At 37.5% G+C, this 144179-nt stretch overlaps 1 long non-coding RNA gene across 1 annotated transcript; it reads right to left on the bottom strand.

Annotated features, from left to right (window-relative positions):
• Positions 1–35203: 35203 nt before the first annotated feature.
• Positions 35204–101546, bottom strand: LOC134484420 (uncharacterized). The gene is made up of 4 exons (XR_015647444.1): positions 101477–101546; positions 39956–40090; positions 37646–37807; positions 35204–35702 (listed from the first exon to the last, which is right to left on the bottom strand). It is a non-coding gene; the product is annotated as an uncharacterized LOC134484420 (long non-coding RNA).
• Between the last annotated feature and the right edge of the window lie 42633 nt (positions 101547–144179).

Below are 144179 nucleotides of genomic sequence, written 5' to 3'. Positions count from 1 at the left end.
AAGGATCCAAGAAGAGGAGAAGGAAGCTGCCCTTCTGTCATGGTATAAAAAAGGAAGAAATACATGGTCCACTGGAGAGCTCAGTGAATCCTGGGTAGGTGTTTAGTGTGTTCCCTGAACAGACAGCATTGATCTGACCCTTCCACATATGGGAATCAAGAGCTGTGAGCCTCTCAGAAGCATCTGGACTTCCCTGTTCTTATGGTTCCTGGAAGTCAGAGAGTTTATATCATTAATTTCTTTATTCCCAAAGCCAAGGGTTGGGAAGGGCACAGTTGATTTCCTGAGAGCTCATGGACTTTTCTCTTTTTGAAAAGAAGAAAAAGGTCCTAAGGAAAAAGGGAGAGACAGGAATTGTGTCCCTAGCTCAGAGAAAACTCCTCCATGGTTTGGATACCTATATTGCAGTTTGTGTCTGACACTGATATCTGGGAGAGAGAAGTGCTTCTAGTTGAGATTTCATCATCTGTCTTCACTAGTATTACTCTGATTACCATTCCCTTACAGTAATCCTTTAGATTTCAATAGGTGAGATTAGGTAGCAGTTTCTTTTACTTTTTCCATTTTTTTTATTTTTTGGCAAAATTCATTGCTTATTTAATTGGATATTTCTATATTTACATTTCAAATGTTATTTTCTTTCCCAGTCTCCTGTCAATATGAGCCCTAACTGACCCCTCTCCCCTTCTTCTATAACCTCCCATACTGCACCTTGACATTCCCTTGAACTGGGAGTCAAACCTGGAAAGACCAAGGGCTTCTCCTTCTATTGGTGCCCAACAGGATCATCCTCTGTTACATATGCAGTTGGAGCCATAATTCTGTCCATGCACAAAATATTGGGTTAGTACCAGAAATCTCTGCTTCTTTGGCATTGTTTTTCTTATGTAGTTGAAAGCCCCTTCAGTTCTGTTTGGAGCGACACTCTTGATGCCCTCCACTGTTGATGATATTATTATGGTTAGAATTTACTATCACTATTTTCATGGAAAATCCCCACCAAGCTGCAAAATAGTAATACACATTTGGTGGTAAAGAAAAAATAATACTATTTTAAAGTTGTCCTGCTGACTAATAATATGACAAACCTGTGACATTTCTGATACTTTGTGAACATCACCTTATTACCTGACCACACCAGTATTGTATGTTGGTCCTGGGTAAATGTTTCTTACTTTTCCCTGCCCTCTGTTACCCCTGTTATGGTATAAATTCAGCCTTGGAGGAAAATAAAATTGCCGCCCTGGTCAGACTCCTGTCTTAACGTCATTCTTTGTCCCAAGAACCCTTGTCCCAATTCTATTCCAGGCACCCTCTGATCTCTCACTTACAAAAGGCACCCAAGTTGCGGCTCTTTGAAGGTGTCCTGGAGGAGAAAGTCTTTCCCTATTAATAGGCTGGTCTGTCTTCTTTGTTTGTGGAAGACTTTGCTCCTTCTTGGACCTTTGGCTCCCACCCCTAACCCCCTCCCAGAGCTATTGCTGAGTGATGGGACAAGCATTCTACTCTCAACTTTTGTGACAGGACACAGAGAGTCATTCAGGACACAAAGAATAGGGCTATGGGGTCTTAAAGCACTTTGGTGCATCACAGGGACTGTGCTCCCTCCAGACCACAATTGGTTAAGAGATCAGAGGTAAGCTTGAGCAAGTCTGTGTTTTGTGTTCTGTGTTACTTTCTGTTTTGTCTCTGTGTCATGCTTCGCCTTTGTTTTATGCTGACTTGTGTTGTATGCCCCTGCTGTCTGAAGGGTTTGAGTCCCAACTGGAGAAGTTTTAGAGTCCACTTGGTGGTCACTATTGGTCCTGTAAGGGGCTTATGGCTGTGACAGGTCGACTTGCTTGTTGTCACAGGCCATAGGCCCTAGAGGATGCTCTAGGAGGAGAAAGGAATATAGAGGACACTCTAGAGTCACATTGGGAGGTGGGATCAGATGTTCTGCCTCATCCCAGAAACAGCTAAGGTTAAGCTGCATTTTGGGCCAGGTATTGAAGGTAATGGGCATCTGTGGAATTCACTTATAGAATGCTTTTTCTTGGTCTTGTTTGTCTACTTTTTTTCTTTGGTATTGTCGAGTGTCTTTTTTGGCTGTTGTTTCATTTTTGGACTTGGACTGATGATAGTGTTTGAAATCATGGAACTGTTTGCTTTCTTTCTCAAGAAGTTTTACTTGGTATACTTGGTGCTTAACTTGGAAATAATTTGCTTGAGAGAAATTGTTTTCTGCCAGGGAACCTGCCTTATCTGCTGGCCCTATTGCAAGTGAGGAGTTGGTCTTCAGCATTAAGTCACCTTCCTTGTTAGTCATCATTGACATAGACAGTGCCTCTGATCCTATTCCTGCAGCAGTCAGTTCTTGCCCCTGTGGTCAAAATGCCCCAGGTTGAGAATCAGGGTAGTCCCGAAAATAGTTTCAGAAAGAGTCTGTAGCAGACTGCGAGGAACTTCTTTGTGCCAGACAGAAAAGGCTTTACTCTAGGATGACAAGAAGAGCACCGGCTCTTCAGCTTACTCCAACTGGAGGCTGTGGCCACGGTCAGGATCAATGTTTTCTTTTTCATGGCCCTCTAACTCAGTGAGGCGGCTTGGTGAACGGCTACCACTGCAGTCCTTGGAGGGCTATACTTCTATTAAAGATCAGTACTCCAATGTTAGTAATCTATTTATTGGTTGTAAGAGTCCGGAAACCCAACACAATTGTGACCACTGCCTCAGGAATGGTAGCCGAAAGCGTCCTTAAAACCAATTGCCTGTAACTATAGCTTACTCTATGATATCTGAGGCTTCAATCGGATAACACCCCCTGGGCAAGCCCCCCTTCAATTCTCAAATGCTATTTTCTCCTGGTCTTTTGGCACAAGGTCATCTAGCGTGTATGACAGCCTGGAAGAAACTTCCCCCTTAAAGTAGACGAACCATACAATTATTTTATCAGCCACTTGGCATCTAGCACTCAGTTCTTAACCATCTCTCTATCCTTTTGTTATTAATTCTTACTGGAAGCCTAGTGTCCTTCAGAGGCTGGGTCTCTTGAGAGGCAGAGCCACTGAGCTGACTCTAAGGAGCTGAGCTGAGCTCAGGACAATCAAAGTCCCGAGATACAGCCAGTAACAAACCAGCTGCCACTCTGCTCTCATTTTTGTTTCACAGGCACAAAGCTTGTGCCTGATTATGGGCTGGCCTTTTTGCCCCAAGAAAGCTGGCCCATTTAGCTGTATGACTGAATGCTATTTGTCACCTATCTGGTTGTTCCATGTGCTCTCACCATGTCACCCCCTAGCATTCTTGCCTGGCACCTTACCGCTGTTCTTAAGAATTTTATCACCCAAGACACTGTGTAATTTGACTTAAAATATATCCCATCCTGCTAATATGGATGTCCCAGATTCACATTCTGAAGGTACTAATTTTAAAACAAGGGATGGTACATTCCCCTAAATATTAAATTGATATACTTGGGGTCTTAGAACGTTTCAATCAGAGGTTGATACAGAGATTATAATTACTTTAAAATTGTTAAAAGATACAGTGCATTCTTACTGACCTGCTTTTGGGCAAAAAGATCCAAAGAAGGAGCCCAGCGAGGCACTTAACATGGCGTAAGGTACACGCGACTTCATCTACAGCCTGCATTCCACTCAAAGGACCTGCTTCCTCAAAGAACTGCATCGCTTCAAGAAGAATGAGAAACCTAACACCCACTCCAGGACAGCTAAATTATGTATTCTTCAAAAATGCAATACCATTCATAGGATTTGACTTTTTGGATAATGCAATTATGATTGTTGCAGGAACCCAAATTGTATTGTCTATTTGATTTATTTTGAGACTTTAAAAAATGTCAATCAGCATGCTATTTTTCCTTCTATGTTTCAACACATTATTTATTTTTCAGTTAATGATGCTGTACATTAATTATTTGGGGTTTGCTTATTCCTTATTGGACATGCATGGGATACCTATTTATCTCCTTGTCTTTTGCTTATATATTTTGGCCCTTGGACATTTAATCATTTATCATCCTTGTTAAGTAACAGGGAGATAATATAACAACAAAACCTATTCACTTATATTATCATAGGCTAACTATCGACGATGCTTTGATGAGGGTCAAGTTCACCTACAAATCTCCATCCCAGTCCAGGGAAGGACATTTTTGTTCCTCAGTCAAATGAGGCCATCATTCTTTTTTGCCTACTGTCCTGATGCCTTTGCTGAAAAACCAAAAAATTCTCACCCCTGCGTGCAGAGCTGGACAGTCATTGATGGATAGAGAATGATATATTCATGAATAAATGGCCTAAGACAGGAGGGCCGACATTAGCTGCTGCCTTATCCCATGATGGGCCCTGGCTACAAGATTCTCTTTGCCATGTGACAAATAACACCCCAAGTTAGACAGACGCAGTTTCCAAGGGGTGCATTCCAGTACATGCATGGGCACTGATCACTATTACATTTGAATATATGTAAATTGGAGATGTTGGTTGCAATTCCCTTGAAGCCCTCCATTGTAGATGTTATTATTATGATTAGTATTAAGTATGACTGGGTTCATGGAAAATCCCCAGTCAGCTGCAGAAGACTAATACAAATCTGGTGGTCAAGAAAATAAAAATATGGTAATGTTGTCCTGCTGATTAATAATATGACAAACCTGTAAACTCTGTACCATCCTTTCAACATCAATCCGTGACCAAACAAATCATGTGTTTTGCCCTGCGTAAATGTTTCTTAGTTCCACCTCCCTCTGTTAACCCTCTTATGGTATAAATTCAGCCTTGGAGAAAAATAAAATTGACGCCTTTTTCAGACTCTTGTCTTGGCATCCTTCTTTGGTCCTTTGTCCCACATTCTCTTCCAGGTACCCTCAGAACCCTCACTTACACAGCATTTGTAATCCCTTCTCAAAATCTACCAACAACATATCAGTTGTCAGTAAACTAGTTTGCCACTAGCATTCACTTCTGTATTTGATATGCTCTAGCTGTCTCTCTTAGGAAGGAGCTATATACGGTACCTGGCAGAATACACTTCATAGCTTCATCACTCATATGTAGTTTTGAATATATATATATATATTCAAATATATATATATTTGGTGTCTCCTACAGCAATGAGGTTAGGTAGAATTTTAGCATGGATTGTGCGCAACTAGCTAAAGAATGTAGAATCCACAAATGACAATGGCAAATAATCTCACTCCTGTTCTTAGGAACCTATTGAGGTTGATGTTTAACTGGACCTCAAGCCATTCCTCTCACTGCCCATCCTCCTAAGTATGATGTATGGCCTGAAGAAATAATCATGGTGGGAATACAGGTAGGTAGATATGAGAGAACTGATACTTAATTGGAAATAGAACCACATTCTATAGTCAATGTTGTCCTTTGTTTTATTGATATCTGCTATTTTTTGGATAAAATAAGCATTTGGGAGTTTATCATTCGAAGTAGGTAGACAATATTTACATTGTTATATTCATTCTATTGCTAGACCCACATTGTTGCCAAAATCAATGAAAAAAAATGGAATTGGAAAACAGATTATTTGATAACACATTCTGGAATATATATATATATATATATATATATATATATATATATATATATATATATATATATATATATATTCCAGAATATATACACACACATAAATATATATATATATATATATATATATTCCAGAATATATATACGTATATAATATATATATATATATATATATATATATATATATATATATATAAATTCCCCAATCAAGGAATGTTCAAATAGAAAATGAAATACAATATACACTCAATTAAAGGTCTGTAGGGTAAATACAGGTTTTTGGGAAACAAAGAAAACCTAGGAAACTGAACTGTATATCACAGGAATGGACCTGGTAATAGAATTATGATCCAGAAGAATCTCCTCCATCCTATGTTCCTAGATGTTTTCTACTCATGCCAAGCCCCTGAATAACTTTCTCCATTCAGACCATGTAAACACTAATACAGGAAAGAGAAGTATCTAGACTTGGAGAGATGAAGTTTGTAATACGTACAGGTTTCTACTGTGTCATAGGAGACACACCTGCAAATCACATTCTTGAATCTATTCAATGTACCTCTCCAATATTCCTTCAGTACATATAGGGTTTACTAATTGGCTGCTAATTCAGTGTAAAGGGCCATTTAGGAGGGAGGACAAAGAGGATGAAGAAATCAGAGGTGTGGAAAAGAAAGCTGGCCTTCTGTCTTGGTATAAAAAAAGGAAGATATGCATGGATTATGGGAAATCTCAGTCCTTGGTAGGAGTTGAGTATATTCACTTGAGACACAGACATGACCTTAGCCCTCCACATACGGGATTCAGGTGCTGGAGCCTCTCAGAAGCATCCTGACTTCCCTGCTTCTAATGGTTCCTGGAAGTCAGAGAGTTTATATAATTAATATCTTTATCCAAAAGGCCAGGTGTTGTGAAGGACACTGTTCTTTTCCTTAGAACTCATCGTTTTTATTCTTTCTGCCCAGAAGAAAATGGTCCTAAGGAAGAAGTAAAAAACATGTATTGTATCCTCAGCTCAGAGGAAATTACTCAATTATTTGGATACTTATAGAGCAGTATGTTCTGATACTGGTATTTGAGAGAGAGAATTGCTCCAAATTTGGACTTCATCACCTCAGACTTTCCACTAGTATTATTCTGACTATAATTCCCTGATAGGGACCATTTGGATTACTGAGCCAATAGGTCTGATTAGCTGCTCATTTTCTTTTCTTTTCTTTCTTTAATTTTTTTTTATTTTTTTTAGCAAATTTTATAGCATTTTTAAATGGGTATTTCTATATTTACATTTCAAATGTTATTTTCTTTCCCAGTTTCTTGTCCATAAGATTCCTAACTGGTCTTCTTACCCTTCTTCTATAACGCCTTTACTGAGCCTTGACATTCCCTTGAACTAGCAATAAAAACTAGGGAGAACCAAGGGCTTATCCTATCACTGATGCCCAAAATCACCATACTCTGCCACATATGCAGTTGGAGCCATAAGTGTGTCTATAAACAGTCTTTGAATATTGGTTTAGTACCAGAAAGATCAGGTTAGTTGAACTTGTTTTTCTTATTTGGTTGAAAGTCCATTCAGTTCTTGAAATACTTTCTCAACATCTACAAACAAGGGGTCTTTTTTCAGTTATCTGGTTTGCCACTAGCAATCACTTCTGTATTTGACATGCTCTGGCTGTCTCTCTAATGAAAGATCTATAACTGTTTATTGGCAGTATGCACATTTTAGCTTCATCAATCTTATCCAGTTTTGGTGCCTGATTTTATATATATATATATATATATATATATATATATATATATATATATATATATATATATAAAATGGCTCCTACAACTATGAATTTTAGTGGAATATTTACATGGATTCTGTGCAATTAGGTCAAGAATATAGGATCCACAAATGACAATGCCAAATAGATTCCTTCCTGTTCTTATGAACCTGCTGAAGTTGAGGTTTCACTGGACTTCAAGCAATACATTTTGCTGCACATCCCCCTGAAACTGACGTTTGGACTGAAAAACTCTCATGTCTTGCCCTGGGAATACAGGAAGATATTAGAGAAAAGATATGTAATAGAACTATAGAACTGCATTCTATAGTCATTGTTGTCTTTGCTTAACTGATGTCTGTTAATCTTTGGATATTATAATGATTTGGGAGTTGATCATTTGAAGTAGTACACAATATTTCCACTGTTATATTCACGCTATAGCTGGGTCAAGTTTGTTTACCAAATTTATTGCAAAAAATGGAATTCGAAAAATGAAATTTTTGAATACTCATGCAGGAATATATAGAATGTCCCCTGTCAATGAATGTACAATCAAAAAATGTAACAAAATATCCAGTAAATTAAAGGTCTGTAGGGAAAATATTGGCACATGGGAAACTGAGAAAACCTAGGGATTTGAATTGTATTTCACAGGATTGGACGTGGGAATGAAATTAATCTCCAGAAGAATCTCCTTCACTCCTTGTTCCTAGATATTTTCTACCCATGCTAAGCCCTTGCCTAACTTTCTCCATTCAGAGCATGTGACCACTAATGAAGCAGAGAGATCTCTAGCTTTAGAGAGATGTAGCATGTGAAGTTTTACCCTGTGTCAAAGGGGACACTACTGGAAAGGGCACACTTGAAACTGGTCAATGTAAGGAAAGCTGTTTAGTAGGTAGGCCATGGCAGTTCTCAGTGACATCATCATTAGGCCCTCCATGAAAAATCCCTTGTATCCTGGAGAGCCCTAGCTTCTTCTGTGACGTAACAAGTGTTGCTTCGTCAGCAATTGTCTCTCAGATATTCCTTCCATATATCTATGGTTTACTAATTGGCCTCTAATTCAGAGTAAAGAGCCATTTGGGAGGGTGAACAAACAGGATTAAGAGATCAGAGATGGGGAGAAGGAAGCTGGTCTTTTGTCTTGGTATAAAAGAAAAAAGAAACATGTGGTTCTTGGGAAAGCACCCTGGGAAGATGGCTTTAGTTTTTTTGATCTCTGGTTTAACTGTGATCTTGGAGAAGTTGCTGAACATTCTAAAGACCTTTGGGCAGATGGTAAAGTTTCTAGATACCCCTTTTTTATTTCATTGGTCCTGGGGATTGTACGGCTGATGGTAAATGTTTCCCAGGAAGACTGCTAAGCCAGATTGATTTTTGGATGCTTTAGAAGACATGGAATATTTCTGATATACTTGGGCTGATGGCACAAGGTCTAAAAGATATTTTTCGATGTGGACTTTCCCTCAGACCTTTGAAAATATAAAAAAAGCTTTTGTAATTTTGAAGTCTAATTTGCACAATGACAAATCACTTTGAGCATGGACAACACTTACTGGAGCCCTAGAGCAGTGTGAAGAAATTCCCTGAAACCCTGGGCAGACGGTGAACATGCATTTTGGTAGAAAAGTGAGTTTCTTGAGCACCTTGGGACAATATGGAATGTCCAGTATGCCCTTGTAAGGATTGGCAACTTTCCAAAATTCCTTCGTCATTTTTGGAAAATTCAAAGGGCCTATGGACAGATGGAGAATGTGTGGGACTCACCTGAGGAGTAGTTGTATCTTTTGGTGTCTCTTTGTTTCCAGAAGATGACACAATATCCCAATTCACAACTGTCTTCCTCAGAGGAGAAAGTTCTCAAGACTCCATCCGAAGGATCAAATCTTAACACTGTGTTTCTAGAGACTGGATGCTTATGGTCCACTATGGTAGAGGGATAATGCAATCTATTTCTTCCCAGTGTGCACATGTGATATAAATCTACTTGTGTAGACAGGGATAGTTGTAAAGCATGCTGTTCAGGTGCAGTAGATCCTCAGACATCCTTCTCAGATGAGGAAGGTCTTAATGTATCATGTATATGTGTAGAAATCCTGACTGTGTCATCAGAATGGTGGTTAGGTATTAGAGCTACCTCTGAAGATGTGACTTCTTCTAGAGCATCATGGACATATGTGAAAGATCTGGGAGCCTCATGAGCAGATAAGGATGTTTCTACACATCGTTGTGTAATTGTGGAAGTTCCAAGAAAATTTTCTTCTGCGGGAGAAATGGAATCAGACTTTCATATAGAAGTGTCAGGTTCCCTAGCCTGCTTGATAGGCAAAACGGCTTCGAAGGCACCTTCAGGAGATAAGGTAAAATCCAGAGCCTTAGAAGTATTTTGCAGATGTTCTGGGTCTGCTTGTGGGTATAAAGAAGGACTGGATACCCTTTGGGAATATTTGGAAGAGTCTGTAGCGTCTTTTGTGTTTGTGGATGTTGGCTGAGCTTGAGGAGATTAAGAAGTTCGTATAGACACCTGTGAAGTTAGCAGAGGTCATATCCATTCTTTTGCACAAATGCAATCCAAGCAATCCCTTTCCTCAGCTGTTGAGGATGGTACAGACACTGGTATTTCGTTATCATGTTCCCCCACTCCTGGTTCATATATGGTTGAATCCATAACCTTCTCTACAGATGGAATATGTCCTAGAACATCTTTTGTACATGTGTCACATCGGCAAGCCATTTCTACATATGTGGCTGTGGGTAGAACTCCTTTTGTAGATGTTTCTTCTCTCACAGTCTCTTTAAGAGATAGAGTACTACTCAGAGAATTCTGCTAAGTTTTGGGAAATGCTAGCATCTCTGCTGTATATGTGGAAAAATTTGGAGCCTCTCCTTACAGGACAGAATGACCTAGAGTCCCTTGAGGAGGTAGGGGATGTTGTATCTTCTCTGCACTTTGTATAAATATGGAGTCTGCATGGCTCATTGACTATGTGTTGTGATCAACTTGGTTCTTTTGGGCCTGATGACAAGTCAGGAGGGACCTTTTCGGTGGTAGAGGATATTTGAATAATTCTCTGTTGTATAGTGACATTGTAAGTACTGGGGGAGATGGTGAGGGTGCTAGATCATATTTTTTATATGCTGAAGGCACAAGAGTTCCTTTGGTGGACTTAGAATTTTCTACCACATCTTGCTTGGGTATGGAACACTGAAGAGCCCCTTCTGAAATTGTCAATGGTCCTTGATCTAATGTTGTACATGCAGAAAGTTTTGTCTCTGCTTGGGCTGGTATGTGCGTTATGAGTTTCACTTTGGGATTTGTGACTGCATTTTGTCACTCTGGACCATAAGTGATGATTTAATCTCATTTTTAATAGTGGAGGGCTTTTAAGTTCCTCTTGGTTTAATAGGGAAGTTCTGAAACCCCCTTTTTCAGCAGAATCAGGATTAAAATTCGCTTTACCCTAAGCAGATTGCATTAGGCACTTTGATGTAGATTGGGGACATCTTTGACTGTCTTTCGGATTGGACATAGCTCTCTGCCCTGCTTTGGCAGTTATCAACGGTATGAAAGACTCCGGTGGAGAGGGGGCATGTATTAATCCATTTGTGGAATATGAATAATCACTGAGATTACCTTTAAGAGAAGTAGTTTTGCAGCCCTCTTTTTCTGATGGGGCCTGTTGTACCTCCCCTTGACCAGAGGGGTCTTGTCCATCACACTTTGGAGGAGAATTGGAATGATTAGAGACCTACAGGATAGGGAATGAACATTTGAAACTCCTCTGGAATCTCTGTGTGACAGAGAGCTGATCACCCAGAAGAGTGGCAATACTGGGACCTCAGGGAAAGAGAGACTGCCACTTCTGTCCACCTGTGCCGACATCCCTAGCCCAAGAGGAAACTGCACAGTGCCTCTGGATACATGAATATAGTAGGAGTCAAGGTACAGGAGCCCTGCAGTCCAAACTGCATCTTTATCTGGTTTAGTCCAAAATGCATCCTACACCCAAATCTCATGGGATTGGAAGACTTAGAGCATCAGAGGGGTGGAAACCCCTGAAAACCACCTAGCTCCAACTGGGCCTCCTGTGCATAGGGACCTAGGAGCAGTAGGGGTAGGACATTTCTGCTTGTGGCTCTCATAGAGAGCTGAAAGTCAGCTGTGGAATGACTACTGGCCTGAGACCAGTGGTAAATCCAACTTTTCTGCTCTAAGTGACCTGACTGGTGTACTCAGAACAAGCAAAGGCAGAACTCTTCTGGGACCAGGCACTTCCAGTTTCTAGCTTTCTCCTGAAACTCGTCATCCCGGCCCAGAGCTCCTGCTCCTAGACGCTGTGAGAGAGAGCTGATTATCCAGTATTGTGCACAATACTGAGCCTACAAGGAAAAGAGGCTCCCATGTCTTCCCACTGTTACCCACATCTCTGGCCCCAGACAAAAGAGCATAGTGCCACTGGACCCAGGAATATAGAGGAGTAAAACTGTAGGAGCACCATGTCCCAGACTGTGCCTGGATCTGAAATGAACTGGATGAATAACTCACTGCACACAAATCCAGAGGGTGGGGGAACTATACTTTCAGAGGAGCGGACACTCCTGGGAAACCAGAGGATACTATGCTATCCCCAAATTCCTGTCTCAAGAGGGAAACACCTTGTGCCTTCTGTGCCCCCACCCGCACAGAAGGACCTAGGAGAAGTATGTGAATTTCCTTCTGGTTCCTGCCCACAGGGAGAGCTGAAAGCCAGTGGACAGGAGAAACTACTCGGCTGAGAGCAGAATACTCTGTTCCCATAACTGGCTAAAAGAAATCAGGAAAACAGGTTTACAGCCGTCGTGACACAGGAGCATACAGGACTGTCAAGCCACTGTCATAAAGAGCAAGACAAGCTAACTCTAGAGACAACCTGATGGCTAGAGGCAAGAACAGGAACTCAAACAACAGTAATCTAGACTACTTAGGCTCATTCAGAGCCCAAATCTCCCACAAAAGCAAACACTGGATATCCAAACACACCAGAGAAGCAAGATCTAGATTTAAGATCACATTTTATCATAACCATGGGGGATGTTAAGAAGTTCATAAACAACTTCCGTAAGAAAATACAGGACAGTAAAAAAATACAGAAGTAAACAGGTAGAATCCCATAAAGAGGGAACAAAAAGGTACCTTAAGAACTACTGGGAAAACAACAAAACAGGAGAAGGAAATGAACAAAACCGTCCCGGAATTAAAAATGGAAATAGAAACAATAAAGAAACACAGAAGAAGACAACCCTGAAGATGGAAAACCTAGGACAGAGACCAGGAGTCACAGATGTTAGAATCACCAACAGTATAAAAGAGATAGCACACATAATCTAATGAGCAGAAGATTCCATAGAAAACATTGACACAACTGTCAAAGATAATGTAAAACCGAAAAAAACTCCTAGCCCAAAACATACAGGAAATCCAGGACACAATGAGAAGATAAAACCTAAAGATAACAGGATGGAAGAGAGTGAAGACTGCCAACATCAAGGGACAGTAATATCTTCAACAAAATTATAAAAGAAAACTTCCATAATCTAAAGGAAGAGATGTCCATAAACGTACACAAAGCCAACCGAACTCGAACTCCAAATAGACTGGAATGGAAAAGGAAATAATCCAATCACATAAAAGTCAAAACACCAAATTCACAAAAGAAATATAAATATTAAAAGCAGTAAAGGGAAAGGTTAAATAACATATAAAGGCAAAGCTGTCAGAATTCCACCAGAATTCTCACCAGAGACTATGAAACCCAGAAGATCTTGGACAGATGTCATACAAACACTAAGAGAACATAAAGGCCAGCCCAGGTTACTGTATCTAGCAAAACTCTCAATTAACATAGCTGGAGAAACCAAGATATTCCATGACAAAACCAAATTTACACAATATATTTTTACATATCGAGTAAGACAAAGGAAACTAACTGGTAAACCCCAATACAAGGAGTCAGGTAAAATCATAGATAAAGCAAGAAATTAATCTTTTCACAACAAAACAAAGAGAAGCACACAAACGTAAACTAACCTTCAATATGAAAATAAGAGAAAGGTACCATCACTAATCCTTAATATCTCTCAACTTCAATGGACACAATTTTCCACTAAAAATACACAGATTGACAAACTTGATATGTAATGAGGACCCAGCGTTTTGAACTACAGGAAACACACTTCAGAGACAAAGACAGACACTACCTTAGAGTAAAAGGCTGGATAAATACTTTCCAAGCAAATTGTCTGAAGAAGCAAGCTGGAGTAGCGATTCTAATATCATATAAAATCTACTTTCAACCAAAAGTCATTAAAAATCATAAGGAAGGACACTTCATATTCATCAAAGGAAAAATCCACCAAGATGAACTCTAAATCATAAATATCTATGCTCCAAATACAAAGGCACCTACATACATAAAAGAAACCTTACTAAAGCTCAAAGAACATATGGCACCGCAAATAATAATAGCAGGAGATTTCAACGCCCTACTCTCATCATTAGACCGATCAGGGAAACAGAAATTAAACAGAGACATAGACAGATTAACAGAAGTTATAAACCAAATGGACTTAACAGATATTTTAGAACATTCTATCATAAAACAAAAGGATATAACTTCTCACCACTTCATGGCACTTTCTCTAAAATTGATCATATAATCAATCAAAAACCAGGCCTAAAAGAATATGGAAAGATAATAATAATCCAATGAATCCTACCAGACTCCATGGGCTAAAACTGTTCTTCAATAACAATTAGGAAAGAACACCCACATATACATGGAAGTTGAACAATGCTCTACTCCATGATAACTTGGTCAAGGAAGAAATGAAGAAAGAAATTAAAGACTTCTTAGAATTTCATGAAAATTAAGGTACAATATACCCAAACTTTTGGGACTAATATAAGCTATACTAAAAGGAAAGCTCATATCTCTGAGTGGCTGCATATAGAAACAGGGGAGAGCATACAGCAGCAGCTTGACAGCACACCTAAAACTCTAGAACAAAAAGAAGCAAATATTCACAGGTGTAGTAGAAGGCAGGAAATAATCAAACTTAGAGCTGAAATCAACCAAGTAGAAAAAAAGGGGACGATACAAAGAATGAAGAGAACCAAATGCTGGTTCTTTGAGAAAATCAACAGGATACATTAACCCATAGCCAGACTAACCAGAGGGCACACAGAGTGTTTCCAAAATAACAAAATCATAAACGGAAAGGGAGAAATAACAGCAGAATCAGAGCAAATTATAAAATTTATCGGGGGTTGAGAATTTAGCTCAATGGTAGAGCACTTCTGTAGCAAGCACAAGGACCTGGGTTCGGTCCCCAGCTCTGAAAAAATAATTTAAAAAAAAGTTATCAGATTGTCTTACAAATGCCCATATTCAAGAAAACTTGAAAATATGGAGAAAAAGGACAATTTTCTCGACAAATGCCAGGTACCAAAGCTAAATCAGGAACAGAAAAACCGTTTAAACAACCAATAACTGTTAAGAAATACAAGCAATCATTAAAAGCCTCCCAACATAAAAGGAGTCCAAGATCAGATGGGTTTAGTTCAGAAATCTATCCAATATTCATAGAACATTTCATACCAATACTGTCCAAACTATACAACAAATTTGAAACAGGTGGAGCACTACCGAATTCCTTTTATGAAGCCACAATTACTCTTATACATAAACCACACAAAGACCCAACAAAAAAGAAAACTTCAGAGCAATTTTCGTTATGAATATTGGTGCAAAAATACTCGATAAAGTCTTGCAAACTGAGTCCAAGAACACATCAAAAAATCATCCATCATGATCATGTAGGTTTTATCCCAGGCATGCAGGGATGGTTTTGTATATAGAAACCATCAACATAATCCACTATATAATCACACTCAAAGATAAAAACCCAATGATCCTTTCATTACCTGCTGAGAAAACATTTGAAAAAATTTAAAACTACTTCATGATAAAAGTCCTGGAAATTATAGGAACATAAGGACCGTTCCTAATCATATACAGCAAACCAGTAGCTAACATTAAATTAAATGGAGAGAAACATGAAGCAATCCCACTAAAATCAGGGACATGACAAGGCTGTCCACTCTCTCACAATTTATACAATGTAGTTCACGATGTCTTAGCCAGAGGAAGCAAACAACAAAAGGAGGTCAAAGGTATATAGACTGGCAAGGAAGAAGTAAAAATAGCACTGTTTGTAGATGATATGATAGTATACTTAGTGACCTCAAAAGTTTCACAAGATAATTCCTGAGCCTGATAAACAATTTTAGCAAAGTGGCTGGGTATAAAAGTAACTCTACACAAAAGCTAAACTAGCAGAGCAAGAAACTAGGCATATGACAACCTTCACAATAGCCTCAAATAATATAAATATCTCAAGGTGACTTTATCCAAGCAAGTAAAAGATATGAGCATATGAGCATAACCACAAGTCTCTGCAGAAAGTGAAGGAGATTTCAGAAGATGGAAAGATCTCCCATGCTCATGAACTGGCAGGAATAACATAGTAAAAATGGCCATTATACCAAAAGCAACCTACAAATTAATTCCAATCCCCATCAAAATTCCAATCCAATTCTTCGTAGAGTTAGACAGTACAATTCATTATTTCATCTGGAATAACAAAAAACACAGAATAGCTAAAACTATCATCAACAGTAAAAAGACTTCCTTGGGAATCACTATCCCTGAACTCTAGTATTACAGAGCAACAGTGATAAAAACTGTATGGCATTGAGACAGAGCCAGGCAAATCAACCAGTAGAATAGAATTGAAGACCCAGAACTTAACCCATACTCCCATGGTCACTTAATTTTTGAGAAAGAGCCAAAACCATCCAATGGAAAAAAAGATAGCATTTTCAGCAAGTGGTGCTGGTTCAACTGGAGGTCAGTATGTAGAAGAAGGCAAATTGGCCCACTCTTACTGCCCTGTAAAAAGCTAAAGTCCAACTGGATCAAGGACCTCCACTTCAAACCAGATAAACTCAAACTAACAGAAGAAAAAGTGGGGAAGCATCTGGAACACATGGGCACTTTAGAAAATTTCCTGAACAAAACACCAAAGGCTCATGTTCTAAGATCAAGAATCAACAAATGCCATCTCATAAAACCGCAAAGCTTCTGTAAGGCAGAGGACACTGTTCTTAGGACAAAATGGCAACCAACAGATAGAAAAAAGATCTTTACCAATCCTACAACAGATAGAAGGGTAATATCCAAAATATGCAAAGAAAACAAGAAGTTAGACTGCAGGAGACAAATAACCCTATTGAAAAATGGGGTTCAGAGCAAAACAAAGAATTCACAGCTGAAGAATATCGAATGTCAGTGAAACACCTAAAGAAATATTCAACATCTTTACACACAAGGGAAATGCAAATCAAAACAACACTGAGATTTCACCTCAAACCAGTTAGAATGGCTACGATCAAAAACTCAGGTGACAGAAGATGCTGGCGAGGATGTGGAGAAATAGGAACACTCCTCCATTGTTGGTGGGAGTGCAGACTCGTCCAACCATTCTTGAAATCAGTCTGGATGTTCCTCAGAAAATTGGACATTGAACTACCTAAGAACCCAGCTATACCTCTCTCGGGCATATACCCAAAAGATGTACCTTCATATAACAAAGACACATGCTCCACTATTTTCATAGCAGCCTTATTTATAATAGCCAGAAGCTAAGAACCGAGATGCCTTCAACAGAGAAATGGATACAGAAAATGTGGTACATCTACACAATGGAATATTACTCAGCTGTCAAAAACAATGTCTTTATGAAATTCATAGGCAAATGAATGGAACTGGAAATATCATCCTGAGTGAGGTAATCCAATCACAGAATCACATACATGGTATGCACTCATTGATAAGTGCTATTGGCTCAAATTCTCGAATTACCCTAGATGCACAGAACCAAAATGTGAATGCTTCACTCCTTCTTTAAAAGGGGATCAAGAATACCCTTGTCAGGGAATAGGGAAGCAAATTGTAGAACAGAGGCCGAAGGAACACCCACTCAGAGCCTGCCCCACATGGGGCCCATACATATACAGCCAGCAAACTAGGTAAAAAGGATGAATCAATGAAATGCAGGCTGATAGGAACAAATGTAGATCTCTCCTGAGAGACACAGCCAGAATATAGCAAATATTTAGGCAAATGTCAGCAGCAAACCACTGTACTGAGAATGCGACCCCTGCTAAAGGAATCAGAGCAAGGCCTGAAAGAGTTAATGGGCTTGAGACCCCATGTGAACAAAAATGCCAACCAAACCTAGGTTCAACCGACTAAGCCACTACCCAAGCCTATACATGAACTGACCTGAACTCCAAATTCACAGGTATCAATGAATGCCTATTAGGGGCACCAGTGGAAGGGGAAGTCTTTGTTCTCCCAAGAATGAACCCCCAGTGAATGGCATTTTTGGGAGAAGGGCAGTAATGTGTGGGTGGATCGGGAGAGGAAAAACCCCTATAGAAGGGGAGAGGGAGGGGCTAGGAAAATGTTAATGGGGAAACTTGGAAGGGGAATAAAATTTGAAATGGAAATAAGAAATACTCAATTTAATAAAGATGGAAGAAAAAAAGATACTCCCTCTGGAAGAGGAGAATGTATGATTTTCCTTTCAGGGTCTGTGGGAGGAATTTTGGACACCTGGGCAAATGTGGAATAACCCTATAGAACATTGGAACCATTTGATTATTTCCGGAAAGTCCTGGGTGGGTAGGAACATCTTGGGGAAAAATGGGAGATCCAAGTTCTCCATGTCTACATAGGGAAGGATGTTGGGAACCTGGAATGTGTGGGGAAAGTACCTGTCCCAATTTGTCAGTATAAGAGTCAGCAAAAGGTGGCCCAGGCACAGTGTGATATTCTTTGAGTCTTTCACTATTCTCTCCAGTATTGTGTTTTGTAGATGTTACAGGCACTCTGGCTACCAACTCGTCCTAGTCCACATGTTCCTCAATCCCAGTAGACATAACCCGCTTTTCTTTTCTTTACTTTTTTTTTTTTTCATCTTCCCAAGAACCAAGAATGGGAACTTAGATGAGGCCACTCTTTTTCGGGTAGCAGGATGTAAAGCAGATCTTCTGATATTCCTAGTCAGTGGGTTTCTCAGTGATCTGCTATCCTTGGTCAGTGTATTACTCATGCCCTCAGAAACCCTCAGAGTAAGTGGAACTGTCCATTTCTTCTTCTCTGTGAGTTCCCTTCTGGAGTCTAGGTCCCTCTTATTGACTGAAGCCTTTATATGATCTTTGGGTTTCTGCAGGTTTTCTGTAACACGAGCATCAGGTTTTTTGAATCTCTGATCTTCATAGGGTTTTGGGCATCTGAACTTGTCCCGAGCCCTTCTAAGTAGTCCGGGAGGTGCAAAGTAGCTTGGGTCTCTGGTGTTCAATTGCTTCCCCCACTGGGGTAGGAAGTTATAATCCACTTGGGGGACACTGAAGGTCTTCCAGGCTGTGGAGGCTGGGAACCCTTAAAATGCTTCCCCCATTGGAGTCCGGTGTTATAATCATCTTGGGGGACACTGAATGGGCTTCCAGGCTGTGGAGGCTGGGAATCCTTCAACTGATTCCACTGTTGCACTCAGGTGTTGTTGTCATCTTGGGGGACACTGAAGGGTTCCCAGGCCGTGGAGGCTGAGAAATCGTTGGTGCATGGTCAGAGGGTGAAGTCCGGGATGAGGGTCGCTGGCCTCTCTCCTCACATCTGGTCGGTTAGTCTTTAAGGAAATTGAACAAGAAATGTCGAATGGGCTACTACCATGTGAAGGGGCAGTGAATGTACTTGCCAGTGGTGAGTCATGGTAAGCATCAGTTGAGCTGTATCCTTTGAGTATGTCTCTCTATCTTCCGAGAACTGTGGACAAGTCCGGAAGGCAAAGCAGGGAAATCTCGAGTGACCATTGATCTCAGGAAACATCCAAAGCTCGAGAGGAGCTGTCCTCGAGTTTGCACAGGGAAGTAGCGAGGTCTGCATGGGGCAGTAGCGAGTTCTGCAAGGGGCAGTCGCGAGGTCTGCACCAGGCAGTCAGGAGCTGCTTCACTTGTCATTTCTGCTTGTAGTTGCGGGGCGATCATCCAAGCTTTCTGAATGAGGAGGAACCCTGTCGAATCTCTTCCTTTGTGTCCAGAGTGCTATCTGCTATTGTGCCCACTGTCAGGGGCCAAGACAAGGGATTCGGGAAGGAGCAACATGAATGGAAAGGGCAAGGGGTGCTTAGGACACTGTGCCGTCAAGCGACACTTACAACACGGTAGATCCCTCTAACCAGAGGCCATCTGTGGTGCAGTGATGTGTCTTGGAGCCTCATAACCGAATGGGAAAGGTTGATCCAGACCCTTGATCCTCAGAGACTGCAGGGACTAGAAAATCACTGGTGGATTTTTTTAGGGAATGAACATGTGATAGGATTTGTATAGAGCATTGAATGCATGGGATTGATATTAGAATTCCATTTGAGTTCCAGATATTACTGTGATGCTTCTGCCTTGATGTATCACTATTTTTTCTTGTCCCAAAGCTCTTAATATTCTTTCCGTGATGATATTTTTGAAATATTGAGTATGCTACACAATGGAAAGTATTTTCTCTAATCACATATATTGAAATTCTAAATATGTCTTGATATCGTATGCAGTTGCCTTTATTATTACTATTATTAACAATTGTATTTCTTTGCATTTCAAATATTGCCCCCTTTCCGGTCCGCCTCTATAATCCCCACCACCACATACTCTTCCTCTTTGTCTCTAAGAGCGTGCGTCCCCAACACCCCCAGTCGTTCTTACCTCACCCCTCTAGATTCGCTCTTCTCTGGGACATCAAGCTACTAAGGACCAACTGCTTCCCCTTCCACTGATGTGAGATGAGGCAATTCTCTGCTACATTTGTAGGGTACCAGAACATGTATATTCAATGGTTGGTGGTTAGGTCCATGGGTTCCCTGAGGGGTCTGGTTAATTGATATCGTTGTTCTATCTCTAATAACAATCCCCTTCATCCCCTTCAGCCCTTCCCCTACATCTTCCATTGGGATCTCTAGGTTCAGTTCAATGGTTAGCTGTGAATATCTGCATCTGTCTCAGTCAGGTGTTGGCAAAGCCTCTCAGAGGACAGGCATATCAGACTCCTGTTTGCAAGCACATATCAGCAGCAGCAACAGTGTCCAGGTTGGTGTCTGCAGATCTCTGGATGGCCTTTCTTTCAGCCTCTGCCCCACTTTCCCCTCTGCATTTCCATTAGACAGGATAACTCTGAATATATTTGAGATGGGTGAGTGGTCCCATCCTTACACTGGGGGCCATGTCTATCTACTGGAGGTGGTGTCTTCAGGTTAATTTCAGTGTTATTGTTGATGTTGGCCAATGTCATCAGTATTGGGTCCAGGGAACCTGTCGCATTCCTAGTATCTGGTTTATCCTAGAGGTTACCCCCATCCTCAACTGTTCCTTCTCTCTATACTAATTTTCCTGGTCCTCTGTTTTTTTCCCTGTTTCTTCCAACATCTTATCCTGATCTCCTATTTTTCTATTTCACTCCCCTCTCTCACACAGGGTGATTCCTCCATCTGACTCCCATGAAAATTTTCTTCCCCCTTCTAATTGTTAATGAAGCAATCCCCCTTTGTCCTTTCTTGTTAAGATTCAGAGTGCATATGAGTTTATGGTGGATATTATGAGCTCTTGGGCTAATATTCACTTACTAGTGAGGGCATGCTATGTGCATTTATTTGTGTTTTTGTTATGTCACTCAGGATTATATTTTCTAGTTTCATCCATTTCCGTATGAATTTCATGAAGTCATTCTTTTTAATAGCTGCATACCACACCATTGTGTAAATGTACCACATTATATCAATCTGTTCCTCTTTTGAGGGACATCTGGGTTCTTTCCAGCTTCTGTCTGTTATAAATAAGGCTACTCTGAACATAGTGGAGCATGTGTCCTTGTTGTAGGTTGGAGCAAGTTTTGGGTATATGCCATCCAATGGTACAGCTGGATCCTCAGGTAGTAAATACTATGTTCAATTTTCTGAAGAAGCTCCAGCCTGGATTCCAGGGTGATTTTAAGAGCTTGTAATTTCCACAGTGAAAGAGTGTTCCTTTCTCTCCACATCCTTGACAGAGACTGTTGTCACCTAACTTTTTTGACTTAGCCATTCTGACTGGTATGAGGTAGAATTTCAGGATTGTTTTGATTTGCATTTCCCCAATGAGTAAGGATGTTGAACATTTTTAGGTGCTTCTCATCCATTCAATATTCATCAGTTGAGAATTTTTGTTTAGAACTGTAGCCCAGTATTAAATAGGGTTATTTGATTCTCCGGAGGATAGCTTATTGAGTTTTTTTGTATATATTGGATATTAGCACTCCATCGGATATAGGATTGGTAAAGATCTTTTCCCAATCTGTTAGTTGCTGTATGGAAGTAATAACAGTGTTCTTTGTCTTAGATAAACTTTGAAATTTTATGAAGTTTCATTTTTCAATTTTTGATCTTAGAACAAAAGCCTTTGGTGTTCTATTGAGGAAATTTTCCCCAGTACCAATCTGTTTGAGGCTTTCCCCTGCTTTTCATCAATTAGTTTCAGTGTATCTGGTTTTATTTGGAGTTCTTTAAACCAGTTTTACTTGAGCTTTGTACAAGGAGATAAGAATGGATTGATTTGCATTCTTCTACCTTCTGCCCTTCAGTTGAAACAGCACAATTTTTAAAAAATGCTATCTTTTTTTTCCACTGTATGGTTTTAGATCCTTTGTTAATTATCAAGTGGCCATAGCTGTGTGGGTTCATTTTTGGGTCTTACATTCTATTCCATTCTTATACCTGACTGTCTCAATACCAATACAATACAGTTTTTCCTCACCATTGCTCTGTAATACAACTTGAGCTCAGGGATAGCGATTTCCCCAAATGATTTTATTTTTAAGAATAGTTTTCTCTATCCTGGGATTTTTTTTATTCAATATAAATTTGCAAACTGCCAATTTTTTTTTCTTTTTTTTTTAATTTTATTTTTTTCTTTATTCATTTATTTGGTTTATTTAGTGTTTGAGTTTTCTTTTTTCTTTTTTTTTATTAACTTGAGTATTTCTTATATACATTTCGAGTGTTATTCCCTTTCCCGGTTTCCGGGCAAACATCCCCCTCCCCCCTCCCCTTCCTTATGGGTGTTCCCCTCCCAACCGTCCCCCCATTGCCGCCCTCCCCCCATAGACTAGTTCACTGGGGGTTCAGTCTTAGCAGGACCCAGGGCTTCCCCTTCCACTGGTGCTCTTACTAGGATATTCATTGCTACCTATGGGGTCAGAGTCCAGGGTCAGTCCATGTATAGTCTTTAGGTAGTGGCTTAGTCCCTGGAAGCTCTGATTGCTTGGCATTGTTGTACTTTTGGGGTCTCAAGCCCCTTCAAGCTCTTCCAGTTCTTTCTCTGATTCCTTCAATAGGGGACCTATTCTCAGTTCAGTGGTTTGCTGCTGGCATTCGCCTCTGTATTTGCTGTATTCTGGCTGTGTCTCTCAGGAGAGATCTACATCCGGCTCCTGTCGGTCTGCACTTCTTTGCTTCATCCATCTTGTCTAATTGGGTGGCTGTATATGTATGGGCCACATGTGGGGCAGGCTCTAAATGGGTGTTCCTTCAGTCTCTGTTTTAATCTTTGCCTCTCCCTTCCCTGCCAAGGGTATTCTTTTTCCTCATTTAAAGAAGGAGTGAAGCATTCACATTTTGATCATCTGTCTTGAGTTTCGTTTGTTCTAGGGATCTAGGGTAATTCAAGCATTTGGGCTAATAGCCACTTATCAATGAGTGCATACCGTGTATGTCTTTCTGTGATTGGGTTAGCTCACTTAGGATGATATTTTCCAGTTCCAACCATTTGCCTACGAATTTCATAAACTCGTTGTTTTTGATACCTGAGTAATATTCCATTGTGTAGATGTACCACATTTTCTGTATCCATTCCTCTATTGAAGGGCATCTGGGTTCTTTCCAGTTTCTGGCTATTATAAATAAGGCTGCTATGAACATAGTGGAGCACGTGTCTCTTTTATATGTTGAGGCATCTTTTGGGTATATGCCCAAGAGAGGTATAGCTGGATCCTCAGGCAGTTCAATGTCCAATTTTCTGAGGAACCTCCAGACTGATTTCCAGAATGGTTTTACCAGTCTGCAAACCCACCAACAATGGAGGAGTGTTCCTCTTTCTCCACATCCTCGCCAGCATCTGCTGTCACCTGAGTTTTTGATCTTAGCCATTCTCACTGGTGTGAGGTGAAATCTCAGGGTTGTTTTGATTTGCATTTCCCTTATGACTAAAGATGTTGAACATTTCTTTAGGTGTTTCTCAGCCATTCGGCATTCCTCAGCTGTGAATTCTTTGTTTAGCTCTGAACCCCATTTTTTAATAGGGTTATTTGTTTCCCTGCGGTCTAACTTCTTGAGTTCTTTGTATATTTTGGATATAAGGCCTCTATCTGTTGTAGGATTGGTAAAGATCTTTTCCCAATCTGTTGGTTGCCGTTTTGTCCTAACCACAGTGTCCTTTGCCTTACAGAAGCTTTGCAGTTTTATGAGATCCCATTTGTCGATTCTTGATCTTAGAGCATAAGCCATTGGTGTTTTGTTCAGGAAATTTTTTCCAGTGCCCATGTGTTCCAGATGCTTCCCTAGTTTTTCTTCTATTAGTTTGAGTGTGTCTGCTTTGATGTGGAGGTCCTTGATCCAATTGGACTTAAGCTTTGTACAGCAAACTGCCATTTTTATGTCTGTGAAGAAATCAGTTCTAATGTTGATGGAGATTGCATTGAATCTGTAGGTTGCTTTTGGCAAGATGGCCATTTTTACAATATTAAACCTGCCAATACATGAACATGGGAGATCTTTCTAATTTCTGAGATCTTCTTCAATTTATTTTTTTCAGACAGTTGTGTTCTTGTCATGTATATATTTCATTTGCTTGGTTAGAGTCACACAGAGGTATTTTATAAGCTTTTTCACTATTGTCAAGGGTGTCATTTCTGTAATTTCTTTCTCAGCCTATTTCTCTTTTGAGCAGAGGCAGGATACTGATTTGTTTGAATCAATTTTAAACTCTTCCACTCTGCTATAGCTGTTTATCTGCTTAGAAATTCACTGGTGGAAATTGTCGGGTCACAACATCTGCATATAGTGACATTTTGAAAATTTCCTTTGCAATATGTATCCCTTTACATCCATTTGTTTTCTGTTTATTCTGGCTAGGGCTTTGAATACTATATTGAAAAGGTAGGGAGAGAGTGGTTATCATTGTCTAGTTCCTGATTGTAGTGGGATTGCATTAAGTTTTTCTCCATTTAGTTTGATATTGGCCTCTGGTTTGCTGTATATTGCTTTTATTGAGTTCAGTATGGTCCTTGAATTTCTGATCTTTCCAAGACTTGTAACATGAAGGGCTACATTCTGTAAAATGCTTTCTCAGCATCTAATGAAATGATTGCTTGTTTTGTTTTCTTTGAATTTGTTTTTATAGTGGGATTAGTTTGATTAGTGATCAGGTTCTGTATATTGAACCATCCCTGTATCTCTGGGATGAAGCCTACTTGATCATGATGGATCATTGTTTTCATGTGTTCTTGGATTTGACTTGCAAGGAATTTACTGAGAATTTTTGCAGGGATATTCATGAATAAATTTGTTCTGAAATTCTCTTTCTTTTTTGGGTCTTTGTTTGCTTTAGTTGTAAGCATAATTGTGGCATCAGAGAAGGAATTGCGTAGTGTTCCTTCTATTTCAAGTTTGTGGAATAGTTTGGAGAATATTGGTATTAGGTATTCTATGAAGGTCTGAGAGAATTCTGTACTAATCCTTTCTGGTCCTGGGATCTTTTGGTTGGGAGACATTTAATGACTGCTTCTACTACTTTACAAGTTATGGGAGAAATTAGGTGGTTTATCTGATTCTGATTCAACTTTGGTACCTTATATCTCTCTAGAAATTTATCCATTGAATCCTTACATTCCCAATTGTTAAGTATAGGCTTTTATAGAAGGATCTGATAATTTTTTGAGTTTCCTCACTTTCTTTGGTTATATCTCTATTTCATTTCTGATTTTGTTATTTTTAATTTGAATATAAGGGATTTACCTATTTCTGGATTTTTCGAAGAGCCAGCTCCTGGTTTTGTTGATTCTTTATATAATTCCTTTCATTTCTACTTGGTTGATTTCAGTCCTGAGTTTGATTATTTCCTGCTGTCTAGTCTTTGGATTTTTATTGGTTCTGAGATTTCAGGTGTTCTATCAAACTGCTAGTGTATCATAGCTTCTGTTTGTTTGTGGAGGCTCTCAGAGCTATGAGTTTTCCTCTTGCGTTGCTTTTTTGTGTTCCCAAGTTATGCCTTCATTTTCATTAAAATCTGAAATGTCTTTAATTTTTTTTCTTTATTTCTTCCTTGAACAAGTTCTCATCGAGTAAATCATTCTTCAGCTACCATGTATATGTGGGACTATGGTTGTTTTTGTTGTTATTGAATACCATTCTTAGTCTGTAGTGATCTCATAGGATGCATGGGATTAATTCAAACTTCTTGTATCTCTTGAGGCCTGTTTTATGATGGATCAGATTGTCAGTTTTTGAGAAGGTACCATGTAAGACTGAGAAGAAAGTGTCAGGACCCATAACAGGACAGGCTAATAACTAGCAGGTGATCATCCTGAGATACACAGCTTCGGATTATTTTATAATCTACAACTGGTTCTCCCTTATTAAGCAAAGTTGTAAGGGATTCATTTTGGGAAAGTTTACGCTATTAAATGCTATTCTTGTTGTTATTATTAGACATATATAACAATCATTGAGTAATAGCACACCCCTTTGGAGCAGATCTCTGCAGTCATACGAAGTTTTACTGTCCCGTAGTGATACTATACAGGCAAATAGATGAATTCTTTAGTCTTAATAATGATTCTACAATAATTCCTAAAATTATATCAATGGTTATTAATCTCTATTATAGTGGGACTGCTATAAGTCTCTTTATTTTTTTTTTCTTTTTCTTTTTTTCAGAGCTGGGACTGAACCCAGGGCCTTTCGCTCACTAGGCAAGTGCTCTACCACTGAGCTAAACCCCGAACCCGTATAAGTCCCTTTCTAATAGTCAAAATTGCAGTGACAATTCTGCCGGTGTCCCTGGTGTCAACAGTTAATTTTTCTGAGATAGTAAACAGACTTTCTCCTACTAAGAACACATTCCATGATGTTGCAATACAGTTATCAAGAGTCATAAAAAGAAAACAAACGATTTGTTGCAGGTGCAAGGACAGTTAATATAAGATATTAACTGGGTTTATCTATATATAACATCACTATCAACTATGGTTTTGGATCTTCAGTGAGCCTGTGGAGCTGACACAGGTGATGAATGTTTCGCCAGATAATTACTCTTGATGGATATTGATGTAAAAATTCTCGGTTGTAAATTATGTTTCAATTTATGCTTGATCTTTCATATGAACTTGTGATGAACATTGTAATATGGGATCATATATTCTTAAAGATGTTTAAGTTCTGAGGAGAAAGAGAAGTCACACAGAAGGACTGAGAGAGAAGGACTGAACTGGAAGGACAGAGACAGGTGGACTGACCTGGAGATGGACAGAGCTGAAAAGTCAGCTTTGAGTTAAGGAGAACTGAGCTTAGTAGAACTGAGCCAAAAATATCTGGGCTGAGAAGAAATGTAGAGAGGAATAATGTAGATACTATAAGTAACATAAGAGGGCAATCTACAGAATGCAGAGGAGAAGAGGAAAAGAGAAGAAGCTGGAAAGAACAGAAGGTGCAGGCAGGTTTCTCCTTACCATGGGACAGAACAGGTCATTTCTTAATAGCAATGCATGCTTACTCTTATCAAAAGGAACAAGGCTTTTCTCTTACACACTAGGGTTTAATTCACTTAGCACTAAAAGGGTCGAAGTGATTTTTTTCTTTATGTTATAAAGATTGGACCTCATCATTCTGCACTGGTGCTTGGTCTCTTGCTCCCTATGCATATGAAAGTAAGGATGTCTGTTTAAATATGTAATTACAAGAATGAATGCATATGTGTGTGTGTAAGAGTATAATTGTGAGAATGCGTGTAAGTTGGACCCAGCTGATTTTGAGTGGAAATATATAAATGCACGTTTATGGAATTCAGGTGTAAAATTACATGTTTATGCATATTTGGCTATGTAAAATACTGACATCATTTGTGATTCAAATATACTAACAATATGTCTATACTTACCTTCATTAATATTTAAACTACTCATTGAAGAAATTTTAATGGATATATCAAAATTTGTTTATAGGAATGGTACATCAAATATTTCTGTTAATAGTCAAAATCAGGAAATTCTTTCTATATTTATGCATTTTGGTATTTGAATATGGAAGAAACTGAATGATCTTAGATTTTGTAATAATGTTTATAAATCATTTATTCTTAATGTTTGTTGAAAGAAGGAAGTTATCAATGAATACATATATACAATGTGCCACACATTACAAAAGCAATGTGCCACACCTTTGTAACATAAATAGAGCAAATTAAATATATAATTTATGAACTAAAGGTGAGCAATCATGTAAAAAAGCAAAATATATCATAGAGTCTACCTACATTTGGAGTTAAGAGATGATTCATGCTTCCGTGTATTTCTTTCTAGACATCTAAAGAGATAAAATTAGTGTGGAAAAGGCTAAAACTGCAATTAGTGTGCTTCATGTAGTATACATATTTAAACAATGCTTTTGAAAAAATATACAGTACATATTTTCAAGGTTACATATACAGCATATACAAAAATTCAGTGTCCATAAATTATCAATAACTACTTTCTCTGGTCTTATTATATTTGAATTGTCAAAGATATACATGTATGTATGTATGTATACTCAAACAGGCATACTCACATAAAACAAACAAACACACACAATACTTCTAAAAATTTAAAACAAATTTGTAAATAATTGTCTTTCAGACAAAACTAATGAAAAAGGATGAACTAAATTTCCAGTGTAATGTACTCTCAAAAGTGTACTTTCTAGCATATAAAACTTTACCTTATAATTTTAAAAAAATCGTACGGGGCCAATATATGTAATCAGATCCCATTTGGACTTATTACTCAGAGTTAAAGTAGAAATTGAAATGAAGTGGGAAAAATATTAAATTACAAGATTTAGCTATACACTTTCAATTATACAAAAAAATCTGAGAAACAGTGAAATGACACAACATGTAAAATTGCTTTCTATTAAGCATTGATATCTAAGTTTAGTCTTCGTAGTCTATATAAAAAAGAGAACTAAATCTCAAAAGTTTTTTCCGGGCTTAAATACAATTTTCTTGGCTTGTGAATATACCCAGAACCAATCAATACAATGAAAATGGATAGATGTTGTGTTACAACAAATAAAACACATTTTGATTATTTATTCAGTATAAATTTTTTTTTGTAGCATTTCTTCCTATGTTTCTGTTGGATATTATATAAATCCTCACTTTGGTGTGGTCAGTGCTTAAATTTAACTGAACATGACTGAATATGTCAATATAGTAGAAATGAATTCTTGGGGCAGAGAATACCTTTGGGTTAAACCTGGTTATAATGAAATGGTGGTGACAATGAGCACAACTAAATAGAAGGAAAGAAACTGTGGCTTCAGGTACAGGAGTCAATATAAGATTTCACTTTGTAGTGTTGGAAGAATTGTTCCGTGATATCATGAGATTGTGCAGTGAACAGGCCTTTTCTTTATTCCTGTAATGAAAGCAAAAATTTGTGGCTTTCAGTTCCTTCAGAGAGCTTGCTACGTGTGTAGATCAATCAGCAACTCGGGACGAGGGATTTAGGTGTGCAAAATATATTTTTGATACTGAATTTCTTCTAGGTACTTTAGGGAGCTAACTTCATAAGATTTGGAATATAATCAGACAAGAGTTTGTTAAATATGTAGAAAAGTACGGAGTGTGGTGGCACAAGCCTTTAATCTTAGCACTGGGTAGCAGAAGCAGGCAGAACTCTAAGTTCAAGGCCAGCTTGGTCTACAGAGAGAGAGAGAGAGAGAGAGAGAGAGAGAGAGAGAGAGAGAGAGAGAGAGAGAGAGAGAATAGGTGAAAGAGATAGTGAGTTCTGGTACTGCCAGGGATATAAAAGAAACAGTGTCAAAAAAATTTTCAAGAATAAGTTCTGTATTATACAGAGAAAATTCTCATTTTATTTTAGTAAGATGTTAACAATTCTTTCTTGATTCTAATGAAATCTCTTAGCTATAAAATAATGTGAAGGCAACGAAAATGTAAGAAAAGATGTTTTACATCACTATTCCCCTTAAACTCTAAGTTGAATTTTTACTAAATAATCCTATGTAAATACACTTTGAAGGCTTTTCTGTGATTAGCTAAAGGGCTTTTACATTGTGAAGGCAACGAAAATGTAAGAAAAGATGTTTTACATCACTATTCCCCTTAAACTATAAGTTGAATTTTTACTAAATAATCCTATGTAAATACACTTTGAAGGCTTTTCTGTGATTAGCTAAAGGGCATTTACATTGTGAATTAAGAATGATGGATTTCATGCCAATCTTGAATTGTCATCACTAAGATGTAGAAGCATATTAAGCATACAAAATCATACATAAAATTTTGCACAATAAAAAATGAGAACCTTTAATTGGTTTTCCTCTAATGTCAACACATTCTTTTTGTTGGAGTGAAGATTGGATGATTTGAACTAATTTTATGAGAAATACCTCCTGCTTTCAGAAGATAAGTAACAGAGAAAGATGAGGAAAAACATATGCTAAGGAACAATGAAGTGGGATAGAGTATTCTATGTAATACATAGAACAATAAATTTGACCCATCTGTTACTGGTAAGGTGGGGACTTCATTACGCACATCTATGTACTTAAAAATGTTTTATTTTCCTTCTTAATTTTGTATGGTTGCTATGAAAACTATGGGTTTTGTGTTAAGATCTTTGCATATTTAATGATAGTTTTGAAATATTAGTGTTGTAATCAAAAGCCGTGCTTTGTACATACTTTTTAAGCAACAAAAAAGAGAAGTGTCTGCTTGGGTTTTATGAAGAAAGTTACTATGTTAAACATGAATTAATTTTTCTGACATATACATTATCTTCATGTACCATGCTTGTTGATGAAACCTTAGCACATAGGAATGAATAGTAACCATCTTAGTATAGTTTCAGGATTTTATTGTATCTTGTTTGCCATGTGCCTTTCTATTAAAATGCTATCACTTTTCTAAGTCTCTTAATTTAACTGGAGAGGTTTGCAATATCTCCTATTCTGTTGGTTATTCATATAATTCGTCTTTGGTGTTGTTATTGAATTTTATGACTAACTTCTTAATATTCTTTATTTTGAAGGTAAAAAAAAAATATATATATATATATACATATACATATATATGTAAAATAGTTTATAAAAAGATTACAGTTTTATTGGAAATATAACTTAGTGATGAACAATTTTATAAGTATTCTCTAAATTATTGAATATTCTACATTTTATTAGTATAAAAATATTATAAATACCACATCCTTAATTAACTTTAACACACACTGCTCCAGTTAATATAAACACAAATATGTTCGTCATATTTATCTTTGAAATTTTCTTAGTTTCTTAGTTTCTTAGTTTCTTAGTTTCTTGACTTTTCTATCTGAGCTTTCTCATCGTTTTTCAAAAATAAATCTATTGCTCTTTTATTGAGAATCATAATGAATATTCATTGATACATAGATATATAATAATGTGACAATATACACAATGGTACTTCATTCTCCCTAGGAAAACTAAACCGAGTAAGGTAACAAAGACTTAGAAAGGCAAATACCATGTGTTCTTTTTCAAAGAGATCAAAGAATCTCCTTTTAATATACTTGTATTTATGTGAAGCTGTGGGTGGTTTGAGTTCATTTAACTGGTATACGTCACAGAGATTAGAGAGTAGGGTTTTAAACAGTGTGGTATGGAAGATATTGAGCATGTGGGATATGAATCTAGAAGTAAGAATAATGAAGAGAGACTAGTATAAGTGGTGAGGGACATAGGGCAGGCGGAAACAAAGAACTGAGGAAGCGAGGATGAGGGTGATTGTCTACAAACATAAGATATGGCAACCTGTTACTTTATAGGTTAGGTTAAAATAAATATTAAAATTTAAAACTAATACCATAATGTTCAATGCTATAAACATCATGTTTGAGGAAAAATGCCAGGAAGTGATATCAGAATGAAAACAATATATTTATCTTATTTGATCTTACTCATATTATCCATAATTACTTGTTAAAAACATCATTTGTCTGCCAAATTTATGGTACCACTTAAAAATTGCCTGTGATATAATAATTCCTTATGATAGTAGAGAATTTTTATTATTAGGTCAATTTTTAAAATCTGTGATTTGATCTTGTTTTAAGTTTCTTTTTACTTAAATTTGGTCCTCATGCCATTCACTCATACTAAATTATAATTTTCAATTTTAACATACTACTGTAAAATATGATCAAGAGGGTTGTTGAAATTGCTCAATTATAAGTAATATTATCCATAAACTACAGGACATCCTCCACAAAGCTTAAAGGTACAAAGAAGATAAACAAGAAGAATGGCCAAAGTGCATAAGATTGACTCTCACTTAGAATGGGGAATAAAATAGTCTAGGAGGCCGATTGAGGAAAGGAACTAGATGAGAGATGGAAGGAAGAGGAGAATGGATCCTGTGTGTGAAGGGACAGGAGATAGGACCCGATAGTCATGAGAAAGAAAGGAAATCTTGAACTTTAAGAGATGAGGAGGTGGGAGAAACCTCCAGGAAGAGAAAGAGACCTGGTATAATGGAGGTACCCACGAATCAATGGGGTGACCTAAGCTGTGACTTACATTGGTGATATGAAACATTAAGAGGCCAAATCCCATTGACTGGAAAGACCAGCAATGGAGGGATAAAGACACAAATACATCCACAAAACCTTCTTCACAAAAATTTTCAAGCCTAAAAGAAAATCTGAACCGCATTCTAAAGTCCATATTGTCCTTTGCTTTACTGATGGCTGGTAATTTTTGCTTAAATTAAGGATTTGAGAGATTATCATTTGAAGTAGGTATACAATATTTATACTGTTATATTCATGCTTTAGCTGGGCCAACTTTGTTGCCAATATCATTGCAAAAATTAAAATTGGAAAACAGAATATTTGAGTACACATTCAGTAATATATATAAAGTCTCCTTTCAAAGAATGTACAATAAAAAATGTAATACAATATTCATTCACCTAAATGTCTGGAAGGAAAATATTGGACTTTGGGAAACAGAGAAAACCTAGGAACTTGAACTGTATGTCACAGGAATGGAACTGGGAGTGGAATTATTATCCAGAATAATCTCCTTCACCCCATGTTCCTAGATCTTTATACCCATGCCAAGCCCCTGACCAACATTCTCTATTCCGAACATGTACGTACTAATGAAGCAAAGAGAAGTCTCCAGCATTAGAGATATATAGTATTTAAAGGTTTCCAGTGTGTCACAAGAGACACTCTTGGAAAGGGAACCTTCAAATCTGGTCAATGTAAAGAAAGCTGTTCAACAGTTAGATCATGGCAGTTCTCAGTGACATCATCATTAGGTCCTCCCTGAAATATCTCTTGTATCCTGAAGAGCTCTAGCTTTTCTGTGATGTCACAAGTGTCATGGTGACAGCAACTGCCTCTTGGATATTCTTTGAGGACCTCTAGGGTTAACTCATTGACCTCTTATTCTGGCTAAACAGCCATTTGTTAGGGAGATAAAAGAGAAGGAAGCTGGCCTTCTCTCTTTGTATAAAAAAAGGAAGAAATAAATGGTCCATGGGAAAGCTCAGTGAGTCTTGGGTAGGCGTTGAGTGTTGTATCTGAAGAGATAGCCTTGATCTGAGCCTTACACACATGGGAATCCAGAGCTGGGATTCTCTCATTATCATCTGGACTTCCCTGCTTGATATGGTTTCTGGAATTCAGAGAGTTTATATAATCATTTTCTTCATTCCAAAAGTCAGTTGGTGGGAAGGGCACAGTTGTTCTAGTGGGAGCTCATGGCTTTCACTCTTTTTGCCCTGAAGAAAAAGGTCCGAAGAAACAAAGGATAGACAAGTATTGTCTCCTCAGCTCAGTGTAAACGCCTCCATGCTTTGGATACCTATAGTGCAGTTTGTGTCTGACACTGATATTTGGGAGAGAAGAGCTTCTAGTTGAGACTTCATCATCTCAGTCTTTCCACTAGTATTACTCTGATTACCATTTCCTGATAGTTACCCTTTAGATTTCTGAGTCAATATGTGTAATTAGCTGACAGATGTCTTTTCTTTAATTTATTTCATTTTTTTTTAATTTTTAGCAAATTTTATTGCTTTTTTTAATGGATATTTCTATATTTGAATTTCAAATTTGATTTTCTTTCCCAGTTTCATGTCCATAAGACCCGTAACTAGTCCCCCTAACATTCTTCTATAACCTACCTTAGTGAACCTTGATATTACCTTGAACTGAGAGTTAAACCTAGGTTGGACCAGGAACTTCTCCTTCCATTGGTTCCCAACAAGGCCATCCACTGCTACATATGCAGTTGGACACATAGGTCTGTCCAAGTACAGTCTTTGAATATTGGTTTAGTACCAGAAAGCTCTGGTTCACTGGCATTGTTGTTCTTATGGAATTGAAATCCCCTTAAGCTCTTGTAATTCTTTCTCAAAAACTACCAACAAGAGATCCATTTTTGGTTCACTGGTTTGCCAGTAGCATTCTCTTCTGTATTTGACTTGCTCAAGCTGTGTCTCTCAGGAAAGATGTACATCTGGTTCCAACTATACATTTGGTGGCTCCTACAGCTATGAGGTTAGGTGGAATTTTCACATGGATTATGTACACCTAGGTCAAGAATGTAGAATCCACAAATGGCAATTCCAAACACCTCCCTCTTGTTCTTATGAACCTATTGAAGTTGAAGTTTCCCTTGACATCAAGCCATTCATCTCCCTGCACATCCTCCTGAATTTTATGTTTGTCCTGAAGTAACAACCATGGTAAAACCTCGAAAACCTTCACGTCTGGCCCTAGAGGAACAGGAAGTTAGATATTAAAGAACTGATGTCTAATGAGACTACTGAACCATATTCTATATTTCATGTTTTCCTTAGCTTTTCTGATGTCTCGAAATTTTTGGATAAACTAAGGATTTGGAAGTTCATCATTGGAAGTAGGTACATAATATTTACATTTTTATATTCAACGTTAGGTGGGACCCTCGGGTTGCCAAAATCATTGCAAAAAAACATGAAATTGGAAAACAGAATTTTTCACTTCACATTCAGGAATATATAAAGTCACCTATCAAGGAATGTACAATGAGAAACTGTAATGAAATATGAATTCAATTAAAGGATTGTAGGGAAAATGCTGGCCTTTGGGAAACAGAGATAACCTAGGATATTGAACTGTATGTCACAGTAATGGACCTGGTAATAAAATTATTATCCAGAGGAATCTCTTCCACTCCATGTTCCGAGATCTTTTCTACCCATGCAAAGCTCCTGATTATCTTTTCCTTTCAGAGCATGTAACCACTAAGGAAATAAAGAGAAGTTTCTAGCTTTAAAGACATGTAGTATGAAAAGGTTTCCATTGTTTCACAGGAGACAAACCTTGCAAGGGCACCCTCGAATCTGGTCATTGAAAGGAAAACACTTTAGCAGGTAGGCCATGGCAATTCTCAGTGACATCACCATTAGGCCTATCTAAAAAAATCTGTTGTATCCTGGAGATCCCTAGTTTCTTCTGTGATGAAACAAGTGTTGTCCTGACAGAAGTTGCCTTTCCAGTAGTCCTTCAGTACCTCTAGGGTTTACTATTTGGCCTCTAATTCAGCATAAACAGCCTTTGGGAAGGAGAAAAAAGAGGATGAAGTGATCAAAGATGGGAAGAAGGAAGCTGGCCTTCTGCTTTGTTATAAAAAAAAAGAAATATGTGGTCCATGGGAAATCTCAGTCATTTCTGGGTAGTGGTTGAGAAGGTTTGCTGAAAAGATAGTATTGATTGGAGCCTTCCAAATATGGTAATCAGGAGATGGGAGCCTCTCAGATGCATCTGGACTTCCCTGCTAGTTATGGTTCCTGGAAGTCGGAGAATTTATATCATTCATGTCTTTTTTCCAAAGCCAAGTGTTGGGAAGGGCACAGTTTTCTTTAAAGCTGATGGTTTTGGTCCTAAGGAAGAAGGGAAAGACAAGTATTGTGTCCTCAGCTCAGAGTAAATTACTCCGTGCTTTGGATTCCTAGAGTGCAGATTGTGTCTGACACTGATATCTGGGAGAGAAAATTGCTTCTATTTGAGATTTCACCATCTTCGTCTTTGAACTAGTATTACTCTGACTATCATTCCCTGACAGTGACCCTTTAGATTTCTGAGTCAAAGGGTGTAATTAATTGGCAGTTTCTTTTCTTTTATTTCTTTCATTTTTTTCTTTTTTAGCAAAATATATAGCTTTTTTAAATTTGATATTTCTATATTTACATTACAAATGTTATTCCTTTTTCAATTTCCTGTCTCTAAGATCCCTAACCAGTCCACCTCCCATTCTACTATAATCCCCTTACTACCCCTTTGCATTCCCATGAACTGTGAATCAAATATAGGGAGGACCAAGAGCTTCTACTTCTGTTGATTCCCAAGAAGGCCATCTGGTACTAAATATGCAGTGGGAGCCATAGGTATGTCCATGTACATTCGTTGAATATTGGTCTAGTACTAGAAAGCTCTGGTTCATTGACATTGTTTTTCTTATGGATTTGCAAACCCCTTTACCTCTTGTAATCCTTTCTCAAAAGTTATCAACAAGAGTTCCATTTACAAGTAACTGGTTTGCCACAAGCATTCACTTATGTAATTGACATATTCTAGCTGTGTTTCTCAGGAAATGTCTATATCCTCTTCCTGGCAGAATGCACTTCTTAACTTCAACAATCTTATCTTATTTTGGTGGCAGATCTATCTATCTATCTATCTATCTATCTATCTATCTATCTATCTATCTATCTATCATATATATATTGGCTCCTATGTGAGGTTAGATGGAATTTACCATTGATTCTGCGCATCTAGAACAAGAATGTAGAATCTACAGATGCAAAGGTCCCTCCTGTCCTTATGAACTTATTGAAATTGAGGTTTCAGTTGAACTCAAAACATTTCTTTCCCTGCCCATCCACCTAAGTCTTATGTTTGGCCTGAAAAAAGAATCATTGTAAAATATCCAAAAACCTCAAGTGTGGCCATGGGAACACAAGAAGGAAGATATTGCAGAAATGATATCAAATGGGAATAGAGAAACGAATTGTATAGTACATGTTGTCTTTGATTTACTGATGTATGATAATTTTTGGATAAAATAAGAATTTGGAGTTTATCATTTGAAGTAGGTACAAAATATTTACACTGTTCTCTGCACTCTATACTTCGGCCCTCTTTTTTGCCAAAATCATTACAAAAATGCAATTGTAAAAGAGAATTTTTGAGTACACTTTCAGGAATGAATACAAAGTGCCCTATCTAGGAATGAAGAATTAGAAAATGAAATACAATATTCACTCAATTAAAGGTCGGTATGGAAAATAATGGCCTTTGGGAAACAGAGAAAAACTAGGAAATTGAACTGTATGTCACAGGAATGGACCAGGGAGCAAAATTATTATCAAGAAGAATCTCCTCCACTCCATCTTTCTAGATCTTTTCTACCCATGCCAAGTCCCGATTAATTTTGTCCATTCAGACCATGTAAATACTAATGCAGCAAAGAGAAGTCTCTAGCGTTAGAGAGATGGAGTACAAAAGGTTTCCACTGTGTCATAGGAGACTCTCCTAGAAAGGGCACCGTCAAATCTGGTCAATGTAAGGAAATCTGTTTAGCAGGTAGTCCATGGCAGTTCTCAGTGACATCATCCTTAGTACCCCCGTAATATATCTCTTGTATCCTTGAGAGCCCTATCTTCTTCTATGTTGTCACAAGTGTTGTCCTGACAGCAACTGCCTCTCAGATATTCATTCCATATATCTATGGTTTACTAATTGGCCTATAATTCAGTGTAAAGAGCCATTTGGGAGGGAGGACAAATAGGATGAAGATATCAGAGATGGGGAGATGAAAGCTGACCTTCTGTCTTGGTACAAAAAAGGTCCTTGGGAAAGCTCTCTGAGTCCTTAGTAGGTGTTGAGTTGTTTCATGAAGAGATTGTCTTGATCTGAGCCGTCTACAAATGGGAATTAGAAGCTGGGGTCCTCTCAGAAGCATCTGGACTTCCTGCTCTTACAGTTCCTGGAAATCAGAGAGTTTATATCATTAATTTCTTTATCCCAAAACCCAAGTTTGGGAAGGTCACAGTTGTTTTCCTGACAGCTCATGGCTTTTATTCTTTTTGCCCAGAAGAAAAATGTCCTAAGGAAGAAGTGAAAGACAAGTACTATGTCCTCATCTCAGGGTAAACTCCTCCACGCTTTGGATTCCTATAGTTCAGTTTGTGTCTGACACTGATATCTGGGAGAGAGAAGTGCTTCTAGTCGACTCTTAATCATATCAGTCTTTTCACCATTATTATTCTGATTACCATTCCCTGACAGTTACTCATTATATTTCTGAATTAATAGGTGAGAATGGCTAGCAGTTTCTTTTTTCATTTCTTCCATTTTTTTTAGTAAATTTTTGCTTATTTTATTGGCTATTTCTATATTTACATTTCAAATGCTATTTTCTTTCCAAATTTCCTCTCCATAAGGTTGTAACTGGACCGACTCCCCTTCTTTTACAACCCTCCTTACTGCACCTTGACCTTTCCTTGAACTGGGAACCAAACATGAGAAGGACCAAGGGCTTCTACATCCATTGGTGCCCAAGGAATCCATCCTCTGCCACATATGCTGTTGGAGCCATAGGACTTTCCATGGACAGATTTTGAATATTGGTTTAGTGTCAGAAAGCTCTGGTTTGTTGGAATAGTTGTTTTTATGGGGTTGAAAGTCCCTTCAGCTCTTGTAATCCTTTCTAAATATCTACCAAGAAGAGACATGCTTTCTGTTCACCAGTTTACCACTAACATTCACTTCTGTATTTAACATGCTCTAACTATGACTCTCTGGAAAGATCTTTCTCCAGTTCTTGGCAGCATGCACCTCTTAGCTTCATCAATCTTATGTAATTTTGGTGTCTCCTACACCTATGAGGTTTGGTGGAATTTTAACATGGATTATGCACAACTGGGTCAAGAATGTAGAATCCACAAATGACAATGCCAAATAGATGCCATTCTCTACTTATGAAACTATTGAAGTTAAGTTTTCCCTGGACCTCAAGACATTCCTCTCACTGTCCATCCTCCTGAACCTTATGTTTGGCCTGAACAAAGAATCAGGTTAAAAAACCCTCAACCCTCATGTCAGAACCTTGGAAATAAGGAAGGGAGATATTAGAGAACTGATTATCTTTTGGGACTACAGAACCACATTCTAGAGTTGATATTGTCCTTTGCTTTACTGATGTCTGTGATTATTGGATAAAATAAGGATTTGGGAGTTTATCATTTGAAGTAGGTACACAATATTTACACTGTTATATTCACTTTATCATTGGGCCAAAATCATTGCAAAAAATGGAATTTTAAAACAGAATTTTTGAGTAAACATTCAGGAATATTTATAAAGTTCCCTATCAAGGAATGTACAATAAGAAATTGAAACACAATATTCATTCAATTAAAGGTCTGTAGGGAGAATACTGGCCTTTGGGAAACAGAGAAAACCTACAAAATTTTTATGTATTTCACAGGAATGAACCTGGGAAAAAATTATTATCTAGAAGAATCTCCTGCACTCCATTTTCTTAAATCGTTTATACACATGCCAAACCCATAGCTAACTTTCCCCATTCAAAGCATGTAACCACTCATGAAGAAAAGAGATTTCAACAGTTTTAGAATGATGGACTATGTAAAGGTTTCCACTGTGTCACAGGAGACGTACCTGGAAAGGGCACTCAAAATCTGGTCAATGTAGGGAAATCTGTTTAGCAGGTAGGACATGGCAGTTCACAGTGACATCATGATTTGGCCCTACTGCAAGTATCTCTTGTAACCTGGACTCCCTAGCTGCTTCTGTGACATCACAAGTGTTGTTGTGGCTGCAACTGCCTCTCTGATATTCTTGCAGTACCTCTAGGGTTTAATAATTGACCTCTAATTCACGGTAAACAGCCATATGGGAGGGAGAACAAAGAGGATAAAGATTTCAGTGATGTGGAGAAGGAAGCTGGCCTTCTATCTTTGTATAAAAAAAGGAAGATGTACATCATCCTTGGGATAGCTCAGAGTCCTTAGTAGGGATTGAGTGGGATCTCTGAAGAGTTAGGCTTGATGTGAATCTTCCACATATGGGAATCAGGAGCTGGGAGCCTTTCAGAAGCATCTGGACTTACCTGTTCATATCATTCCTGGAAGTCAAAGAGTGTATATCATTATTTTTTTTTATTCCAAAGCCAAGTGATGGGCAGGACACAGTTGTTTTGCTGAGATCTCATAGCCTTATTCTTTTTGTCAAGAAGAAAATGGTCCTAAGGAAGAATGGAAAGACAAGTATTGAGTCCTCGCCTCAGAGTAAATTCCACCATGCTCTGGATGCCTATAGTGCAGTTTTTGTCTGATACTGATATCTGGGAGAGAGAAGTGTTTCTAGTTGAGTCTTCATCATCTCAGTCTTTCCATTAGTATTACTCTGACTATCATTCCATGAAAATGACTTTTACATTTCTGAGTCAATAGCTGTGAATACTTCGCAGTGTTCTTTTCTTAAATTTCTTTATTTCTTTTTATTTTTTTAGCAAATTTTATTCCTGTTTTAATTGGGTATTTCTATATTTACATTTGAAATGTTATTTCCTTTCCCTATTACCTGCACATATGATCCCTAACCGGCCCCACTCCTCTTTTTCTATAACTCCCCTACTGTCCGTTTTCAATTCACTGATTTGCCTCTAGAATTCACTTCTTTATTTGATATGCTCTAGCTGTGTCTCACAGGAAAGATCTCTATACAGTCCCTGGCACAATGCACTTCTTAGCTCCATCAATCTTATCTAGTTTTGGTGACTGATGTGGATATATTTTTGCCACATGTACGGCCTGCTCTGAATGGGATTTCCTCAGTCTCTGCTCGAAATTCATAGATATTATTGTGTCCACCTTTTGAAAAGGATTAAAGCATGCACATTTTGTGTATCATTTTATTGAGCTTCCAGTTGTCTGTGACCTGCATCTTTGGTAATTTTAGCTTTTGTGCCAATATCCACTTTTGGTGTTTTCATAAAATGTGTGATTTCATACCATTTTGTGATTGGGTAACCTCAATCATTATGATATTTTCTAGATCATCCCATTTGTCTTTGGCTTTCTTGAGATAATTGGTTTTAAGAGTTGAGTAGTACACAATTGTTTAGATGTACTACATTTTCTGTATTCATTCCTCTGATGAATGCCATTACGGATTATTCTAGCTCTTGGGTATTATACATAAGGCAGCTCCCAGAAATGAACCCACACACCTATGGGCACTTTACTTTTGACAAAGGAGCCAAAACCATTCAATGGAAAAAAGAGCATTTTCAGGAAATGGTGCTGGTTCAACTGGAGGTCAGCATGTAGAAGAGTGCAAACCGTTCCATGCTTATCACCGTGTGCAAAGCTTAAGTCCAAGTGGATTAAGGACCTCCAAATCAAACCAGATACAGTCAAACTAATAGAAGAAAAACTAGGCCAGCATCTCAAACACATGGGCACTGGAAAAAATTTCCTGAACAAAACACCAATGGTTTATGCTCTAAGATCAAGAATTGACAAATGGGGTCTCATAAAACTGCAAAGCTTCTGGAAGGGAAAGGACACTGTGGTTAGGATAAAACGGCAACCAAGAGATTGGGAAAAGATATTTACCAATCCAACAACAGATAGAGGGCTTATATTCAAAAGATGCAAAAAACCCAAGAAGTTAGACAAATAACCCTATTAAAAATGGGGTTCAGAACTAAACAAAGAATTCACAGCTGAGGAATGCCAAATGGCTGAGAAACACCTAAAGAAATGTTCAACATCTTAAGTCATAAGGGAAATGCAAATCCAAACAACCCTGAGATTTCACCTCAAACCAGTGAGAATGGCTAAGATCAAAAACTCAGGTAAAATAAATGCTGGCGAGGATGTGGAGAAAGAGGAACACTCCTCCACTATTGGTGGGAGTGCAAACTGGTACAACCATTCTGGAAATCAGTCTGGAGATTCCTAGGAAAATTTCACATTGAACTACCTGAGGATCCAGCTGTACCACTCTTCGGCATATACCCAAAAGATGCCCCAACATATAAAAAAGACACATGCTCCACTATGTTCATCACCCCCTTATTTATAATAGCCAGAAGCTGGACAGAACCCAGATGCCCTTCAACAGAGGAATGGATACAGAAAATGTGGTACATTTACTCAATGGAATATTACTCAGATGTCAAAAACAATGCCTTTATGAAATTCATAGACAAATGGTTGGAGCTTGAAAACATCATCCTGAGTGAGGTAACCCAATCACATAAAAACACACATGGCATGCACATGATAAGTGGCTATTAGCACAACTGCTTGAATTACCCTAGATGCATAGAACACATGAAACGCAAGATGGATGATCAAAATGCGAATGCTACACTCCTTCTTTAAAAGGTGAATAAGAATACCCTTGGCAGGGAATAGAGAGGAAAAGATTAAAACAGACACAGAAGGAACACCCATTCAGAGCCTGCCCTACATGTGGCCCTTACATATACAGCTACCCAATTATACAAGATGGATGAAGCAAAGAAGTGCAGGCCGACAGGAGGCGGATGCAGATCTCTCCTGAGATACACAGCCAGAATACAGCAAATACAGAGTCTAAGGCCAGTAGCAAACCACTGAACTGATAACAGGACCCCCGTTGAAGGAATCAGAAAAAGAACTGGAAAGCTTGAAGGGGCTCAACATCTCATATGAACAAAAATGCCAACCAAGCTGAGCTTCCAGGGACTAAGCCACTACCTAAAGACTATACATGGACTGACCCTGGACTCTCATTTCATAGCTAGCATTGAATATCCTAGTAAGATCACCAGTGTAAGGGGAAGTCCTGGGTCCTGCTAAGACTGAACCCCCAGTGAATATGATTGTTGTGGGGAGGGCGGCAATGGGGTGAGGATGGAGAGTGGAACACCCATATAGAAGGGGAGGGGAGGAGTTAGGTGAATGTTGGCCCGAAAACCAGGAAAGGGAATAACACTGGAAATGTAAATAAGAAATACTCAAGTTAATAAAAAAAAAGAAAAGAAAAGAAATGGCATGCTAAAAAAAAAGAAGTTAAAAACATATATGATATTTTTAAAAAGGCATTTTTTTTTCCATCCACTCTATGTTGGGAAGCAGAATAAGCAGGTTTTTCTTTGTTTTTATTTTGATAACTGTCACTGAATCTCCTTTGTCAAATAAATAAGTTTATTTTTCTTCTGCTTGCATCCTGTCTGACCTTCCGATTGCTTTTAGCAACAGACCTCAGAACAGATGAAGCTAACGGGGGTAGAGACATTACAGTTATTGTCCTGCTTTGTACCCGAGGCTGTCAGAAAGTGTTCAGTAGTTTAAGGTGCTAAGTCCTGGAATGGCTTGTTGTATAACATATAGCTTTAAGTCTTGTTAGGATAAAAGTCTTCAAGAGCTTGGTAGGACTTACTTCTAAAGTATATACTAATAAGTATTAATAAAAATAGTAAAAATAGTAATAAACAATAATAAGAATAGGTGACTGGGATTTTTAATGAAAGGAATAATGGCAATTTTATTGACCAAACTTTTAAGATAGAAAAGGTTTCTTAAACATTCTGCAAAGGAAGACAAAATTCTCAAAGGAGCATGCTGAATGTGGTAGTTTAATGTCTTTTCCTAGCAAGAATTCATAGGCAAATAAAAGCTAAGGAAAGAACTGTTGAGTGTGATTTTATGCAGAAAAGGAGTAAACCTGCATGTTTTTCACATGGAAGGATGGGCTGTGTCATATGCCATCATTGCTTATACATGGGAAGTATAGCCTCAGCTTTCAAATGTAGTTGTGTGACTTGATATGGATGGTAAATGCTGAAGGATGTGATAGGTTGTTGAGTCCAGGACAATGATGTAAGGGATAACACAGGGGTCATGCATTTTTTTTCCTTCTTGTCTCACTCTTCTGTTGTTACAATTGCCATGAATGATCTCATCATTCAGGGGACTGGAGTGAACAAAATGATTTTGAGGAGCATGGGAGCAGATTCTTCAAAGATCATGTAGAATATGAAAGCTGAATGCTGATATCTAATGCTATTAGATTTGTGAATTTGCTTCTTTGTTGTCATTGTAGACAACATAAACAATGTGGATGTACCAAAAGTGAAATAATAATGGAACGTTTATATGTTAATATTATGAATATTTCGTATCATTTATTTTCTCCCCCTCCATCACTTTTTACAATAAACTAAATGTACTCAAAAAAAAAAAAAAAAAAAAAGAAGGCCATAAGTGGTAAGCAGAAGAGTAAATCTGAATAATAATAAAGTCTGTTAAAACAAACATGAAAAGGGCTAGAAGCGAGCAAGCAACCCATGGAGAAAGACCAATATACCTCTTGAAAATAAAGTGAACATTGGAAAATAAGTGCTGTAATTGGAAGTAAAAGGTACAGAAAGTCCTACAGTTAGGACAGTGATGGCACCCAGGCTACTGTACTCCAAGAATCTATAGTAAAACTTAAAATTGTGACAAAGCAATTGATTTCATAATGGTCACTGGATCTACATATTCAGTCTTCAATAATGTACTGTGACAATTACCTGATCAAAAGGTACCATTCACGGTAGCAAAAGGAAAACTTCCTTAATGTCTCTGAAGCAGCAAACATGCCATTGACATAGGCAAGGGGATAATAACTCACCTGTTATTAATCATGTCTCATTGCCCCCCTTCTTCCTGTTTCCTTCTGGCAAGAGGCCTCTTGCATAAACAGAAAGCAACCATCATCTTTTTGAAAAATTAGACACAGTTCGACTTACATATACTAACAAAGTTAACCTTTTTTCTGTTTACCAAAAGAATATCTTCTTTGTGAAAGTCCTGAACCGTATTAAAAAGATAGTTGGACTAAAACTCACACTTGTAGTTTCAGATTAGTAGTGAAGAATCCTAGGTATATTGGGAGAATCTATCTTCCCATACCTGTCCCTAAAACATAATCCCATAATTATTCAACTAACCAGATCATTTGTGCATATGTAGATTAAATAATGCACACTCTGGAAGCAAAGGGAGAGATACAGTCTATATTACCAACTGAAAGAGATGGGCATCCTGATATCCTCACAGTCTCACTGGAGTTGTTGTCATTACTTGAGAAGAAACTGGGCTATTTATCATATGAACTATCCAAGATATGAGGGACTGGCAATAGAGGGTAGAGACTACCAACCCCATAGTTCCGATCTCATATACACTCAGAAGTCTGAATCTCCAGTAAAGTATGTAGATTTTCTTGTTCTTGGAAGATGTATTCTTCAGGTGCTTTTTGCAAAGGAGATAAAATTAACATTTGAATGACCATTTCAGAATGAGTTAAAGTGGGCAAATACCTTAGACCCTATTCTTTCATGGATTTCAAAATTCTTCAGTCCTGTCTGTTGATGGCCTCAGAAGTTTCACAGGTTGACACCCTTACAACAGAGAGATAACCTCCTCCTCTCTCCTGAAGCTCAAAATAATTGAACAAGGGACACTGAGGCACTGGTCCAAGAGTTATAATCACTTAGCTAGCAAGGGTGAGCTAGGAATGTTCACATTTCTATATTAGGAGGACAACAATATTGGCAAAAATCTGGGGGAGGCAAAAGGAACCTGTATCATAGAATGGTTGATGTAATCCCACTGTTCTCAACTCCGGAGGTACTAGACAGGTTTGAGAGATTATTTGTGTGTGTGGGTATTGCTCTGCCTGGATACCAGGGTTTTGGAGAAACAGCAAATCCTAGATACCCCAGAACACATGGGGATACTAGAACCTAATCTGCGTGGAGACAGATGGTATGGAGTTTGATACTTGATAGTTCATTGTGGTTTAACTCCTAGAATTTCAAGGTTCCTCAGAATGTTTCCATCTTTTTTTTTTCACGAAACACATGAAAAGACACTGCATGAAGGATTTACATGAACATTTTAGGGCCGTGAAAACACCTTGTGTGCATCTCTCTAAACAACTGGACCTTGTAGCCTCAGGAATGATCACTTGTCTAAAGGCTATATTAGCTGCCCCTCTTCTGTGAAAGAAGCAAGGTAGTTAATTCTGTGTCAGCATTTTATACTCCTATCAGACAAGAGAGTTGAAGCCTTTCTACAAGGAACACCACAATCTGGCTTCTATTATTTTTCTCATCTATATTAACTTGATTATTTCTTATTTACATTTCGATTGCTATTCCCCTTCCTGGTTTCCGGGCTAACATCCCCCAACCCCTCCCCCTCCCTTTCTATATTTGTGTTCCCCTTGCCAACCTACCCCCAATTACCACCCTCCCCCCAACAATAACATTCACTGGGGGTTCAGTCTTGGCAGGATCAAGGGCTTTCCCTTCCACTGGTGCTCTTACTAGGCTATTCATTGTCCCTATGAGTTTGAAGCCAGGGTCAGTCCAAGTATAGTCTTTAGGTATTGGCTTAGTCCCTGGGAGCTCTAGTTGTTTGGCATTGTTGTTCATATGGGGTCTTGAGCCCATTCCAGCTCTTTCAGTGCTTTTTCTGATTCCTTCAACTGGGGCCCCGTTTTCAGTTCAGTGGTTTGCTGCTGGCAGTCATCTATGCATTTCCTGTATTCTGGCTGTGTCTCTCAGGAGAGATCTATATCCAGTTCCTGTCAGTCTGCACTTCTTTGCTGCTTCATCCATCTTATCTAGTTTGGTGGCTGTATATATATGGGCCACATGTGGGGCAGGCACTGAATGGGTGTTCCTTCTGCCCCTGTTTTAAAATTTGCCTCCCTATTTTCTCCCAAGTGTATTCATGAGACCCTGGCTTCTATATGTCCCTGTTGCACACTTACAGATACTATTCCTGCACCATCCTGGAGTGTAGTTAAGAAGACCCACTTGACATAAATCCTGTTACCCTGTTGTGTGGTGTAGACCCACAGATGCTCATCACTGACTGTCCAAGGTAACAACAATGGTCCAATTTATCTAGACAGACCTAATGGATTACTGCAAAACCCCATCCCAAGAAAGACACTAATGCAATAGTCAGCACAGTTGGTAGTATTTTCATTAAACATTGAGCAAGGTATCGAGTAGCTTCAATAGTTACTGTTATTGAAATTATTTCACGGAAGCCTTAGGGCCAGGTACCTAGGCCCAGAGAAGAGAACTGATTTATCACTCTGACTCAGGATGTCAAATAAGGAAAGGGGAAACCTGTCATCTTGTACATCCACAGACATTATGCTTTGGATACTCCACATGTCTTTTTTAAAATACAGAGACAAAATTGTCCTTTTTGCTGAGTAAAGGACATTAAGAATTTAGAGAAGGTCTTGGCTCTCCAAGAGAATATTTGGATTCCCCTATGATCTGCTAGGCTTACTACTATGGACATCAAAGAGATGTCTGCCTTGTGACTAAAGGTAACAAGATCACTGACCTGGATTCCCAACAAGTGTCCCTAAAACCCATCATCATACTGACCTGCTACCTGAGACTTCACAGTATAAATAAGATGTGAGCATGCAAAAGAATCAAATGGCTACCTTGAATCACAGGTTGGTAGTGAACAGGAGAAGGAAAGATCATTCTTTCAGAAACAATTGGCAGTTTTCTGGTAATTCAGCTTGACCAGGCTACCTGTCTTGGGTCCACAGAACTCTATGAATTGCCAGTAACAATGTATATTATAACTACCTACATTGAACGGCATGGCAGGATATGTCAAAGACAGACGTCAGGTTTATATTGTACATTAAATAATCTAGAACATTACAAAATTAATGTATATCATACATTAATATATATTCCCCTATCATATAAAAATGTAATTTAAATTAATGAATTAAGACATAAAACCCAACTTTAACTTCATTGCATATTAACATGAATATTCTCAAATACATTAAAATAATGATTTATGGACATATTTGTGTTATCAGACATACACCATAAAAGTCATAAACCTTTCTCTTCAATAATACTATTACCTACCCCAATTGGTTTCTATTTCTACCATTCTCTGCAAAATCAACAACCTGCCCACTAGTCCCCCTCTTCTCGCTCAGGGCCCATACAACATGGGGGTGAATAACGTGAAACTTTACCAGGCATCTGGTTCTTAATTCAGGGCCATTTACTGCTTTACCATCCATACATTCTCCTGAATAAGACATCTCTATGGTAACGGGTCTAATTAATGAATGATCATCACAACTGCGATGTCATACATTTAGTATTTTTTTTTCGGCTGCCTTCAGTCAACATACCTGCTCAAGATGTTTTGCAGGTAGGCCATGGCAGGTCTCAGTGACATCATCATTAGGACCTCCTGGAAAAATCTCTTGTATCCTGGAGGGCTCTAGCTTCTTCTGTGATGTTACAGGTGTTGTCGTGAAAGCAACTGCCTCTCAGCTATTCATTCATTACCTCTAGGGTTTACTAAATGGCCTTTGATTCAGAGCAAACAGCCATTTGGGAGGGAGAAGAAAGAGGATGAAGATATCAGAGATGGGGAGAAGAAGCTGGCCTTACCTTGGTATAAAAAAAATGAAGAAATATCTTGTCCATGGTAAAGCTCAGTGAATCTTGTGTAGGGTTTAGTTGGTTTGATGAAAAGATAACATTGATCAGAGCCTTCCTCATATGGGAATCAGGAGCTGGGAGCCTCTCAGCAGCTGGACTTCCCTGCTTGTTATGGTTCCTGGATGTCAGAGAGTTTATAACATTAACTTGTTTATCCCAAATCTGAGTGTTGGGAAGGGTACAATAGTTTTCTTGAGAACTCATGGCTTTTGTTCTTTTTGCCCAGAAGAAAATGTCCTAAGGAATAATGGAAATATAAGCATTGTGTCCTAAGCTCGGTATAAAGTGCTCCATGCTTTGGATTCCTATAGTGCAGTTTGTGTCTGACACTGATATCTGGGAGAGAGAAGTGCTTCTAGTTGAGACTTCACCATCTCAGTCTTTCACTAGTATTACTCTACTACCCTTCCCTGATAGTGATCCTCTAGATTTCCGAGTTAATGGATGTGATTATCTGGCAGTTCTCTTTTCTTCAATTTCTTCCATTTTTTTTTATTTTTTAGCAAATTTTATTGCTTTTTTAACTGGATGTTTCTATATTTACATTTAAAATGTTTTTTTTCCCTTTCCCAGTTTCCTGCCCATAAGATCCCTACCCGTTCCCTTCCCCTAATCCCCCTTAAGTCCTTCCTTTAATCCCCCTTAACTCCACTTGGCATGCCCTTGAACTAGGAGAGAATCCTAGGGAGGACCAAGGGCTTCTCCTTCCATTGGTGCACAACAAGGCCATCCTCAGCCACATATGCAGTTGTAACCATAGATCTGTCAATGCACATTCTTTGAATATTGGTCTAGTACCAGAAAGATCTAGTTTTTTGGCATTGTTGTTTTCATGGTGTTGAAAGCACCTTCAGCTCTTGTAATCCTTTTTCAAAATCTTCCAACAAGAGGTCTGTTTTCAGTACACTGTTTGCCACTAGCATTCTTGTTTATAGTTGACCGGCTCTAGATATGTCTTTCAGGAAATATCTACATCTGGTTCCTGGCAGAATGCACTTCTTAGCTTCATCAATCTTCTCTAGTTTTGGTGGTATATATATATATATATATATATATATATATATATATATATATATATATATATATATATATATATATACACACACACACAAACACACTTTTGGTTTCTCCTACAACTATGAGGGTAGGTGGAATGTTAACATGGATTCTGCATAACTTTGTCAAGAATGTAGAATCCACAAATGACAATGCCAAATAGACTACCTCCTGTTCTTATGAACCTATTGAACTTGAGGTTTCACTGGACCTCAAGCCATTCCTCTCCCTGTACATCCTCCTGAATCTTATGTTTGGCCTGAAGTAAGATCATGATAGAACATCCAAAACCCTCAAGTCTGGCCATGGGAACACAGGAAGATACATTTTTGAGAACTGATATCTAATGGGACTACAGAACCACATTCTGTAGTCCATGTTGTCCTTTGCTTTACTGATGTCTGATAAATTTTGGATAAAATGAGGATTTGGGAGTTTATCATTTGAAGTAGATACACAATTTTAAACTTATATTCACTCTAAAGCTGGGCCTTCTTTGAAGCCAAAATCATTGCAAAAAATTGAACTGGGAAACAGAATTTTTGAATACACATTCAGGAATATATGTAAAGTCCACTATCAAGGAATGTACAGTAAGAAAATGTAATACAATATTCTTTCAATTAAAGGTCTGATGGGAGAATACTGCCCTTTGAGAAACAGAAAACCCCTAGGAAATTGAATTGTCTTTCACAGGAATGGTCCAGTGAATAAAATTATTATCCAGAAGATTCTCCTCCACTCCAAGTTCCTAGTTCTTTTCTACCCATGCCAAGCCCCTAACTAATTTTCACCATTCAGAGCATGTAACCACTAATGATGCAAAGAGAGGTCTCTTTCTTTATGGAGATGGAGTATGTAAAGATTTCCACTGTTTCAAACGACACACTCCTGGAAAAGACACCCTCTAATCTTGGCAATGTAATGGAAGCTGCTCAGCAGTAGGCCATGGCAATTCTCAGTTACATCATAATTAGGCCCTCCCTGAAAAACCACTTGTGTCCTGGAGAGCCCTACCTTCTCCTGTGATGTCACAAGTTTTGTTGTGTCTGCAAATACCTCTCAGATATTCTTTCAATACCTATAGGGTTAACTAATTGGCCTCTAGTTCAGAGCAAAGAGCAATTTGGGAATGAGAACAAAGAGGGTGAAGAGCTCAGCGATGGGGAGAACAAAGATGGCCTTCTGTCTTGGTAGAAAAAAAATGAAGAAATATGTCGACCCTGGAAAATTTCAATGAGTCTTTGGTAGGAGTTGAGTAGGTAAGTTGAAGAGATAGAATTGATCTGAGCCTTCCACATATGGGATCAGGTGTTCAGACTCGGTCAGAAGAATCTGGACTTCCCTGCTTCTAGTGATTCCTGTAAGTCAGGGAGTTTATATCATTAATATCTTTATAACAAAAGCCATTTGTTGGGAAGGGGGCTGTCCTTTTCCTTAGAGCTCATGGCTTTTATTTTTTTGCCCAAAAGAAAAAAGTCCTAAGGAAGAAGTGAAAGACAAGTATTATGTCCTTATCTCAGAATAAACTCCTCGATTATTTGGATAACCTTAGTTCAGTTTGTGTCTGATACCGGTATTTGGGAGTGAGACATGTTTCTAGTTCATCATATCAGTCTTTTCAATAATATTTCTCTGACTCCTGATCGTGAATCCTTAGATTTCTCAGTCAATATGTGTTTAAATGGCAGTTTTCTTATCTTTAACTTATTTATTTTTTTCATTTTTTAGCATTTTTTTGCTTTATTAATTTGATTTGTCCATATTTACATTTCAAATATTTTTGCCTTTCCCTGTTTCCTGCCCATAAGATCCCTAACCGGTCCCCCTACCTTTTTTGTATAATCACTCTTACTGCATTTTGACATTCCCTTGAATTGGTAATAAAACCTCATGTAGACCAAGGGCATCTCCTTCCATTGGGGCCGAACAAAACCAGTCTCTGCTACATATGCAGTTCGAGCCATAGGGCTATCCATGTACAATCTTTCAATATCCATATAGTACCAGAAAACTCTGTTTCGTTGGCATTGATTTTCTTTATTTTTTTGTTTGTTTGTTTGTTTGTTTTGTGGTATTTATTTCCCTACTTTTCTTTCTTTTTTTTTATTAACTTGAGTATTTCTTATATACATTTCAAGTGTTATTCCCTTTCCCGGTTTCCGGGCAAAAGTCCCCCTCCCCCCTCCCCTTCCTTATGGGTGCCCCTCTCCCTACCCTCCCCCCTTTGCCGCCCTCCTCCCATAGTCTAGTTCACTGGGGGTTCAGTCTTAGCAGGACCCAGGGCTTCCCCTTCAACTGGTGCTCTTACTAGGATATTCATTGCTACCTATGGGGTCAGAGTCTAGGGTCAGTCCATGTATAGTATTTAGGTAGTGCCTTAGTCCCTGGAAGCTCTGGTTGCTTGACATTGTTGTACTTTTGGGGTCTCGAGCCCCTTCAAGCTCTTCCAGTTCTTTCTCTGATTCCTTCAATGGAGGACCTATTCTCAGTTCAGTGGTTTGCTGCTGGCATTCGCCACTGTATTTGCTGTATTCTGGCTGTGTCTCTCAGGAGCAATCTACATCCGGCTCCTGTCGGTCTGCACTTCTTTGCTTCATCCATCTTGTCCAATTGGGTGGCTGTATATGTATGGGCCACATGTGGGGCAGGCTCTGAATGGGTATTCCTTCTGTGTCTGTTTTAATCTTTGCCTCCCCCTTCCCTGCCAAGGGTATTCTTTTTCCTCATTTAAAGAAGGAGTGAAGCATTCACATTTTGATCATCTGTCTTGAGTTTCGTTTGTTCTAGGGATCTAGGGTAATTCAAGCATTTGGGCTAATAGCCACTTATCAATGAGTGCATACCATGTACGTCTTTCTGTGATTGGGTTAGCGCACTCAGGATGATATTTTCCAGTTCCAACCATTTGCCTACGAATTTCATAAACTCGTTGATTTTGATAGCTGAGTAATATTCAATTGTGTAGATGTACCACATTTTCTGTATCCATTCCTCTGTTGAAGGGCATCTGGGTTCTTTCCATTTTCTGGCTATTATAAATAAGGCTGCGATGAACATAGTGGAGCACGTGTCTCTTTTATATGTTGAGGCATCTTTTGGGTATATGCCCAAGAGAGGTATAGCTGGATCCTCAGGCAGTTCAATGTCCAATTTTCTGAGGAACCTCCAGACTGATTTCCAGAATGGTTTTACCAGTCTGCAATCCCACCAACAATGGAGGAGTGTTCCTCTTTCTCCACATCCTCGCCAGCATCTGCTGTCACCTGAGTTTTTGATCTTAGCCATTCTCTCTGGTGTGAGGTGAAATCTCAGGGTTGTTTTGATTTGCATTTCCCTTATGACTAAAGATGTTGAACATTTCTTTAGGTGTATCTCAGCCATTCGGCATTCCTCAGCTGTGAATTCTTTGTTTAGCTCTGAACCCCATTTTATAGTAGGGTTATTTGTTTCACTGCGGTCTAACTTCTTGAGTTCTTTGTATATTTTGGATATAAGGCCTCTATCTGTTGTAGGATTGGTAAAGATCTTTTCCCAATCTGTTGGTTGCCGTTTTGTCCTAACCACAGTGTCCTTTGCCTTACAGAAGCGTTGCCGTTTTATTAGATCCTATTTGTCGATTCTTGATCTTAGAGCATAAGCCATTGGTGTTTTGTTCAGGAATTTTTTTCCAGTGCTCATGTGTTCCAGATGCTTCCCTATTTTTTCTTCTATTAGTTTGAGTGTGTCTGGTTTGATGTGGAGGTCCTTCATCCACTTGGACTTAAGCTTTGTACAGGGTGATAAGGATGGTTCGATCTGCATTCTTCTACATGTTGCTCTCCAGTTGAACCAGCACCATTTGCTGAAAATGCTATCTTTTTCCATTGGATGGTTTTGGCTCCTTTGTCAAAAATCAAGTGACCATAGGTGTGTGGGTTCATTTCTAGGTCTTCAATTCTATTCCATTGGCCTATCTGTCTGTCTCTGTACCAATACCATGCAGTTTTTATCACTATTGCTCTGTAATACTGCTTGAATTCATGGATAGTGATTCCCCCTGAAGTCCTTTTATTGTTGAGAATAGCTTTAGCTATCCTGGGTTTTTTGTTATTCCAGATGAATTTGCAGATTGTTCTGTCTAAGTCTTTAAAGAATTGGATTGGTATTTTGATGGGGATTGCATTGAATCTGTAGATTGCTTTTGGTAAAATGGCCATTTTTACTAAATTAATCCTGCCAATCCATGAGCATGGGAGATCTTTCCATCTTCTGAGGTCTTCTTCAATTTCTTTCCTCAGTGTCTTGAAGTTCTTATTGTACAGATCTTTTACTTGCTTGGTTAAAGTCACACCGAGGTACTTTATATTATTTGGGTCTATTATGAAGGGTGTCATTTCCCTAATTACATTCTCGGCTTGTTTCTCTTTTGTATAGAGGAAGGCAACTGATTTATTTGAGTTAATTTTATAACCAGCCACTTTGCTGAAGTTGTTTATCAGCTTTAGTAGTTCTCTGGTGGAACTTTTGGGATCACTTAAATATACTATCATGTCATCTGCAAATAGTGATATTTTGACCTCTTCTTTTCCGATCTGTATCCTCTTGATCTCCTTTTATTGTCTGATTGCTCTGCTAGAACTCCAAGAATTATATTGAATAAGTAGGGAGAGAGTGGGCAGCCTTGTCTAGTCCCTGATTTTAGTGGGATTGCTTCAAGTTTCTCTATATTTAGTTTAATGTTAGCAACTGGTTTGCTGTATATGGCTTTTACTATGTTTAGGTATGGGCCTTGAATTCCTATTCTTTCCAGGACTTTTATCATGAAGGGGTGTTGAATTTTGTCAAATGCTTTCTCAGCATCTAATGAAATGATCATGTGGTACTGTTCTTTCAGTTTGTTTATATAATGGATCACATTGATGGTTTTCCGTATATTAAACCATCCCTGCATGCCTGGGATGAAGCCTACTTGATCATGGTTGATGATTGTTTTGATGTGCTCTTGAATTCGCTTTGCCAGAATTTTATTGAATATTTTTGCATCGATATTCATAAGGGAAATTGGTCTGAAGTTCTCTTTCTTTGTTGTGTCTTTGTGTGGTTTAGGTATAAGAGTAATTGTGGCTTCGTAGAAGGAATTCGGTAGTGCTCCATCTGTTTCAATTTTGTGCAATAGTTTGGATAATATTGGTATGAGGTCTTCTATGAAGGTTTGATAGAATTCTGCACTAAACCCGTCTGGACCTGGGCTCTTTTTGGTTGGGAGACCTTTAATGACTGCTTCTATTCCCTTAGGACTTATGGGGTTGTTTAACTGGTTTATCTGTTCCTGATTAACTTCAATACCTAGTATCTGTCTAGGAAATTGTCCATTTCCTGAAGATTTTCAAGTTTTGTTGAATATAGGTTTTTAATAGTAAGATCTGATGATTTTTTGAATTTCCTCTGAATCTGTAGTTATGTCTCCCTTTTCATTTCTGATTTTGTTAATTTGGACGCACTCTCTGTGTCCTCTTGTTAGTCTGGCTAAGGGTTTATCTATCTTGTTGATTTTCTCAAAGAACCAACTTTTGGTTCTGTTGATTCTTTCTATAGTCCTTTTTGTTTCTACTTGGTTGATTTCAGCTCTGAGTTTGATTATTTCCTGCCTTCCACTCCTCCTGGGTTTATTTGCTTCTTTTTGTCCTACTTTTAGGTGTGCTGTCAAGCTGCTGACATATGCTCTTTCCTGTTTCTTTCTGCAGGCACTCAGCCCTATGAGTTTTCCTCTTAGCACAGCTTTCATTGTGTCCCATAAGTTTGGGTATGTTGTACCTTCATTTTCATTAAATTCTAAAAAGTTTTCAATTTCTTTCTTTATTTGTTCCTTGACCAGGTTATCATTGAGTAGAGCATTGTTCAATTTCCACGTATATGTGGGCATTCTTCCTTTATTGTTATTGAACACCAGTTTTAGGCCGTGGTGGTCCGATAGCACGCATGGGATTATTTCTATCTTTCTGTACCTGTTGAGGCCCGTTTTTTGACCAATTATATGGTCAATTTTGGAGAAAGTACCAAGAGGAGCTGAGAAGAAGGTATATCCTTTTGCTTTAGGATAGAATGTTCTATAAATATCCGTTAAGTCCATTTGGCTCATGACTTCTCTTAGTCTGTCGACATAAGTGTTTAATTTCTGTTTACATGATCTGTCCATTGATGAGAGTGGTGTGTTGAAATCTCCCACTATTATTGTGTGAGGTGCAATGTGTGCTTTGAGCTTTAGTAAGGTTTCTTTTATGTATGTAGGTGCCCTTGTATTTGGGGCATAGATATTTAGGATTGAGAGTTCATCTTGGTGGATTTTTCCTTTGATGAATATGAAGTGTCCTTCCTTATCTTTTTTGATGACTTTTAGTTGGAAATTGATTTTATTTGATATTAGAATGGCTACTCCAGCTTGCTTCTTCTGACCATTTGCTTGGAAAGTTGTTTTCCTGCCTTTCACTCTAAGGTAGTGTCTGTCTTTGTCTCTGAGGTGTGTTTCCTGTAGGCAGCAGAATGCAGGGTCCTCGTTGTGTATCCAGTTTGTTAATCTATGTCTTTTTATTGGGGAGCTGAGGCCATTGATATTGAGATATATTAAGGAATAGTGATTATTGCTTCCCGTTATATTCATATTTGGATGAGAGGTTATGTTTGTGTGCTTTCATTCTCTTTGTTTTGTTGCCAAGACGATTAGTTTCTTGCTTCTTCTAGGGTATAGCTTGCCTCCTTATGTTGGGCTTTACCATTTATTATCCTTTGTAGTGCTGGATTTGTGGAAAGATATTGTGTAAATTTGGTTTTGTCATGGAATATCTTGGTTTCTCCATCAATGTTAATTGAGAGTTTTGCTGGATACAGTAACTTGGGCTGGGATTTGTGTTCTCTTAGGGTATGTATAACATCAGTCCAGGATCTTCTGGCCTTCATAGTTTCTGTCGAGAAGTCTGGTGTGATTCTGATAGGTCTCCCTTTATATGTTACTTGGCCTTTTTCCCTTACTGCTTTTAATATTCTTTCTTTATTTTGTGCGCTTGGTGTTTTGACAATTATGTGACGGAAGGTGTTTCTTTTCTGGTCCAATCTATTTGGAGTTCTGTAGGCTTCCTTTATGTCTATGGGTATCTCTTTTTTTAGGTTAGGGAAGTTTTCTTCTATGATTTTGTTGAAGATATTTACAGGTCCTTTGAGCTGGGAGTCTTCACTCTCTTCTATACCTATTATCCTTAGGTTTGATCTTCTCATTGAGTCCTGGATTTCCTGTATGTTTTGGACCAGTAGCTTTTTCTGCTTTACATTATCTTTGACAGTTGAGTCAATGATTTCTATGGAATCTTCTGCTCCTGAGATTCTCTCTTCCATCTCTTGTATTCTGTTGGTGAAGCTTGTATCTACATCTCCTTGTCTCTTCTTTTGGTTTTCTATATCCAGGGTTGTTTCCATGTGTTCTTTCTTGATTGCTTCTATTTCCATTTTTAATTCCTTCAACTGTTTGATTGTGTTTTCCTGGAATTCTTTCAGGGATTTTTGTGTCTCCTCTCTATGGGCTTCTACTTGTTTATTTATGTTTTCCTGGAATTCTTTCAGGGATTTTTGTGTCTCCTCTCTATGGGCTTCTACTTGTTAATTTATGTTTTCCTGGAATTCTTTAAGGGATTTTTGCGATTCTTTCAGGCATTTTTGTGATTCCTCTCTGTAGGCTTCTACTTGTTCTCTAAGGGAGTTCTTCATGTCTTTCTTGTAGTCCTCCAGCATCATGATCATAAATGATTTTGGAACTAGATCTTGCTTTTCTGGTGTGTTTGGATATTCCATGTTTGTTTTGATGGGAGAATTGGGCTCCGATGGTGCCATGTAGTCTTGGTTTCTGTTGCTTGGGTTCCTGTGCTTGCCTCTCGCCATCAGATTATCTCTAGTGTTACTTTGTTCTGCTATTTCTGACAGTGGCTAGACTGTCCTATAAGCCTGTGTGTCAGGAGTGCTGTAGACCTGTTTTCCTCTCTTTCATTCAGTTATGGGGACAGAGTGTTCTGCTTTCCAGCGTGTGGTTTTTCCTCTCTACAGGTCTTCAGCTGTTCCTGTGGGCCTGTGTCTTGAGTTCACCAGGCAGCTTTCTTGCAGCAGAAAAGTTGGTCTTACCTGTGGTCCCGAGGCTCAAGTTCGCTCCTGGGGTGCTACCCACGGGCTCTCTGCAGCGGCAGCAACCAGGAAGACCTGTGCCGCCTTTTCCAGGAGCTTCAGTGCACCAGGTTCCAGATGGTCTTTGGCTTTTTCCTCTGGCGTCCGAGATGTGTGTGCAGAGAGCAGTCTCTTCTGGTTTCCCAGGCTTGTCTGCCTCACTGAAGGTTCAGCTCTCCCTCCCATGGGATTTGGGTGCAGACAACTGTTTATCCGGTCTGTTTCCTTCTGGTTCTGGTGGTGTCTCAGGCACAGGGGTCCTGCCGCTCCTGGGCCCTCCCCCACGGGAGCCCAGAGGCCTCATACAGTTTCCTCTTGGGCCAGGGATGTGGTTAGGGGTGAGCAGAGTTGGTGGTCTCTTCCGCTCTGCAGCCTCAGGAGTGCCCACCTGACCAGGCAGTTGGGTCTCTCTCTCACAGGGTCTGGGGGCAGAAAGCTGCTGTGGGCCGGAATCCGCGGGTGTCGGCATTGATTTTCTTATCGCATTGAAAGCACCTTCAGCTCTTGTAATCCTTTCTCAAAACCTACCAACCAGAGATGTGTTTTCAGTTCACTGGTTTGCCACTACCATTCACTTCTGTATTTGATATGCTTTAGCTGTGTCTCTCAGTAAAGACCTATATCCGTTTTTTCAAGTCATGCAATTAGAAGCTTCATCAATCTTATCTACTTTTGGTGGTGATATATATATATATATATATATATATATATATATATATATATATATATATACATATATATATATATATACATCTGTATCTGTATCTGTATCTGTATCTGTATCTATCTATATCTATATCTATACATCATATACATCATATACATCATATACATCATATACATCATAAACATCATAAACATCATATACATCATATACATCATATACATCATATACATCATATACATCATGTACATCATGTACATCATGTACATCATGTACATCATGTACATCATATACATATATATATACATATACATATACATATACATATACATATACATATACATATACATATACATATACATATACATCATATACATATACATATACATACACACATATACATATACATATACATACACACATATACATATACATATGTATATGTATATGTGTGTATGTATATGTATATATATGAGGTTAGATGGAATTTTATCTGGATTCCTGGAAACATGGTCAAGAAAGTAGAATCCACAAGTGGCAGTGCCAAATAGACTCTCTTCTGTCCTTATGAATCTAATGAAGCTGAGGTTTCACTGTACCTCAAGCCATTCCTAATCCTGCACATGCTCCTGAATCTTGTTTGGCCTGAAGAAAGAATCATACTAAAACATCCAAATCTTTCAAGTTTCTTCCTGGGAACTCATGAAGGTAGATATTAGAGAACTGATATATACTGGGACTAAAAAAACATTTTCTATACCCCATGCTGTCCTTTGCTTTAATGATGTCTTGTAATTTTTGGATAAAATAAGAATTTGGCAGATTATGATTTTAAGAAGGTACACAATATTTACACTTTTATATTCACTCTATAGCTGTGCCCCCTTTGTTGACAAAATTATTGCAAAAAATCAATTGGAAAACAGAATTTTTGAGTACAAATTCAGGAATATATATAATGTCTGAAGAAAGAATCATGGTAAAACATCCAAAACCTTCAAGTATTGCCCTGGGACCACAGGAAGGTAAATATTAGAGAACTGATATCTAATAGAACTACAGAACCACATTCTATAGTCCATGTTTAGTAATGTCTGGTAATTTTTGGGTAAAATAAGGATTTGGGAGTTTATCATTTGAAAGAGGTACACAATATTTACACTGTTATATTCACTCTATAGCTGGGCCATGTTTGTTGCTAAATTCATTGCAAAAATGGAATTGGAAAAAATGAAATTTTTGAGTACACATGCAGGAATATATATAATGTGCACTGTCAATTAATGTACAATCAGAAAATGTAGCACGATATTCACTCATTAAAGGTCTGTAGGGAAAATACTGGCACCTGGGGAACAGAGAAAACCTAGGTAATTGAACTTATTGTCACAGGATTGGACTTGAGAAAAATTTAATATATAGAAGAATCTCCTTCCTTACGTTTTCCTAGATCTTTTCTAACCATGACGAGCCCCTGACTAACTTTCTTCATTCTGAACGTGTAACCACTAATGAAGCAGAGAGAAGTCTCTAGCTTTAGAGAGATGGAGCATGTAAAGGTTTCTACTGTGTCACAGGAGACACTCCTGGAGAGGCCACCTCCAAATCTGGTCAATGTAAGGAAAGCTGTTCGGCAGGTAGGCCATGGCAGTTCTCAGTGACTTCATCATTAGGCCCTGCCTGAAAAATCTCTGGTATCGTGGAGAGCCCTAGCTTCATCTGTGATGTCACAAGTGTTGTCATGTCAGCCACTGCCTCTCAGATATTTCTTCCATATTTCTATGGTTTACTAATTGGCCTCTAATTCAGAGTAAAGAGCCATTTGGGAGGGAGGACAAATAGGATGAAGAGATCAGAGATGGGGAGAAGGAAGATGGCCTTCTGTCATGTTATAATAGAAAAGAAGAAATATATGTTTCTTGGGAAAACACCCTGGTAGGATGGCTTTAGTTCTTTTTTTCTCTAGGTTAACCGAGCTCTTGGAGTAGTTGCTGAACATCCTAAAGACCTTTGGGCAGATGGAAAAGTTTCTTTTTAGATTTTGATGTTCCTGGGGATTTTTTGGCTGATGGTAAATGTTTCCCAGGAAAAATGCTAGAACCAGATTGTTTTTTAGATGCTTTAGAAGACATGGAATTTTTCTGATATACTTTGGTTAATGGCACAATGTCTGATTGATTTTTTTTTTCAGTGTGGGCTTTCCCTCAGACCGTTGGATATATAAAAAAGTTTTTGTATTTTTGAAATCTAATTTCCACAATGACAAATTACTTTGAGGATGTAGAACACTTTCTGGAGCCCTCGAGAGTGGTGAAGAAATTCCCTGAAACTCTAGGGCAGACAGTGAACATACCTTTTTGGTTGGAGGAGGAATTACGAGAGCATCTTGGGAAAATATGGAATGTCCAGCATACTCTTGTAAGGATTGGAAACTTTCCAAAATTACTTCATCATTTTTGGAAAATTTCAAGGCCCTTTGGATAGATTGAGAAGGTGTGGGACCAAACTGAGGAGTAGTTGTAGCTTTTGGTGTATCTTTGAGAACAGAAGATGGCACAAGTTCCCTTTTAACAGAAGGGAGAAAGTTGAAACTGTCTTCCTTAGAGGAGAAATTTCACAAGATTCCTTCAGTAGGATCAAATCTTAACCCTTTGTTTCTAGAAACTGGAGGCCTGTGGTCGACTTTGGTAGAGGGAGATAGTCTACTATTTCTTCCCAGAGTGGACATGTGAAATAAATCTACTTGGGTAGATGGGCATAGTTGTAAAGCATGGCGTTTAGATGCAGTAGATCCTAAGACATCCTTCTCAGATGAGGAAGGTCTTAATGTGCTGTGTATATGTGTAGAAATCCTGACTGTGATGTCAGAATGGGGGTTAGGTATTAGAGCTACTTCTGAAGATGTGACTTCTCCTAAAGCATCATGGACATATGTGAGATGTCTTAGAGCTTCATGCAGCAGATAAGGATGTTTCTAGATATTGTTGTGTAATTGAGGAAGTTCCATGAAAAATTTCTTCACTGGAGAAGAGGAAACAGACTTTTGTATAGAAGTGTCAGGATCCCTAGGCTTCTTGATAGACAAAACAGTTTCCAAGGAACCTTCAGAAGATTAGGTAAAATCCAGAGCATTTTGGGTATTTGGCAGATGTTCTGAGTCTGCTTGTGGGTATAAAGAAGGACTGACAACCCTTTGTGCACATTTGGAAGAGTGTGAAACATCTTCTTTAGTTGGGGAAGATGGCTGATCTTGAGGAGATAAGGAAGTTCCTATAGCCTACTGTGAAATTTGCGGAGGTTGTATGCATTCTTTTGCACAAATGGAAGCCAAGGATTCCATTTCTTCAGATGTCGAGGATCCTACAGACACTGGTGTTTGCTTACCATGTTTCCCGACTCTCGTTCACATATGGTTGGATCCGTAACCTTCTCTTCAGATGGAATATGTCCCAGAACATCTTTTGTACATGTGTCACAACCACAAGCCATTTCTAAAGATGTGACTGTGGGTAGAATTCCTTTTGTAGATGTTTCTTGTCCCACAGTCTCTTTATAAGATAGCGTATTACTCAGGGAATACTGGTCAACTTTGGGAAATTCTATCATCTCTGATGTATATGTGGAACATTTTGGAGCCTCTCCTTTCAGGAAAGAATGACTCCAGTCCACTGAGGAGGTAGGGAATGGTTTATCTTCTCTCTACTTTGTATAAATATGGAGTCTGCATGGTTCATTGACTGTGTTTTGTGATAAACTTGACTCTTTTGGCCCTTATGACAAGTCGGGAGGATCCTTTTCGGTGGTAGAGGATATGTGAATAAATCCCTGTTTTATAGGGACATTAGAAATACTGGGTGAGATGTTGAGGGTGCTAAATCACATTTTTTATGTGCAGAAGGAAGAAGAGTCCCTTGAGTGAACTCAGAATTTTGTTCCACATCTTGAGTGGGTGTGGAACTCTCAAGAGCCCCTTCTGAAACTGGCAATGGTCCTTGATCTAATGGTGTACATGCAGAAAGTTTTGTCTCTGCTTGGTCTTGTACGTGTCTTATGAGGTTCACGTGGGGATTTGTGACTGTATTTTGTACCCCTTGGACCATAAGTGATGAATTAAGCTCAATTTTATTATTGGAGGACTCTGAAGCTCCTCTTGGTTTAATAGGGAAGCTCTGAATTCCCCTTAGTCAGCAGAATCAGGTTTCAAACTCATTATACCCGAAGCAGATTGCAGAAGGGACTTTGGTGGAGATGGAGGACATCTTTGACTATCTTTGTGAATGGACATAACTCTCTGCCCTGCTTTGACAGCTGGCAAAGGTAGTAAAGTCTCATATGGAGAGGGGGCAGGACTTAATCCTTTTGTAGAACATGAGAAATCACTGAGATTACCTTTAAGACAAGAACTTTTGCAGCCCTCTTTGTCTGATGGGGCCTGTTTTACATCCCCTTGACCAGAGGGGTCTTCTCCAACACACTTTGGAGTAGAATTGGAAAGACTGGAGAACTGTAGGATAGGGAATTAACATTTGAAACAGCTTTGGAAACTCTGTGGGACAGAGAGCTGATCACCCAGAAGAGTGGGCAATACTGAGACCATAGGGAAGGAAAGATTGCCACTTCTGACCACCGGTGCACACATCCCTAGCCGAAGAGGAAACTGCAGAGTGCCTCTGGACACATGAATATAGGAGTAGTCAAGCTGCAGGAGCCCTGCAGTCCAAACTGCACCTGGATCTGAACTGGTCCAAACCGCATCCTACACCAAAATTTCTTGTGGGGTGGGGAACACATAGACCATCAGAGGGGCAGAAACCCCTGAGAACTCTGTTCACATTCCTGACTTAAGAAAAAAAAAAACACACACCTAGCTCCATCTCGGCCTCCTGTGCATAGGGACCTAGGAGCAGTAGGGGCAGAACATTTCTGGTTGCAGCTCTCATAGAGAGCTGAAAGTCAGCCCGAGGAGCGTCTTCAGGACTGAGACCAGAGGTGAATCAAAATTTTCTGCTCTAAGTGACCTGATTGGTGGACTCAGGACACGAAAAAACAGAACTCCTCTGGGAGAAGGCACTTCCAGTTTCTAGCTGGCTCCTGAGCTTTACTACTCCTGACCTAGAGCTCCCTGCTCCCAGATGCTGTGGGAGAGAGAGCTGATCACCCAGGTGTGTGGGCAATAATGAGCCTACAAGGCACAGAGACTGCCACTTCTGCCCTCCATTTCCCACATCTCTGGCCCAAGACAAAAGAGCAGTGCCTCTGGACACAGGAATATAAGAGGAGTAAAACTGCAGGAGTATCATGTGCCAGACTGTGCCTGGATCTGAAAGGAACTGGTCAAACAACTCCCTGCCCCCAAATCCTGAGGGTAGGGAACTAGACCTTCAGTAAAGCAGACACTCCTGGGAAAACAGAGGAGTCTACACTCTGCCAAGTTCCTGACTCAAGAGGAAAACACCTTGTTCCTTCTATGCCACCTCACCAAACAGAAGGTCCTAGGAGAAATATGGGAAGTTCCTTCTGCTTCCTGCCCACAAGGACAGCTTAAAGCCAGTGGAGAGGAGTAACTGCACACATGAGAGCAGAATACTCTGTTCCCATAACAGGGTAAAAATAAAAAGAAAAAAACAAAAAAGCAGGAAGTCAAGCCACTGTCAGAAAGAGCAAGACAAGCTAAATTCAGGAGCAACCTGATGGCTAGAGGGAAGCACAGGAAATCAAACAACATAAATCAAGACTACTTGGGTTCATCAGAGCCCAAATCTCCCACCAAAGCAAAAACTGGATATCTAAAGACACCAGAAAAGAAAGATCTAGATTTAAGTTCACATTTTATCATGACGATGGAGGATGTTAAGAAGGTCATAAATAACTCCCTTAAGAAAATACAGGGCAATAGAAAATACAGAAGTAAACACGTAGAATCCCATAGAGAGGGAACAAAAAGGTACCTTAAAGAACTACTGAAAATACAACAAAACAGGAAAAGGAAATGAACAAAACCATCCAGTATTTAAAAATGGAAATAGAAACAATAAAGTAAGCACAAAGGAAGACAACCCTGGAGATGGAAAACCTAGGAAAGAGACCAGAAGTCATAGATGTGAGTGTCACCAACAGGATAAAAGATATGGAAGATATAATCTAAGGAGCAGAAGATTCCTCAGAAAACATTGACACAACTGTCAAAGATAATGTAAAACAGAAAAATCTCCTAGCCCAAAACATACAGGAAATCAAGGACACAATAAGAAAATCAAACATAATAATAACAGGTATAGAAGAGAGTGAAGACTGCCAACATCAAGGGACAGTAATAGCTTCAACAAATTTATAGAATAAAACTTCCCTAATCTGAAGAAAGAGATGTCCATAAACATACACAAAGCCTACATAACTCCAAATAGATTGGACCAGAAAAGGAAATCCTCCCATCACATAATAGTCAAATCACCAAATGCACAAAACAAATAAAAATTAAAAGCAGTAAGGGAAAGGTTAAATGACATATAATGTCAAACCTATCAGAATTACACCATAATTCTCACCATAGACTTTGAACGCCAGAAGATCCTGGACAGATGGCATACAGACACTAAGAGAACACAAACGCCACCCAAGGCTACTGTATCCAGCAAAACTGTCAATTAACTTAGATGGAGAAACCAAGATATTCCATGACAAAACCAAACTTACACAATATCTTTCTACATATCCAGTAATACAAAGGACTCTAAGTGGCAAACCCCAATACAAGGAGGCAAGTAAAATCATAGATAAAGCAAGAAATTATTCTTTTCACAACAAAATAAACAGAAGCACACAAACGTAAACTAACGTCCAATTATGAAAATAAGAGAAAGTGATCATCACTATTCCTTAATATTCATCAACTTCAATGGACTCAATTCCCCACTAAAAAGACACAGATTGACAAACTGAATATGTAATGAGGACCCATCGTTTTGCAATACAGGAAACACACCAGAGATAATGACAGACACTAACTCAGAGTAAAAGACTGGAAAACAACTTTCCAAGCAAATGGTCTGAAGATCTAATATCATATAAAATCGACTTTCAACCAAAAGTCATAAAAATCCATAAGGAAGTACACTACATATTCATCAAAGGAAAAATACACCAAAATGAACTCGAAATCCTAAAAATCTATGCCGCAAATACAAGGACCCCTACATACATAAGAGAAACCTTATTAAATCTCTAAGAAAGTATTGCATTGCAAACAATAATATTAGGAAATTTCAATATCCCATTCTCATCACTGGACAGATCACAGAAACAGAAATTAAACAGAGACATAGACAGACTAACAGAAGTTATAAACAAAATGGACTTAACAGATATTTTAGAACATACTATCATAAATAGAATATCATAAAACAAAAGGATATAACTTCTTCTCACCACTTCTTGGCACTTTCTCCAAAATTGATCATATAATCAATCAAAAACCAGGTCTCAAAGTATACAGATAGATAGAAATAATCCAATTCATCCTATCAGACCACAATGAGCTAAGGTTGTTCTTCAATAACAATTAGGAAAGAACACCCACATATACATGGAAGTTGAACAATGCTCTACTCAATGATAACTTGGTCAAGGAAGAAATGAAGAAAGAAATTAAAGACTTCTTAGAATTTCATGAAAATTAACGTACAATATACCCAAACTTTTGGGACAAATGAAAGCTGTGCTAAAAGGAAAAATATCTCTGAGTGCCTGCATAAAGACAGGAGAGAGCATACATCAGGAACTTGACAGCACACCTAAAACTCTAGATGAAAAAGAAGTAAATATGTACAGGAGTAGTAGAAGTCAGGAGATAATCAAACTCAGAGCTGAAATCAACCAAGTAGAAAAAAGGGGACCATACAAAGAATGAACAGAACCAAAAGCTGGTTCTTTTAAAAAATCAACAGGATACATTAACCCATAGCCAGACAAACCTGAAGGCCCACAGTGTGTGTCCAAATTAACAAAATAAGAAATGAAAAGGGAGACATAACAGCAGAATCAGAGCAAATTAAAAAAGTCATCAGATCGTCTTACAAAACACTATATTCAACAAAACTTGTAAATTTGGAGAAAAATGACAATTTTCTAGACAAATGCCAGGTACCAAAGCGATTTAACAGAAAAACAGAAAAAAAAAAAAAAACAGAAAAACCGTTTAAACAACCAATAACTGCTAAAAAAAATACAAGCAGTTATTACAAGCCTCTGAACCAAAAAGAGTCCAGGATAAGATGGGTTTAGTGCAGAAATCTATCCAAAATTCAAAGAAAATTTCATACTAGTACTCTGCAAACTATTCCACAATATTGAAACAGATGGAGCACAACCTAATTGCTTTTATGAAGCCACAATTTCTCTCATACCTAAAACACACAAAGACCCAACAAAAAAGAGAATTTCAGACCAATTTCCCTTATGAATATCCTTGCAAAAATACCGAGTCCAAGAACATATCAAAACAATCATCCATCATGATCAAGTAGGTTTTATCCCAGGCATGCAGGGATGGTGTTGTATATGGAAACAATCAATGTAATCCATTATATAATCACACTCAAATATAAAAACCCAATGATCCTTTCATTATATGCTGATAAAACATTTGGCAAAATTCAATACACCTTCATAATAAAAGTACTGGAAAGTACATGAACTTAAGGCCCATAACTAAACCTATAAAACAAATACATAGCTAACATTAAACTAAGTGGACAGAAACTTAAAGCAATCATACTGACATCAGGTCTTAGACATGGCTACCCAGTCTCTCAGAAATTATTCATTATAGTTCTAGACATCTTAGTCAGAGCAAGCAGACACTGAAGGAGGTCAAAGGGATATAGATCGGAAAGGAAGAAGTCAAAATAGCACTGTTTGTAGATGATAAGATAGTATACTTAGTGACCTCAAAAGTACCAGCAAAGAATTGCAAAGCCTGATAAATAATTTCAGCAAAGTTGTCGGATATAATAATAAGTCTGCACATAAGTTAAACAAGCGGAGAAAGAAACTAGGGATATGAAACCCTTCACAATAGCAACAAATAATATAAAATATCTCAGGGTGACTTTATCCAAGCAAGTAAAAAATATAAGCATATGACCAGAACATCAAGTCTCTGAAGAATCTGTAGGAGATTTCAGAAGATGGAAAGATCTCCCATGCTCATGGACTGGCAGGATTAATATAGTAAAAATGGCCTTTATACCAAAAGAGATCTACAGATTTATTCCAATCCACATCAAAATTTCAATCATTTCTTCATGGAGTTAGACAGAACAATTTATAAATTCATCTGGAATAACAAAAAAACACAGAACAATTAAAACTACCATCAACAATAAAAGGACTTCCTTGGGAATCACTATCACTGAACTCAAGCAGTATTCCAGAGCAACAGTGATAAAAACTGTATGGCATTGAGACAGAGGCAGCCAAATAAACTGGTGGAATAGAACTGAAGACCCAGAAATGAACCCATACACCATGGTCACTTAATTTTTGAGAAAGAAGCCAAAACCATCCAATGGAAAATAAGATTGCGTTTTCAGCATATGGTGCTGGTTCAACTGGAAGTCAGCATGTATAAAAAGGCAAATTGATCCATTCTTACTGCCTTGTAGAAACCTTTAGTCCAACTGTATCAAGGACCTCAACATCAAACCAGATACACTAAACTAAGAGAAGAAAATGGGGAAGCATTTCGAACACATGAGCACTGAAGAAATTTTCCTGAAGAAAAAACCATTGACTTATGTGCTAAGATCAAGAATCGACAAAAAGGATCTCATGAAACTGCAAAGCTTCTGTAAAGCAAAGAACACTTGGTTCGGAAAAATGGCAACCAACAGATTGGGAAAAGATCTTTACCAATCCTACAACAGATAGAGAGCTTTTATCCAAGATATACAAAGAACTCATGAAGTTAGACTGCATGAGACAAATAACCCTATTGAAAAATGGGGTTCAGAGCAAAACAAAGAATTCATAGCTGAGTAATGGCGAATAGCTGAGAAACACCTAAGAAATGTCCAACATCTTTAGTCATAGGGGAAAGGCAAATCAAAACAACCCTGAGATTCCACCTAACACATGTCATAATGACTAAGATGAAAACTCGGGTGATATAAGATGTTGGTGAGGATGTGGTAAAAGAGGAGCACTCCTCCATTGTTGGTGGGAGTGCAGACTGGTACAACCATTCTGGAAATCAGTCTGGAGGTTCCTAAGAAAATCAGACATTGAACTACCTGAGGATCCAGCTATACCTCTTTTCGGCATATACAAAAAAGATGCCACAACATATAAAAAAGACATGTTCTCCACTATGTTCATAGCAGCCTTCTTTATAATAGGCAGAAGCAGGAAAGAACCCAGATGCCCTTCAAAAGAGGAATGGATACAGAAAATATGGTACATCTACACAATTGAATACTACTCAGCTATCAAAAACAATGACTTTATGAAATTCGTAGGCAAATGGATGGAACTGGAAAATATCATCCTGAGTGAGGTAACCCAATCACAGAAAAACACACATGGTATGCACTCATTGATAAGTGGCTACTAGCCCAAATGCTTGAATTACCCTAGATGGACAGAACACATGAAACTCAAGAGAGATGATCAAAATGTGAATGCTTCACTCCTTCTTTAAAAGGAGAACAAGAAAGCCCTTGGCAGGGAATAGGGAGGCAAAATTTAGATCAAAGTGAGAAGGAACACCCATTCAGAGCCTGACCCACATGTGGCCCATATGTATACAGCCACCCAAATAGACAAGATAGATGAAGCAAAGAAGTGCATCCAAACAGGATCCGGATGCTGATCTGTCCTGAGAGACACAGCCACAATTCACAAAATTCATATGCAAATGTCAGCAATAAACCACTGAACTGAGAATGGGACCCTTTTTGAAGGGATTGGAGAAAGATGTAGAAGAGAATGAAGGGTTCGAGACGTCATATGAACAACAATGACAAGCAACCAGAGCTTCCAGGGACTAAGCCACTACCCAAAGACTGTACATGGACTGACCCTGGGCTCCATCCTCATAGGTAGCAATTACTATCCTAGTAAGAGCACCAGTGGAAGGGGAAGCCTTTGGTCCTGCTAAGCCTGAACCCCAGTGAAGATGACTGTTGGGGGTGAAGGTGATAATGGGGGAAGGTTTGGTAAGGGAAGACCATATAGAAGGGGAGGGTGAGGCGTTAGGGGGATGTTGGCTCTGAAACTGAGAACGGGAATAATAATCGAAATGTAAATAAGAAATACTCAAGTTAATAAGGATTTTAAAAAAAAAGATTTAATGCCAGTAATGAAATAGACTTGCTAGCAAGACAGAGCAACCAGGATAAGAGCAACTACCATGTCATTATATAGGCTTCCTTTAGGAGGAATTGCCAACATTGTAGCTGGATTAAATACCTGGATTCAAGGAGTGTTTTTGTATTTCAAGTATTCAGAATAGAAGTAGATCTTCTCACTTTGAATGAAAGTGGATTACCTCAGAGGTAGGGCCATTATTTTATGGTTTTAGATAATTCCAGCTTTAGTCAAGTAGGCAACCAAAAATAGCCATCAAAAGTCTATTTCTTGTCAACTTAAAATTACATCATATATCCTTATGTTGTGAATAATTTGTAAATGAAAATAATAACCAGATTATAATGGTGCCTTGATAAAATAGAATGATCCTACATCCAAATAGAAATGCAATATATATTTTACAATATCATAGATATACTGATGTGATATAATCATCAATTCTACAATCTAAAACACGATACATATTTAGAATCGATGGAAATGTGTTCTACGGCACATTCTTTCAGTATCTCAAATTTGAAACGAATATGAAAACCATTGGTATCGTCTTAATTGGTATTATATTGCATGATGAAGAAATTGATGAAAGAAAACACAAAAATCTATAGAAAAACTTTGTTAACAAAATACAAAGGAATTATTGATTTCAATTATTAATCATTTTTCTACAACTGGTTATGGTTATAAAGACAACCATGTGTAAATACCTTCTTCACTACCCTGTCTTATTTGCTTCACCCATAAGAAGCACCTCATTAGATAACAATCTACATTCCTGATGGATTTGCACCCTTTGTCATTCCGCATGGGTTTAGCTATTTTCTTTGTACATTGAGTATGTGGGCAAATATTTCTCCATCTTTTCCCACATGCATCTGTCTCTGGTTTCTACCTCTTGTCCTGAAAAGTTTTGTGGGAGAGCACACAACTCTCTTCTAGAAAATGAGAGTCAAAATGACCTAGCTGACTGCATATTCTTTACTCTTATTAAACTGCATTCTTGTTTTCCCTTGCATCAGTCAAACAGGATGTGTTTTTTTTTTTCTTGTATACATTGTCTTTACAATGAAATCTGGTAATTTGCAATTAGAGTTAGTCTATTGAAAATGTTTCTCTCCAAGCCTTGATCATATTGAATGGTCTTTCAATTTTTACCCTATAATATTGTTAAGCCACAGCATCATCTATTTGAAATCCTAACCAGTTTGAGCAACTTATACATTTCATCATGGACTGTGACCCTGATGTGTGGAGATTTCTTCCAAGAGTGCCACCTGATTCATTCAACTGGGATCCAAACAAAGAAACTCAAGTCAGCGGTTGAGGCCCCTGTGATACCCTGGTCTAAATTTCCTACAGAAATTGTGAGCTAATTACTCACTTCCAGAAGCAATACTGGGTATAGGATATCCTTGGACTTGAACTTTGAAGAAGGAGATAGAAGTTGTTCAATTGGCCCAGAGCTATATACAGACCAACAGTTAGGGTAACATCATTTCTTAGAACGATTTGTGTTATGTATAACCTACTTAGTCATAAAGGAAATGCAAATCAAAACAACCCTGAGTTTCCACCTCACATCAGTCAGAATTGCTAAGATCAAAAACTCAGGTGACAGCAGATGCTGGCAAGGATATGGTGAAAGAGAAACACTCCTCCATTGTTGTTGGGATTGCAAACTGGTACAACCTCCCTGAAAATCAGTCCTGAGTTTCCTCAAAAATTGGTCATTGCAGTTGCTGAAGACCCAGCTATACCTCCCCTGAGCTTATACCCAAAAGATGCTCCAACATACAACAAAGACACATGTTACACTATGTTCATAGCAGCCTTATTCATAATATCCAGAAGCTGGAATTAACCCAGATGTCCTTCATCAGAAGAATGGATACAGAAAATGGCCTATATTTACACAATGGATTAGTACTCATTTATCAAAAATAATGAGTTCATGAAATTCATAGGCAAATGGATGAACCTAAAAAATATCATCCTGAGGGTGGTTACCCAATAACAGAAAAACAAAGTATGCACTCATTTTTAATTGGATATCAGTGCAAATGCTCAAGTTACCTATGATCCAATGCACAGACCACATGATACTCAAGAAGGAGGACCAAAATGCAGATTATTCACTCCTCCCTTAAAAGGGTAAATAAAATATCCATAAGAGGGGTAGGGAGAGATTGTTCATAGGAGACTGAAGGAATGGCCATTCAGAGTCTGCTGGACATGTGTCACACACCCACACACACACACACACACATGCAACAAAACTATTTTGGATAAAATAGGCTTTCAGAGATTATCATTTGAAGTAGGTACACAATATTTACACAGGGACCTAGGAGAATTCAGCTGAAGGACATTATTGTTTTCTGGCTGTGCTGAGAGCTGAAAACCAGTTGGTAAGGGTGCCTACACACTTGAAAGCAGAGATAAGGCCAACTTTTATGCTCCAAGTTACCTGTCATTTGGACTCAAAGACACAATGAGAAGATCAAATGTTACAATTAGAAGTATAAAAGAGAGTGAAAACTCCCAACTTAAAGGGCCAGTAAATATCTTCAAAAAATTATTGAAGAAATCTTCCCCAACCTAAAGACAGAGATGCTGAAAAACATGCCAGAAGCCAACAGAGCTGTAAATAGATTTTACCAGAAAAGAAATTCCTCACATCACATGATAGTCAAAACACCAAATGCACAAAATAAAGAAAGAAGTTTAAAGGCAATAAGGGACAAACTCAAGTAACATATAAAGTCAGACCTATGAGAATTACACAAGGTTTCTCACCAGATACTATGAAAGTCAGAAGATCCTGGAATACTCTAGACAATAAAAGAACACAAAAGCCATTCCAGTCTACTATAGCCAGGAAAATTCTCAATTAACACATATGGAATTATGAAGATATTCCATGACAGAACGAAATTTATACAGTATCTTTCTACAAATCCAGCCCAACAAAAGATAATAGGTAGAAAACTCTAACACAAGGAGGGAAACTACATCCTAGAAAAAGTAACAAACTAATCTTGCAATGAAACCAAAAGAAAAGAGACACACAAACATGACTCTTCCTCTAACAACAAAAATGACAGAAGCAACAATCACTATTCCTTAATATCTTTTAACAAAATGGAGTGAATTCCCCAATAGAAAGACATAGACTAAATGAATGGATACATAAAGAGGACCCAGTATTTTGTTGAATGTAGAAAACACAACTCAGAGACAAAGACAGACACTACCTGAGAGTATTAGGCTAGAAAACAAATTTTGAAGCAAATGGTCTGATAGAAGGAAGCTGGATTTGCCATTCTACTATTGAATATAATCGACTATCAACCAAAAGTTTTTGAAACAGGTGAGGAAGGAAATTTCATATTTATCAAAAGATTATCCCACCAATAGTAACTGTCAATCCTAAATATGTATGGTCCATATACATGGGCACCTCCATTCCTAAAAGATACCTTACTAAAGCTCAAAGCACCCATTTGCTCCTCACATAATAATAGTGGGAGATTTCAACACCACAATCTCATCAATGGACTGATCATGGAAACAAAAATTAAACCATGATCAAGACAAACTAACAGAAGTTGTGAACAAAATGGACATTACAGATATTTATAGAATATTTAATCCTAAAACAAAATAATATATTCTTCCCAGCATGTCATAGTTTTTTCTCCAAAATTGATCATATATCAAGTCACAAAACAGGACTCAACAGATCGAAGAAGACAGAAATAAGTCCATGCATCCAATCAAACCGTGACAAACTAAGGCTGGTCTTAAATATCCACAAAAACATCAGTGAGCCCACACATAACTGTAACTTGAACAGTGCTCTACTCAAAGATAACTTGTCAAGCAAGAAATAAAGAAAGATTAAAGACTTTTAAGAATTTAATACAAGTGATGGCACAACATATATATGCTGTACTCAACAATAAAAGAACTTCTGGGGGAATCACCATTCCTTACCTCAAGCAGTATTACAGGGCAATAGTGATTAAAAAGCAAAGAACAATGACAAAAAAGTTGTATTTGTACAGATTCCTGGGAATGTTGATAAGTGGAATAGAATTGAAGACACCAACACAAACACACACATAAATGGTCACTTGATATTTAATAAAGAGGCTAAAACCATCCAATGAAAAACGATAGTATTTTCAACAAGTGGAGGGCAGCATGTAGAAGTATGCAAATCGATTCATTTTTATTGCCCTATACAATGCTTAAGTATGAGTGGATCAAAGACCTCTACATCAAACCCAATAAACTGAAACTTATAGAAGAAAAAGTAGAGAAGAGTCTTGATCACATGGGCACTGGGAAAATTTTCCTGAACCAAACACCACTGGTTTGTACTGTAAGATCAAGAATCAGAAACGAGACTTCATAAAACTACAAAGCTTCTGTAAGTCAAAGGACACTGTTATTAGGACAAAACAGCAACCAAATGATTGGGAAAAGATCTTTTTCAATCCTACACCTGATACAGAGCTAATATCGAAAATGTACAAAGAACTCAAGAAGTTAGACACCAGAGAGCCATACAATCCTATGAAAAATGGGGTACAGAGCTAAACAGAGAATTCTCAACTAAGGAATAACAAATAGCTGAGAAGTATGTCAAGAAATGCTCAACATCCTTAGTCATCAAGGAAATAAAAATAAAAACACTCCTGAGGTTCCACCTCACACCAGTCAGAATGGCTAAGGTCAAAAACTCAGGTGACAACAGATGTTGGTGAGGTTATGGAGAAAGAAAAACACTGTTCCATTATTGGAGGGATTGCAAACCTGTACGATAACTCTGGAAATCATTCTGAAGTTTCCTGGGAAAATTGGATAATGCCCTAACTGAGGACCCAGCTCTACCTGTACTCTGCATAGACCCAAAAGATGGTGCAACATTCAACAAAGACTCATGCTCCACTATGCTCATAGCAGTATTATTTATAGTAGCCAGGAACTGGAAAGAATCCAGATGGTCTTCAACTGACGAATGGATACATAAAATGTGATACATCTGTACAATGTTCTACTATTCCGCATTAAAAACAATGAATTCATGAAACGCATAGGCAAATGGATTAACCTAGAAAGCGTCACCCTGAGTGAGGTAACCCAATCACAGAAAAGGTCACATAGTATGCAATCTCTGATAAGTGGATTTTAGCCCAAAAGTTCGAATTCCTCAAGATATAATCCACAGACCACATGATGTTCAAGAAGAATAATCAAAGTATGGAAGCTTCACTCCTTCTTAAAAGGGGGAACAAAAAACATTCACAGGAGGGTATGTGGAGGCACAGGTAGAAGCAGAGACTGAAGGAATTCATGCCCCACCTGTGGCCCATATACATTTATACAGTCACCAAATTATATAAGATTGTTGAAGTTAAGAAGTGCATGCTGACTGGAACTGGATATAGCTGTCTCCTGAGAGACACAGCCAGAACAGGTCAAATTCATATTTGAATGCTAGCAGCAAAACATTAATCTGACATTGGAACACCTGTTGGAGGAATTACAGAAGCGATTGAAAGACCTGAAGGGGCTTGCAGCCTCATAGGACAGCAATGCCCAACAATGATAGGTCCCAGGGAGTAAAGCATCACCCAAAGTATATACAAGGATTGACTCATGGCTGTAGATGTATATGTAGCACAGGATGGCCTTTTTGGGCACAAAGGGGAGGAAAAACTCTTAGTCCTTCCAAATTTGGACTCCCAGTGTAAGGAAGGTCAGAAAGTCTAGACGGGTGGATGATGTGGATGGGAACTCCATTATCGAAGAAGGGGAGGGAGAGCAGATAGATGTCTTATAAGTAGGAAACCAAGAAAGGGTATATTTGAAATTTAAATTAAAAAATCAAATAAATGAAAAGAGGATACTCAGATTCCTTTGAATAGGTGGAAGCATATCTAATTTCCTTGTGTGCAGGAGAGGAATTGTTGCTGTCCCTCTAGGAAAATGTAATAGATTTTTGATGTTCTAAAGTAGAAGGGTGAAAAAGGATCTCCCCTAGACTGTATGGAATGTGCATAGCTTCTCTTCCTCTTATGTCTGGAGCACTACTGAGCAGAAGTTGAAGGTTGATTGATACCTTGAAAATTATAGAACATTCCAGCCAAACACTACTTCAGCAACTCCAAACTGGAAATCACAGTAAAGAATACACATTTGAATGTCCATGGTAGGCAGTCAACAGTCTTAGAAGTCTTGTACAAGGCTCTAATGGAGTAGTGTTGGGTTCAGTGTCTTATTCAAATATATATCCATCTACACATTCCTCTGCATGTGAAATGACATCTCTGTGTAAGGGAACACAATGAAGACAGTAGTCGGATTTATGCTTGCTTTTAGACTCTTGTTTGAGAACTCAGTCCAGATTTCTCTGAGATCTCTTCGGTCAGAACAGTGTTTCCCAGGACAATAAACTTAGAAATTTAAGAGAGGAAATACATTTGGCATATGGGGAATCTGTGGTAATTCCTTGGCCTCCTGGAGTCTTCTTAATTGTATAAGTCTAAATCTTACTGGGTAAGATGGTGGAGGTAGGGAACTTGAACAGAAGTAGGACTGTTGTGTCAGTCCTCAAAAAGGTAATATGCAAGACTTCATGGGAAAAATTTGTTATTGCACCGTGGACATCACCGGGATTTCTGAGAAAATGTGCAAAGGAGATATTCTATACCTGTTTGTTAGAACTGTAAAATCTCTGTAAAATTATTTTAAAATAATAAGAAAGACCATTTCATGCTGGAGAAAATGTAAGTACCTCGTGGAGCAGAGGAAGATCCAGTATTGCTTGATCAGCTTCCTATTCTTTTTCAGTATTTAGAATGTCCATATATTTTCATGCCATTTGAAAGTCCAGGTAGTAATTCTTGCATCAGTCCTATAGGTTGCATTTTATTCCAACAGTTGTCTTTGGTCTTTGAAGACTTTTGTCAGACAAGAAAAGATAAAAACCCCTTTCTTCCATGGAGGAATGTCTCAGAATACCTTTAGCAGGAAGAAGTTTGTATGTAGTCCTAGACAGTTGGGATGTAGCAGGCTCACAAAATCAAGAGAAGAAGTGCTGAAGATGGCCAATAGAGAGTGCAGGCATGAGTACCCCTTGGGCAAAAGAAGATATTTCAGGCCAATGTTGTCCTTTGGTGAAAGTGTTCTTGCCCACTATACAGAGAAAAAACTTGAAATACTTTGAGTAGTTGTGGAGTGTTGATACTCCCATAGGGAAAAGGAGAGACACTGAATCTCTTCTTTGAAATGATGACCTTTACAGACCCCTTGGACAGAAGATGTGAATTTGAGAACAACTGGAGCAAAAGGTATCATTCTGATGTCCTTCCTAGAGGAAGTTTTGAATATGAGACACAGTTAAGTGTAAATTTTGTGCCATCTTTCACCAAAAGTAGAATGGTTCAGAATCATTCTTTGTCAAATAGGTTAGCTACTGAGGACCTTTTTGACTAGAAGTGGAGTTTTAGACCTGGGTGCCAGAGATGATCTCAGGAACTGTCAGTCTTATAAGACAGATAGCAGACACTTATATACAGAATATACATTTGATATATAGTGGACATAAATTGGTGATTTAAAGTAATGATGTTTAAGAGTAGAATATTAAAGAAGACGTAGAATCTGCTTAAAGTGACAAACCTATTTTAGGATCAGGGAGTTTTCAAGCCTAAATTGAGCAGGAAAGCTAGGGCTACTTTACATATTCACATCTTCAGTTACACCATGGTAGGCTTTAACCGGGGTCCAAGCATTAGTATTATTCAGCAGTCATGATTTTCAGTCTCTAAGTCCTCTTGAAGCTAATCATCAACGACATGGGTATAAGCATGAAGGATGGTATATAGGAGAGATAATGAAAGTTTCACGATTTGCTAACACAGATCATAATTAGGTGAAGTACCTTTGGCCAAACCTATATTTATTTAGTGGCCATTATTAGATGAACATGATCTAAAGCTCCCTATTAGAGGGTTATACTTGATCTAAAGCTCCCTATTAGAAGATTGAGTATGCTCTAAGGACTCTTTAATCTTGGTCCTCTTGGGCAAAAAAAAAAAAAAATCTGAGATCTCAATAGTAAACTCCAGTCCTTCTTATAACAGATCTTATACAGAAGGGGATGGTGTAAAGTATTATTTGTCAAAAAATAAAGACCTGAAGGCCACCAATCAAAGTGAAGTGCTGATTCCCCTTCATCTAAAGGGGATGGTGTTGAGATGGCTAGGAAATAGGTGCAGTTTTAGTAACCTGTGTTCATAACTGCAACTTATGGAGTCATCCTGAACTGCTTTGCTAAACAAGAAAGTGCCTGGCCATTTTTAACCAATTACAAAGATCTAGTCACCTAACTGTGAAGAAGGGAAAATTCTAGCTCACCTGTGGTGGTGGGAAAACAGTATGGTATTGCTTAATTTTCTTCCGATTATTCTTTCCAGTTTCCATTAGCATGCTCTTCCATCAGGGTAAGTGATTATCTGAACTCTGATGCTCCATCGATACATATACATATACATATATATATATATACATATATATATATATGTATATGTATATATATATATGATGTATAAATGTATATATATCATATGTGTATAAATAAGATGTATAAATGTATACATATGATGTATATATATTATGTATAATGTGTGTGTATATATATATATATATATATGTGTGTGTGTGTGTGTGTGTGATGTATATATGTGCATATGATATATATAAGTATAAGTGTACATGTGTACACATCCATAAATGAGAGATGGAAAAATTGCATTTCTGACAACCATCTGTAGTAAGATTGCATATATGTTAATTTTAGCTTTCTATACTCTGCCCTCTGATCTACAACAAGTATCTTATGATGTCCCACTGCAAAATCGCAATCAGGATTGCCTGGTAATCTTGGTCAAGATTGGCACTTAAGTAAAATGAGTTTAAATCAGGTATAAGATGTCCTTGTAATTAAGTGATGCTCTTGGGACTTCCAGAGCTAGAGGCTACAACTGAAACTCCTCACAAGTATAGATGGAATCAATGAGACTTGCCCTTAGGAGCCAAACCTGACATATCTCGTGAGCATTATTCCATAGCATATACACCCTTGGCCATGAACTGACTGCCTATAGTTTTTGTGGTTGAAGGTCCCATTTTGTACTACATTGAACTACATGTTATTGAATCTGATTCTGGCTTCTACAGAGGTATGCCATGAGACCATGGGGCCTCTTTAGTCAGAAGTGAAGTGACTTCTGCCCACTTTCAAATAATCAAAATTTGGGGGTCTTTCCTTTATATGAGTACTTGAGAAGACATAAGGCAACCAGGGAATGAGTAGAGTAGGCTCAGTTGTAGGAGGGAGGTCTGACATTCTGTTCAATGACTTAGGTAACTGAGGGAAAAAGGAAGATCTCGACGCCTTTAAGAAAGAGAAAACTTTGAGATCTGATTGTGCAATGGTATGTGTTAGAAAACCCTTGGAGTTGGGGTTGGTAGCATGAAACATCCTGTGACACATGGATGTCATTGTAACCTGATTTGGTGAAGGATTTTCTCCAACAATGCCCTTCAATTTCTATACTTCTTTAGTTGGTTGAAATTTTACATCTTGTATTAAATCTGGGGAAGTTTAGGTAACAACCCAAGCCTTTTATAAACAGCTTGGATGACTGTCTCTGGATCTGTTGCTCATTCAGTTTGTCTTAATATATCCATATATGGGTAGCAACAAAGGGTGCTCTTGATTTCTAGTGATTGGCTTGATTGGAATCAATCAATGATTCTATATATAGGACCTGGGACCTCAAACCCGATGGAAGAACATATTTCCCTATCCACCATGGTAAAAGGTAAAAGCCTTGATTCTCTATTATTTAGAGTATATCCATGTGAGGTAATTCAAAGTCATGAGGGACTGCTTTAGAATACAAGCTTTGGCACACTATTATTTGAAAAAGCATGTCTCATGTCACCTTGTGAATAAAGCAATGTTTGAGTTTCATTTGGTCAAAGGCAGTGTACACCATCAAGAGGTGAGCAAGATCCAAGGCCACACTGATGGGGAAGGAGTCACATCATCATTCAGGGTAGTTCTCAGGGCCTCTTCAAAGAGGAATGAGTCTAGGATGTATCTCAGAACAGGAGATTTCTGAGAACAGATTTACAGAATGGGAAGTTCTGAGAAGATCTTTAGCTAAAGTGAAATCCTGAATGTATTGGTTCACAATGTGGAGGACCCTAGTCAAATTTTGAAGAAAAGAATTATCAACTTCACCCATGGTCAGCAGGGGAAGGTTATCGGCTACACTGGGCCTTGGAGGAATGTTCTGACTCTGTTTCAGTAACTTCTAAGTATGTTCCCTATATGTATACATATATATCTTTTAGTCCAGGCAATGGTCACAACAAAAGTATAAGTGGTTCAGGAAGCGGTGATGTTTCTTCAAGGATGTGTTCAGCTGCAAACATATGTGAATAAAATATAGGAATATTTTGATGACCTACTTTAAGGCACATGGTATAAGAGTCAATTTAGCTTTGTGTCTTCTGAACTAGGATTTAGAAGCAGCGAAATATAAGATACCATTATTTGCATATGTGTTGTATGAATACATTAAATAAAGAGGTTAGTTTTAAGCAAACTTTCTTTATAGGGGTGTTGAGTGGCAGGGGCCGAAGGGCAGCTCTAGTAATTCTTTAGTTCCACAGGTACTCCAAAATTCACATAGTACACAGGGAGGAGTTCTGAGACAATTGATGTGCACTGAGAATAATTTTTAGAGCCCTTTCAATAGAATTTCATTTCCCTAGCCCCCATTCGCAGAAGCTGAGGGTCTAAAATCGACTTAGTGGATTGAAGTAGACAATTGGCCCACAATCCTACTGGAAAGACAACGAATGCTAGATGGTCTTTCATGTAGGATGCGAGGTATAACACTCCCTAGGTCTGGCAGACCTTTAAGGAGAAAAGACAACACCATTTGATGGGTATAGGAAAATAAAAGGCCCATGTAAGGCTTCAAACAGGTTTTAAGCCCCTTTATCATAAAGGGTCTAGGGCAATGCTATACTTAGGCGAGTACTGACATGCTCTACAATATAATCAGAAGGAGTAAGTTAACACTGGGTAAAGTGAACCCCATGTAAGAGAGGAAAACTCTAAAGCCCTATTGAAAATGAAGAGAAACTTCTTCAGGCATAGTGTATATAGGTGTCATACACACTTCTGTCAAGAGAAAAGCTTCCTGGTACCTTATACAGTGGATAAAGTTTCCAGCCGTAATCATAAGTTTCAAATTCTCATTCAGAGGTTTATATATTCATAATTTCTGTTAATGCAGGAGAGAAAAGACAGGAACATATTTCTTCTGCCAAAGGCTTTGGATAATTTTTTTTGGCTAGGTTAATTCTTCTGGTTTGTTCAGCTGTTAAGATCTAAGCAGAAATGTTGAAATTATTACATTTCTATTGATTTGTCTTATTGCAGTTTGCAAGGGTTATATACTCTGATTCTAAACTACGACTCTGGGAATTCAAACCGGAGTGGAACAGAGTCATTGGATTATAGAAGGAGTCACTTTTGAAAATATGTTTAATCAGTTAGGGATACGACTACTTTGTTGGAAAGTCAAGGGCCCATTATTCAGAGAGAACATTTTAGGAGGATGGGGAAGAGTGAGAAGGTCACAGAATCCTTCAGGCAAAAGTTTACCTTGGGTACTGGAAGAAGGCAGTCAAGTGCAACTGTTTTCACAGTCCAGAATAACTATGTGTCGGGGTACTCTGAGGCGTGCTGGCCAGAAATTAGGGAATTTGCTCTTACATATTGGGTGGTAATATCTGGATTTATGTTTTGCACAAGCTGTTCAGAAGCAGGATAATCATCGACAACAAAGATGAAACTGCTCCATTTTATGTGAAAAACCTTAAAGGCAGAACTTAGGTTAGGGCTCAGATTTGCACTGACATGTCTGAGGACATCATGTCCACGTGGTCTTCCATTCCTTCAAACATTTATCTATGCCTGGCCACCCAGGTAAGAAAGGAAACATTAAGACCTCTTAGAAGAATAGAACTGAGATCCTATGGATAGAAGTGGATTCTCGGAAGAAACCATTGTCAGGGGATATTAATTTAAAGTTTCCTTAAGAAAAAAAAAACTGTGTGAGATTTCATTTCATTTCCTTCTCTGTATGTTCTTCATCAAAATAATTTGTATTAAGCCCCTTTCAACTTACAGGGTATTGCTAGATTTTCTTATTCAAAGAAAGTAGAATATATTCATCTTACTTTGCAGAATATGTTTTTCAGGGGCTCTTCATTGCATCCCAATTGAAACCCAAGTTTACCTTGAACTGAAGGAGAAACCTGGGAAAAATTAGGAAACATCTGTTGCACAGTCCATAATATCAGGAACTAGTGTGGGTTTCCTCACCCTAAATTAATATCTAAACCTACTTTGGACAAACTAGAATGATCTGAAGTAACCTTTCCTTCAGGGATAACACATGATGCCTCCTTAATCAAAGAAAGAATGGATGAGTACCACCAAGTAAAGATGAGTTGCTGATGCCCCTGTAGCAGGAGAATTGATTAGAGTATTCATATTCCCCTTGTATTTGAGAAAAAATTAAAATGCTTACAATAGCTCAGGAGGTCCTAGCATTGCATCATCTTCTAATGATACCTCACAGTCTAGCATATCCACATCTTTAGCTGAATATGCAAGAGCCTGAATATAGATTACATGATTCATGAAAAGTTGAGGTGTCCTAAGCATGATTGCCCCCTAAAAGTATATTCAACCAAAACGAAATGAGCACCAGACTGATGACTTCACAACATATCATGTGACTTTACTCAAGGAAGTAGCATAAGATTCCAGGATTTGCTCCCTCCTTTTGGATTTCAGTGAACCTTCACCAGAGGGATCAATGCTCCTTGGTCCGAGGTAAAATATCCCATGGGCCCCAAGCAGAAGGGATGGTTCTGAGAGACCATTTTGTCAAATGGGTAACTCTAAGGCCTATAAAAAATATCAATGTTTTTGAAAGGAGAAAAGTCTTAATCTGGTTTGATAGTAGGGGACTATCCATGATTACCTTCTATAAAAAACAATGATCCCATCACTCCAGGCCTCTATATTTTCAGAGAACTCCAGAAAATTCTTATCTCCAAGGACTACACTACAGACGTGACAGCAATCTGAGGTTTATTCTGAAATCTTGTGTGAAGTCACTGTCTCTAATCCTTTTTTAAACTTACTATTAGAAGCACAGGTATGGGTGTGAGGGATATTTACCTTTCTGGTGAGTATCTTAGATAAGTGGCCTTGGATCCAGGGTGGAACTTTTATTCATTGGCCATGGGACGTCAATCCATTGTTCTTGGAGATTTTTTGGTGGTCAAAGTTGTATTGGCTATGCAATAAGGTTTGAGGAACAAGTTCTGGTCTTTATTATAGTTGAATGGTATACCTGAGTCAGCCACGAACAAAGTGAGAGTCTCCTATGGATTCATGTTGACAAGGATTCAGTCTCAGGTACACTACAGCAGAGGCTGACTGTTTGAGACACTCCTCAGTCACAAGGTCAATTCTAGATCTTGTTCCATCAGATAGCTATCTCTGACCCCTCCATTGCAGACAGAGGAAGAATAAAGTGTTTCTATTCCAGGGCAGTTGATTTCTAGTGTATGTCGTTTCAGGGGCATTTGAGTCCTTTGATGTTTAATGATATCAGAGACAAATGATTGGATTTGTCTATTATTTTTCTTGTTAGATGTCGAATTATGTTTCTGTGGCTACCTACATTATCTTCTTTTGTGTTTTAAAAGTAGATTAGGTTCTTTCTTTTTCTGGGTGTAGTTTCCTGCCTTGTACTGGAATTTTCCATCTTTCATCTTTTGTAGGACTGGATTTGTGGAAAGATATTGTGTAAATTTGCTCTTGTCATGGCATATCTTGGAATCTCCATCTATGGTAGTTGAGAGGTTTTATAGCAGCCTGGGATGACATTTGTGTTCATTTATGATCTGTGTGATATATGCCCAGGACCTGATAGCTTTCATAGTCTATTTTAAGAAGTGTGGAATACTGGTTGGTCTCCCTTTTTATGTAACTCAACCTTTTTTCCCTTACTGGTTTTAATATTTTTTCTTTGTTTTGTGTACTTTATATTTTAACTATTATGTGATGGAAGAAATTTATTTTCTGCTCCAAATTTTTGGGAGTTCTCTTTGAATTTTGTACGTGTAAGGTTGTCTCTTTCTTTAGGTTAGGGAAGGTTTCTACTATAATTTTGTTGAAGATATTTACTGACCCTTCAAAGTGGGAGTCTTCATTCTCTACTATACCTATTATCCTTAGGTTTTATCTTGTCATTTTGTCTGGGATTTCCCGGATGTTTTGGGTTAGGAGTTTTTTGTGTACCAAGAGCTGTGGATCAGGTTCAGCTATATGGAATAGATAGAAACAAAAGTATGCTGTAACAGACTACACCTCCATTCGTGGGTTCTGAGCACTCCAGGAAGTTACCTCTGAGAAGAAGAAGTCTCTCCTGTGCTCTTGAGTGTGTCAGCACTCCTGGAAGTCCATCTATTTCCTCATGGGATCTCATTCTTTCATGTCAAATATATTGCCAGATGAGATAATTGCTCAGTGAACACAGTATTGTGTTGAATATGACACAGACTATCTGTGACAAATTAAGATATATAGGCAATGTCAACTAGGTCATTGAATTGTAATATATTGAAGAATTCACATAATTACTACATGTTGGACTAACCAATGAATGGGATGCATATTTATTAAAATGAAGAATAGTATAAAGTTTATTTTTGAAACTTACTGAATCATGTAATAAATAATAAGTCTCCATTACTGTATCAGGTCCATAATAGTGGTATAGATTAGGAATGAATAAAATGTATTATGAACTTTCTTTTATAAAAATTGCATTATAGTTCAAGAAAAAGAAAGAAATGAATCCATAAATCAGTCTGTTACAGTTGATAGTATGCAAGTAGTTGAAGAATCTATTTTAAAAATATGGTCATGGAGATTGTCATAAGGAAGTGACATTTAAGTTAGATTAGATGAAATATAGTTGATCTATATTTTGGGCAAAATCACAGTAAATAGAAGGATGATAAAAGGACAAAGAGCTTGACATTTCCAAAAAGTAAATATGATAGTAGTTTGTATTGACTAAGAGATAGAAGAGCGGTCCAAATAAAGCTGAAGCTTAGGCAATGTCTCATATGGGAATATAGGAACAGTATTAGACATATAATTTTTATTTACTGTAAATGTCTTAGAAATAATTGAACAGTTTTAAATAAGTTTGTTTAACTCACAATGTATATAGAAGGGACTCTGGTTACTTATGTATTATGAGATGATACAGAGAATAATTTTAAGGATGTTTTTGAAGTCTATCTGGAAGTACTGTCAGTGATAATGAAAAAGAGTCATATCAGAGAGCTATGTTGGAAATTGTTGTGTTTGGTAGAAGAATGAGTGTGGTGTGGGCAGGAAGAAAAGAAAGCCAATGTCTTTTTTTGAGCAAAAGAAAAGATGTTGGTGTTATTTACTCTGATGTGGAATATTTCATGATAAGTGGATTTAGGAGAATTACAAAGGAATTTATTTTAGCCCCTTGAAGATGCTTGAAAGAACCTCTAACTCACTAGACATTCCTACTTACTGTTCATTGTTTGGTGATTTAATCCATTACTAAGACCATTATTAGCTGTTATATAACAAAACTTACTTTAATATCTGTATTTTTTAAGTTATAAATGGGAGTACTTATTTAATGAAGAGCAAACCTATGATTATATTACATGCTTATTTAGTATATTCAGACAAATTATTTGCCCATATACTTACTACAAACATTTTGTATTGCAATTATAATTTAATCCAAGTTTATTGATGCTGACACACTCTTTGATTAGAATTTAATAGCTCATGAATGTGAATTTCACAGAAAGAAGTCATTTTTCAGATTTTGTAAATTTACAAACCCTAGAAGAGTAAAAACATGTGATAAATTCTAGCTCTTCTACTTTTAATCTTTAGTATTTTAGTGTGTTATGATATACATGCAAAAATTCCTAATCCAGATGATTTTAACTATAATATCCAGTACTATTAAACATATCAACAGTATTTTACAAATATGAATAATCTATGCTTTCAGAAAATTTTCATCAAAGGAGCAAGAAATTCTTCATAACTTCAACACAACATGGCCTTTGGGAACAGAATAAAACACAAATAAGGAAAGGCCGAAAATGATTGACACATGCACTGTACTTGGTTTGAAATTTAACAATCATGCTAGTTATAGGATACAGCTTTGAAATTAGAGTCAATGAGAGTTTGAAAAATACTGAGGAAGAGTAGGTTAATTGAATTCTTGCTACATGAAAGAAAACACTGGATCTGAAGGTAAGGTACATTTTAGATGATGACACTCGTCTTCTGCCACTATTTATTCAATGCTTTTGTATTTGTTACTATATTATGTTCCAAAAATATATCAATGATTCTAGTTGTTCTTAATTAATGAACATGCAGATCAGCTGATTTAATATTCCACATTATCTTAATATTCTTCTGTATCTTTCAATATTAAAATAATAGAGAATTATTTTGATTAGAGTAAAATTTTATTTTTTTATCATATGAGAGAAGAAATTATTAACCAAGAATGGATATTTGATATTTTCTAAAAGATGTTAATAGAGGTTGAAAGCCTATATATAAGCTAAACCATTTATACCTTCTCCAAATGAAACTCATTGAAATGTCAGTACACATATAGTACGTATATGGAGTGATATATAGGAATAAAAACATCCCCTATGCATCCAGAATCATCTATTATCCCCATGATGAAAGCCAATATTAGGAAGAGAAGATGGTAGAGCCACTTTGCAGGAAAATCAGCTTCATTCAAAATGAAGATTGAGCTGGGAATTGATTTGACTAAGTGTAGTTAAGAATAATGTAAATGCCCAAAAATTGTAACCTCACTAGGTGGTATGTCCTTGTTGCAGGAGGTATGTTGTTCGGGGTAGGCTTTGAAGTTTCAAAGGATTGAAGCTATTTCAATCTAGTTTTCTCCACATTCCGCTTATGGTCAGCAACCTCTGCCTGTATATCTTTGCTCTGATATCATCAATCACTGACTCTGATATTCTGGTTTATAAGCCCAAATAAAGTATTTCTTTTATAAGGAAATAATAATATAAATGAGTTTAATGTTATGAGAAGCAGACCTTGTTTACCTGATATGGTTGCCTTTTCCTTTCTTAGCTTGGGCCGTCACACTTCTGCTATGTTGAATGAGACATCTCCATATTCTCTACTCTCACTAACTGCAGTTTGTCATTTGGCCCTCAGGACCTCCTTATACCTGGGGCTGTATTTTTGTTCTTGGAAGTTAGAAAGTTTGGATTTCCTGACTTTGGAGGCAGGGTTAAAAGTAAATGGGAAGTGAGTGACATACATACCACAACTCTTCTATTTTAGTCCTTCAATGGGGGATATTAGAGGATGGGATTACTGAGGTGAGCAGAAAGGAAAGGTGCTGCTTTATTTGAAATGTTTTCTTACCTCATTCTGTGTCCCTGTAAAGATCCAGCCTTATCTCTCAGGCCTGGCCATGTTCCTGTCACTGCTCACCTGCCTATCTCTTGCAGCTCTTAATTCTAATTCCTGCTTCCCACTCTACGTTTCATCTTGACCAGATTTAGTGCATTTTTCAGTCTTCCTGCTCTGAAACGTACACAAGTTCTTTTTCTTTTGTTTTATTTTCAAACTTTCAATGTTTATGTTCTTTTTCGTTTTACCTCTTTTATGGAAGCCTTAGAGGAGAATCATTCATGGATGTCTCTTTTGATTGGAATGAGAAAATAATGAAAAAATCTTTTTTTTTAAATTACAGGACATTTTCAGTTTTTCTCTTCCATATATGTGCCATGCTAGTTTTTCTCCCTGTCTTGTCCTTAGTCCTTTCCTCCCCTTGCTACTTGGATACTGCCTCTTAGGACTTACTGCAGAACCATAATTGCTGGCATACACAAGCAAGGTGTTGATTCTTCATCACTTTTCTAACCTTTTTCTGCTTCTCTCTTGAGCTGTTTGAATTAATTTGGATCACTCTACTCAATAGTACAGTGCTATAGTGCTTGGGCCATGAAAATATCTGTTATTGTTGCCTTGTCATAGTTTTACAGCTCAGGGTTGGCCTAGTTACACTTTGGAATCTTAGTCCAAGAAGTTTGAGAACTTTAATAAAACCGTGTCAGGAGCTAAAAATACTTTTAAATGATTTCTTAATACATGACGCCTAGAAAACCCTTTCATAAATCATGGACAAAGCAGTCTGAGATTCTTGTTTCTGTAAAGTACTTGAAAAATATGAAAGGGAGAAAGGCCATGGCTCGCTCACTCTTGTCTTTAGATGGGGCGCTCAAATATGACTTTAGTTTTCCTGCGATTTCTGGTTGGAACATAAACATGTCTTTGGTAGTTTGCATCACCGGATTGCTTATATTAATTCCTCCTTTTGCTATTGTTTTGGGTTCTGTCTTCATTGTTTCCAATAGGACCATAGCTCCACACTCTGTGTAGATAAAAGGTGGGTCCAGTCCAGCTGTTATTGTTCTGGCACACAAACCACTTTTTGGGAACAAATGTTCACCATTGTATAGTTGACAGTGGTTTAAATTCTTTCCTTGTCCTCACAACATTCCTCTTCTCATCTTCTTCAATTAATTGTATTGACCTCCCTGTAATACTATTATGTATCTGTGTGTATGGAAGAAAGTTTTTCTTTAAATATTCTGTGGTTTGTGGGTTTATTCTTCCATCAACTATTCCCAACAGCACATGACCTCAGGCCATTACTGGGAATTATTGTATGCTGGGAACATTGGGGGAGGATAGTGTGAAATTCATCACTGTCCTTTGTTTCAGAGATTTTTATTTTTTAATAAGTAACCCATATTATACAAATATCTAACTAACTCTTGTGTTCCCATTCCTGTAAGGCTGCTGGTGTAAATAAATTGCATTTTTTCATTGATAAACAATAATAAAATCACATAAAGACAAAAACATACTTAAAGACAGAAAATATTCACAAAGGAAAATCCATTTAAAATGGAGATAACATATAAACAAAATGAGATCAAAAGATCCATTCAGGAACCATGATATTAAAATGTAATTATCAAACTACAAATTTGTAAGATGAGATAATAATAATATATATTTAAGAAAAGATGAAAACCATTAAATGCGCAGTGTGCCCAAAATGTTCACTCAAAATGTAGAATATATCCAAGAATGGAATGGAGCTCTCTCTCTTGCTACTATAGAGGCAAAATGGAAGGATTACTACTAGGCTAAACCCAACCTAGATTTCATAGTGCCAAACTATCAAGAAAGCTGGTGTTTCAAAAATACCACATTAAGCGAATATTGATAATAAAAACAAATATAAAAATAAGAAAGTATTGAAGACCAGCACTAGTCCATGATAATCTGATAGGGTGCATGGGATTATTTCAGTATTCTGGTATCTATAGGGACCTGTTTAGTGACAGAGTATATGGTAAGTTTGGAGAAGTTACTTTTAGGTGCAAAAAAAAAGGTATATTCTGTAGTTTAGGATGAAATGTTCTTTAAATATCTGCTAAATCCATTTGGATGATTATTTCTGTTATTTTCACTGTATCAATTTAGTTTCATTTTCCACAAACGGTCAATTGATGAACTTGGGTATTGAAGTCTCCCACTATTATTGTGTTGGCGCCAATATATGCTTTGAGTCTTAGTGATGTTTCTTTTGGTGAATTTAGGTGCCCTAGCATTTGAAACATAGTTGTTCAAAATTGATAGTTCATCTTAGTATTATTTTTTCTTTGACAATTATTTTGTCCTTCCTTATCATTTTTGATATCTTTGGTTGAACGTCAATTTTATTCAATGTAAGAAAGGCTATTTCTGTTTTGTTTCTTGGGACCATTTGCTTGGAATTTCTCTCCAGCCTTTTACCTTGAGATAGTGACTGTCTATATAAGTAAGGTGTGTTTCCTGTATGCAGCAAAATGTTCGGTCCACTTTATTTATCCAATCCCTTAGTTTATATCTTCTTATTGGAGAACTAAGTCCATTGATGATAAGAGATATTAAATAAAATTTATTGTTTTTTCTTGTTATTTTTATTGTTAGGAATGGAATTACGTTTGTGTGGCTATCATCTTTTGGGTTTGTTGAAAGATTAATTCCCAAATTTTTCCTAGGTGTAGTTTCCTTCCTTGTGTTGGAAGTGTCCATCTACTCTCCTATGTAGAGTTAGATTTGTTCAAAGATGTTTTGTAAGTTTGGCTTTGTCATGGAGTATCTTGGTTTCTCCATCCATGGTAATTGAAAGTTTTACCAGATATCCAAGCCTGGAGATCCAGAAATGAATGCAAAAACCTATGGTCACTTTATCTTTGAAAAATGTGCTAAAACCATTTAATGGAAAAAGGACAGAATTTTCAAGAAACGGTGTTGGATCAACTGGAGGTCAGCATGTAGAAAAATCAATTATTTAAACAAACTCACAGGGTGGGGGAACAAATGATCATCTTGTTAGATGGTGACAAAGAATGAAAACAATCAATACCTCTTCATGTTAAAAGATTTGGTACATATAATAAATTCAAGGTCCATACATAAACATAGTAAAAACAATATTACAAAAAAAGTACCCAACATCAACATAAATGGAGAGAACCTTGAAGCAATTCAACAAATATCTGGGAATAGAAACGGTTGCCCAATCTCCACTTACTTTTTTAATATAGCATTAGAAATCTTATTCACAGAAATTAGACAACCAAAGGAGATCAAAGGGAATTCAAGAATTGAAAATATCATGATTTGTATATGATATGATAGTATATTTTAGTGACCCCAAAAATTCAACCAGAAAACTCTTTCAGCCAAAAACACCTTCAGTAAAGTCCCTGGATATAAAATTAACGCAAACAAATCATTACACTTCCTCTACTTCAAGGATAAACAGGTTGAGAAGAAATTAGGGATATGACAACTTCCACATTAGTCACAAATAATAAAAAATACCTCAGTGTCACTTCAACCAAGCAAGTAAAAGATCTTTATGACAAGTACTTCAAGTCTGTGAAGAAAAAAATTGAAGAAAATCTCAGATGGAAAGATTTTCCATGCTTATGGATTGGTAGAGTTAATATTGCAAAAATGGCCAACTTGCCAAAAGCAATCAACATATTCAAGGCAATTGCTATCACAATTCCAACTCACTTCTTCATACAGTTAGAAAGAGCAATTTGAAAACTCATTTGAAAAAACAAAAACCCCATGACAGAGAAAACTATCCTCAACAAGAAAAGAACTTCTTTATTTTTTTTCTGCTTGTAAAATTTATTCACCACAAGGACACCCGTAAAAGAAGAAGCAGGAGCTGATATCTGATCTGTGTTCCTCTTGAAAGCCTTGCATTGTAACACAGCATAAGGATATCAAAAGGATGGGAAGGTTTGCTTTTCATTTGTGGAACATTCCGTACATGTAATACAATGTGCTCTGATCAAGTGCACCCACAATCCCTCCTGCTCCTCCTAGACCTGCCCGCATCTCATCTCCCTTCCAAATTTTTGTAGTCTTTCGCTTAATTTTTTGTGCATATTTCTAACACTGGATCCTTTCATTTCTTTTTTTTAAATTAACTTGAGTATTTCTTATTTACATTTTGAGTATTATTCCCTTTCCCGGTTTCCAGGCCAACATACCCCAACCCCTCCACCTCCCCTTCTTTATGGGTATTCCCCTCCCCATCCTCACCCCATTGCCACACTCCCCCCTACAATCACGTTCACTAGGGTTCAGTCTTAGCAGGAACAAGGGCTAACTTCCCTTTCCACGAGTGATCTTACTAGGATATTCAATGCTACCTATGAGGTCAGAGTTCAGGGTCAGTCCATGCATAGTCTTTAGGTAGTGGGTTAGTCCCTGGAAGCTCTGGTTGCTTGGCATTGTTGTTCATATGGGGTCTTGAGCTCCTGCAAGTTTTCCAGTTATTTCTCTGATTCCTTCAACGGGTTTCCTGTTCTCAGTTCAGTGCTTTGCTGCTGGCATTCACCTCTGTATTTGCTATATTCTGGCTGTGTCTCTCAGCAGATATCTACATCTGCCTCCTGTCCACCTGAACTTCTTTGCTTCATCCATCTTGTCTAATTGAGTAGCTGTATATGTACGGGCCACATGTGGGGCAGGCTCTGAATGGGTGTTCCTTCTGTCTCTGTTTTTATGTTGCCTCTCTCTTCCCTGCCAAGGGTACTCTTATTCCCATTTTAAAGAAGGAGTGAAGCATTCACATTTTGATCATCAGTCTTGAATTTCATGTGTTCTAGGCCTCTTGGGTAATTCAAGCATTTAGGCTAATAGCAACATATTAATGAGTGCATACCATGTGTGTTTTTTTTTTTTTTTTTTGTGATTGGGTTACATCACTCAGCTTGATATTTTCCAGTTCCATCAATTTGCCTATGAATTTCATAAAGGCAATGTTATTGATAGATGAGTAATATTCCATTGTGTAGATGTACCATATCTTCTGTATCCATTCCTCTGTTGAAGGGCATCTGGGTTCTTTCCAGTTTCTGGCTATTATAAATAAGGCTGCTATAAACATAGTGGAGCACGTGTCTTTTTCATATGCTGGGGGCATCTTTTGGTTATATGCCCAAGAGAGGTAGAGCTGGATCCTAAGGCAGTTCAATGTCCAGTTTTCTGAGGAACCTCCAGACTGATTTCCAGAATGGTTTACCAGTCTGCAATCCCACCAACAATGGAGGAGTGTTCCTCTTTCTCCGCATCCTCGCCAGCATCTGCTATCACCTGAGTTTTTGATCTTAGCTATTCTCACTGGTGTGAGGTGAAACCTCAGGGTTGTTTTGATTTGCATTTCCCCTATGACTAAAGATGTTGAACATTTCTTTAGGTGTTTCTCAGCCATTCGGCATTCCCCAGCTGTGAATTCTTTGTTTAGCTCTGACCCCGTTTTTTAATAGGGCTATTTGTCTCAATGCGGTCTAATTTCTTGAGTTCTTTGTATATTTTGGATATAAGGACTCTATCTTTTGCAGGATTGGTAAAGATCTTTTCCTTCTTTGGGAATCACTATACCTTACCTCAAACTGTGTAACAGAAAAATAATGATAAAAATTTAATGGTTATGATACAGAGACAAATACCCAGATCAATGGAATAGAATTGAAGACCCAGAAATGAAGGCACACAACAGGAACTTGGTATTTGACAAAGGAGCCAAAATCATCCAATGGAAAAAACATAGCATTTTCAACAAATAGTGCTGGTTTGACTGGAAATTAGCATGTAGAAGAAGTGATATCAATCAATTCTTATCACCGCATACAAAGCTCAAGTAAAAGTGGATCAAGGGTCTCCACATAAAACCATATAACCTAACCCTAGTAGAAGAAAAATGTCAAAGAGTCTTGTACACTTGGGCACTGGGGAAATTTCCTGAATATAAAACCAATGGCTTATGCTCTAAGATAAAGATTTGACAAATGGAACTTCATAAAATTGTAAAGCTTTTGTAAGGCAAAGGGCACTGTCATTAGCAAAAAGAAGCAACCAACCGATTAAGAAAAGATCTTTTTCAATCCTCCAATTGATAGAGGGCTAAATTCAATCTATACAAAGACTCAATGAATTATGTTACAGGGAATCAAATAGTCCTATCAAAATTGTGTGAGCTAAACAATGAATTCTTAACTGAGGAATATCAACATCCTTAGCCATCGGGTAAATGGAAATCAAAAAAAAAAAAAAAAACAAAAAAACAAATCAAACAAAACAAACAAAACAAAACAAAACAAAAAAAAAAAAAAAAAAACCCTGAGATTCCACAGCACACCAATCAGAATGGCTAAGATAAAAACAAATTCAGTAGACAAATGATACTTAAAAGGGTGTGGAGAAAGAGGAACACTCCTCCAATGTTGGTGGGATTGCAAGCTGTTATAACCACTCTGGAAATCAATCTGGAATTTTCTAACAAAATTTGTTCTACATGAGGATCCTGCAATACCACTTCTTGGGTATTTTCCCAAAAGATGCTCCAACATATAACAAGGACACATGATGCTATATGTGGAAAGCAACTATATATATATATATATATATATATATATATATATATATATATATATATATCTGCATACATACTCACACATAAATTGTATGTATAAACACACACACACACACACATATATACATATATACATATATACATATATACATATATACATATATTTGCCAGAAGCTGAAAAGAACCCAGATGTCCCTCAACAAAGAAATGGATAAAGGAAATGTGGTATATTTACACCCTGTATTCTAAGCTATCAAAAACAATGTTTGCATAAAATTCTTAGGATGGAATTAGAAATTTTCATTCTGTGTGAGGTAATAACACAAATAATATAAACTAATTGGAAGTGTGTATCAACCCAAAAGTGTGGAATTCATAAGAAAGAATCCACAGGTCATATGAAGCCCAAGCTAAAAGAAGACGAAAATGTGGATGCTACATTGTTTCTAAGAAGAAGGAACAAAATATTCATGGGAGGAAATACAATGATAAAGAGTCAAACAGGGACTGAAGAAAGGGTCAACCAGAGACTGCCCCACGTGGGGATCCATCCACTATGCCGCCACCCAATTCAGACTTCATTGCTGATGCCAACAAATCCTTGCTGATAGAAATCAGATATGGATGTCTCCTGAGAGGCTCTGACAGATCCCTACTGATATAAATGAGGATGGTTGCAGCTAACCATTGGATTATACATGGGGGTTTCAATGGAAGTTTTAGAGAAAATACTTAATGAGCTGAAGGGATTTGCAAAACCCCAGGAAGAACAACAATATCAACCAACAAGACCACACCAGAAATTAGGGGGATTAAACAACCCACTAGTGAGTACAGTTTGAGGAACCAATGATTCCAGCCACATGTGTGGCAGAGAAATGCACTGTCCAGCATGATTGGAATTAAAATCCTTTAATCCAGTGAAGACTTGTTTCCCCAGTGTAGGGTAATGCCAGGGCATTGAGGTTGAAGTGAGTTGGTGGAAATGGGAACATCTTCAAAGAAGCTGGAAGGGGGGTTTATGGGAGAGGGAGGAAAGGAGATACCATTTGAACTGAAAATACATAAAATATTCAGGAAAATTATTAAATAAAAATGACATTATGTCTCATTAAATTAATAGTAAAATATCATTCCCCTTTTCTGATATTGGCTCAAATATTAGAGTTTGGCATTAATTTCATTTGCTCTCTTTTGCTGTCTATAATCAATATGTCCCTTTTTGTTATGACTTATTTAAACAAAACTGTATTTTACAATTTAAAGAAATATAGAATGAAAAAAAAATACTGACATCATTTGTGATTCAAAGACAGTAACAATTTTACTATATTTCCCTTTACTAAAAGTTAGACATTTCCTTGAAGAAACTCAGATGGATAATATCTAAATTAGTTTATAGGAATGGTACATCAAGTAATTTTTGTTAATAGCGTCAGTCAGGAAATGATTCTAATATTTATGCATTATGGTAGTTGATTATGGAAGACACTGAATGTTCTTAGATTTTGTAATAATGTATATAAATCATTAATTCTTAATGTTTGTTTACAGAAGGAAGTTATCAACAAATACATATATATATGTATAATGTGGCACACGTTTCTAATATAAATAGAGCATATTAAATATATAATTTATGAAGTAAAGGTGAGAAAAATAAGATCTATCATTGATTCTACCTACAGTTGGAGTTAATATATGATTCAGGGATCCATATATTTCTTTCTAGACATCTAATGAGATAAAATTAGTGTGGAAAAAGCTAAAACTGCAATTAGCATGTTTGATCTAGTATACATATTTAAAAATTGCTTTTGAAAAAATACTCAGAAAATATTTTCAAGGTTATATATACGGCATATACAAAAATTCACTGTGTCTATAAATTATCAATATCACTCAAGCTACTTTCTCTGGTCTTATTATATTTGAATTATAAAATATACATGTATATGTATGTATGTATACTCACACAGGCACACTCACACACACAAACACACACACAACAATACTTCTAAAAATTTGAAACAAATTAGTAAAAAATAGTCTTTCAGAGAAAAGTAATGAAAAAGGATGAACTAAATTCCAGTACTCCCAAAAGTGTACATTCTAGCATATAAAACTTTGCCTTATAATTTTTAGAAAAATACGTATGTGGCCAATATATGTAATCAGATCCCATTTGGACTTATTACTCAGAGTTAAAGTAGATATTGAAATTGAGTGGGAATAATATTAAATAACAAGATTTAGCTATACTTTTTCAATTATACAAAAAAATCCGAGAAATAGTTAAATGACACAACATGTAAAATTGCTTTCTATTAAGCATTGATATCTAAGTGTTAGTCTTCATAGTCTATATAATAGAGAGAACTAAAACTCACAAATTGTGTCCTGGCTTAAATACAATTTTCTTGGCTTCTGAATATACACAGAACCAATCAATACAATGAAAATGGATAGATGTTGTGTTACAAAAAGTAAATGACCTTTTGTTTATTTATTCTGTATGAATTTATATTTGTAGCATTTCTTCCTATGTTTCTGTTGGATATTTTATAAATCCTTACTTTGGTGTGCTTGGTGATTAAATTTATCTGAACATGGCTGAATATGTCAATATAGTAGAATTGGATTCTTGGGGCAGAGAATACCTTTGCGTTAAACCTGGTTAAAATGAAATGGTGGTCACAGTGGTAATGGTAAGGTGGGGACTTCATTACGCACATCTATGTACTTAAAAATGTTTTCTTTTCCTTCTTAAGTTTGTATGGTTGCTATGAAAACTATGGGTTTTGTGTTAAGATCTTTGCATATTTAATGATAGTTTTGAAATATTAGTGTTATAATCAAAAGCCGTGCTTTGTACATACTTTTTAAACAACAAAAAAGAGAAGTGTCTGCTTGGGTATTATGAAGAAAGTTACTATGTTAAACATGAATTAATTTTTCTGACATATACCTTCTCTTCATCTACCATGTTTGTTGATGGAACCTTAACGCATAGGAATGAATAGTAACAATCTTAGTATAGTTTCAGGATTTTATTGTTTCTTGTTTGCCATGTGCCTTTCTATTAAAAGGCTCTCTTTTCTAAGTCTCTGAATTTAATAGGAGAGGTTTTCAATAACTTCTAGTCCGTTTTTAATTCATATAACCGGTCTTTGGTGTTGTTTTTGAATTTTATGACAGTAACTTCTTAATGTTATTTTGAAGGTTATATATATATATCTCCAAAATATTTTATAAAAATATTAAATTTTTAGTGTAAGTAACACTTAGTGATGGACAATTTTATAAGCATTCTCTAAAGTATTGAATATTCTACAATTTTAATTTTTATTAAAACATTATAAATACCACATCCTTTATTAACCTTAATGTACACTGATCTAGTTAACATAACCACAAATTTTTATCTTTGAAATTTTTTTCTTAGTTTGTCAGTAATTAATCTTGACTTCTCTATCTGAGCTTTCTCATCATTATTCACAAAAAATCTATTGTTGTTTTATTGAGAATAGTAAGGAATGTTCATTGATATGTAGATACATAAGAATATGACAATATACGAAATGGCATTTCATTAAGCCCTAGGAAAACTAAACTATCATGGTTTCAGGAAAATAAATGTAACTAGAAAATATACCGAGTAAGGTAGCAAAGACTCAGAAAGGCAAATACCATGTGTTCTTTCTCATATAGATCATAGAATCTCCTTCTAATATACTTGTATTTATGTGAAGCTGTGGATGGCTTGAGTTTATTTAACTGATATAGGTCGCAGACATTAGAAAGTTGGGTTTTATACAGTGTGCTATGGAAGATATTGAACATGTGGGATATGGATGTAGATGTAAGAATAATGAAGAGAGACTAGTATAAGTGGTGAGGGACATAGGACAGGAAGGAACAAAGAACTGAAAAATCAAGGTTGAGGTTGAATGTCAACAAGAATAAAATAAGACAACCTGTTACTTTATAGGTTAGGTTAAAATAAAAATTAAAATTTAAAAATAATACCATTATGTTTAATGCTATATACATCATGTTTGAGGAAAAATGCCAGCAAGTGATATCAAAATGGAAATAATATATTTATCTTATTTGATCTTAGTCAAATTATCCATAATTATTTGGTAAAAACATCATTTGTCTGCCAAATTTATTGTACCACTTAAAAAATTGCCTGTGATATAATCAAACTTTATGATAGTAGACAATTTTATTATTAGGTCAACTTTTAAAATCTGTGATTTGATCTATGTTTTAAGTTTCTTTTTACTTAAATTTGTTCCTCCGGACATTCACACATATTAAATTATCATTTTCAAAGTTGAATACTACTATAAAAATATGATCCAGCAGGGTTTTTGAAATTGCTCAATTATAAGTAATATTACCCGTAAACTACAGGACATTCTCCACTAAGCTCATAGATACAAAGAAGATACACAAGAAGAATGCCCCAAGTGCATAGGATTGAGTCTCATGTAGAATGGGCATAAAATTGTCTAGGAGGCCGATTGAGGGAAGGAACTAGATGGGAGATGGAAGGAAGAGGAGAATGGATCCTGTGTGGGAAGGGACAGGAGATATGATCCAATAGTCAGGAGAAGGAAAGGAAATCTTGAACTTTTAGAGATGAGGAGGTAGGGGAAATCTCCAGGAAGAGAAAGAGTCCAGGATAATGGAGGTACCCACGAATCAATGGGGGGTACCTAAGCTGTGACTTACATTGGTGATATGGAACATTTAGAGGCCAACTCCTGTAGCCCGGAAGGACACCAGTGGAGGGATAAAGACACAAATACAACTACAAAATTTCTAGGCAAAATTTTTCAAGCCTAAAAGAAATTCAGGACCGCATTCTAGGGTCTATGTTCTCCTTTGCTTTATTGATGTCTGTTAATTTTTGTATAAAATAAGGATTTGGGAGATTATCATTAGAAGTAGGTATACAATATTTATATTGTTATATTCACACTTTAGCTGGGCCCACTTTGTTGCAATATCATTGCAAAAAATAAAATTGGAAAGCAATATTTTTGAGTACACATTCAGGAATATATATATATATATATATATATATATATATATATATATATAGTCCTCTTTCAAAGAATGTACACTAAGAAAATGTAATACAAAATTCCTTCAATTAAACGTCTGGAGGAAAATATTGGACTTTGGGAAACCGAGACAAACTAGGAGCTTGACCTGTATGTCTCAGGAATGGACGTGGAAGTGGAATTATTATCCTGAATAATCTCCTCCACACCATGTTCCTAGATCTTTTTTACCCATGCCAAGCCCCTGACCAACATTCTCTATTCTGAACATGTAAGTACTAATGAAGCAAAGAGAAGTCTCTAGCTTTACAGATATATAGTATGTAAAGTTTTCCAGTATGTCACAGGAGACACTATTGGAAAGGCACCCTCAAATCTGGTCCGTGGGAAAGTTCAGTGAGTCTTGGGTAGGGAATGAGTGGGTTCTCTGAATAAATAGCCTTGTTCTGAGCCTTCCACACATTGGAATCATGAGCTGCGATCTTCTCAGAATCATCTGGACTTCCCTGCTTGATATGGTTCTTGTAAGTAAGAGAGCTTATATAATCAATTTATTCATTACAAATGCCAGTTGTTGGGAAGGGCACAGTTGTTCTTCTCAGAGCTTGTGGCTTTTACTCTTTTTGCCCTGAAGAAAAGGTCCAAAGAAACAAAGGAAAGACAAGTATTATCTCCTCAGCTCAGTGTAAATGCCTCCATGCTTTGGATTCCTATTGTGCAATTTGTTTATGACACTGATATCTGAAAGAGAAGAGCTTCTAGTTAAGACATCATCATCTCAGTCTTTCCACTAGTATTACTCTGAATACCATTCCCTGACAGTGACTCTTTAGATTTCTGACTCAATAGGTTTGATTAGCTGGCAGATTTCTTTTCTTTTTTTCATTTTTTTAATTTCTTATAAAATTATATTGCTTTTTTAATTGGATATTTCTACATTTGCATTTCATATGTTATTTCCTTTCCCAGTTTCTTTTCCATAATTGCCCTATCCAATTCTGCTCCCCTTCTTCTATAACCCACCTTACTGCTCCCTGGTATTGCCTTGAACTTGGAGTCAAACCCAATGGCTTCTCCTTCCATTGGTGACCCCAAGACCATCCTTTGTCACATATGCAGTTGGAGCCATAGTTCTGTCCATGTACAGTCTTTGAATATTGGTTTAGTACCAGGAATCTCTGGTTTTTTTTTTTTTTTTTTTTTTTTTTGCATTGTTGTTATTATGGTGTTGAAAGTACCTTTAGCTCTTCTAATCCTTTCTCAAATCCTACCCACAAGATGTCCATTTTCAGTTCACTGGCAGCATAGACTCCTTAGCTTCATCACTCTTATCTACATTTGATTTCGGAGAGAGAGAGAGAGAGAGAGAGAGAGAGAGAGAGAGAGAGAGACAGAGACAGAGAGAGAGACAGAGAGAGACAGAGAGAGACAGAGACAGAGACAGAGAGTGTGTGTATGTGTGTGTGTGTTTGTGTTTGTGTTTGTGTTTGTGTGTGTAGAGCTAAACAATGAATTCTCAACTGAGGAATATCAACATCCTTAGCCATCAGGTAAATGGAAATCAAAAACAAAATCCTGAGTTTCCATAGCACAGCAATCAGAATGACAAGGATATAATTGGTCCCTTGTACAGCTATGGTGTTTGGTGGATTTTTAACAAGTATTCTGCACATCTAAGTTAAGAATTTAGAATCCACAAATGACGAAGCCATATAGACTCCATTCTATTCTTATGAACCTACTGAAGTAGAAGATTCACTTGACTTCAAGCCACTCCTCTCCCAGTCCATGTAATGAACTTTATGTTTGGACTGAATAAAGAATCATGGTAAAACATCCAAAACCCTCAAGTCTGGCCATGGAAACACTGGAAGGTAGATATTAGAGAACTGCTATCTAATGCTACCGCAGAACCACATTATAGTCTATGTTGTCCTTTGCTTTACTAATGTGTGGTAATTTTTGGATAAAATAAGGATTTGGGAGTTTGTCATTTAAGTAGATACAGAATATATACACTGTTATATTCACTTTAGTACTGGGCCCCCTTTTTTTCAAAATCAGAGCAAAAAAATGGAATAGGATAATAGAACATTTGAGTACACATTCAGCAATATATATATAAAGTCCACTATCAAGGAATGTACACTAAGAAAATGTAATAAAATATTCACTCAATTAAAGATCTGTAGGGAAAATACTGGCTATTAGAAAAGAAAGATATCTGAGGAAATTGAATTATAGACCAGAGGAATGGAACTGGGAATAAAATTATTATCCAGTAGAATCTCCTGCACTCCATATTCCTAGATATTAGGGACCCATGCCAAGCCCCTGACTAACCTTCTCCATTCAGAGCATGTAACCACTAGTGAAGCAGAGATAAGTCTCTAGCTTAAGAGAGATGGAGTACGTAAAGCTTTCCACTGTGTCACAGGAGACATACCTGGAAAGGACACCCTCGAATCTGGTAAATGTAAGGAAAGCTGTTTAGCAGGTAGGAGATGGCAGTTCTCAGTGACATCATAAATAGGACCTCCATGAAAAATCTGTTGTAACTAGGAGAGCCCTAGCTTCTTCTGTGATGTAACAATTATTGTCCTGACAGGAACTGACTCTCACATATTACCTCATTACCTCTCTGGTTTGCTAATTTGCCACTAATTCAGAGTAAACAGCCATTTGGGAGTGAGAACAAACAGGATGAGGAGATCAGAGATGTGAAGAAGGAACCTGGCCTTCTGTCTTTGTATGAAAAAAATGAAGAAATAAGTGGTATTTTGAAAAGTTCAGAGAGCCCTTGGAAGGGTTGGAGTGGTATCGCTGAAGAGATAGACTTGATCTGAGACTTACACATATGAGAATCAAGAGCTGGAAGCGTCACAGAAATATCTGGAATTCCCTGTTCTTATGGTTCCTGAATGTCAAAGGGTTTATATCATTCATTTCTTAATTGCAAAGAATAGATTTTGAGAGGGCACAGTTGTTTTTCTGAGAGCTATGGCCTTTATTCTTTTTGCCCAGAAGAAAAAGGTCTTAAGGAAGGAGGTAAAGACAAGTATTGGGTACTTAGCTCAGAGTAAACTCCTCCAAGCTTTGGATACCTATAGTACATTTTGTGTCTGACACGGATATTTCGGAGAAAGAAGTGCTTCTAGTTGAGACTTCATCATCTTTGTCTTTCCACTAGTATTACTCTGAATACCAATTTAGAGATCTGAGTAAATAAGTGTGATTAGTTGGCAGTTTTCTTTACTTTTAAATCATTCTTTTTTAAATTTTTATCAAATTATAGTGTTTTTAAACTGGATGAGTCTATATTTACATTTAAAATATTATGTCCTTTCTCAATTTCCTGCCCATAAGATCACTACCTGTTCACAATCCCTTCTTCTCTAACCATAATTCTGCCCCTTGAAATTCCCTTGAACTGAGAGACAAACCTAGGTAGGACCAAGGCTTCTCCTTCCATTGGTGCCCATACTCTGCCACATATGTATTTGGAGCCATAGTTCTATGTTCATTGTTTGAATATTGGTCTAGTACAAGAAAGCACTGGGTCATTGACAATATTGTTCTTTTGGAGTTAACAACACCTTCAACTATTGTAATACTGTCTCAAAAACTACCAACAAGATGTCTGTTTTCAGTTCACTGGTTTGCCACTAACATTCACTTCTGTATTTGACATGCTCTAAATGTGTCTCTCAGGAATTATCTATATCCAGTTCCTGGTAGAATGCACTTCTTAGCTTCATAAATCTTATCTAGTTTTGGTGGCTGATTTCATATATATATATATATATATATATATATATATATATATATCATATACATATGAAATATATATGATATATATGTATATACTTTTGGTGGCTCCAACAGTTATGAAGTTAGGGGGAATTTTAAAATGGATTCAGTGCAACTAGGTCAAGAATGTAGAGTCCACAAATTGCATTGGCAAATAGATTCCCTCCTGTCCTTATGAAACTATTGAAGTGAGGGTTTCCCTGGTCCTGAAGCCATTCTTATCAATTCCCATCCTTCTCTATCTTATGTTTGGCCTCAAGAAATATTCATGGTAAAACATTCAAAAATCTCAAATCTAACCCAGAGACACTGGAACAGAGATATTGAAGAACCGATATCGAAAGGGACCTGAGAACCAAATTCTGTACGCCATGTGGTCCTATGCTTTACTGATATGTGGAAATTTTTGGATGAAATAGGAATTTGGAGTTTACCACTTGAAGTAGATACACACAATTTACACTGTTATTATCACTCTAGAGCTGGGCGCCTTTGTTGCGAAAATCATTGCAGAAAATAGAAGTGGAAAAGAGAATTTTTGAGTACACATTCAGGAATATGAATAAAGTCACCTATCAAGGAATATACAATAAAAATTGAAATGCACATGCATTCAAATAAATGTCTGTAGGGAAAATACTGGCCTTTGGGGAACAGAGAAAACGAAGAAAATTGTACTGTGTGCCACAGGAATGAACCTGAGAATGAAAATATTATCTAGAAGAATCTTCTACACACCTGTTCCTAAATCTCATCGACCCATGCCAAGACCCTGACTAACTTTGTCCTTTCAGAGCATGTTACCATTAAAGAAGCAAAGAGAAGTCACTAGCTTTAGAGAGATGGAGTATGTAAACATTTCCACTATGTTACAGAAGACATACATGGAAAGGGCACCCTCAAATCTAGTCAATGTAAGAAAAATTCTTTAGCAGATAGGCCATGGCAGGTCTTAGAGACATCATCATTAGTTCATTCATGAAAAATCTCTGGTATCCTGTAGAGCCAAAACTTCTTCTGTGATGTCACAAGTTTTGCTGTGACTGCAACTGATCTTCAGATGTTCCTTCATTACCTCTAGGGTTTACTAATTGTCCTCTATTTCAGAGTAAACAGTCATTTGGGAGTGAGAAAAAAGAAGATGAAGAGATATGAGAAGGGGATTAAGTTGGCTTTTTGTCTTTGTATGAAAAAAAAGAAAGATCTATGTGGTCCTTGGAAAGCTCAGTGAGTCCAAGATAGGAGTTGTGTGGGATCGCTAAAGAGATAGTCTTTATCTGAACCTTCCACATATGAGAATCATGAGCTGCGAGTCTCTCAGAAGCATCTCAACTTCCCTCTTCATATGGTTCCTAAAATTCAGAGAGTTTATATCATTCATTTCTTTATTACAAAATCCAAGTGTTGTGAAGAGCACAATTGATTCCCTGAGCTCCTGACCTTTACTGTTTTTCTCAAGAAGACAGGAACTAACGAAGAAGGGAAGTACAAATATTGTGTTGCTATCTCGGAGTAAACACCATGCTTTGGACACCTATAGTGATTTTTTTGTCTGACACTAATATTACGGACACAGAATTGCTTCTAGTTGAGATTTCATCATCTCAGTCTTTCCACTAGTATTACTCGACCACATCAGATTTACGAGTAAATATGTGTGATTACTTGGCAACTTTTACTGTCTTTTACATCTTACTTTTTTTATTTTTTAGCAAATTATATTGTTTTTTTTAACTGGATGTTTCTATATTTAAATTTCCAATATTATTTCCTTTCCCTGTTTCCTGCACATAAGATCCCTACACATTCCCATTTCCTTCTTCTCTAACCAGCCTTTCTCCTGAATGACATTCCCTTGAAGTGAAAGATGTACAAGGGAGGACAAAGGCTTCTCTTTCCTATGTTGCCCAAAAATTCCATCCATTGCCACATATGCATTTGGAGCCATTCCTCAGTCCATGTACTTTCTTTCTATATTGGTATAGTATGAGAAAGCCCTGGTTCATTGGCATTGTTGTTCTTAAAATGTTATACAATGGTTTTAATTCATAATTAGGTAATTTTAAATGACATCTGACCCAATTAATATCTCCTAGTTATTTTTCAAATTTTCAAAATCATTAAGAGTCTTAAGATTATCTTTCCTCAATTCAACCTTCTGGGGGATAATGTTATAAGGATTTAGTTTTGCTCTTAAATAATTTACAAAATTGCCCTTTCGTACCTTTTCTGGGGCAGTAATCAAATCCCCTACCTTCTAGCAATTTAAATAAATTTCTATATACTAAATCTAAAATCTCTTCATTCTTTGCAGTTAAAAGGATATCATCTGTAAAATGGGGTGCAGGAAACTTCTGTCTTATTGGGGCAATGGCATTGCCCACAAATGTTGACACATAGAAGGCTATTGGCCATACCTTTTGGTAAAACTACCCATTTACAGGAAGAAATTGAAATACAATATTCATTCCATTTAAGGTTGTAGAGAAAATACTTGCCTTTGGGAAAGAAAGAAAACACAGAAAATTGAACTTTATGTCACAGGAATGAACTTGGGAATAAAAATATTATCTAGAAGTATGTCATACACTCCATGTTCCTAAATTTTTTCTACCCATGCTAAGCTCCTGGCTAACTTTCTACATTCAGAGCATGTAACAACTAGTTAAGCAGAGAGAAGTCTCTACTTTAGAGTGATGTAGTACATACAGGTTTCAACAGTGTTTCCGGAGATATACCTGGTAAGGACACTCTAGAATCTGGTCAATGTAAGGAAAAGTGTTCAGCATGTAGACCACAGTAGTTCTCAGTGACATTATCATTAGGACCTCCCTGAAAACTCTCTTACAACCTGGTGAGTCCTAGCTCCTTCTGTTGTAGTTACTGCAACTGCCGCTCAGATTTTCCTTCAATAACTCTAAGGTTTACTAATGGGCCTAATTCAGAGACAACTTTGGAGTGAGAAAAAAGAGGATGAAGGATATGAGATGGGGAGAAGGAAGCTGGCCTTCTGTCTTGGTATAAAAACAAGGAAGAAATATTTGGTGCTTGGGAAAGCTTAGTGTGTCCTTGTTAGGTGTTGAGGCGTATCTCTGAAGAGATAGCCTTTAACTTTGCCTTCCACATAAGGGAATCAGGAGCCAGGAGCCTCTCAGGAGCATCTGAACTTCCCTGTTCTTTTGCTTTCTGGAAGTCAGAGAGTTTATATCATTCATTTCTTTATTCCAAAAGTCAAGTGTTTTGAATGGCACAGTTGTATCCCTGACAGGTCATGGACTTTATACTTTTTGTCAGAAAGAGAAAGTTACTAAGGAAGATGGGATGGAGAAGTATTATGTCCTCAGCTCAGAGTAAACTCTTCAATGTTTTGGGTACCTATAGTGCAGTTTCTGTCTGATACTTCTATCTGGGAGAGAGAAGTGCTCTAGTTCAGATTTCATCATCTTAGTCTTTCCACTAGTATTACTCTGACTATCATTGTAGATTTCCAAGTCAATAGGTATGATTAGTTGGCAATTATCTTTTCTTTAATATCTTTCATTTTTAGCAAATATTATTGCTTTTTTTAACTGGATGTTTCTATATTTACATTTAAAATGTTATTTCCTTTCCCAGTTTCCTGCCCATAAGATCCCTAACTGGTCCCCCTCCTCTTCTATAACCCTCCATACTACCCCTTGACATTCCTTTGAACTTGGAGTCAAACCTAGGGAGGACCAAGGACTTCTCCTTCCATTGTGCTCACCAAGTCCATCCTCTTCCACATAGGCAGTTGGAGCCATAGCTCTGTCCATGTACATTCTTTGAATATTGTTCTAGTATCAGAAAGCTCCGGTTCATTGGCATTGTTGTTCTTATACTGTTAAAGCCCCTTCAGCTCTTGTAATCTTTCCTCAAAATCTACAAACAAGAAGTCCATTTCCACTTTACTGGTTTGCCACTAGCATTCACTTCTGTATTTGTATAATCTAGCTGTGTCTCTCAGGAAATATTTATATCTGACAGAATGCACTTCTTACCTTCATAAATCTTGTGCAGTTTCAGAAGCTGATGTATATATATGTACTTTTGGTGGTTCCTGAAGCTATAATTTTAGCTGGAATTTTAACATGAATTCTGTGCATCTAGGTCAAGACTGTAGAATTCACAAATGGCAACACCAAGTAGACCCCATCCTGTTCTTTTGAAACTACTGATATTGAGGTTTCACTGGTCCTCAAGTTATTCCACTCGCTGCCCAGCCTCCTATATCTTATGTTTGGCCTTAATAAAAATCATGGTAAAATATCCAAAACCCTCATGTATGGCAATGAAACACAGGAAGGCAGATATTGCAGAAATAATATCAAGTGGGAATAGAGAAAAAAATTATATAGTCAATGTGGTACTTTCCTTTATTAATGTCTGGTAATTTTTGGATAAAATAAGGATTTGGTAGTGTGTCATTTGAAGTATGTACACAGTATTTACACTGTTATGCTTACACTGTAGATGGGCCCAGTTTGTTGCCAAAATCATTGCAGAAAATGGAATTGGAAAAAAGAATTTTTGAGTACACATTCAGGAATATTATAAAGTCCCCTATCATAGAATGTACAATAAGAAAATATAATGTAATATTCATTCCATTAAAGGAGTATAGGGAAAATCGTAGTGTTTGGGAAACATATTTCTGAAAAAATTGAACTATAGGCCATAGGAATGGATCTGGGAATAAAAGTATTATCCAGATTAATCTCCTCCACTCTAGGTTCCTAAATTTTTTCTACCCATGCCAAGCCCCTAACTATCTTTCTCCATTCAGAGCATGTAATCAATAATGAAGCCAAGAGAATTCCTTCGCTTTAGAGAGATATAGTAGGTAAAGTTTTCCACTCTGTAAAGTGCACCCTTTTATCTAGTCAATGTTAGTAAAGCAGTTCAGCATGTAGTCCATGGCAATTCTCAGTGATATCATCATTAGTCCCTCCTTGAAAAAACTCTTGCGTCCTGGAGAGCCCTAGCATCATCTGTGATGTCATAAGTATTGTCATGTCTTGAACTGCACCTCGGATATTCCTTCAGTACCTCTAGTATTTACCAATTAGCCTTCTATTCAGAGTAAACAGCCATTTGTGAGGAAGAACAAAGAGGATGAAGATATCAGAGATGGGGAGAAGGAAGCTGGCCTTCTGTCTTGGCATAAAAAAAAAAAAAAGAAAAAATATGTGGATCTTGGGAAAACATCCTGGGAAGATAGCTTTAGTTATTTTGTTCTATGGGTTGACCAAGCTCATGGAGAAGTTGCTGAACATCCTAAAGACATTTTGGCAGATGGTAAAGTTTCTAGATACACCTTATTAAATTTGATGGTCCTGGGGACTGTATGACTGATTGTAAATGTTTCCCAGAATGAGTGCTAGAACCAGATTGATGTTTAGATGCTTTAGAAGACATGAAATTTTTCTGATATACTTGGGCTAATGGAACAAGTTCTAAATGATTTTTTTTTCGATGTGGAGTTTCCCTCAGACCTTTGTAAATATAAAAAAAGTTTTGTATATTTGAAATCTAATTTGCACAATGACAAATCACTTTGAGCATGGAGAACACTTTCTGGAGCACTAGAGAGTGGTGATGAAATTCCCTGAAACCCTAGGGCAGATGGTGAACATGCCTTTTCGGTTGAAGGAGGTGTTACTTGAGCATCTTGGGACAATATGGAATGTCCAGCATGCCCTTGTAAGGATTGGCACATTTCCACAATACCTTCGTCATTTTTGGAAAATTCCACGTCCCTTTGTACAGAAGGAGAAGGTATGGGACTCACCTGAGGAGTAATTGTAGCTTTTGTTGTCTCTTGGGCAGCAGAAGATGGCACAAGATACCTTTTGGCCGAAGGGGGAAGGTTGAAACTGGCTTCCTTAGAGGAGAAATTTCTAAAGACTCCATCAGAATGATCAAAACTTAACACTTTGTTTCTAGAAACTGGGTGACTGTGGTCCACTCTGGTAGAGGGAGAATGTCAACTATTTCTCCCCAGAGTGGACATGTGAAATAAATCTACTTGGGTAGATGGGGATAGTTGTAAAGCATGCTGTTCAGATGCAGTAGATCCTAAGACATCCTTCTCAGATGAGGAAGGTCTTAATGTATCGTGTATATTTGTGGAAATCCTGACTGTGATGTCAGAATGGGGGGAAGGTATTAGAGCTGACTATGAAGATGTCACCTCTCCAAGAGCAACATGGTCATATGTGAGAGGTCTGAGAGCCTCATGAGCAGATAAGGATGTTTCTAGACAGCGTTGTGTAATTGTGGAAGTTCCAAGAAAAATTTCTTCTGCTGAAAAAATGGAAAGAGAATTTCGTATTGAAGAATTGAAGTGTCATGTTCCGTAGCCTGCTTGATAGGCAAAACAGGGTCCAAGGCCCCTTCAGAAGATAAGGTAAAATCCATATCCTGTGAGGTATTTGGCAGATTTTCTGGGCCCGCTTGTGGGTATAAAGAAGGACTGGAACCGCATTGTGCATGTTTGGAAGGGTGTGGAACGTCTTCTGTAGTTGGGGAAGATGGCTGATCTTGAGGAGATTAAGAAGTTCCTATAGCCAACTGTGAAGTTTGCGGAGGTCATATCCATTCTTTTGCACAAATGGAATCCAAGTAATCCCTTTCCTCAGATGTCGAGGATGCTACAGACACTGGTGTTTGCATATCATGTTCCCCTACTCCTCGTTCATGTATGGTTGCATCCATAACCTTCTCTACAGATGGAAAATGTCCTAGAACATCTTTTGTACATGTGTCACATCTACAAGCTATTTCTACATATGTGGCTGTTGGTAGATCTCCTTTTGTAGATGTTATCCCACAGTCTGTTTATGAGATAGAGTACTACTCAGAGAATCCTGCTCAGTTTTGGGAAATTCTAGCATCTCTGATGTATGTGTGGAAAATTTTGGAGTCCCTCTTTTCAGGACAGAATGACCTAGAGTCCCCTGAGGAGGAAGGGTATGTTTTATCTTCTCTGTACATTGTATCAATATGATGTCTGGATGGCTCATTGAGTGTGTGTTCTGATAACCTTGTCTCTTTTGGGCCTCATGACAAGTCAGGAGGGTCCTCTTTGGTGGTAGAGAATATTTGAATAATTCTCTGTTGTATAAGGGACATTGGAAGTACTGGTGGAGATAGTGAGGGTACTAGATCATATTTTTTATGTTCAGAAGGCACAAGAGTTCCTTGGGTGGACTCAGAATTTTCTAACACATCTTGTGTGGGTGTGGACTCTGAAGTGCCCCTTCTGAAACTGGCAATCGTTCTTGATCTAATGGTGTACAAGCAGAAAGTTTTTTCTCTGCTTGTGCTGTTATGTGTGTTATGAGGTTCACTTGGGGATTTGTGACTGTATTTTGTTCCCGTTGGATCATAAGTGATGATTTAAGCCCATTTTTAATAGTGGAGGACTTTGAAGTTCCACTTGGTTTAATAAGGAATTTCTGAAATCCCCTTTGTCAGCAGAATCAGTTTGCAACTCATTTTACCCGAAGCAGATTGCATAAGGCACTAGGGTGGAGATGTGGGACATCTTTGAGTGTCTTTGTGAGTGGACATAGCTCTCTGCCAAGATTTGGCAGTTGGCGAAGGTATTAAAGTCTCATGTTGAGAGGGGGCAGGACTTAATCCATTTGTGGAATATGGAAATCACTGAGATTACCTTTAAGAGAAGAAGATTTGCAGACCTCTTTGTTTGGTGGGGCCTGTTGTACCTCCCCTTGACCAGAGGCGTCTTCTCCAACACATCTGGTGGAGAATTGGAAAGATGGAGACAGGTAGGTTTGGGAATGAAAATTTGAAACTCCTTTGGAAACTCTGTGGGACAGAAGAGTGGGCAATACTGAGAACTCAGGGAAGGAGAGACTGCCACCTCCGCCCACCTGTTCCCACATCCCTAGCCCAAGAGGAAACTGCATAGTGCCTCTGGACACACACATATATATATAGGAGCATTTAAGCTGCAGGAGACCTGCAGTCCAAACTGCACCTGGATCTGAACTGGTCCAAACAGCATCCTATACCCAAATCTCGTGTGGGGTGGGTCAGTCTGAGACAATCAGAGGGACGGAAACCCCTGAGAACTCTGCTCACATTCCTGACTTAAGAAAAAAAAAACACATAGCTCCATCTGGGCCTCCTGTGCATATGGATATAGGAGTAGTAGGGGCTGGACGTTTCTGGTTGTGCCTCTCATAAAGAGCTGAAAGTCACCCCGATTGTACCGTATTGGCTGTAAACAAATAAGTTTCTGTGCCTTGGAGAGGGTTTAAAATATTTTCATTAACTTTTGATATGATATTAGTTAGGACTTTGAGAAAAGGGGGCAGAAAGACCCTAGAACATATGTTTTTAAAATTCTTTTGCTTTCTAGAGTCTAACTTCTTAAGTATTCCAAATGAATTTCCAAATTGCTCTTTCCACCTCTATTAAAGCAGTGAGTAGGAATTTTGATGGAGATTGCATTGAATGTGTACATTGCTTTTGGCAAAATGGTCATCTTTGTTATATTAATCCTGTCAATCCATGAGCATGGAAGCTGTTTCCATCTTCTGAGATCTTCCTCAATTTCTTTCTTCAGATACTTGAACTTCTTGTCATACATATCATTCACCTGCTTGGTTAATCTCACACCAAGATATTTTATATTATTTGGGACTCTTGTGAAGTGTGTGGGTTCATTATTTTCTTTCTCAGCCTGTTTATACATGGAGGAGAGGATTGCTCCTGGTATGTTTGAGTTAATTTTATATCCTGACATTTTGCTGAAGTTATTCATCACGTTAAGAAGTTCCATGGTGGAACTTTTGGGTCACTTAAGTGTATACTATCCTATCATCTGCAAATAGTGATATTTTGATATCTTCCCTTCCAATTTGTATCCCTTTGACCTCCTTTTGTTGTCTGTTTTCTCTGGCTATGACATGGAGTCCTGTTTTGAATAAGTAGGGAGAGAGTGGGCAGCCTTGTCTAGTCCTGATTTTAGTGAGATTGCTTCAAGTTGCTCTCCTTTTAGTTTGGTATTGGCTAGCAGCTTGATGTACATTTCTTTTACTATGTTTAGAAATGGGCCTTCAATTCCTGATCTTTCTTTATTCTGAAGTTTCACGCCCACCTCGTCTGGCATGGAGACACAACAAGGTCGCATTCTTCTCTATAGCCTTTATGGCAGGACCACCTCTTTGTTGATACAGGGACCTTGATTGCCAAAAGCACTTGCCTTATATACACAACAGGCTGTGGTTATGCTAATTGTCCTTCAGTGATTGGTCGAGCATGAATCACCCCACTATCACACCTGCTACTTTTCCTTCAGGGATTGGCGGCACATGAATTCCTCATTACCTTATTACCATCCCTTCGAACTGATGCAGGTGGAAAAACCGCTCATGTGCAGTATCGTTGATCACCACAGGAGGGCCCCGGATCACCTCATTATCCTACAGCCACCCTGGCAAGGGGAAAAGGCTGTGCATGTGCAATAAATCATTTACTACCAGACAGGACTGGATGTCGGCACCATTTATGTTTTACCTCAACGCTCCCTACACTGAAATGTTGTTGAATTTTGTCAAATGCTTTCTCAGCATCTAACGAAATGACCATGTGTCCTTATATTTGTGTTTGTTTAGATGTTGGATAACATTGATGGTTTTCTGTATATTAAAACATCCCTGTATCCCTGATCATGATGGATGATTGTTTTTTAGATTCGGTTCGTAAGAATTATATTGAGTATTTTTGTGTCAATATTCATAAAGGGAATTGGTCTGAAGTTCTCTTTCTTTTTTGGGTCTTTGTGTTTTTTAGGCAGTTGACATGATCTACCTGTGTCTTTCAGGAAATATCTATGTCTGGTTGCTTGCAGAATTTACTTTTTAGCTACATCAATCTTATCTAGTTTTGGTGGCAGATATATATATATATATATATATATATATATATATATATATATATATATATATATATATATATATACTTTTGATGGCTCCTACAGCTATGTGGTTAGGTGGAATTGTAACATGGATTCTGCACAACTAGTTCAAGAATATAGAGTACAGAAATGACAATGCCAAATAGAATCCCTCTTGTCTTATGAACCTATTGAAATTGAGGTTATACTGGTCCTCAAGCCATTCTTCTTTCTACCCATCTTCCGGTATCTTATGTTTGGGCTTCAGAGACAATCTTGGTAAAACATCCGACCCTCAAGTCTATTGAAGGGGACACAGGACGATAGATAGTGTAGTACTGATTCCAAAAAGGACTAAATAAGTGAATTCTATAGTCATTTTGTCCTTTGCTTTGATGAAAATGGAATTAGAAACAGAATTTTTGAGTACACATACAGGAATATTAATAAAGTCTCTTATCAAGGAATGTACAATGAGAAAGTGAAATACAATATTCATTCAATTAAGGTCTGTAGGCAAAATACTAGCCTTTGGGAAATAGAGAAAACCTGGGATATTGAACTGTAAGTCACAGGAATGAACCTGGGAATAAAATATTATCTGGAAGAGTCTTCTCCACTCTATGTTCCTAAATCTTTTCTAGCCATGCTAAGCACCTGACTAACTTTGTCCATTCAGAGCATGTAACCACTAATGAAGCAAAGAGAAGTCTCTACCTTTGGAGAGATATAGTATGTAAAGGTTTCCACTGTATCACAGGAGAAACTCCTGGAAATGGCACCCTCAAATCTGGTCAATGTAAGGGAAGCTGTTTAGTAGGTAGGCTATGGCAATTCTCAGTGACATCATCATTAGTCCTCCCTGAAAAATCTCTTGTATCCTGGAGAGCCCAAGCTTCTTCTGTGATGTCACAAGTGTTGTCATGACTGCAACTGCCTCTCAGATATTCCTTCAGTACCTCTAGGGTTTACTTATTGGCCTCTATTGCAGGGTAAACAGCCATTTGGGAGGAAGAACACAGAGGATGAAGTGATCAGATACGGGGAGTAGGAAGCTGGCCTTATGTCTTGGTATAAAAAAAAGAAGAAATATGTGGTCAATGGGAAAGCTCCTTGAGTCTTGTGTAGGGGTTGAGTAGGTTGACTGAAGAGATAGCCTTTATCTTAGCTTTTCACATATGGGAATCAGGAGCATTTGGACTTTCCTGCTTGTTATTTTTCTTGGGAGTCAGATAGTTTTTGTATTTCATTTCTTTATCCCAAATGTCAGGTTTTGGTAGGGCACTCTATTTTTTCCAAGGAGCTCTTAGCTTTTATCCTTTTGCCAAGAAGGAAAAGGTCCTGAAGAAGAAAGGTAAGGCAAGTATTGTGTTCTCAGCAAAGAGTAAGCTCCTCCATGCATTGGATTCTATAGTCCATGCTCTCCTTTGCTTTAATGATGTCTTGTAATGTTTGGATTAAATAACTGATTGGGAGTTTATCATTTGAAGAAGGTACACAGTATTTACAATGGTATACTCACTCTATAGCTGTGCCCCCTTTGTTGACAAAATAATTGCAAAAAATTGAATTGGAAAACTGAATTTTTGAGTACACATTCAGGAATATGTATAACGTCCCCTCTCAAGGAATGCAGACAAAATAATTAATACAATATTTATTCAATTGAAGGTCTGTAGGGAAAATACTTGCCTTGGAGATACAGAGAAAACCTAGGAAATTCAAGTGTATGTCACAGGTTTGGACCTGGGAATAAAATTATTATCCAGAAGAATCTCCTCCACTCCATGTTCCTAAATCTTTTCTTCCAATGCCAAGTCCCTAACTAACTTTCTCCATTCAGAGAATGTAACCACAAATGAAACAATAGAAGTACTTAGCAGTGGAGACAAGTAGTATGTAAAGGTTTCCACTGTGTCACAGCAGACACTCATGGAAAGGACACCCTCGAAATTGGTCAATGTAAGGAAAGCTGTTTAGCAGGTAGGCCATGGAAGTTCTCAGTGACATCATCATTAGGTCCTGCCAGAAATATTCTTGTATCATGGAGAGCCCTAACTGGTTCTGTGATGTTTCTAGTGTTGTCCTGACAGCAACTGCCTCTCGGATATTCCTTCAGTACCTCTAGGGTTTACTAATCGGTCTCTAATTCAGAGTTAACAGCCATTTGGGAGGGAGAAGAAAGAGGTCAAGAGAATAGAGATATGAATGAGCTGGCCTTAAGTCTTGGCATAAAAGAAAAGAAAAAACTATGTGGTTCTTGGGAAAACACCCTGGGAAGATGGCTTTAGTTCTTTCGTTCTGTGGGTTAACCAAGCTCATGGAGAAGTTGCTGAACATCCTAAAGACCTTTGGCAGATGGTAAATATTCTAGATACCCCTTTTTAGATTTTGATGGTCCTGGGGATACTATGGCTGATGGTAAATGTTTCCCAGGAAGAGTGCTAGAACCAGATTGATTTTTTGATGCTTTAGAAGACATGATATTTTTCTGATATAGTTGGGCTAATGGCAAAAGGTCTAAATGATTTTTTTTTCGATGTGGACTTTCCATCAGACCTTTCAAAATATAAAAAGTTGTTTTTTATTTTGGAGTCTAATTTTCACAATGACAAATTACTTTGAGGATGGGAGAACACTTTCTGGAGCTCTAGAGAGGGGTGAAGAAATTCCCTGAAATCCTAGGGTAGACGGTGAACATGCCTTTTTGGTAGAAGGAGGAGGTACTTGAGCATCTTGGGACAATATGGTATATCCAGCATTCTCTTGTAAGGATTGGCAACTTTCCACAATTCCTTCATCATTTATGGAAAATTTCAAGGCCCTTTGGACAGATGGAGAATGTGTGGGACTCACCTGTGGAAGAATTGTAGCTTTTGGTGTCTCTTTGTCAGCAGAAGATGGCAAAGGATACCTTTTGGCAGAAGGGGTAAGGTTGAAACTCTCTTCCTTCGAGGAGAAATTTCTCAAGTCCATCAGAAGGGTCAAAACTTAACCCTTTGTTTCTAGAAACTGGATGCCTGTGGTCCATTTTGGTAGAGGGAGAATGTCGACTATTTCTCCCCAGAGTGGACATGTGAAATCTACTTGGGTAGATGGGGATAGTTGTAAAGCATGCTGTTCAGATGCAGTAGATCCTACGACTTCCTTCTCAGATGAGGAAGGTCTTAATGTACCATGTATATGTTTTGAAATCCTGACTGTGACATCAGAATGGGGGGTAGGTATTAGAGCTACCTCAGAAGATGTGACCTCTCCTAGAGCATCATGGACATATGTGAGAGGGCTGAGAGCCTCATGAGCAGATAAGGATGTTTCTAGATATTGTTTTGTAATTGAGGAAGTTCCAAAAAATTTTCTTCTGCTGGAGAAGTGGAAACAGACTTTTGTGTAGAAGTGTCAGGTTCCATAGCCTGCTTGATAGGCAAAACAGGATCCAAGGCCCCTTCAGAATATAAGGTAAAAATCCAAAGTCTTTAATGTATTTTGCAGATGTTATGGGACCGCTTGTGGGTATAAAGAAGGACTGGAAAACCTTTGTGCATATTTGGAAGAGTGTGTAGCATCTTCTGTATTTGGGGAAGATGGCCTGATCTTGAGGATATACGGATTTTCAAATAGCCCCCTGTGAATTTTGCAGAGGTCATATGCATTCTTTTGCACAAATTAAAACGAGGAATCCCTTTCCTCAATGTCAAGGATGGTACAGACACTGGTGTTTGCATATCATGTTCCCCCACTCCTCATTAACATATGGTTGGATCCATAACCTTCTCTAAGATGGAAAATGTCCTAGAACATGTTTTTTACTTGTGTCACATCCGCAAACCATTTCTAAAGATTTGGCTGTGGATAGATATCCTTTTCTGGATGTTTCTTGTCCTACAGTCTCTTTATGAGATAGAGTACTATTCAGAGAGTCCTGCTCAGTTTTGGGAAATTCTAGCATCTCTGATGTATATGTGGAAAATTTTGGAGCCTCTCCTTTCAGGACAGAATGACCTAGAGTTCTCTGAGGATGTAGGGGATGTTTTATCTTCTCTTTACATCGTATAAATATGGACTGTTCATCTCTCATTGACTGTGTATTGCGATAAACTTGGGTCGTTTTGGGCCTGATGACAAGTCAAGAGGGTCCTTTTCGGTGGTAGAGGATATTTGAATAATTTTCTGTATAGTGACAGTAGAAGTACTGGGGGAGATGTAGAGTACGCTAATGATATTTTTATGTACAGAATGCACAGGAGTCCCTTGGGTGGACTCAGAATTTTCTACCACATCTTCCTTGGGTATGGAACTCTCAAGAGCCCCTTCTGAAGCTGGCAATTGTACTTGATCTAAAGGTGTACATGCAGAAAATTTTGTCTCTGCTAGGGCTGGTATGTGTGTTGTGAGGTTCACTTGGGGCTTTGTGACTGTATTTTGGCCCCTTGTAACATAAGTGATGATTTAAGAACATTTTTAATAGTGGAGGATGTGTAAGGTCCTCTAGGTTTAATAGGGAAGTTCTGAAATGCCTTTTGTCAGCAGAGTCAGGTTTCAAACTCATTTTACCCAATGCAGATTGCATATCACACTTTGGTGCAGATGGGGGACACATTTGACTGTCTTTATGATTGGACATAGCTCTCTGCCCTGCTTTGGCAGAAGGTGAAGGTATTAAAGTCTTGTGTTGAGAGGGGGCAGGACTTAATCCATTTGTGGAATATGAGAAATCACTGAGATTACCTTTAAGAGAAGAAGTTTAAAGCCCTCTTTGTATGATGGGGCCTGTTTTACCTCCCCTTGAACAGAGAGGTCTTCTGCAACACATTTGGAGGAGAAATGGAAAGACTGGAGACCTGTAGGATAGGGAATAAACATTTGAAACTCCTTTTGAAACACCGTGGGACAGAGTAGAGTGGGCAATACTGAGACCTCAGGGAAGGAGAGACTGACACTTCTGCCCACCTGTGCCCACATCCCTAGGCCAAGAAAAAACTGCATAGTGCCTCTGGACACATGAATATAGGAGCAGTTAAGCTGCAGGAGCCCTGTAGTCCAAACTGCACCTGGGTCTGAACTGGTCCAAACAGCATCCTACTACCAATTCTTATGTGGGGTGGGGAAGACTTAGTCTGTCTGAGAGGCAGAAACCCCTGAGAACTCTGCTCACATTCTGACTCAAAAAAAAAAAAAAAAAAAAAAACACCTAGCTCAATCTGGGCATCCTGTGAATAGGGACCTAGGTGCAGTTGGGGCAAGACATTTCTCGTCGAGGCTCTCATAGAGAGCTGAAAGTCAGCCCGAGAAGCAACTTCAGTCCTCAGACCAAAGGTCAATTCAAGTTTTTTGCTCTAAGTGACCTGACTGGGGTACTCAGGACAAGCAAAGTCACAACTTCTCCGGGACCAGGCCCTTCCAGTTCCTAACAGGCTCCTGAACCTTGCTTATCCCATCCCAGAGCTCCCTGCTCCTAGACTGTGGGAGAGAGAGATGATCACCCAGGAGTGTGGGAAAACTGAGCGTACAAGGCACAGAGACTGCCATGTCTGCCCACCCATACTCTCATCTCTGGCCCAAGAAAAAACTGCATAGTGCCTCTGGACCCAAAAATATAGGAGGAGTAAAACTGCAGGAGCACCATGTTCCAGAGTGTACTGGTCAAACAGCATCCTGCTCACAAATCCTGAGGTTGGGTGAACCTGACCTTCAGAGAAGCGACACTCCTGGGAAAACAGAGGACACTATTCTCTGCCCAGATTCTTGACTAAAGAGGAAAACACCTTGTGCCTTCTGTGTCATCTCCCCACTCAGAAGGACGTAGGAGAAGTATAGGAAGTTCCTTCTGGCTCCTGCCCAAAGGGAGAGATGAAAGCCAGTAGACATGAGCAACTGGACGCATGAGAGCAGAATACTCTGTTCCCATGACTGGGGAAAAAAAAGTAAAACTGGTCTACAGCAGTCCTGACACATGAGCCTACAGGACGGTTAAGCCACTGTCAGAAAGAGCAAGACAAGCTAACTCCAGAGACAACCTGATGACTAGAGGCAAGAACAGGAACTCAAACAACAGAAATCAAGACTACTTGGGCTCATCAGAGCCCAAATCTCCCACCAGAGCAAACACTGGATAACCAAAGACACCAGAAAAACAAGATCTAGATTTAAGTTCACATTTTATTATGACGATGGAGGATGTTAAGAAGGTCATAAATAACTCCCTTAAGAAAATACAGCATAACAGAACATACAGAAGTAAACAGGTAGAATCCCATAAAGAGGGAACACAAAGGTAACTTAAAGAACTACTTGAAAAAAAAAAGTAAAAGGAAATGAATAAAACCATCCAGGAGTTAAAAATGGAAATAGAAACATTAAAGAAATCACAAAGGAAGCCAACCCAAAGATTTGGAAACCCTAGGAAAGAGACCAAGAGTCATAGATGTGAGAATCACCAACAGGATAAAAGAGATAGAAGACATAATCTAATGAGCAGAAGTTTCCATAGAAAACATTGAAACAACTATCAAAGATAATGTAAAACATAAAAAGGCCCTAGCCCAAAACATACAGGAAATCCAGGACACAATGAGAAGATCAAACCTAAGGATAACAGGTACAGAAAAGAGTGAAGACTGCCAACGTCAACGGACAGTAATATCTTCAACAAAATTAAGGACGTAAACTTCCCTAATCTAAAGAAAGAGATGCCCACAAACATACACAAAGCCTAAAGAACTCCAAATAGATTGGACCAGAAAATGATATCCTCCCATCTCATAATAGTCAAAACACCAAATGCCCAAAACAAATAAAAATATTAAAAGCAGTAAGGGGAAGATTAAATAACATATAAAGGCAAATCTATCAGAATTACACCAGAATTCTCACCAGAGACTATGATAGCCAGAAGATCCTGGACAGATGTCATAAAGACACTAAGAGAACACAAACGACAGCCCAGGCTACTGCATCCAGCAATACTTTCAATTAACATAGATGAAGAAACCAAGATATTCAATGACAAAATCAAATTTACACAATATTTTTCTACATATCCAGTAATACAAAGGACACTCACTGGCAAGCCCCAACACAAAGAGGCAAATAAAATCATAGATAAAGTAAGAATTAAATTTCACAAGAAATCATAGAGAATCACTCAAACATAAAGTAACCTCCATTTATGAAAATAAGAGAAAGTGTCCATCACTATTCATTAATATCTCCTCAACTTTAATGGACTCAATTCCCCACGAAAAGGACACAGATTGACAAACTGGATACCCAATGAGGACCCAGCATTTTGCACTACAGGAAGCACACTTCAGAGACAAAGACAAACACTACCTCAGCGTAAAAGGCAGGAAAAATAAATTCCAAGCAAATGGTCTGAAGAAGCAAGCATGAGTACCCATTCTAATATCATATAGAATCGACTTTCAACCAAAAGACATCAAAAAGCTTAAGGAAGGACACCTCATAGTCATCAAAGAAAAATCCAGCAAGATGAACTCGAAATTATAAATATCTATGCTCCAAATACATGAAAGAAACCTTACTAAACCTCAAAGAACATATTGCACCACAAATAATAATCCAGGAGATTTAAACTCACTACTTCCATCACTAGACAGATCACAGAAACAGAAATTAAACAGAGACATATACAGACTAACAAAAGTTATAAACCAAATGGACTTAACAGATATTTTACATTATTTTATCATAAAACAAAAGGATACAACTTCTTCTCACCACTTCATGGCACTTTCTCCAAAATTGATCATATAATCAGTCAGAAATCAGGCCTCAAAGGATACAGAAAGATAGACATAATCCAATGCACCCTATCAGACCACCATGGGCTAAGGCTCTTCTTCAATAACAATTAGGAAAGAAAACTCACATATACATGGAAGTTGTCCAATCCTCTACTCAAGGATAACTTTGTCAAGGAAGAAATGAAGAAAGAAACTAAAGACTTCTTAGAATGTAATGAAAATGAAGGTACGATATACCCGAACTATTGAGATAAAATGAAAACTGTGCTAAAAGGAAAACTCATAGCTGTGAGTGTCTACATAAAGAAACAGGAGAGAGCATATGTCACCAGCTTGAGAGCACACCTAAATCTCTAGAATAAAAAGAAGCAAACACACCCAGGAGTAATAGAAGGAAGGAAATAATCAAACTTGGGCTGAAATCAACCAAGTAGAACAAAATAGAGTACTCAAAGAATGAACAGAACCAAAAGCTGGTTCTTTGAGAAAATCAACAGGATACATAAACTCATAGCCCAACTAATAAGAGGGCAGACAGAGTGTGTCCAAATTAACAAAAAAAAAAAAATAATTGAAAAGGGCGACATAACAGAAGAATCAGAGAAAATTAAAAAAGTCATCAGATCATCCTACAGAATCCTATATTCAACAAAACTTGAAAATTTGGAGAAAAATGGCAATATTCTAGAGAAATACCAGGTACCAAAGCTAAATCAGGAACAGAAAAATCGATTAAAAAAACAATAACTGCTAAAGAATTAAAACCAAACACTAAAAACCTCCCTACCAAAAAGAGTCAAGTATCAGATGGGTTTTGTGCAAAAATCTATCCAGAATTCGTAGAAATTTTCATAGCAATACTGTCCAAACTATTCCACCAAATTGAAACAGATGGAGCACTACCGAATTCCTTTTATGAAGCCACAATTACTCTAATACCTAAGCCACACAAAGACCCAACAAAAAAAAAAAAAAAGAACTTCAGTCCAAATTCCCTTATGAATATTGATGCAAAAATACTGGATAAAAGACTTGCAAAAAAAAAGTAAAAGAACACATCAAATCAATCATCCCTCATGATCAAGTCAGTTTTACCCCAAGCATGCAGGGATGGTGTTGTATGTGGAAATCATCAACGTAATCTATTATATAATCACACTCAAAGATAAAAACCCATTGATCCTTTCATTAGATGCTGAGAATGCATTTGACAAAATTCAACACCCCTCATGATAAAAGTCCTGGAAAGCACAGGAATTTAAGACCCACAGCTAAACATATACAGCAAATCCGTAGCTAACATTAAACTAAGTGGAGAGAAACCTAAAGCAATCACACTGAAATCAGGGACTAGACCAGGCTGCCCAGTCTCTCACAACTTATTCAATATAGTTCTAGACATCTTAGCCAGAGCAAGTAGACACAGATGGGGGTCAAAGGGATATAGATCGGAAAAGAAGAAGTCAAAATAGCACTGTTTGTAGTTGATATGATAGTATACTTAGTGACCTCAAAAGTTCCACAAGAGAATTACTAAGCCTGATAAACAATTACAGCAAAGTAGATGGGTATAAAAATAACTGCACAAAAGCTAAACAAGCGGAGAAAGAAACCAGGGATATGACACCCTTCACAATACCCCCAAATAATATAAAATATCTCGGGGTGTCTTTATCCAAGCAAGTAAAAGATATGAGCATATGAGCAGAACCTCAAATCTCTGAACCAACTGAAGCATATTTCAGAAGATGAAAAGATGTCCCATGTCCATGGACTGGCAGGACTAATACAGTAAAAATGACCATTATACCAAAAGCAACCTACATATTCTTTCCAATCCCCATCAAAATTGCAATCCAATTCTTCATAGAATTAGACAGAAAAATTCATAAATTCATCTGGAATAACAAAAAACACAGAATAGCTAAAACTGTCCTCAAAAATAAAATTACTTCCCTGGGAATCACTATCCCTGAACTCAAGCAGTATTACAGAGCAACACTTATAAAAACTGTATCTCTTTGAGACAGGCACGCAAATAAACGAGTGGAATAAAATTGAAGACCCAAAAATCAACCCATACACCCATGGTCACTTAATTTGTGAGAAAGGAGCCAAAACGATCAATAGAAAAAAAAAAAAGATAGCATGTAGAAGAATGCAGATCGATCCAGTGTTACTGCACTGTAGAAAGCTTAAGTCCACCTGGATCAAGGACATCCAGTTCATCACAGATACACTCAAACTAATAGAAGAAAAAGAGGGGAAGCGTCTCGAACACATGGGCACTGGAGAAAATTTCCTTAACAATTTCCTTAACACCAATGATTCATGCTCTAAGATCAAGAGCCAACAAATGTGATCTCATAAAACTGCAAAGCTTCTGTAAGGCAGAGGACACTGCTGTTAGGACAAAATGGCAACGAACAGATTGGAAAAAGATCTTTACCAATCCTAACAGATAGACTACTTACATCCAAAATATAAAAAGAAAGCATGAAGTTAGACTGTATGAGACAAATAACCCTATTGAAAAATGGGGTTCAGAGCAAAACAAAGAATAGACAGCTGAAGAATATCGAATGGCAGAGAAATACCTAGAGAAATGTTCAACATCTTTAGTCAAATCAAGGGAAATGCAAATCTAAACAACCCTGAGATTTCACCTCACACCAGTCAGAATGGCTAAGATCAAAAACTCAGGTGACAGCAAATGCTGGCGAGGATGTGTAAAAAGATGAACACCCCTCCACTGTTGGTGGGATTGGAGACTGGAACAACAATTCTGGAAGTTTCCTCTGAAAATTGGACATTGAGTTATCTGAAGACCCAGCTACACCTCTCTTGGGCATATACCCAAAAGATGCCCCGACATATCACAAAGACACATGGTCTACTATGTTCATAGCAGCCTTATTTATAATAGTCAGAAGCTGGAAAGAACCCAAATGCTCTTCAACAGAGGAATGGATAGAGGATATACGGTACATCTACACAATGGAATGTCATTCAAAGATACCAAGTTAATAAAAATGGAGAAAATAAAACTTTACTGGATCTTTATCTGACATATGGATCATATCTGTAAGACACAAATACCTTATTCTTCAGAAATAAAATAATGCAATTAAATATGCTATATATTTGAATAAATGCTTAAAATAGTGGCACAGTAATCATCAAAAATACATAAAGAATACTAAACCCACAAATTGTTGGTGAAGTAAAAATACCAATGGCAGTGTTTGTATAGTGTTGCTGGAACAAAGAATCCTGGGTCTAAAATTTAAAATAGCTACTAAAGAAATTAATGTAAAACTGAAAACATAGATTACTTGTTATCCAATAGTACCACTGATGGAATATCTTCCTGAAGGAACCTGTCTACTCCATTGATAACTCCACGAATGTCTTTACCTTCTCACTGTTCAAAACACCATGTTACAAAATTGGAAAAATAAAGTATATTGGCACTAGACCTTTATTTAACCAACAAAAGAGCAAAATTACATCATTGGCATAGATATTGATGAAACTAGTTATCATTGTGCCAGGTGAAAATTCAGAAGTATGAAGACAATTATCTAAATCTTATGAAAATGGCCAACTTCTCTTTGTTTGACTTTGAAGCCTCTTCTATAGAAGGAAAGTCAGATGTCATGTTCTAAACATGGTCACATTTTTCCCACGGTTCACATGGCCAGAGAGACGATCCTACTGTTCCTGTTTTGCTAAATAGCCATGTTGTCAAACTGCCTTCAAATTCTTATTGTTTTTTCCATACATTACTTCTTTTATGAGCTGTGGTCAGAGAAATGTACAGGTTTACAGTGCAGCAATTACTGTAGATCTGTGTAACTGGTATAAGTCCTAAGAAAGTGAGAAGAAGAAAGCTGAGCATAAGTCTGGGGAAACATTGCAGAAAAGGAGAAGGCAGAATTTGAGGAGCGATACGATGAAATTGTGACATCTAGACATGATACAATTATTGGACCTATGGACTCACTGCATCTATAGCAATATGAAAAAGTTCAGTACATAATTAAGACAAAGGGTTAGGGAAGATCCAAGCAGGCAGTACTCAGTGAACCAATGGATTATAAAGAAAATAAAACAGGAAAACATAAAGAACATGAAGCTGAAAAGGGAATATATCCAGAGAGAGTAGAACCAAGTTAAGGATCGGTGTGTTCAAGATACATTGTATACATGTGTGAAGAATAAATAGAAATCCTAAAATAAGAGAAAAAGTTCTGAAAATAAAATAAGGATTTTTATAGCCTATGGAAGTCATTTTTTCCCAAAAATATAATAGAGTATCCTAACTTTTTGTAAGTTGCAGAATATTCAGTGAAAAAATGTAGTTACATTAGTTCAGTGCATGCTGTCTGCATTATGGAAATATCAAACTGAGACTCATTAATCTGTACAGTTAACTTATATCACCTGTTCAAATAAAATAAAATGAAACACTGTGTAATGATCCACCAAAACCAAACTGCACACTAGAGATTGAAATGCAAACCGATAAATGCCCTGTTCTTAACCTCAACCATTTTACTCTTTGAAACTCCAAATACTTATGAATATAAAAGTTCTAACCTGATACTCAGCATATATTATGGTGTCTCTGTGACTTGTACAGTAAGACTTTTAGGTTGCACATTGCCATCAATTATATCATTCATTTTTAAAATCCTAGGACAACAAGATCTAAAATCCATGGGCTTTGGTCCTGACAGCCAGGGATTGCACTCAGTACATGATCACTTTATATTAATTAGCTAAACTCTGAAAGACAATTTGCTGCCTCACAAAATTATATTGATTCATTGCAATGGTTATGATAAGGGTTTCTTTTGAGAATAAAAATAAATTTCTCATGACAAAATTTGCTTTCTCTTTTGGTGTTTATGGACTTTTGATGAGCTTAAACCTCTCCTTCCCAACATAGCACTGAAAATAGATTATTTCTCCCTGTCGATCCTAGACACACTAAAGAAAGGAAAAACACTGAAAATGGTATGGGCTTTGTTCTCTGTCCTAAAAGATCATTTTTGACCTCTTCTTCATCATCTTCACCAGCGCCACCACCACCACCACCATCATCATCAACATCATCATCACCTTCATCATTTAATTTACATGAAATTGAATTTGGAATTTTGATACACCAAAGAATGAAATGAGAAGTATTGTGCTTGAAGAAGAGATATTAATGAATACTAAGTCCTGTACAGTCATTTTCATGTTTTAAAGATATTGCAAAAGTTACTTCAGATGATTGATTGAAATGCTAGTGCCCTACACAAAAGGGTTTGGGAGTCCCTTAGTGAGAGAATGGTCTTTTACAGAAAGCCTTCATTATCAGACTTTGATTTAACCCATCTACCAACGAAGTGAAATTGTCCAAGAAACAGAATAGTGCCTCTCCAGAAACAGCTTTTATCCACTAATACGCATTTACTTCTATTTCATAAATGTCATGTTGATATGCGCTTAGGATACAATATGTTCTGATTTATAATGATATATTAGTATTACTTGGTTTAATTTTGAAAATTTCAAAGGAACATACCTATGCCATGATTGTATTCCGTACAATTTTTAATTTGATCTTCAAGAGTTTCATGAAAACTGAAGTACCGAAAATGTATATCTTCCCATTCAAAACTTGTAACATCCATCATGTGAAACTCCCACTGAACCTCAGTGGATTGATGTCTTTGAAATCATTTAAAGACTCTCTTACTGGATTATTGCAACTCTACAGAAGCTTCAATCCCATAGTGGCAGTTCCAGTTTGGCTGTAAACAAATCATTTTCTGTGCTTTTCAAAGGGTTTAAAATATTTTCATTAACTTTTAATATGAAGCTAGTTAGGACTTTGAGAAAAGGGGCAGACAGGCCCTAGAAATTATGTATTTAAAATTCTTTTCTTAAAATTAGACTTTCTCATGCAATATATTTGAATTATAATTTCCCTTCCCTCTATTAACCCATTCTTCTATCCCTCTCTAGTCTTCTGTATCTACATTCTTCTGACTCTCATTAGAAAACAGTCATCTAAGAGTTAAAAGTAAAATTTAAGTTAATGAACTGGAGTAGAACAAAACAAGCAGATAGAAAAGAGCCAATGCATGCTACAAAAATCAGATACAGACACAGAGACCCAGACTTCAATTCACACACTCAGGAATTCCATGGAAACATAAAACCAGGAAAAAATATACACACAAAACATACAGAGCAAAAATTAATAGATAAATAAATAACAAAAGGAAAAATATATTCTGAAGAAAAAGTCCTAACAAGGATCTTCCAAAGGTAATATTGCGTTCCCTTAGTGCTTTATATGCAGTCTACCCTTAAAACTACTTTGGTTACACAGTGAGATTGCCTTGGAGAAAACTCAGTTTTCATTTTCAAATGATAACCCATGGGAGATAACTTCCAGTTTAGAGGTAAGGTGAGATGTAGGGCTTGGCTTCTTTCAAGTGCTAATTAATATGTAAGGAGATCTGTGAGATGCTGTCCTCTGAGCATGATACATTTGTGTCACTCAGGAACTCACAATAGTTACATCTATCTGAACAGACTCTATACAAAATTGATCCTGACTATACAAAGGAACTAAGCGTAGTGCTGGAGAATAGAAAATGATGTAGCTACGGGTGTCTTCCCAGTTGTTATATGTATAGCTTCAAGCACATGTTCACAGAAGAGGCTCAGGTTATATCCAGGGGGTCATGAAGCAAAAATGATAAAAGACATGCACATGCTATTGGGATTTGGTATTAAGAGGGTATGTTTTTTGGGAAAGATATTAGACTTAGAGTGTAGAGGGCTTCCAAAAATGTGTTATGCATGTATGGAATTGTCAAAGAATAACTTGCTTTCTTAAAACTTCCAAATGTAACCACTAAGAACGGTTTGGCAGACATTCTTTCAAATCTGCTCTATTTGTTTTTAAAATTGGGTCTCAGTGTGTAGCTCAAATTGACCTAGAACTGCCAGTGTTCTGTCTACTGCCTCCCATGCTCTTGTAGCAAGTTTACTCTACATTGACAAAATTATAGAATATGTGTAAATCTTCTGTTTATGAAGTTTGATTACATAATGCTATATTCTGTCATGTGTTTTTCATTTAACAATATATCTTGATACATGTACATGGGAAATTTCTTCATGGAACATCATGCATTTAATAAATGGCAGTATACTCATTTGTTTAAATAATAACCTCATGGTGGCTTCCATATTAATTTCATTTTCATTAACTAAAGTTAGCTACAGAAAATCAGCATGGACACTGACTCAGGCACTGTACTCAGTGGTGATTTTTTACATTATATTTTGTATAAATTACAAAACACGTTGTTGGAATGATGTCAAGGCTGTTAAGTAATGTAATATTTGTATAAATACTGCCAATTTCCATCTCAGAGATTATAATAAATACATATAGTCATCAATTTTATGTGAAAGAACCCATATTATACCATTCAAAATTAAATGAGACATATATTTTAAAATGGTATCAGTCTCTGACTTCTGTCATTTGTTGAATAGGGGAAGGATTGGCGAAGTTGTAGCAGAGGGCAACCTCTATAGGAAGACCAGCAGTCTCAAATAAGCCAGACCTCTGAGATCTCCCAGACACTGAGCCACCAACCAGGCAGCATACACTAGTTGGTCTGATGCCCTGACACATGTATAGCAGAGGACTGATTGGTCTGGCCTAATCCTTGAGAGACTTGAGTCCACAGGGATTATGGTGTCTGGCAGGATATGGGGATCATCCTCTTGGAGTCAGGGAAGGAAGAGGTGGAATGGGATAAGGAATTGTGGGAGGGGACCAGGAGAGTGTACAATGGAAAGAATGTAAATAAGTAAAATGATTTATAAATAGGTTCACTTATAGATTCAAATGCTAGATTCTTTTTATCATTTACATTGGAATTCAATCATGAAGTTTAGCGTTTTATGCTTACTGAACTGTGTAAGCATTAATCCTTAATTTACTCTTCATACTATGTGCGAATTTTCTCCTTTCTTATTACATTGCATCAATTGTGATTGCATATGTAGAAGGCTTACTCTTTATAATTTGTGCAGAAAATATATTTATGAATCATTTTATTTTAATGATCTGTTATGTGTGAATGTCTATGTATAGATTTGTGCACACGAACACAGGTACCTGGGGAGACCAGGAGCTGCTTATACAGATGGTTGCAAGTGGCTTCATGGGTGTTGGAAACTGAACCTGTTTGCTCTTAAGAACTGTAAGTGCTCTTAACCACTAAGCTAATACTACAGTACTTACTCCATAATAAAATCAATCTATTTATAGTTTTCTGATGTATTTCAGGGTATCATTGAACTTGAGACAGCTTGCCACATTTTAAGTGCTATGACTATATTCAGGCATTATTTTTTCCAGCTTTCTTTTCTTTATCATCGTAAGATGTGTTCAATTAAATATGTTAAAATTATGCACTAAATCCTTCAAATGTTTACTTACATAACCTTGGGTTAGTGTCTGTTTCTTTCCTCTGCAATGACTATATTAATTTTACAGTTTGCAGTTCTCTCTTTCTTTACATAATCCATCTGATGTGTTTTTGCTTTCATATAGAATGAAGTAAGAGACTTTTACTTTTTTTTGAATAGTTAAAGTACTAAGAAAATGTGTTGAATTTTCTATTTTAAGGCCAATACATTATTTCTTTAAAATATTCCTAGAGTTTTTTTTTTCTTTTTCTTAGTATTATTGTTCTCATTAGTCTCATTATTAATATTCTGTGTAAGCTTTTATGCATTCTGGTCATGTAGTGAATATAGAAGTCTTCCAAACATATATGAGTAGGTATCAAATTTAGGTTCTTGGTTACTCATGCCATGATATTTTATCTGCTAAACCACCTCACTGGTACACACTCTAAAACTTTAAGGTGACATAGAGCTCCAGGCTGCTTTTATATATACAATGTTTTCATCATTTGGCTTTTAATAAATATTTTTGATTATTCTAAAGGATTTTATTTTCCATGTCCACTTGGTAACTCTAGTATGTTTATTTTGATATCTCATTACTATTTTAATCATAATTATTATGCATTTGATACCTAGATAATATGAAATTATCTTAGATACAATTGAATACATGCAATTAGTTACCTAAGCATGAAGCTTGGTACATAATTTTCTTCATTATTATTATGCATTTGCATAAAACAATATTTCATCATCACAATCCTGATGCCAATTTTACACAGTATGACAGCTAATAAATATCTGTGACTAAAAATCACTTAAAAGGATTAAGGATTATATTGTTAAATGATATTTCCCCAACATCAAGTAAATAGATTTTATTTTGCTTCAATTAATTAAACATGCTAGAGCAGGAAAATTTTAATTTCCTTATTTAGTTAAGACTAAATTTAACTTTTACATTCTCCTGCCTATCAGAAATTCAATGTTCTAATACAGGAAGATATGGCAGGCACAGGTCGAATTTCTAGTATAACCTGTAATTGCAATCATCACTCTTGTCAGTTTTTACTGATTGTTCACATCATGCCTGGTAAACACAATGATAACATGGCAGAATATCCACGATGGCAGGGCAGTGGCATAAATAGCTTGGTGATAGCCAACAACTCTCTAATTTTGCTTAAGTTCTCTTCAATGAACATGGATGGTACTGGTAAGTTACCCATGTGTAGAAGGCTTTTGAAGGTGTGGTTATTTGGGAGAATGTAAAGCCCCTTAGTTACTTAAGCAAGTATCTTACCTAACAACAATCAAAGCCATGTGTCCTTATATACAGAATTAATTACAGTCTCTGCAACAAAGATCACAGTAAAAATCCCAGCCATTCAAACTGCAGGATAGCAATTTCAAATCCAGTCTCAATGGCTCTATCTACAAAATGTCACTTGATTCAAGGCTGAGATACATTACAGAAGAGGGTGCGAGAAGATTTTAAAAGACTAAAGTTTACAATGAGATGGTTTCTCAAAGTAACACCAGAAATTACACTCATAATGTCTCACTAACATGACTACCTACACAACAACTGAGGAAGACAGGGAATGGGGAAGAATTAAAGTTTAGTTTTTGCCCATAAGGAAGGGGAGGGGGGAGGGGGATGTTTGCCCGGAAACCGGGAAAGGGAATAACACTCGAAATGTATATAAGAAATACTCAAGTTAACAAAAAAAAAAAAAGTTTAGTTTTTGTTCTGTTTCAATCTCTTCTTCTTCTTCTTCTTCTTCTTCTTCTTCTTCTTCTTCTTCTTCTTCTTCTTCTTCTTCTTCTTCTTCTTCTTCTTCTTCTTCTTCTTCTTCTTCTTCTTCTCCGCCTCCTCCACCTCCTCCTCCTCCTTCTCTCTCTCTCTCTCAATCTCTCTCTCCTTCTCTCTCTCTCCTTCTCTCTCTCTCTCTCTCTCTCTCTCTCTCTCTCTCTCTCTCTCTCTCTCTCTCTCTCTCCCCCTCTCTCCCCCCCTCTCTCTCTCCCCCCTCTCTCTCTTGTTGGACTTACACTTTGTACATGGTCATAAGAATGGGATATTTTCACTTCTTCTACATGCTGGCTTCCAGTAGAACAAGCCCTATTTTTGAAAAATGATATGTTTCTTCCTTTGGATGATTTTATCTCCTTTACCAAAGATCAACTGATAGGTGTTTAGGTTCATTTCTGAGTCTTCAGTTCTATTCCACTTCTTGATCTGTCTGTCTCTGTACCAACACTATGCAGTTTTTTTTTCACTGTTGCTCTGTAATACTGATTGAATTCTGGGTTGATGATTCCCCCAGAAGTTCTTTTATTGCTGAAGATAGTTTCACTATCCTGGCTTTTTCTTAATCCAAATGAATTTTCACATCACTCTTTCTATCTCTATTAAAGAATTGAGTTGGATTTTTGATGGAGATTGCATTGAATGTGTAGTTTGGTTTTGGCAAAATGGTCACCTTTACTATATTACTACTGTCAATCCATGAGCATGGAAGCTCTTTCTATCTTCTGAGACCGTCTTCAAATTCTTTCTTCAGATACTTGAACTTCTTGCATACAGATCATTCACTTTTTTGGTTAAACTCACACCAAGATACTTTATATTATTTGGGACTATTGTGAAGTGTGTGAAATCACTATTTTATTTCTCAGCCTGTCTATGGATACATTGAGGAGAAGAAGGCTCCTGGTATTTTGAGTTCATTTTATACCCTGACATTTTTCTGAAGTTGTTTATCAGGTAAAAAAGTTATCTGTTGGAACTTTTGGGATCACTTAATTACACAATCATATCATGTGCAAATAGTGATATTTTGATTTCTTCCCTTCCAATTTGCATCCCTTTGTCTTCCACTTGCTGTCTGATTGCTCTGGCTATGACATGAAGAACTGTTGAATAAGTAGGGACAGAGTGGGCAGCCTTGTATATTCCTTGATTTTAGTGAGATTGCTTCAAGTTTCTCTCCATTTAGATTGATCTTAGCTAGAGGTTTTCTGTATATTTCTTTCACTATGTTTAGACATGGACCTTCAATACCTGATCTTTCCACGACTTTTATCCTGAATTGCTGTTGAATTTTGTCAAATGCTTTCTTAGCATCTAATGAAATGACCATATGTCCTTATCATTGAGTTTGTTTACATGTTGGATCACATGGATGGTTTTCTGTATATTAAAACGTTGCTGCATCCCTGATCATGACGGATGAATATTTTGATTTTTTTTTAGATTTGGTTTTCAAGTATTTTATTGAGTATTTTTGCATAAATATTCATAATGGAAGTTGATCTGAAGTTCTCTTTCTTTGTTTGGTCTTTGTGTGGTTTAGGTATAAGACTAATTGTGGCTACATAGAAGCTATATGATAGTGCACTGTTTTAATTTTGTGGATTAGTTTGGATAGTATTTTTATGAGGTCTTCTATGAAGGCTTAATAAAATGCTGTACGGAACCCAACTGGAACTGGGATCTTTTTGTTTGGGAGACCTTTAAAAACTGCTTTTATTACTTTAGGATTAATGGAGTTGTTTAGATGGTTTATTTGTTCCTGTTTTAACATTGGTACCTGGTATCTGTTTACAAAATTGTCCATTGCCTCCATATTTTCCAATTTTTCGAATATAGCCTTTTATAGTGGAGTCTCATGATTTTTGCAATTTCTTCAAATTCTGTTATTATGTCTCCCTTTCATTTCTCAGTTTGTTACTGTGGATACAGTCTCTGTGACCACGGGTTAGTCTGACTAAGGGTTTATATATCTTGTTGTTTTTCTCAAAGAAACAGCTTCTGGTGTTGTTGATTATTTGTAAAGTTTTTTGTTTCTACTTGGTTCATTTCAGCTCTGAGTTTGATTATTTCCTGCCTTCTACACCTCTTGGGTTTACTTATTTCTTTTTGTTCTAGAGCTTTAAGTGTGCTGTCAAGCTGCTGATATATGCTCTCTACTGTTTCTTCTACCAAGCATTCCGAGCTATAAGTTTTCCTCTAATACTGCTTTCATTGTGTCACTAATGTTTGGGAATGTTGTATCTTCATTTTCATTAAGTTCTAAGAACTCTTTAATTTCAAGTTGTCATAGAGTAGAGCATGGTTCAATTTCCATGTATACATGAGCTTTCTGTCATTATTGTTTTTGTCCAAGACCAGTCTTAGTGTGTGGTGATCTTATAGAATGCATGGGATAATTTCTATCTTCCTGTATATATTGAGACCTGTTTAGTGACCAATTACATGGTTAATTTTGGAGAAGGTTCACTGAGGTTCTGAAAATAATGTATATCCTTTTATTTTTAGGATGGAATGTTCTATAAATATCTGTTAAATAAATTTGGTTCATAACTTCTGTTACTTTCTCTACATCTCTGTCCAAATTCTGTTTCCAAGATCTCTCCAGTGATGAGATTGGGGTGTTAAAATCTCCTACTGTTATCTATTATGTGAAGTGCAATGTATGCTTTGTACTTTAGTAACGTTTTTATGAATGCAGGTGCCCTTTCATTTGGAGTATAGATACATAGGTTTGAGAGTTCATCTTGGTGGATATATCCTATGATGGCTATGAAGTCATCATCCTTCTTATCCTCCATAGAAAGCCATTTCCTTCCTTATCTTTTGTTAAAGACTTTTATTTGAAATTCAATTTTATTTGATATTATATCCAACTTCAGCTTGCTTCTTCAGGCAATTTTCTTGGAATTTGTTTTCCAGCCATGTACTCTGAGGTAGTGTCCGTCTTCGTCTCTGAGGTGTGTTTCCTGCCTACAGCTAAATGCTTCATACTCTTTCTGTATCCATTCTGTGAGTCTGTGCCTTTTCATTGGGGAATTGAGCCCATTGATGTAAAGAGATATTCATTTTTCTAATTAGAGGTAGAATTATGTTTCTTTGTCTCTCTTTTCATTTCATTGCAAGGACATTATATTCTTGTTTTCGGTATGATGTATTTTCTCTCCTTGTGTTGGAGTTTTCCATGTATTTTCTTTTGTAGGCCTGGATTTGCTGTAAGAGATTTCATAAATTTGGTTTTGTCATGGAATATCTTGGTTTCTCTGTGTATGTTACTTGAACGTTTTACTGGATACAATAACCTGGTCTGGCAATTTTGCTCTCTTAGGGTCTTTTTGACATCTGTCCAGGATATTCTCACTTTCATAGTCTCTGGTGAGAAATCTGGTGTAATTCTTATAGGTCTGACTATATATGTCACTTGTACCTTTTTCCCTTACTACTTTTAATATTCTTTTTTGTTTTGCACATTTGGTGTTTTGACGATTATGTAATGGGAGGAATTTCTTTCTCCTCAAATCTATTTGGAATTCTGTGTGCTTCTTGTTTGTTTATGGGCATCACTTTCTATAGGTCAGGGAAGTTTTCTTTTTTAATTTTGTTGAAGATATTTACCGGCCCATTAAGTTGGGAGTCATCTTTTTCTTCTATACCTATTAACCTCAGGTTTAAACTTTTCATTTTTTTCCTGGATTTCCTTTATGTTTTGGGCCAAGAACTTTTTGTTTTTACATTATCTTCATCAGTTGAATCAATGATTTCTATGGAAGGTCCTGCCTTGAGATTCCTCTTCTATCTCTTACATTCTGTTGGAGATTCTTGTATCTCCGGATCCTTGTTTCTTCCTTTGTTTTTCTATTTCCATCTTTGTAAACTTTTGCTTTCTTTATTATTTCTATTTCTATTTTCAAGTCGTCCACCTATTTGGTCATGTTTCCTGTAATTCTTTCATGGATGTTTGTGTTTCCTCTCAAAGGGCTTCTACTTTTTCACTTTTGTTTTCCTACATTTTTCTAATAGATTTCTTTTGGTATCTCTCCATCACTATCAATAAATGTGATTTGAAATCTAAATCTTGCTTTTCTGGTGAGTTTAAATATCCAGTGTTTTCTTTGGTGGGATAACTGGGCTCTGCTGATGCCAAGTAGTATTGGTTTTGTTTCTTAGGTTTCTACGCTTGCCCCTAGGCATTGGGTTTTCTTTGGTGGTCTGTTCTCATGTGTGTAGGCAGCTCTCTCACCTATGGGATTTGGGTACAGGGAACAGTTTGGCCATTCAGCGAAGTCCTCATTGCAAACCAGAATTGTGTGTACCGGTGGCTGACTGTTCCTATATCCCAGTGTCCAGAAGCACTGTTCAATATCTCCTTGCATCAGGGATCTGGGCTGAGGTGCGCAGATGTGTCAATCTGTCCTGCAGCCTCCGGATTTCTCGCGAATCATTTTTATTGCACAAATTTAAATGTAAATATAACATTCTGGTTCTTGAGTTGATTTTCTGGAAATTTAACTGTAAGTGGAAAGGCCATACTCTCTACCTAAAGAGCTTCCTTTACAAATACAGAAACTACTAATGAAAAGGAAGTTTCTTTATAAATATTTCAAATTTAAAAAAGTATTCATTTTCTGTGTTAGCTGTAGGAAGGTTGTTTACTTGTTTTTGTTTGTTTTAATTTAATATTGAGAAATATTTACAGTACATCAAAATAAGTGTGAAATGCATCCCAATAGAATCCTCTGCATTCCAGCAATTTTTCTAAAGAGCAGAGTCCACTGAAATGTCAAGTATGTACAACAGACCTCCTGCTACATAATTGTCAGAGCTTTAAGTCTGTCTCATGTTCTCTACACTTAGATTTTTATAAATTTTGCATGAATGGATGCAGATCTAATCTAATAGATCTAATAAGCTAGTATAACTGATTGTGTCTCCTGCCCCCATGGGAAACTATGTATTGCTTTGATTTTGTTGTTGTTGTTGTTGGGGAGCTGTGTTTTTTTATTATCCCCATAAAAATTAATCTTGTGATGAATTAGTGAATAGAAATGAAAATTATGTACGATGATGAGAAATTCCCCAAAACAGAGTGTACACAAAGTTAAATCTGAAATGTGTGTGAGTAGACATGCACACATTCTCATGACCCATGTAGCTGAGAAACATTCAACACCAGATCAACATAAGTGATTTGGGAAATTTACTTATTTCAAACACAATCAAACTCATTGGGAATACATTGTTTTCTCAGCCTTGTCTTGAAGTGACCAAATGGTAAAATGGATGTAAACAAATACTGTTACCCTGCATTGTTATTTATACTAACATTTTAATTCATGTACAATCTCCTTGTGCTCTTTTTGTATTCTGTTTCTCTGTGTCTGTGTTTCTGCATGAATATATAGGAACATATGTGTATGTGGCATACATGTGAGTGTGTGTGCATGTGTGTGTGTACGTGTGTGTGTGTGTGTGTGTGTGTGTGTGTGTGTCTTATATGGTATTTGTAAACATAGGTAACATGTGTATTTGTAATTTGGAAATACTGAAACTCACATTTGATTTGTGGATCAACCATGCAACCGATCTACTCACATATCTCTGAAATTCCATTATATCCAGTGAATAGAGAGAAAACCTAATAGGCTTGTGGTATCTCCTATTCTACCTTTATCAGGAAAAAGTATTTTTTGGCAAGAAAACCCAAACTTCAGCAAAGACATATACACCCTACAAAACAGGAAAGGTTATGTCATTTGAAGGGAAAAGATTTCAGACTGGGAGAAAAATGAGTTTGCCACATCTCCAATACTTGAGAGACATGAGATTGAACTTCAGAAGATATAATGGGAAGGGACAGGCAGAATCCCAAAGGAGCCAAAATAAGCTAAACACTGGAGCTTCTCATTACATGAGAACTCATGGATTGGTATGGTGGTAAACATAATGATAAGAATGTTGCAGTACATACTCAGTCTCCATATAAGGCTACAATGTGAACGAGATGAAAAGTAGTCGCCACCACAGTGCTAACAGCTACATTAAAAGATACACTGTGAAAAACAGAATGTAACTGTAGAAAGAAGAAAGATGTAACTGTAGAAAGAAGAAAGAGTGGTATCTGAAAACAGACAAGGCTGTGCTGGAATTGAACATGTTTCCATGTAAGTTACCAAGCAAGCACACAGCAGCTGCCATATGCAAAAGTGAACAAAGAGGAATGAACTGTATAGATACTATGTGTACGGAAATACAGGCAATTTGGTGGAATTCTAAGATGTTGAGATAAAAGGATAGGAAGAAATTTCTATCAAGTCGGGCACCATGTCTTGCTTCTTGAATACTCACATTCAAGAGACTGAGGGAGAGAAATAAGTAATTTCAGGTTACCCTGGAATACATATCAAGACAACACCTCTTTTTTCTCTTTTTTTTTAAAATTTAAATCAATAGTCTGATTGATAGAATATCATGAACAATATTAAGAAAACAGAAATTTAATGCCTACGCAGTGATACTTTCATTAAGAAAACATGTTCTATGAAGAGACAAACTATTAAGTTACAGATAACAACTGCCATATTGAAGGCAGTTCAGAATGAAGGGTTATGGTCCTGTTTGGTTGATCCTTCTTCTCTTTCATGGCTCAGATGTGTCTTTGACCATGTCATTATTGTTCAGACATCTAGATGTTCCTTGGCTTTAAATTTATGTATGTAAACCAATAAACATTTTTTTAATCAAATGATTATTTGATTTTACATTACTTTCAAAAATAATGGGTCTTGAAGAAATTATACCTTTATCGTGTGGGTTTGAATATTCATAATAGCAACAGAGAATAATTGGGGTCCAACACACACACACACTGGGTGGTTGGAGACTATACCTGTGGCAACACGAAAGCATAGAAATAAGTAGGCTGATCTGTTTTTCTGCCTAACATTTTTAACTAATTAAGGATTAGAATGGGTAAAAAATTGAGATACAGTCAACTTTTATTTTCCTTATTTTGAATGATTGTTTACACAGCATGTGAATCTGAACTCAGACCCATGGTAAACCTTCAGCCTGAACTTCATTAGTGCCAAGACTACAAGTTTGCACCATCTATGTAAATATTTGGACACTTTGCTCAATGCTTAGCACACTTTGGAAAACACCCTGGTGTTAAGAAAGAAAGTATTAGATATGAAAATCTGTGAGAATAAATCACATCTAAGCTTTGATTTTTGTGAGTACAGAGAAAGAGTTTGACTCCGATGTAAGTGAGTGTCTAAAAGTATTAAAAAATCAATATTTCTTTTCTGCAAGTATTCTTCTAATTGCTTACTGCTCTGTCTTCCAGGAGATGAGTGTCAATTGTGTCAATTGCTCTTTGTGGCAGGAAAAGGGCTTGTCTTTCGAATGGTTTGCAATTGCCAAGAACTTTGAGGTTCCTGGAGAATGCTTCATCCTGTTAACCCTCATTCTGCTCTCATAGCATTTGCTATCTACACAAATCCAACTCGACACACCCCCATGTACTTCTTTCTGGCAAACTTATTTATCCTGGAAATTGGTTACACTGGCTCTGTCATACCCAAGATATGGAGAGCCTTGTAAGTGAGATCTGAGGAATCGCTCAGGAGGGATGTGCCAAACAAATGTTTTTCTTCACACTTTTAGGTATAACTGAGTGCTGCCTTGGCAGCCATGGCCTTTGACCACTGTATGGCCCTACTTCACTATTCAACACAAATGAGCAGTGAGGTATGTTCCCGTTTGGCAATTTTTTCCTGGGGAATAGGTAGCCTTGTAGGGTTGGGACAAAACTACTTGAGACCCAAATGTAACCACCCACAAGTAGTTGATAAATTCTTGGTCATCTTCCATACTACTGTGATATTCATGCTGAACCCCATCTTCTATAGCTTAATGAACCAAGAAGTCAAGGCAGCACAGAGAAGAACTCTGGGTCAGAAGAAAGGTCTGATAATAAATAGGTAATTAAGAGTCCTAAAGTGCTCTTTCAAAAAGGTGCAAATTCTGTGAAAGAAAGAAAACAAATCCACTATGCTCTTTCTTGCTGTCTTCAAACTTTAAGTAACATAACTTTGTTTTTTTTTTTATTAACTTGAGTATTTCTTATATAAATTTCGAGTGTTATTCCCTTTCCCGGTTTCCGGGCAAACATCCCCCTCCCCCCTCCCCCTCCTTACGGTGTTCCCTTTATTCACCACCATGCTTAATTGCAAACAATTGTAAAGCATGCTTGCTACTAAATTACTTTAGTAGATTAGTCCAGTACTTAAACGTTTTCATCTGGTCAGAGTTTAAACCACATACTAATCTCTCAGGGGCCTTGAAAAATCCCTATATCCATTCTTAGCTCTTTGGAAATCTTCCAGAAATTGTTTGTAAATGATCTCAGCTCATTATGCTACAATTCCATATTGCTCAGTACATGTAAATTCATTGCATTGGACAGGAACTGGTAAGTAGTTTTCAGGACAGTGAATTGTTATCCTCTGCTTTGTGTACTATTTGGTCAGTCCATACTTCAGTTCTGGGCACCCAGGTCCTATGATTTTGGAACATGAGTCGTCTTTCCTCCCCTTTTTGATTTCTAATAAGGCAGTGGAAAAGAATTTCAGCTGGTTGATTCTCAACTTCAATATCATAGTTTCAGATAAACAAACACAGACACACATACACACACACACATGTACAAACACACATGTACAAACACACAGACACACACACATACACACACAGACACACACACACTCACAAACACAGACACATGCAAAACTGCTCTTTACTTAGTTTACTTACTTACTTACACACACACACACACACACACACACACACACACACACACACCTGCTTCTTACCTTCAAGGTTACCTAGTTATTTTCATAGTTATTTGTTTATTTATTCACTTTACCTACTGCACACTCCCCCCCCTCCAGTTCACCCTTCTCACAGTTTTTCTCCTAGCCCTTTCTCCTCTGATCTGGAGTGGACCCCACGGGTATCTCCTCACCTTGCATATCTAGTCTCTGTGTTCACATCATCTGCTACAGAAGCCAGATACAGCAGCCTAGATGGATATAGGTGTGGAGGTAGAGGTCATATCCAGAAAGAGGCAGAAAGCTGGGGTAAGAGATGCCCATGAATCAATAAGTGTTTCCTTAGCTGAGACTCACAGCCTCAGTGATACGGACCTGAAGAAGCCATCTCCTGTAGCCAGAGAGCAAACCAAATGGAATGATAGAGACACCAACTTTTGACCCAAAATTTATTGTGACCACAAGAAATGAATTTCCGTGAATAGAGCAGAGAGTGTGGAATGATTGACCAATGATTAGTGCAGATTAAGACTCACCCCATTGATGAGCACCGATCCCTGACACTATTAATGAAACTCTGTTATGCTTGGAGAAAGGAATCTAGGTTGACTTCCCTCTGAGATACTCCACTAAACTGCTGACTCAGACAGAAGCAGACATCAACTAGCCAAACTCTAGATAGAGCTTGGGACTCTGATGGAAGAATAGAATGAAAAGGATTATGACATCTAAGGACATAGGCACTCCAGAGTCTTCACGTGGGTACCAAAAAAATAGAATTGGGCTTTCACAAAATATGTTGTCCATAGATGGGACATCTGTGTCTTTAAAATACATTTATTTATTTATTCACATTACATCCCAATATCACAGATGTGCATTCTGATCTTTTAAAGCAGATATGACATATTTATACAGATGTTTAGATTTCTGTTTTTTTTAAAGATTCTTATAAGAGTAATTATAAAGATAAATAATACAATACTTAACCATTTATTTCTCTGTAAATTCAAATTGCTTGCTTATGAAGTTGCGTTGGCCTTGGGAGTAATTTGTTTTCTTTATGTGTACTTTGTAATATTTGTTCTAATACAGTATTGGGTATCACTTTTTTCATCACTAAGCAAGAGAAGGAAACTAGAACATAATCACAATTGTGTAATACAATATTCAATAAATTAGTGGTCTATATGGAAAATACTGCCTGTTGGGAAAAAGAGAAAACATAGAATATTAAACTGTAAGTCACATGAATGAACCTGGGAATAAAAATATTATCTAGAAGAATCTCCTAAACTTTTGTTTCTAAATCATTTCTACCCATGCCAAGCCCCAGACTAACTTTCTCCATTCAGAACATGTAACCATTGATGAGGACAAAAAAGTCTCTAGACTTAGAGAGATGGAGTACATAAAGGTTTACCCTGTGTCACAAGAGAGTCTCCTGGAAAAGGCACTCTAAACTGGTCAGAGTAAGGAAAGCTGTTCAGCAGGTAGGCCATGGCAGTTCTCAGTGACATTATCATTAGGCCCTCCCTGAAAAATCTCTTTTATCCTGGAGAGCCCTAGCTCCTTCTGTAATGTCACAAGTGTTGCTGTGACAGCAAATGCCTCTCAGATATTCTTTCAGTACCTCTAGGGCTTACTAATTGGCCTTTAATTAAGAGTAAACAGCCATTTGGGAGGGAGAACAAAGAGGATGAGGAGATCAGAGATGGGGAGAAAGAAGCTGCCCCTCTCTATTGGTATAAAAAAGGAAGAAATATGTGGTCCATTGCAGAGATCAGTTAGCACTGGGTAGGGGTTTAGTGGGTTCCCTGAAGAGACAGCCTTGATCTGAGCCTTCCACATATGGGAATCTGGAGATGGAAGCATCTTAGAAGCATCTGGACTTCCCTGATCTTATGGTTCCTGAAAGTCAGAGAGTTTATATCATTCATTTCTTTATTCCAAAAGCCATGTTTTGGGAATGGCACAGTTGTTTACTGAGAGCCCATGGCCATTATTCTTTTTGTCAAGAAGAAAAACATCCTAAGGAAGAAGGGATGGACACGTATTTTGTCCTAAGCTCAGAGTAAACTCCTCCAGGATTATGATCCCTGTAGTGCAGTTTGTGTATGACACTGATATCTGGGAGAGAGAAGTGCTTCTAGTTCAGTCTTCATCATCTCTGTCTTTCACTAGTATTACTCTGACTACCATTCCCTGACAGTGACTCTCTAGACTTCAGAGTCAATAGGTGTGATTAGCTGGCAGTTTCTTTTTTTCATTTTTTTTTACTTTTTACCAAATATTATTACTTTTGTGATTGGATATTTCTATAATAACATTTCAAATATTTTTCCTTTCTCAATTTCCTGTACAAAAGTTCCCTAACAGGTCCCCCTCCCCTTCTTCTATAAACCCCTTGCATACCTTTGACATTCCCTTGAACAGGGTGTCAAAAAAGGAAAAACCAAGGAATTCTCTTTCCATTCGTGCCCACCAAAGCCATCCTCTGCTACATATCCTGTTTGAGCCACAGTTCTCTCCTTGCACATTCTTTGAATATGAGTTTAGTACCAGAAATCTCTGGTTCATTGGCTTTGTTTTTCTTATGGGGTTGAAAGTCCCTCCAGCACTTGTAATCCTATCTCAAAATCTACCAACAGGAGACCCTTTTCAAGTTTACTGGTTTGACAGTAGCTTTCATTTCTGTATTTGATATACTCTAGCTGTTTCTCTCAGGAAAGATCTATATCCAGTTCCTGGCATCAGGGACTTCTTAGCTTCATCAATCTTATCTAGTTTTGGTGGCTGAATATATATATATATATTCACTTTTGGTGGCTCCAACAGATATGAGGCTAGGTGGAATTGTAACATGGATTCTGTGCAACTAGGCCAAGAATTTAAAATCCAGAAATGACAAAGCCAAATAGACTCCATCCTGTACTTATGAAACTATTGAAGTTGAGGTTTCCCTTGACTTCAAGACATTCCTCTCCCTGCCCATCTTCCTGACTCTTATGTTTGGCCAGAAGAAAGAATCATGGTAAAACATCCAAAACCCTCAACTCTGGCCCTAGAAACATAGGAAGGTAGATATTATAGAACTAATATCAAATGGGAATATAGAACTGCATTCTATAGTCCATGTTGTCTCTTGCTTTACAGATGTCTCGTAATTTTTGGATGAAATATGCATTTCAGAGTTCATCATTTGAAGTAGGCACACAATATTTTCACTGTTCTGTTCACTACATAGCTGTGCCCCCTTTGTTACCAAAATCATTGCAAAAATTGAAATGGAAAACAGTATTTTTGAATGCACATTCAGGAATATATATATATATATATTCCCCTATCAATAACGTACAATTAGAAAATGTAATACAATAGTCATTCAAGTAAAGGTCTGAAGGAAAATCCTGGCCTTTGGGAAACATAGGAAAGCTAGGAAATTGAACTGTAAGTCACAGCAACAGACCTGGTAATAGGCTAATGATCCAGAAGAATCTCCTCGACTTCACGTTCTGAGATCATTTCGACACATGTCAAGCCCCTGAATAATTTTCTCAATTCAGAGCATGTAACCAATAATGAAGCAAAGAGAAGTCCCTAGCTTTAGAGAGATGTAGCACGTAAAGGTTTCCACTGTGTCACAGGAGACATCCTGGAAAGGGCACCCTCAATACTCTTCAATGTAAGGAAAGCTGTTTAGCAGGTAAGCCATTGCAGTACTCAGTGACATCATAAATAGGCCCTTCCTAAAAAAAAATCTCTTTATCTTGCAGAGCCCTTGCTTCTTCTGTGATGTCACAATTGTTGCTGTGACATCATCTGTCTCTTAGATATTACTTCAGTCCCTCTAGAGTATACTAATTGATGTGTAATTCAGAGTAAACAGTCATTTGGGAGGGAGAAAAATGAAGATGAAGAGATAAGAAATGGGGACAAGTAACCTGGACTTCTGTCTTGGTATAAAAAAAGGAAGAAATACGTTGTCCATGGGAAACCTTTGTGGGACCTTTGTAAGGGTTAAGTTGGTTCGCTGAAGAGATAGCCTTGAACTGAGCCTTCCACATATGGGAATCAGGAGCTGGGAACCTCTCAGAAGCATCTGGACTTCCCTCCTTGTTATGGTTCCTGGAAGTCAGAGAGTTTCTATCATCAATATCTTTATCCCAAAATCCAAGTGATGGGAAGGGCACAATTTTCTTCCTGAGAGCTCATGGGTTATATTATTTTTGACCAAAAGTAAAAGGACCTAAGGAAGAAGGGAAGGACAAGTATTGTATCCCTAGCTCAGAGTAAACTCCTCCATGATTTCTATATCTATAGTGAAGTTTGAGTCTGACACTGATTTCTGGGAGAGAGAAGTGCTTCTAATTGAGACTTCACCATCTCAGTCTTTCCAATATTATATCTGTGACTACCAATCCCTGACAGTGACCCATTAGATTTCTGTGTCAATAGCTGTGATTAGCTGGCTGTTTTCATTT

This window comes from Rattus norvegicus, chromosome Y (assembly GCF_021556685.1).
Source record: "Rattus norvegicus strain SHRSP/BbbUtx chromosome Y, alternate assembly SHRSP_T2T, whole genome shotgun sequence".
In the NCBI taxonomy this organism is placed as follows: Eukaryota; Metazoa; Chordata; class Mammalia; order Rodentia; family Muridae; genus Rattus; species Rattus norvegicus.
The sequence above is the reverse complement of the archived record's forward strand: the minus strand, read 5'-3'. Positions and strand labels throughout refer to the sequence as shown.